This window comes from Lepidochelys kempii, chromosome 25 (assembly GCF_965140265.1).
Source record: "Lepidochelys kempii isolate rLepKem1 chromosome 25, rLepKem1.hap2, whole genome shotgun sequence".
NCBI lineage: Eukaryota > Metazoa > Chordata > Testudines > Cheloniidae > Lepidochelys > Lepidochelys kempii.
This window is the reverse complement of record NC_133280.1, coordinates 11,671,348-11,774,676: the sequence shown is the minus strand read 5'-3', so window position 1 is coordinate 11,774,676 and position 103,329 is coordinate 11,671,348. Positions and strand designations below refer to the sequence as shown.

Sequence of the window (103,329 nt, the reverse complement as noted above, 5' to 3'; positions counted from 1 at the left end):
TGCTTTAGGTTGTGTGTGTGTCTCTCTCTCACACACACACACACACTCCTTTGGGCTCACACAACTCCCTGGGAAACCTGGACCCCAGACTGTCATCTCCAAAGGTAGCAGGCGGGCAGCACCAAAGCCCCAGCACCCCACCTGTCCCCAGAAGGAGCCCGAGATGATCAGAAAGGAGCGAGTGTCCCTGGGAGAGGTGAACTGGCTGGGGCGGGTGGGAAAGGGGCGGGCGGGACAGGGAAACAGAGGGAAGAGCTGGGCCTGCCTCATCTGCATGCCCCGGGGTCAGGGGACAACGGGCTCCAGGCATCAGCCCTGAAGGAGGCGTCACTTACACCTGTTTCTTGTGCACGGTTCTGGGAACGCCCATGTTCAGTGTGAGCCCCCAGGCCCCTTGAGGGATGGGCGGGCAGCTGGGCTCCTGTGCGGCTGTGTATAACACGGGGCTGCTGTGATCCTATGAGCCAGACACATACATGTGCTTGGCGTGCGTCTGTGAACATGTATGATGCCTGAGTGTGCGAGAGACAGGCTGAGGTTGTCTGATTACACGGCTTTCCCTGCCTCCTGCACGTGTCTGCGTCGTGTGTGTCCCTACGACACACAGAGCTGGATCTGGCCCCTGGTTCAGGGGTAGAAATTGAGAAGAAAGCCCCAGAATTCCTGGGCCACTGGGATGCAATGATCTGAAACACCTGGTGGCCTGTCTGACATTCCTACTGATCAGATCTAATTTACCTTAATGTTGCTTCCTCAACAGCAGAGAGGTCCAGTGGCATCCGGAAATGAACCCTTTGGAAAATCACTTTTATTCATTCAGCCCTGGAAATCAGCTCCTTTCCCCACCCCTGCAAGGAAATGGGGGCTCCCCTAGTGGCTCAATGTCCCTTTCCTTGTTTCCCAGCCTGGCCCTAGCCCCGTCCCGTCCTGCCCCAGCCACGCCCTACGGTGCTTGATCATTCTTGTTTGCCAGGGCCAGGGAGAAATTGTTTCCTGGTGTTGGGAGAATGAAACAATCTTGGACGGTTGCCCTGAGTGATGGATTTGCTCCCGCCACCTCAGGCACATGGAGGAGTCTCTTCTTTCTTCCTTTGTCTGACATGCACAAGAAAAAAACCGGGGCAAGCCCTGGAACACACAGGCGCCCACACATTGCTCCTGCATCCCGGTTGTGGCTGAAGTTAGCTTAGCTGAGGGGATATCCCCTCCGACTACTCCGGAAGGCTGATGGCCTTTCTCCTTAGGCTCATGCTCGTCTGCTATGTGACACCTGCTTCCCACCCCACTAACACCCGAGACTCCTCTGCCCCATGGCCACACTTGTAAGAAGAGATGGTGCTGAAGCACAAGGATGAAATGAAGGGAGATGCCACTGATGGTTTGCAGATGGCGCCTGGGAGTAAAGCAGTAGCCAGCATCTCTGGTGGCATTGCACTTTGGGTTTGGTCAATCAGCTGAGCTTGGCATGGAAACCAATGGGTAGACAGGATGGGAAAGCTCTGAATGGGAGCAGAGTCGCTCTGTTGGGGAGCAAAGGATCATGAGATCCTTAAAGGCTTGGTTACAACCAGCGGCCTTCTCTAGATGGCCCAGCAGGCAGACGGCACTTGGATCATGCAGCAGCAAGAAACAACCGGACGCGCTGTCACGCTTTGCCATCATGTGATTTCGCCTGGCTGGAAACAATCGGACGAACGGTGAAAGAAGAGGGTGGGAGCAGCTGGGACTTTCTCATCCTCAAGCCAGTGGACGTCTGTTGACACCATAAAGCCACAGCAGAGCCAAGAGCGTCTGGCTCCAAAGTCCAGGGCTGGAATGGCAAGGGGGCCTGCTGGTCAGGACCGAGGTGCGTTGGCAGAGCAGGACATGAGGAGCCCAGGACAATGTTGGGGTGGGGGTGGGAAGGGGCGTGAAGTTCAGGAGGATTGAGGGAGCTCCAGGGAGCGTCTGACGCTAGCTGAGAGGGGCCTTTACTCCTGGGGTTAGGGGCCGGACAGCAGGCCGAGCCGGCTCAGTACAAGGTATGTGCTGGACCCTTGGCTGTTTGCAGCCTTGCTGGTGAGGAGCGAAACCCAGAGATTGCACCCCTGACCTTTGCTCTGGGTCTGTCGAGTTACGGGGAATGCAAAGGCCTCTGGAAAGGGGTTGCAAAGCGAACCTGAAAGTGCTGGTGAGCAGCAGCTGGGCCTCTGGGGCCCGGGGTGGTCACTGGTAGGCCAGCCATCCAGGGCGAGAAGGGAATAGAAGTGAATGGAGTGTGGCAAAGGCCGGGTCTAGAATCCAGCCAATCGCTCTCCCAGGCTGTTCACACGGGACTCCTATCACGGCTGCAGCCTGGCACCTAGAAACGGGCCAGGGTTTATTTGAGCTGTTTTTTCCCCTGATGATAAACCCAGACTCAGTAACAATGAGGAGGCCTCGTCTGTCATCCCTGTCACAGCGTGGTCGCCGGAGGGGCTTTTCCGGCCTCACCACCCCTCCTCTGCTCCCCTTCCCCTCCACCGTGTTTTATTGTATTCTTCCAGCAGGTCCCAGCCTGTAGTGGGGTTACATCATGTGACAGGGCCCAGCCAGCTTCCCAACGTGCTTCGAGCCCAGGGCACAGTCCAAACTGCATCTGCTCTTACCTGCTTCATCCCATCAGTTTGTATTCAGCCGTAGCCCTGCTTGGTTCATTGACACCCTCGGTCAGCTGCCTGGCCTCCCGCTAGAGCCTAATGAATAGACACTGGTGGGTGTGGGTGCTGAATAAGCTCCTGGTTCGGTACACTTTCCCCTGGCCTCAACGTGCTGCAGAGGGGCAGTTGCATTAGCCCATCCTGTAACTGGGGAAACCGAGGCACAGAGCGGGGCAGCGCATGTCCAAGGTCACCTGGCGGAAGTGCAGTGGGTTGGCAGCGCTGTGCCCCACCCCATAGGCCTCTGGGGTTTGTGCAGTGCTCTGGAGACTGCTCTGGGATCGCCGATATCACGGCTGGCCCGTGCCACCAGCCATGTTGCTTTCCGGCTAGCCAGAGGCCCTCTTAGGCTCCAACAGGGGCAGGGGCCAGCTCTAGCCTTTGAACCCCCCTGATGTTTTCAGAATTGGGTTTGGCTTCTGAAGACAAGGGGACATTTGCAAAAGGTGAAACTGGATTTGCGGTTCAATCTCCCCTCCCCAAACCTGGGTTTGGATTTGGGCCATTGGGAAAGTCAGCATTGGGGTGTTGCACACCCCCAGAGTTTGGGGTGAGGGTTGGTCCGGGTTTGGCTCCAGGCTCCTCCCTGCTTAGCGAGGGTGACCACAGCTAAAAGCTGGGCTCCCCAGAACACCTCTCTTCCCAGCCAGGCTAGGGCAGCCCCCTTCCCAGCAGCGCTCCTAGGAGCCCGGCGTCCTCGTTCAGTCCTGGCAGCGTCTCCTGCTGGCAGGGATCAGCCTGTGCGAAGAGGCGGCCGAGCTCCCCGGGCTGCCCACCCCGACAGCGCAGCTCAATTCTGTGGGGGTGCTGAGCGCCCTTTCGGTGCCCAGCCCCCTGCGGGATCAGGCTCCATGGACAGCTGCCTTCTGCAGTCCCTGGTGCATCTGGGGAACTCCAGCTCTTGCCGGATGATGCAGGTGCCCGGCGGAACTAGCCAAGGACGGAGGCGTCTCCCGTGCTGGGACAGAGGGGCTCTGGCAACGCCCTGCAATGAAGACAGGAGCCAGGTCTCCTGGGCCAGGAGGTGGCAGAAGCCAAATGGAAGAGCTACTCACATACTTCTGCCCGCCCCCCCATCCCCACCCCTGCGACCCAGGAGCAGCCCAGCCCAGCCCAGCTGGATGGACACACCGGATCTTAAACATTTCAGAGAAGCGATAGCTCCCCCGCCCCACCCTGCTGCACCGGGTAGTCACTCACCTGCTGCGGGTGTATCTCTGGAGATTCCCACGGGGGGGGGGGGGGGCAGGGGGTCGGGTGCCTCCAGGATCACAGCCCTGCGGCCCTCAGTCCACAGCTGCAGGACTCGGCAGGCCTGAGGTTCTGGAGCATCTGTCGGCTAAAGCCGGGCTTTACCGGGATTTGCAGGCAACAATGGCTGAGGGCTGGGCAGAGACCCAGGAGCTGACAGTGGAAATGCCAGCCCGGGTGCTGTAGGGAAGGGCAGACAATGGGGCAGAGGGGTGCTGACAGTGAGACCACGGGAATGTTGCTGACCAAAGGAAGGGCTTTAACACTGACAACAACCCCCCGCCTCCCCCCCGACTGGAACAAACAAAATCATCAGGATAAAAAGGGATGCAGGAAAGTTCTGCATCAGGGCAGGAAGAGCCAGAGCCCGGCACATCCTCCTTCACCCCGGCCCCCTCAAGGGCAGGGACGAGCAGGAGAAGCTGGACAGGATGCCCCAGCCTAGATCACCCAAGGGAAATGATAATAATGTGTGTCATGAAGTGGCTAGCGTGTAGGTGGCACCGTTGCCCTCTACTGGACAGAATCAGGGCTGCTTAACTCTTGGTGTGTGTCATACACCCTATACTGCTAGCAGCAATTAGGGATTCTCCTTGAGCTCAAACTGATGGGGGCCTAGTGCCTTCATAAGAGAAGGAGCCACGTTCAAGCCCCACTGTGACACACAGCGTAGTGAGAGCCTGGGAGCCCACGGACTTGTCACCACGCTTAGCATCTTTCTAGTGCCCTCCAGCCATGGAGCTCAAGTCATGGTCACGCTATAGAATATACCAGTGAAGCCTCACAGTCCCTATCATGGCCATCCTCATGAAGCAACAGATGGGGTTAACTTCACCAACCTCTGACATGCAGCCACCTCTGGGGTGGAGTGCAGCGGCTGTTGAACAGCTCAGCACAGGTGAGGGAGCAGCGAGCGATGTGGTGGGGAAACGCTTCCCTTCCTCTACCCAAATCCTCAGCCGAGACAAACCCCGCAGGGTCCAAGCCAGCAAGCCCCACCCTGCCAAGAAAGCTCCCCACAGAGCATGCTAAGGGCTTGTGGGATCTTGCAGATGCTTATCCTCCTTTGTCCTGAGCTCCCAGTTTATTCTGCTCCCCATTTCACAAGAGCGCAGACTGCCCCACTCCCTTCGTTTTTAACCAGAGACCGTGCACAAGCAGCTGGAAATACCAGCATCGCTCCAGCAGAACTGCCCTCAGCGCTAATGGGGCTGTGGGGCGGCTGTCACTGCCAGCAGCCACATCCTCCAGTGATAATGGCTTCCTGGCTGGTCAGTGCAGTTCCCCTTCTCCTGTGCCTAGATCATTATCTGCACAGACAGGAGATTAAGGTCTGTATTATCCTTCCCCTCCTGATGCCCACTTCCTTGGCTCTCCCTTGTTGGAGGCTTTGGCACAATCACAGGGCTCGCTCAGGCTGGGGATCCCCAGGCTGGGCTAGCTCAGGCCTCTCATGAAGGTGCCGGGGAAGGCCCAGTGCTCCATGCGAGACCAGACATGGTCCTTAGCAGGAGACCATCATGCAGAGACCCTCCAGGAGTCAGAGGAGCGGAACCAACAGGCCATTTCCACCTCAATGATCTGAGGAGGGGACTTTAGCTTGGGAAAGGGTCTGATCCATGGCATGAACCTCCCACCCCCATGGGATTTGAACCCAGGTGCTTCAGCATGCCCCTCTGCCAGCTGAGCTACAAGAGTTACCCCCTTGGCTGGTAGCAGTAGTAGGTCATTATCCTCTTTGTGGCTCAGGATGGGGTGAGGTGTGTAATGGCCTGCACCAAAATCCTGATCCGAAGGAGGGGGCATGGTTTGAAATCCCCCCCCTTACACACCCCTTTATCGAATCTATCTCCATAGACATCCCTCTATCTATCCATCCATCCACGCATCCCCATACGCACCCCTCTATCAATCCACCCATCCATCCCCATACACGCCCCATCTATCCATCCATCCCCATACATGCCCCATCTATCCATCCATCCATCTCCATACACACCTATCTATCCATCCCCATATGCACCCCTCTATCAATCCATCCCCATACATTACCCATCTATCTATCCATCCCCATACACACCTGTTCGGCGTGTTAGTATTCAGGCCTCTATATTTGCTGGAGAGAGAATTTTCGGTCTTGTTTGCCTTTTGATATTTTTATAGTCTTACTAATGTGTGTGAACCAGGACACTGGGCAGATGTGTTACGTCTACCCACAAGCAGATGAGGGGAACAGAGATAAGAGACAGAGCTAAAGTGTTCCTCGGCAGAGTGGGAGGGTAATATACGAGCATACTCTTGAAAGACAGTCCTGCCTCAAACTCCTCTCCCGAGATAAGGTCAAGCAGCCAGTCGGGCGGGGCGGGGGGAAGGTATAAGAAACGCTAATGGGCCAAAGAAAGGCCTGTCCCTGACCGAAGCACAACCTCACTCTTTACCCCTCCCGTGGGATCCAAAAGAGGTGGCACGAAGCCCCCAGACTCACGACGCTCCAAAATGGCACAGGACCGTAAATGGTAAGGGGTGGGACCGAGGGCGGGCACTACAGGTGTAGTTATGCCTGCTAAGGAGGGGGGACCCTGCGGAAAAGGCTCTGGGTTGTCGTCAGAGCTATGCGTATGCTTGCTTGAAACTAACCCCAATGAACATCACATTGCCTGCACTTGGACTTCTGGTCTTCTGCTTCCTGTCTGCGGGAGAATAACCAGGGAAAGGGAAAAGCCCCCAATCACACCCATCTATCAATCCATCCATCCCCATACATGCCCCTCGATCTAGAATACTTATATGGCCTCCCTTTACTGCAGCATCTGTGCCCCTCTCAGCCTTTGATGCAAATCCCGAGATCGAGCCATCGGACGTGTCCATGCACGGACCAGGTTGGCGAAGAATCCAGATGCTGCGCAGAGGAGCCGGGGTGACGCCCCATCTCCCCGCGTGGGCCTGTGGGGCTGGCCCCAAAGCAGAGGGCAGAGGCATCCACCTGATTAGTCACACCGTTTATTGGCTTAGTTCGGGTGTATTACAAACAATGGGGGCTGTAACGTCAAATGGCTCGTCACAATTAAAAAGCACAGGAGCGCGGGAAGTGCACTTCAGCCGAGTCACGCAGCGGGGGGGGGGGCAGGGAGGAATGGCGGGGTGGTGGGGGTGGACTCACAGAGGGACCGCCCTGTACATACACCGGCTGGGAAGGGGCCAGGCAGATGGGGGGGAAGGGGCTATAGGAGGGGGCCACACACCAGTCTCCCGTTCAGAATGTGCTGGGCTCCTGCTTTCTCCCCCTCAAGCCACCCCCACCCTGATCCGGTTGAGGAATCAAGGGCCCGATCCTGAGTCCATTAACAGCAGCAGCAGAAAGCTCATCAGGAGCAGACTCGGGCCCTAGGTGGCTAGGCTGTGCCTGGTTTAAGCCTGACTTGGGTCCAGAGCTAAACTGGAACCTGGGGGAATTCTGCCCCATAGCGTAACTCCCCATATGACCCATGCGTGGACTGGGGGACGGGGCTGCCCCCAGAACAGCAAGAGCTCCCGGGGCTGGACTAAGGCCGGATCTGTGGAACCCTAGGAGCCAGATCCCTGCCCAGCAGGTGACATGAAGCTGGCTGATTCTCAGCAGCCACCGGCCGTGGAGGAGAGGACACAGTCTGGCCCCACGCCAGGTTGGCACGGGACCAAGGAAGGGGCTACGGGAGGATAATGGCCACCTGGCAAGGGCAGCCAACATCACTCTTTGTACAGCTGGGTCACTCTCCCACCACCCCGCCACACTCCTCTTCACCCCCTTGAGAACCTCACAGCCAGCGAGCCACTTGTGGCCTCCCACTACGGCCCTCCCACCCGCGCCCTGTTTCATAGCCATGATTACAGATAAAGCCCCAGGTTCCTTAACGTTATTCTTTGGCAAAGTTCTCAGCCATGTGGGCGAAGACCATCGGTTAAATGAAATAATTGAGGGGTGTGGAATCAGCTCCGGGCGAAGCTTTGCCAGCGTCCATCCTGGATTGCGCCAAACCCAATGCTGGGCAGTCGGGTGCCTCTTCCAGGGGCCACAAGGGGAAGCTAGTCTACACCCCAATCCCAGGGGAGAAGCATGTGTGATACTGCTGTGTTCGAAGGCCAAGGGTCGGAGGCTGAGCACTGAGAGGAAAGCGTCGGCCTCCGTCGGCCCCTGGGGAAATGATTGTCACAGCCTGAAGAGAACTGGCCAGCCTAGTGGAAAAAATACAAGTGACTAACCAGGATCTGCTTCTCTGGGCCCGGCCCTCCTACCGCTACGAGAACCTTTGAACGGGAACTTGAGGAGACTGGAAACGGAACCGGGTGCAAACAGGCGAGGGACCCCTGGTCCAGCAAAGAACACGCTCAGAGTTACACGCGGGCTTTTGTGCTTTGCTGGATCGGCGCTAGACGTGACAATAACAATTTGATTGTAAAATGTATTCCCTGTTGATCAAGGCTTCAGGGCGTGAGGTCTCTCTCTGCGTGCAGGCGTGTGGGCACATAGAAACCAAGAGGTTAAAAAGTATTTGGGTGCCAACTTCACTCCTGCCTCCCATTGGGCCCCTCTCAAAGTCAGTGGAGTGAGGGGGAAGAATGGTCTGGCCCTGGGTGGGTTATTTCCATGGGCACGCAGGCGGCCCATGTGTTGTAGTCCAGAAGCTTTGCCACGATCCCGATTCCTCTCAGGATGACTCACCAAACAAGGACTAATGCCAGGGACAAGAACCACCAGCACGGAGTGGAAAGGTGCGAAAACCGCAGCTGGGTGTGGCAGGGAGTAGCCACCGGGGCAACACCGAGCACAGGATCCTTTCAAGCTGCACAGCAGGGGAAATGCTCTAACAGCGAATGCTACACAAATTGCAAGGGGAGGGAGAAGGAGGGAGACCATTATGTGCAGTCAGGGGCCTGATCTTTGGTTAATCCTTGAGACATCACATTAGGGTGAAATTTACCCCTCTGCAGAGAAACAGCAAGTAGCCTTGACATCAGCGGAGTCCAGTTAAGCCCACAGGGCACATGCTGTTAATCTTGCCCAGCGGTAATTTTCACATAACAGAAAAGCAAGGATGACGTCCCCCTTCAGGACCAGCATGCCTGTGTAGAAGCTGCCGTTGTCGGTGGGCAACACCTGTGTGAGCTCAACCTCTAAGGATGACGTGAGAGAACAGGGTGAAAACCAAAGTTGCATGGCACCACCTCCCCACACTTATCACCTACCCGTCAACTGGCCAACCTGGAACCCGCGGTCCTACATCCTGGCGGAAAGATGGCGGTGATGGCACCAATGCACCCCACAGCTGGCGTCAACTGGCATAACGCCACTGGGCTTCCCATTTACACCAGGTGAGGATCTGGCCCCAGAGCCTCTAGTGCCGGGCAAACATTTTCAACAAATAAAAAGCATTCATCCACTCCCGGGGCCAGGCCCTCCGAAGGCATAAAGCCACTGGAGTCAATGGAACTGGGCTAACTTACACAAGACGGGGATCTGACCCAGTGACTCCCATGGAACCAAGTCGAGTCACCCCAGCTGGAGATCTGGCGCCCAGATTGACCTTGAGGGCATTAGGCGTGATTACCGCCAACATGCCCAAAAGCTTTCGTGTTCCTTTGTCTGCAAGAACGTTCCTGGGAAGCTCACGGCTCGCTCACGCGCGTGCAAACGTGTGCTCCGTGCAGGAAGCATTCCCAGGGGCACCTCCTCAAATCTCTTCCCTCGTCCCCGCTCGGAACCAATTTCAACACTCCAGCTGGAAAGCCGAGGCGATACCAACGACTCAGGTCCGCAACCTGATGCCCCGCTTAATGCCAAGCTCCCGGAGCGAGTGGTCTGCCAACATCTCGCTGGCGGAAGCTCGTTTTCACCGAGCGTTTGTCGACCTGTTTCCAGTAATGAGCAAATTTGCAATCAGCATCCAAGTCTGTCTGCGGAGTGGGAAACCGGTCTAAAGTCGTATCGATAAATGATTCACTGCAGAGGAATGACCCAGCTCCAAGGCGTCCCTGGCTCTGCCGTCCCGAACCCAACACGAAGTGAGCGTTAGCTTCTCCTTGTGCAACGAGCGCTACACAAGCTCCAATCTCTAGACCGACCACCAACCCTGCAGCATGTCCTATTTCAGCCCCTGCCACAGCAAAGGAGACCCGAGACCCGCATGCAGCAGCCCTAGGACACGATCCATGTGATCTCACCGCTAGCCCCGAGCCACTAGCCCACGAGCACTGGGTCGTGGCCCATTGCTTGATTTGTTCTGCTGGATGGGGTTTATCCCGAACTCCCATTGCCTCCCCTATGGAACCCACTCTGCAGGAAAGGGCCACCCACTTGGATGCGGGCCCAAAGGCAGCCAGCCAACAAGCTGCCTTTGGGGGACCTGCAGCATCCTTGCCAATCTGGCTGTTGCAGAGCAGAACTGCCTCCCGGGTCATGCTCTGCTGCAGAACCTGGGGTAGATCCTCAGCTGGTGTCAGTGAGCTGGCATCGCTCCACGGAAGTTGACGGCGCTCCGGCAATTTACACCAGCTGGGGTCTGGCCTGCAATTCATCGGGCGTGATCAGGGGAGCGAGTGCCTGATCTTGCCACGCCCACAGCTCTGCGCTGCAGGGAGAGTGGGTGCAAGGAAAACGATTAGGGATCAGGGAGGCATCTGTTCTGAAGAGCTCCCGCGAGGTGTTCCCGAGAATGGTTCTTCCTGGAGAAGAACCGGAAGCTCCCTGGAGGTGGCTGGGGCCCAGTGGCCAGCTACAAACTCGAACCAGGAGTAGCAAAAGAACTAAAGTTTCCCCTGCTCTGAGCCGAGCAAAGCATCGCCACTCACTTAGCTGCTTTAAAAACCAGGTACCCTCCTTCAGCATAACAGCGTTAAAGAATAAACATGTTCTGAGGGGGGGAACCTCTGTGAGTGACCCCCAGAGGAGTCCCCAAGCTCTGGGGCAGACCCACAGCAGTCAGTGGGTAGCCGAGAGTAGAATCCAGCCCTATCTCTTTACGTGGGAGTGGGGGTGGTTCTGCTTTCAGGTGCAGCTGGTACGACCCCGTTAGTGTCAGCAGGCCTGCACAGGTATCAAGGACGGCAGGATTGGGGCCTGGTTTAGGGGCGTCTCCAAGCAATTGTGGCAGCTGCCCAACTATGCACCCCTTCAAAGCCATTTGCTGGGCTCCTTGGCTACAAAGTGAAAACCCTTTTGCTTTGCCAGGGCCAAATATGCTGAACGAGCAACTGGCTCGAGGGGACCCATCAATGCCACTAGGTGATGCCAAAGGCAAATCATAATCCCCCCACCCAAGCAGCAATAAGGCACCTGGCTCACTGGCTCGAGTGAGGACAAGCCAAGGGACTGGAGGGTTCAGACTTTGTCCACACGAGCGTGTTGCGTGGGAGGGCTGCCCTGGGCTGAGAAGGCGACAGCATTGATGCCAGGGGGCTGCTGGTGCTGAGTGGGTGGAGGTGCTGACAGGGCCCTACCTGTGGCTAACAGGGCTCCAAAGGTTAATGACCACAAGCATGTTCAGAACAACCCTCCAGAACTCCCGACGAGCAGACCCTTCTCCCGCTGGCCACGACTTGGGCCGACCTCCTCCAATTTCATCCACTGTCCACAACTGGGAGCATCTCTGGTCATCAGCTCAGTGGCCGATGTCCTTACTGGCGTGGCATCTACAAGGGAAAAGTTAATGCCAGGGGAGACGCAGTCAACATCCTTCCAACCACCTCGCCCCTTCACGGCCTTGTCATTCCAGCAGAGAAAAGCCAGCTAAGAAATGAGGGAGCCGCTCTTCTGTAGAAACCAGCAGATGACATGACATCACAGGGGTGTGGGAGCTGATAGGCCCCGGTTCCGGCATTCAAACCAGCGGGGTCAATAAAGTACCTTAAGGCTTGTGGTCACCACTGTGAGTGCTGGACTGAGAAGTTCCTTGAGAGAAGGAGTGACTCCGGAATGACTGATTCTGCTGCCTGGAAATCCAGCAGGGACCTGTTTATTTTTCACACTGCTACATTTTTCTGGAGCTGCACGTTGCACCTGGAACGGTCAACTTTAGGTGTTGAAACAACAGGTCCATCTCACAGACCACCCCCACGGACCTTGGCCAAGCTGTGTTGGAACGTCACACACGCCTTGCAGAGGTCTCATCTCCAGGGAGTGTCCGTTTCCTTTTGCCGTGGAAACAGTTCATCTTGCGGCTGGTTTGAAGGCTCAGGTTAGTGCTTAAAAACTCTAAGCAGCAAGATCAGGCCAAATTTAAGTTCGGCCCAGCAGCTCACGTGCCGGCTGAAACCTCTGCTTCAAACTTCTTGTGGAGCTGTGGTTTGGGGCGCTGGGTCTGTGCTGCGTCGGGTTTCCCGAGACCCGTCGTCGAAATGAACCCAGGGTGCGGGGGATAGTCAAGCTGCCACTGGACAGGAGCTTCTGTCTTGCTGGAGCAGGTGGCCTGGGTGTTTCTAAACCGTGGCCCGTTGACGCCAGGGCGTGTGGAGAAAGAGCTGGGATGTGAGTGGTCTCCCTCCTTCCCCTTCCATAAGGCCAGGAAGAAAGTCCTAACAGCAGCCAGTTTTTGAAAAACCATCTAAGGAGGCTTCTTAGTCCGATGACCCTCTGCTGAGCCCCTCCCCCCACATCAGTGAGATCAGCTCCAGCATCCTTCGGATAACAGCGGAGGGTGTCATTTAACGAGGGGAAAAGCCATTAGTAAAATAAAAAAAATGGGAGCCCTACAGGTGGGAGAGTTCCATGATGGCCATCCCTGGTGGGCTGAGGATCTCTGAGAGACCCCACCATGGCACGGGGGAGCAGGGGGGAGAGACAAAGGCAAGGGGGAAAAAATAAGCGTGTATAATACATATAATATTCAGCGCCATTGGCATATTGCATGGAAGCGGACGTCAGACGAGCGATGCCGCGGCCAGGAGATGGTGCTGCCTATTATACACTTTACAAACACTGCATTTGATTCCCAAGTCTCTTAAGAAAAAGAAGTTGTGTCTGGTAAGTAAATAAAATACGGTGTCACTTGGAGTTTGTGGAACCTAGGGAACTAAGAGGAACAGGGTAACAGAAGGTGGGGGGCAGTCCTTTTTGGCTGTACAATGAGGGGAGGTCAGAAGGAGCTGGCGGACGTTTCACATCACCGTGCAGCATTTGCAACGGTGTTTCTTCATGTCTAGGTCCTGATCGGCTCCCTTGGGATCCGTGTCGTTGGCCCCTGGCTTCTCCCCGACCTGGCTGTCTTCCTTCTGCGGCAGGGCGGCCACGGGCTCCACGGTGCTGCCGTTGGGTGGGGCGTGGTCCTTGCCCGTGCAGTCTGCCGCTCCGGCTGCTGCTGGCTTGGTGTCGGCATCGTCAATCACCACCAGCTCAGCCTTGATGGTGCCCCCCAGACCCAGGACCTTTTTGGTCTCGTTCTCGTCTTCCACGTTCTGGTAGCCCATGAAGATCATGGTGACCGGCTGCTCTTTGCTAGGCTCTGCCCCTTCACCGGAGGCCAGGATTCTCGGGCTGTCCACTGGCTTGGCTTGCACCCCAGTGATCTCCTTCCGGGGCGTGGTCTTCTGGCTGGGCAGGTTACTCTCGGGACCCCCCTTCTTGGCCTCTTCACGCTCCTTGGTCTTGGAGTCCCTCTGGGAGACCTCGCCCAGGTTCGCCTCATCTGCCTTGTGGATCAGCTCGTCCACCTCAGAGGAGCTGAGAGGGTGGACCCCGTTCTCGATGGCTCCATCCTCCATGTGGACCGCGTGCACCACTGTGGGAGAGACAGAGAAGACAGTGAGGACTCAGAGGAAGGCCAAGGGGCATGTGTCAGGCTGGTCTAGAGATGAGAGGTGGTACCTGGATCTGGGATAGGGTGAGACTAAGGCTTGGAACCAAGCCAGGTCTGGGGGTTTAGGATTCAGACAGCAGGAATCTATGGAGCTAATCTCACATTATCGCTCCCATCTGGAGCTGGATATATCTTGGTTTAGGATCTGACCCACACCCAGAACTCCCCTTCTGGGTCAGGCAGCTTTTGAGCTCTTCGAAGCGGCAGACACACCCCAGACTCCGCTGTTTGCTGGACCCTCGACCCAATCACCAGAAACAGCGGTTGTCATCCAGCAACACTCCCAGATCAGCACTTGCTACTGTCCAGGGAATTATTCCCTGGGCAATCCACAGCAAACCCCCATCTACAGCCAGGCGAAGAGAACCAATCGCTTCTAAAGCAGTGCTTGGGATGGATCACACTGGGTACCCACAAAGGAAAAAACCTTTTAAATAGGAAACCAGTCCTAGAATTGGTCAGCTAGGATACATCCACAGGCATAATCTAGATCATCCTCAGTACAGGGATGACGACCTGGGAGATCTGTAAGAAAGAATCCCCACCCCTGAGATTAGCATACACAGCCGCTAGGTGGCTCTTATGCTCCAGACGAAGGCATTTGGGTTTGATTTCCCCAGGATGGTGATGACATGTTATCCCTAGGGAAGGTGGCTCTGCTTTTCATTACGTGGTTAGTTCGGTGCATCTTTTTCTACGTAGCCAACTACTGTCCTGAATAATGGGAGGCAGCGGAATACTGCAGCCCCCACACAGAGCATGGGATAGGCCAGGAGAGAAACCCAAAGCACCTGACCAGAGCAAACTTGGCAGCCTAAATACCAGGGGAGCCCCAAGCTCAGAGCTCCTGTCGGCACCCTGTGGACACGCTGTTACAAACCTATCTAAGCAGAACACACATCCAAGCCCAATGTGTGGAGTAGCTGTGGGCCGGCGTCGGTTACCCATGGACCGGGAAAGGTCGCAGCCCACCCTCGATAAGAGCCAGTCACGGGGACTGATGGTCACTGAAAACGGGGTTGTATTTGCCCCTTGTTTGCAAAGCGATCCCCCCAACATCTGCAGAACGCTACATGGGGTGAAGCAACCTTTAAAGGTGCCTTTGCTTGTTGCAGCCCCAACACCTCCCTGCACCCGCCGGGCGGCAACCAAGGCCACAGCTGCACTTGACCAAAAGAGTCTGAACTCATTTGGATCCCTCCCATCACACCTCAGCTGCCATGTCCAGCAACGCATGCAGCTTCTGCCACGCTGGGGCAGGTGTCCCAGCAACCGGTGCGGATTGTTGCTTTGGGAAGGGGTGAGGGGAAGGTTGCAGCAAATCACTACTGAGTTCAGATAGTTAGCACCCCACCCCCTCTCGCTATCCGCTCCCCACAGCCGTCGCTCACGGTCCCGGGAAGCGGCTGTCAGCTGGTGCGGTGGCCCAACACAAAAGCCAAAAGATAGCTGCAGTCATCAAGGCTCTTAACGAGAGCGCAAGGTAACACAGACCCCAAAGCGTTTTAGGAAGTCAGGTCTTATTATCCCCCAGTTTCACACACTAGGGAAACTGAGGCACAGGGCAGGGAAAGCAACTTGCTCAAGGTCACACAAATTAAGTAGCAGAGCCAGGGACTGAACTGGACCCAGAGTCCAGCATCCAAGTCATGGCACCACACAGCCTCGACCTAAACAACGTTACCTCCCACACACATCTATGCATCAACTCTAGACTAGGTCATGCACCCTGTGCATCTTTCCTCCATTTCCTGGGGCCACCCTGGGACATGAAAGAGCTTATCGAACATCCTCCAACAAGAGAGAGAATCAGAGCAATGAAGGGCTGGAAGGGACCTCAAGAGGTCATCAAGTCAGGACCTCTGCGCTGAGGCAGGACCAAGTAAAGCTGTACAGGGGTTCCTCCAACCTGTTCTTAAAACCTCCAATAACGGTGATTTGAGTCTCCCTTGGAAGCCTGGTCCAGAGCTTAACTCCCCTTAGAGTTCGAAAGCTTTTCCTAATACCAAACCTAAATCTCCCTTGCTGACGATTAAGCCCATTGCTTCTTGTCCTATCTTCAGGGGACATGGAAAAGAACTGATCACCACCCTCTGTATACCAGCCCTTTACATATTTGAAGACCGTTATCAGATCCTCTCTCTGTCGTCTTTTCTCAAGACTAAATGTGCCCAGTTTCATGAACCTTTCCCCATAGGGCAGGTTTTCTGAACCTTTCATCATTTTTGTTGCTCTCCTCTGGACTCTCTCCAATTTGTCCACAGCTTTCCTAAAATGGGGTGCCCAGAATTGGACACAGAATTCTAAATGAAGCCTCACCAACGCCAAGGGGAGCAGGACAATCACCTCCCGTGTTCTACATCCGACACTCTGGTTAACACACCCCAGAACGATAACCGCCTTTTTCACAACAGCATCACACCGTTGACTCATATTCAGCGTGTGATCCACTAGGCCCCCTAGATCCCTTTCAGTAATACTGTCGCCTTCCCCATTGTGTAGGTGTGCATTTGATTTTTCCTTCCAAAGTGAAGCACTTTGCACTTGTCTTTGCTGAATTTCATCCTGTTGAATTCAGAGCAACTCTCCTATTTCTCAAGGTCATTTCAAATGCTAATCCTGGCCTCCAAAGTGCTTGCAACCCCTCCCACCTTGGTGTCATCTGCATATTTCATCAGCAGGCCCTCCGCTCCCTTACCCGAGGCATGAATGAAAATATTGCCTAGTGCCAGACCCAGAGCTGGCCCCTAGAGACGCCCTCCCAGTTGGACAGCAAACCATTGAGCACGCCTCTTTGAGCACAGGGTTTCAAGCACTTGTGCACCCACCTTGGTGTGGCATGATTTGTTCTGGACAAATCCATGCTGGCTGTTCCTTAGAACACTACTGTTCTCCTGGTTCGGTGCAAGCAACATTGCGCTGGGTATTGAGCGGGGACTCAGGGTGTGGTCGCTGTTAGCTGCTAACCCTGAGTAGTTGGTGCCAATGATCCACCCCAGCCAGGGCAGGGGCCCGTCTGCCAGTCCCTAGGAAAGCCGGAGAGCGGTAGACGGCAGTGACTGGTCACTGGCCCTGCCGCCGACAGTGATGCTCCTCTGGTAGTGCCTACAGTCACCTTCTCCCTTCACCTCCCTCTTGGCCTCCAGGATGCCTGGGGAGGGAGGGATGCTCTTTGGGCCCGTACCTTTCATCTCATCCTCGTACACCTTGACCCCCTGCAGGCAATGATTCTTGGGGAGCAGGGTGGTGCTGGATAGGACTTTGGTCTCGCCAGTTACTCTGTCCTTCTCCACTGTGATCTCCACTGAGTACATGGCTGGGACACAAACAGGACAGTGAGAGTTAAACCAGCCCCCGGCTCCCACCCCGCTACAAGGCTCCAGCGCTCAGAAGCAGGCAGCTAGCACGTGGGGGAGGGGGAAGGGGGCGCAAGATGGAGAGGTGCGGGTGCCACTGGGAGAGCTCGGAGCTGCTGGGTGGGGAGAGGCGGCACTGTGGGCTCCAGCAAGGAGTGCATGGCAGGCAGTCCCTAGGTCCCAAGCACTGCCTTCCCAGCAGGATGTACGTTACCTTCCAGCATCCTTAGCACCCGGCCCTCCCAGTGCTGCCGTGAGCTCCCTTACCTCTGGGGCTGTTCGGGCTCCCCTCTTGGTAGCTGATGTGATGTTGTGGGCAGAGAACGGCTTCCATTGTCACCTGTCTGTCCAGAGAGCTGAGGGATGGGTCTAGCTTGCCCCTCTCCACTGAGCAGTTGGTCAGCAGGATCAGGCCCCGCTGAGGACTCTGAGCAGGGATCTGACCCTCACTCCAGTTTTGCACATTTAGTAAAAAACCCCAATTTTCAAATTCAATTGTAGTAAGAACGGCAGGAAAGCACCTGCTCTCGGATTCTCTCAGCTGGATGCAGGAGGCAGAAGAAATTTAGGATTTGTTTTCGTCAGTCCACTGAGCTGATATGAATCAAAGACACAACGGGCTCGGCTTCTCCAGTGAACAGCTAGCCCCATGAGCCCACCTGCCCGCTGTCCTGTGCTCTGTGGCATTGCTCCCCTCTGTGCAAAGTGGGTGCAAAACACTCCCCCAGCTGGAATTCCCCACTCCCGCGGCTGGGGGCGTGTCCCCCCTGCTTTGCGCAGGGGCCCGTGACAATGCAAGGCGCAGGGTGGTGGAGAATCAGGCCCAGGGACAGATTCTCAGCTGGCATCAAATGGCGTAGCTCTGCTGGCATCTGTGCAGCGCTTCCTGGCTTTGGGCTCGTCTGATCTCCTCTGGCGCTTCGACTGCTGGATCCCCGTCGCTGGGAACACCTCGGACCCCGCTCTAGTACATTACACCTGGACCAGGAGGCCTGCTATGTCCCCTTGGCTTGGTAGCTCCTCGACAGAGCCGTGGACTCGAATGTAGCTGAGGCTTAATCCGTACTCACCTGGCTAAAGCAAATCATTTGCCACAGGAATGTAGCTTCCCTGCAGTCTCGCAGCCTCACCACTGTCATGTAACATTGCTAAGCCCCACTGCACTTCACCTGCAAACACCAGAGCTCCAGCAGAATGGCTGCATGTACCTATGGAGATCTGTACTGCCAAGCACTCCTAGCTGAGCTGGGCTGGCTTGCAAGCGGCCTTTAGTTTAGCCAGCCGGCTTTATCTAAGCAGCCAGGCTGCAGTGCTGTGTTGGGGGGTTAGACGAGCCATGCTAGGAGGCAACGTGTCCTTCCCTCTGAGCCAGCAAGCCACAAGGAGCGGGAGGCAAAGAAAGAAAGAAATCAACCCAAGGGAAAGTAAGGTGGTTTCTATCAACAGGCAACCCAAATGAGTGCAGCTGCAGCATGATTTCAAAAAATAAGAGGATAAAAGGGTAAGGCCAGAAACAGCATCTAAGATTATATAAATAACGTTTCCGCCTGGGGCTTGGAAACCAATTGAGCTGTATAGATCGCACTTGACATTAACTGGGTTTACATGTATGTAACAAGCGTGTAGTTAACAAGTATCTCCACTTCGGAAGGCCGAGGTTCTGCAGCTGTAGCTTGGATTGTTCTTGGCATTAGCTCGACCTTACTGTGTTGTAGGACTCAAGGCGTAGCTCATCTACGCAACCGTTCGCCACGCAGCTCTGGCAAAGCAGGGCTGGGGTTGGCCCGGTAGTTACATGTGGTCGGTGCCCACTCAGTGTGAAATGGCCCCACTGGAGGCAGTTGAGAAATAGCCATGCCGTCTTTATGTCTGGTCAGTGTCGGGAATCGAAATTCACAGCAATGCTTTTGGAGCTATGGCACAGCGTGAGCCTTGGAGTGGCCTGTCCTTTGCCCATCACATGGGCAGGTGCCTGTCCCCCTGCCTCTTGGAGATACAAACTCGCTGAAGTTCTGAGTTCCACCTTCCTGGCGCCCTGGGGGGGGGGGGTAACTGCCATATGGTAGAGACATACAACTGAAAGCTTGAGCCAATCCTGCAGGGAAGGAACTGTGGGTAGGACTTCTCATAGTTATTAGAGATGGGCTCAAAGTCTGGATACACAGTTAGGACTGGGCAAATAACTGATTTTTTGGTTTGGTGGCTGAACTGAGTAATCTCCCCAAATAATTGTTCCTAGATTGCAAGGCCAGCAGGGAGCATTGTGATTATGTAGTCTGACCAGGCCCAAGACCTGCCCCCAAACAATTCCTAGAGTGGAGCTTTCCGAAAAACCAGCCAAGCTTGATTTAACAATTGCTTCGGATTGAACCAAAATGAAAAAAGTTCAGTTTTTCTTGATGCAACAGAAAAACAAAAAACCCATTTCATTTCAGATGGAACAAACCAGTTTGGATAGACCCCAAACGAAGTTTTTTTGTTTTGCTTTTGGGGTTTTTGGAAATGTTTGTAATTTTCTTAAAAATACATTTAGGTAAATTCTGAAAGGAAACATCTCTCTGAAACAAAAACTGGAAGCATTTTGACATTTCCAATTTTTTTGGGGGGAGGGGAGGAGCAAAACTATTCACATGAAAAATGTCACCCAGCTCTATCCAGCGCCAGCGTTCCCAAAGGCTGAAGGGTTTCCGATTTAAGCCAGTCGCTAATTACTGGTAAAGAGAACCCGGTGAGCAGCATCATTTGCTGCATCTCTAGTACACACATGCACTGCAAGGCAACAGGAGGGCTGGGAAAGCCCGTTCCTCTCTCATAGGGTGGCTGACAGTTTTTGCCCCTCCATTTTTTTAAATTGAAAAATGGCATTTTTTTTTAAACTGAAATTTTTGCAAAAAAAATAAAAAAAATAAAAATCAAAACTCTCTGTCTTGCACAAAATTCTCCGGGGGTGTTTTTAATGGATATTTTAAAACCTGATCATGATTGACGTTTTTCATTTACCCAAAACCTGGTTTTCAGTTAAAAAAGAAAAGCCACCAAGGTCAAGTTTTTTTGATAAACAACATATTCGGGTGACCGTTCTGAATTTTGGTGAAAAAGCACCAAAAATTTTGGGGGCAAATGGATCCCTTTCAAGCCCTGCAAAATGGAAACAGCCCCAACACTTTGAATTTTCTGTGTGTGGAACTGTGTCTTCATTTCCTGAGTCAACCATCTTCCCGGGGGACATCACAGATCCACCTCCACTAGAGAACAGAACGAGACTACCGGCTCAGATCCGCATAGGTCTCGTGACACCAAACTCCCATTGATTTCAATGGAAGTTCGGCACCTCCTCACCTTTGAGGGTCTGGGCCACAGAACCTGCTCCCGCTGTTCCTTTGGGCTTGGTTTGGTTCAGTCAGACCCACCTGCGGAGCTCACCTTTGCTACGTGACAATACAGCACAGCTTGGAAAAGTGTGGGGTCTGCTTTAGGAGAGTGGGACAGGGTGAGCTGGCCCTTTAAAAGGTTGGGGCTCAGCCTGGCCTCTGCCAGGTGTAACCACCATCCCCAGGTGACAGGAATGGGGTCAGGGGATCAGGTGATGGGAGCAGGGGACTTAGAACTAGGTCTGCTGGAAGATCTAAGTGGCAGCCCGAGTGGGGGGGGGGAGGGAGTCCTAGGATAGGCCCAAAGGAACTGGAGGGCTGGATGAGCTACTGGGGAGAGGGCCTGGGGAGGGAGCCGGCTGGGACAAGGGCAGGTGACAGCTCTCCAGAGCTCCCAGGCAGGAGGCCTCAAAGAGATCCCTGCAGGGAGCAGGAGCCTGCTGGATAAGGGGCCCCAGCGAGGCAAAGCCCTCATAAAGGTCTGTGGACCTGGAGGGAGGGGAAACTGAGGCAGAGCCTGCTTTGGGTTTTGAGCAGCACAGTCCTTAGAGACTGAAATGCCCTAATAGGGCCACAGTCCTGCCAGGTGCTGAGCAGGGGCATCATGTGCTATTGGGCAAGGGGGGGCAATTTGCGAGACCTGGGTTTGCCCCTCCCCCAACTTTTCATAGGTCTATAGGCTCCATTCTGTCTTCCACTCCCCCTCCCAGAATGACAGTCACAGATAATGGCCTATATGCCGATACAGTTTTGCCCCTTGACTCCCCTGAATTTTTCTGAAATGACACCCCTGGGGCGGAGTCCCCTCAGCCTCTGTTGACCTCAAAGGGAGCCAGCACGTCATGGGCCGGGGCCCATGATCACCTAGTCTATAGCCATGCAAAGGCAGAGGCCAAAGGTGCAATGCACAGGGTGTGTGTATGTGTCCCCACAGATTGGTCCCTGCAGGATTGGATACAAGAGGCTGGATTGGCAGCTACACTAGATCTTGTATAAAACTCAAGAAGCCACAACAAGAGGGACTGAATCAAATAAAGATTCAGCCAGCCAACTGGCTTTGATTGGCAAGGTTATGCGTGGAAGGTAACTCTCCCCGGCAACTCAAGTGCCACACCAAATACAGAGCCAGGAAACGGGCTAAGAGGGAAACTCCTCCAGCACATCCTTAACGCACGGGGCTGTGTACTTAGCACTGCATCGGGCGACCCCGTGTCTCATGTTAGATGTGTGTGACTCGCGTTTCCCTGGGGCACAGCCCTTTGGATGCGCCAGACGCTGGGTACCCAGCTCGGGAAGATCCAAGTGCTGACTTCCTGGTACAAGGCGGATTTCAGCCTGCCCCTAATAGGATGTGTCTGGTATCAGGGGGCTTTGCATGCCGTTCCCCCGGGGAACGGTTCCACGTGCAGAGCGTACGACTTGTATTGAAGGACCATCACATTAATGGATATCTGCGAGTCTAACCCCGAGTGATGGATACCAATAACCTCAACCCACCTAGCTGAAAACTCCGACCCCACCCTGCACATTCCTAACCCGAACCCTATTCCTGACCCCCGTGCCGTACACCCCTGTCCCCAACTCACGCTGATAGACACCTGCAGCCCTGGTCTGAGATCTACAGCTTTGCTGCGATTTTCTCTTCCAAGACAAAACAACCCTGGTGAAGCCCCACGGCATCCTGCCCCCACCCAGCGCTAAGTACCATGGGGCAGCAGGACTCGAGCATCCTCCCTGGGACAAGAGGCGACGTACATACCTGCCTTCATCATGTCAGTGGCCTCCACCAACTTCAAGGGGCTGTTGGAGATCTTCTGCTCCGCTTTGGGGAAGAAGAAGAAAAGCAATTGACTTCCCAAGCTGGAAATTTCTCTATCCAGGTGACCTGCCATAGCAGGGGACACGCCCTGTTCCCACCATGCCCTGCTCCCAGCCATGCCCCATGACGTCCACCACAACAGGGGACGTGCCAGGACTGTTCCACGGGTGCTCATAGCGACCGCTGCATGCGCCGGGCTTGCAACAGTAACGATCATCCAGCTCGCCTCTTTGACCCCGCGCCCCGGGGAGCTGGGGGGAGGCCCTTTCCACCACCTGGGAGGCTGCTGCCCCCTGCAAATGGGCTTTCGTGCCTTAGGTTAGCTCCTAGTTCACTCTGCAGAAAGCGGGCGCAGTCGGAGAAGGCTGATAGCTGTTGCCCCTGGGCTTAATGGAGAGAGGAGAAGGGGGTTTTGAAAGGGGATGCTGGAGGAAAGGAAGGGGTTGGTAAGGTGGGTGACTCCAGCAACCCACCCTGAGCTGTGGCTGGGGGCATTTCCAGGGCTGGGATGGCGCTGGGTGGCACCCAAGCAAAGGGGAATCTACTGACTGAAGGAGCCATTCCTGCTCCTGGGGATCCACTCCCTGCAGAGCGAGGCGACTGGGAGCTCAGCACTGACTGGCATCCAGCGGCCAAGCCTGTCCGAGTGCTGCCCAGCCGTGCAGCGTGACCACGGACTGCGAGGCCAGGGCACGGCCCAGCAGAAGGCATCTCGTTCTGCTTCTCCTGCCTAGAAAGCCCACCACTCCGAGCAGGAGCGCTGGGGAGCTCGCTCTTAAATGAGGGGAGCATGGGTTGTGCCCACGAAGGAAGGAAAGTTAGATCCCATGGATGAGACAGGAGAGAACCCACCTTTAGCTGTGCCCAGCGGAGTCTGCAAGACAGAACACGGAGAGGTTACAGGAAGCACTGCTAACTCCGAGCCCTCCTACGGCACCCAAGGCCTCCACACAGCCAAGCATGCATTAGCTAATCCAACCAGGAGAACAGCAAATGGCTCCCCTGCTCGCTGCTGCAGGCTTGCCTGCCAGCGCAGCGCATCGGGGACGTCTCATTCTAACCATGTGGCTTGAGACTCGTTAGCTCAAATCACAGGACGTGGGGTCTGTGCAAGCAGAGACAATGGAGCGCCCAGAATCAGCGCACTTCGAATGGGGAATACGGTGCGGAACTGGCCAGCGTGTACGTGCACGGATGGGATCGGGGCCGTTCAGCTGCTGTGTCATAGACCCTTTAGGGCTAACGGCAGCGAGTCCCCTTTAGATTGAGTCCTTGTCCTTCACCTGGGGGTTGAGCTTCCCAGCCAGGCGGTGAATGGGTTTGCAGAACTCAGTCATGCGGATTCCAGCTTCTTTCCAGCATTCTCGGTCTTCATCAGCACAATTATTTCCACCCAGTGACAAACACCAGCCAACCATCGGCCTCTTAATTCCCCGCGAAGCCCCACATCCCCATAAACCGGGCTGGGCGTGCGGAGGGCCCTGAGTGTCCACTCTGATCCAGCAGGGGGCGTGGCTGAGCACAGCCGCTGACGACAGCTGCCCCCGCCCCCCCGGCAAACAACCGTCTGCTCCCCTGCCAGGCTGGGCCACGCGGCTGATTAACCGCACAAACGGGCAGCTCGCCAGCGTGCCTTGGCCTTGCTGAGCTCTGCGATGGCAAGGCGGGGGCGCACCGGGCAGGGCTGTGGGGCTGGCCCGAGCGCAGTGGCTGAGGCGCGAGGATTTTCTCGGGGGGCGGATGTGGGCTGGGGGCAAAGCTCTGCCCTGGGGACGACAGGGGCTTGATTTTCAGGGGAAGAGGCGCTGGTTGTCGCCGGTTTCGATCGCACCTGTTAATAAAGCCACGCAGCACGGTATACTCTATGCCCGAGTCACCCCTGCCTCGCTTCTGTGTCACGGCTTGCACCGGTGCACGTGCAAAATACTCCTGAGCGGAACCGCCCCCAAGCCGTGCGCCGAGTGGATACCCAATGCTGCCCCTCCGATCTGGCGGCATTTTACCTGCAGGCAGCCGCGAAACCGGGGCCTCGTGTGCGGGGTGCAGACATTTCTGACAGCAGCTCGGGCAGCCGCCGTTACACGCACGCGCCACGCGATGGCAGAGGAACCGATTCCAGGCCCGTTTCCCCGAAGGCCTGGACTCGAGGCCATTTGGTGCATTACAGCAACGGAAGCCCTGCCCTGGGCAAGGGTGGCTGAGGGTAAACGGAGGCAGCTGGTTCTGTCCCTGCTGCCCCTTCACAGCTGTCTCAAGGGAATAGCCAGAGATGCTTTCGCGGGGCATCCCTTTAACCCCCCCCCAACCCCTCCATGACAACCTGTGCACGGGGATACCGTTGCGATTCTGGGCTCCACGGTACTCTAGGGGGTTAATGGCATTGACCTCTTTAAGGGAAGGTTTTGAGGCCAGCCAGGGCTAAGCTTCCCCTTCTCCCCCTCTCCTGACCTTCTGTGCGTTTGCTGCTTTCTCCTCCTTTGCTGTCACTGCTGCCTCCTTCCCCAGCTTCTCCTTGGTGGAAGGCGCCGAGTCCCCGTTCTCCAGAATCTCCAGCTCCTTCTCTAACCTGGAAGACAGAGTGAGGGTGCTGAGCAGCGTGGGGTGGGAGGGGGCAGCAGGTGCTTTCCCTCCACCGCCCCCAGTGTCAGCCCAACTAGTCACAAAGGAGCCAAGTACAAGAGAGACCCCCGGGGAACCTGAGGGCAAAATGCTTGGTTATGTTATCCAGGCCAAGATCAGCCCCCCCACCCGCACAGGTCCCGCCCCACCAGCTTGTCCTGGGAGCAAAGGGAGGTGGAAGGACAGAACCAAAGAGATCACAATTAAACCTCCCGAATCCCAGCCCCCTCTGCTCCACCCACTAGACCCCACCTGCACCCAGCACTGGGGATAGAAGCCAGGAGTTCTGGCTCCCAGCCCCCTCTGCTCTACCTACTAGATCCCACTGCCTTCTCAGAGCTCCCAACATACACTTCGATCTTGACCTACAGCACCCTTGCTCTTCCCTCGAGTGCCCACAATGCCCTGTCACTGTACCCCCGTCCCACCGAGGCCTGATTCTGATCTCATTCATGGCCTGAGCCAAAGCTTATTGAAGCCAAGGGGAGCCCTTTCGTTGGTTTTCAATGGGGCCCCTACTCTGTTGCAAACCAGCTGTAATTCATGGAAACCAAAGGACGAATGCTCATGGAAATGCAAGGAGAATCAGGCTCAGGATATGAAGCAGAGGGCACCAATCTTGCCCATCTGACGACTGTATGACGCAGCCGGAGCTCAGCCAACCCCAAACCTGCCTCCACCCACGGATTTAAACCGACCCACCCAGGTTTTGTTGTTGCTAATTTCCTTGGCTTCGCGCAAGGGCCTGTTTTCACCATTGCATTAACCATGCCTTGCTAAACCCCCGGTGCATGGAACAGGGCCAATTGGTACGATGCAACCCCCCGGCAAAACAGGAAGGCCTAAAGGCTGCAGGTGGGATCTAGAGCTGGCGAGCTCCTCCAATGGGCAGATTATTATTTATAAGGCCCTAAAATTCAAATGGGGCTGTGGGTGTTGGAGAGAGAGGGGTGGAAAAGACCCCACCGCCTGTTTTTAACTGGTAGAACCCAGACATGGCTGAAGGAGCTAGACAGACAGAGGGGAGTGTGCGGAGACTGACAAACAGACAGGCGGGAGTGTGCGGAGACTGACAAACAGACGGGCGGGAGTGTGCGGAGACTGACAAACAGACAGGCAGGAGTGTGCGGAGACTGACAAACAGACAGGCGGGAGTGTGCGGAGACTGACAAACAGACAGGCGGGAGTGTGCGGAGACTGAGAAACAGACAGGCGGGAGTGTGCGGAGACTGACAAACAGACGGGCGGGAGTGTGCGGAGACTGACAAACAGACGGGCGGGAGTGTACGGAGACTGACAAACAGACGGGCGGGAGTGTGCGGAGACTGACAAACAGACGGGCGGGAGTGTGCGGAGACTGACAAGCAGACGGGCGGGAGTGTGCGGAGACCATCGGATCGATGTTTCATGGGCCAGACACTCAACTGGTGTAACCCAAATACTCACTTGGTATAACTAGGTCCACTGAAGTCAGTGGACCCGTGCCGATTTACACCAGCTGAGGATATGGCTCTCCACGGTGTCATTTTGCAAAGCAAATTCCCCAAGGGAGAGACTCCCACCCAACTCCTTAAATCCTCGAAGGGGGGGCATCATCTCCTGCCCCCTCCACTCCAGCCACAATGTCCCACTTCTCCTACAACTACCTCTGCGACTTCTTCCCCACCATTCCCACGGCACGGAGCACCCTCCTAGCTCTGGACCGCCAAGCCACCCCTCTCCGTCCTCAGTCAGATTATTCCCCAGGCTCTGTTCCTGCCACGTTGCCCGCAGGGAGTGAATCAATAAAGGAGCGAGCACAAGGCCTAGGTGCCATTTAAGTTCTATTTCGAGGGCTTCTGTGGTGCCTACCCCTTTCCGCCGGCGCTCCCAGTTCACCCGTGCCCCTTGAAGCCGATGGGATCTAAGCATGTGCTGAAGGCCTGGCTGAATCAGGGCCCTTACGTGACAACCAATGAGAAACCCCCACGTTCATTTTATGGTGCAGCGGTGGCCGTCCTGGCCAACGTCAGGGTCTGAACTGGGGGTCTCCGGAGCTCGCCACACGAATTCTGCCGCTTGAGCTAAAAAGCTTGGTTCTAAGAGCTGTGACAGACCCATATCCTCTGTGGGTCAGGCGCAGGGAGGGACAGTGACACACACCAGCCAGTGGGTAACAACGGCAATTTAAGTATCCAGTGGCGAGGATCGGAGGGCCTGACTTTCAGAGGAGCCGAATCCGCCCTCATTTCCATTGACTTCAGCAGCAGCTGCTGGCGCTCACCAGTCCTGAACGGCAAGAGACAGTGGCACGGCTGTTGATTGCACTTGTTTCCCTTCAGGATTTCACCAGGTCCACGAGCTTTTCACTCCCTGCACCGAATGTTTATAACAGCTAGGGGAGGACAACAGCCACCGACAAATCAGAGCTACCCGTGCAAAGCCTTGAACTAATGAGCCAACAATGCACGACCCTTTCCAAGGCAGGACGTTGGCTGTGGATGGAAGAAGGCAAAAGGAGCTGCAGATTTCCTGTCCACATGCCACATGCTCTCTGCCAATACCCAGGGCTCTGAGAGTGGACTCTCTAGTCCATTGGGCTGTGTTAAGGAAAAGTTAGCACATGTGACTACATTTTGGTTTGGGGCCCACCATTGTTTAAATGCCAGCACATCATATACCAGGAGGAGTGATCCTTAGATACTGAATCCCTGTAAAATTCCTCCTCCTTGTCTCCAGCCTGCCTTGACTCCCAGTATCTGGTTTTTGTCAGTCTCTAACTCCCTGTCTCTTTGCCTTGATGTGAGGCCTCCCATCCTAATAATAAAGGTTACTGATGCATGGCTTTAGGACCATGCTGTGAAATTAACATACTGGTATAGCACGAGAAATGCACCAAGCAGGGATAGGTGGTAGATAAGACAAGGGTTTATATATTGGCTAAGGTTTCCGATGCACGAGGGCAACATGCTTTGCTAAAAAGTATATAACCTTTGTATAATCTGTATTCAGGGTCCCCTCCTGGCTAGCAGGGGGGCACCACGCTCGATACTGTCTTTTGGGAACTCTGCCGTTGTGGACTTTGTTTATGTGCCTCAGCCTAGATTCAAACTGTGTGTGTCCTATCAGGTATAATTCGCAGCATTGGTGTGTGTGTCCTACCAGGTGTAATTCGCAGCAGTTGTGTGCGTGTCCTACCAGGTGTAATTCGTAACAGCTGGCAGCACCCAAGATTGTTTTTTAAGTGGCTAGTGATTTGGGGTGTTTCCATTTCTGGAGACCCAACCGAAGCACCTTCAATGGCCGGGATTTTCAGAGTGGCTCAGGGGCTTGGCCCTTTCTGAAGATCAGGCTAGAGACTTCGGAATCCATGTTGGAGCAGAGATGCATACATTTGGGAGTGGATTGTGTACAATGCTGAACTTTAGCTACGATCTGCCAAAGGGATCCCAGGCAGGCGAACCCTTCTTTCTGCTGACCCACTGTGGATGGATCTGTCCACATGGATGCCTTTGCAGCATCGGGGCCCTTGGTCACCGCATCCTGTGGGCCACTTATTTCAAGGCTTTGCACCTCACCATACTTACCATTCACACAGCGCTGCCACCGGGACAACAGCATCTCCTGCTGCTTATAAAAAAAAAGGACAAAAATACCATCCCGGTTTGGAAAAGGGTCACCCTAGTCTGGGCTGCTCAGCGACATCTGGCTGCGGGAGCTCAGTGGGATCGAGAGCGTGCAGGAGGAGGGAAGTTATGGAGCTGGTAGGAGAAAGGGGAAGGGGCAGGATGGGTAGAGGGTGACATGTCAGAACCAGGACAATCCCTGCTGCAGTTTTTTTGTGCGAGGTGACTGTTTGCTGGGGCTTACAGCATAGGAGTGAGGATCAGACTCCTGGGTTCTAGCCCCAGCTTGGGAAGCGGAGTGCGGTCTAGTGGTCAGAGTAGAGGAACAGGAGTCAAGACACCTGGGTTCTAGTCTTAACTCTGGGAGGGGGAGTGTAGTCAAGTGAGTCGAGCAGGCAACTGGGTCTCAGGATACACAGCGTGGATTCCTGGCTCCATACGTGGCCTTGGACAAGTCACGTCACTGCTCTGTGCCTCAGTTTACCTACCAGTAAATAGAGATACCTACCGCACAGGGGAGCTGTGCGCTAATCCATTAGCTGCAAATCCCTTGGTCACCCTCTGACCATAGGTGTTTCAGGAAAGACGAAATGCTAGCATCACTGAGAATTTCATTTTTCAATGGAAAATGCCGAAGCAGTGGAATTACACTGGGTAGCATTAACCAGTGCTCGCACTTGGTCTCTCCCTAAGCCCCTGCGGTCAGAGGATTCCCGAGTGTTTGCCGCAGTTTTGCCTTTTTAGCACCAAACAACTTAGCGTCAAACCCCATTTTCCCCTCCCTTCTCTACAGATGGTTGAATCATAATCAGGAAAATAAGGCAGCCGTTTACAGAGCTGGCCCGACGACAAAAAACCATTTATTGCGGGAAGATCATTCATCTACCTTAAAAGGCTGAAATTTGGCAGCTACAGAATCTGATCAATTCTGGTGACAGTACGAGGGCTGCACAGAGTAGAAGAAAATGTAGCTTCGGACAAAAACCATTCACTGGAACTTTAAAGAGCATAAAATCATTGGGGCAGGGACTGTGTTTGTACAGCGCCTAGCACCCTGGGTCCATGATGGCAGCTCCTAGGTATTCCTGCAATAGAAATAAATACCTAGCTCTTATAGAGCGCTTTTCAGGAGATCTCCAAGCATTTGACCATCTTTAATGTATTCCTCCTCACAGCACCCCTGTCAGGCAGGGCAGGGCTTTAATCCCCACTGGACAGATGGGGAATAAGGCACACAGAGGCTAAGTGTCTTGCCCTAAGTCACAGAGGCAGTTGAACCAGGTCTCAAGTTCTAGGCTAATGACCTGACCACTGGACCATCGATTGAGTTGAGGATTTTATAACTCCTGAGCTTGGCTCGCCTCTCTGTTACACCACTTCTGCAAGGATAACTCAACAGATCACAGATAACTGTTCTTGTTATCTGTATAAAACAGCACATGGAGGCCACAGCCAGACCAGGACACCATTGTGCCAGGCGCCGTACAAACAAGGCGGCATACACTCATAGATCATAAGGCTAGAAGGGACCTCTCCCGTCATCCAGCCTGAACCCCTGCACAGCACTGGCCAGAGAACGTCCCTGGGCTAATTCCTGTTTGAACTCAAAGTTAAACCTGGCAAAATTAACTCGAGTGTTGCCCCAGTTCGATCCTGTCCACACGCAAAGCCCCTTAACTTGAGGTTGGGGGTGCGTCTAGCTCAAGTTGGCTGGCCCACCAGGGGATCTAGGCGACAGCTGGCGTAAGCATAACTCGTCCGCCGCGAACACGACCACTCTGTGTAGCTAGTGTAATTTTGCAGTGTGGATGCTCTCACTTGAGCGAGGCTATAGCTCAAGTTAACTCTGCAGTGACGGGCCCACACCTCCTAAGAGAAAATCCCTGCACTGAGAGCTTACAGTCTGAACAGGCAAAGGGTGGGAGAAAGGGAGTTTCATTAGCCACATTTTACAGAGGGAGAAACCAACACAGCCAACCCCAAATGTTCAGAACTCCTGAGTTAAGTCCCCGAAACTTAGGAAACCGGCTTAAAAATGAGGAGGTTTTTAAAAACGCCCCAGGATTCTTTTGTTTGCCTTATTCGCTTTTGAACCTTGCCGGGGTCACAAGGGCTAGAACGGTAGGGGTTCGTCTACACAGCCATCGGCGGTGGGGCTGCAGTGTGGGTCAGCATGCCCATGTGACTAGCTGTGAAGATGGGGCCACGTGGGCTGTACAAGCCCATCCAGAACTCTGGATACATACTCACATCCCTCCCCTCTTGCAGGGTCCCAGCGCTCAGACTCCAGCCCACATCCAAACATCTACACCATAATTTTACAGCCCTGCAGCTCAAGCCCCGTGAGCTTGAGTCAGCGGAAGTGGGCCAGCCATGGGTATTTCATTGCAGGGTAGACACACCTGTAAGCCCAGGGTTCAAACTCAGGCTCATGCCAACCCCCCTTCTATCAATACACAAATCGTGCTAACCCAGGGCTCAAATCCAGGCTCCCATGGGGTGGAGGGTCTGAGTGCCTCAGTCAAGCCAGAACCCAGAGTTCAAGGCCTATTGCCTTGCAGTGTAGATGCAGCCCCACTGGACTGGTACTCTGGGAATCTGCCAGAAGTATCCAACAATCCCATGGGTCGACATTCTCAGTCTTCTGGACAGTCAAATTTGGTGGATAATAATGTTTTCCAACACTGCACCATGAACAAAGTGCGAGAATGGCCACATTTTGGGAGGGCACTAGGAAGTCTGGGATATGGGTGGTTGGATTTGGGCCTGCATAAGGCAGCACAGAGGCTGGATCCCGGGGTTTAATAATTCCTAACCTGGGATTACAAATGAGTGTAAACACTAAGCCCTCAGTTCACAAAGCCGGGATCTGCTCATTCGAGTTCTACTAACCCTGGGCTTACATTACAATGTAGACATACCCTAAGGGACTTGGCCAAGGTCGCACACTGAGTTGGTGGCAGAGTTGAGAATTAACCCAGATCTCCTGCGTCCCTTTCCAGTGCTTTCCCGCTCCTTACTCACAGATGAAAATATACCCGGTGTAAATGTGATGAAACGGAACCGCTCCGGGACTCCCCTACTTTTGCAAAGCACTGAGCCAGACATGAAAATGTTTAAAACAAGCATCAGTTTTGCAAACAGCTCCTTGGGGAGGCTTGGAATATCCCAGCCTGCAGCAACTGTCTCCTGATCACAAAAGCATCGCGTGGTGAAAACTAGGAAATGAAACCAACGAGACTAGTTTTGCTACCTGCGTGAAATGCAAAAGAACAAAAACAAAACAAAAAAATCCTCCATAAACAAACAGTATCAGCAGTGAGAATGAAATCAGATTTTTAAAACTGCAGAATTGTTATGCTCAAGCATTCAAGAATCAGGAGTCCAGCCCCATAAAAATCACAATATTGGCTTAAAAATGAGATAATAATATAGCTTGGGTATTTGCTTTCTGGTTTTGGAGCCTTTAAGTCACACACAGGTCATTAATGGCTTTTAGCCAGGATGGGTAAGGAATGGTGTCTCTAGCCTCTGTTTGTCAGAGGGTGGAGATGGATGGCAGGAGAGAGATCACTTTATCATTACCGGTTAGGTTCACTCCCTCTGGGGCACCTGGCATTGGCCACTGTCAGCAGACAGGATACTGGGCTGGATGGAGCTTTAGTCTCACCCAGTATGGTCATTCTTATGTTCATGCTTTCAAACTTTTCTCTGCAACCGTGAAGGTCAGAAACTTTTTAAAAATAAAAGCCAAGATTTTTCTACATTCACATGACTCTGGGAGCTGGCAATTTAAGAAAAGCTCCAAACATCATGAGACTCGCGATAAAATTAAATTAAAATTAGATCGCAAGAGTTGGCAAAGTGGACGTGGGGCAAATGTAATCCTTGTTACAACTGAGCAGCCTCACTGAAACCAACGTGGTGCAAGGTTTCGATCCCAAAACAATCAAAGTGAATACAAAGACTCTCATTGACATCCACAGGCTTTGGATCAGACTAAAATCATGTTCCTTGGGTTTCCGGGGTTATTAGTCAGCTGAAATATTTGTTATGTTATTAGGTGAATGAAATATTTCAATTTTTGCTGAGCTTTTTGCCCCCAAAAGCTTCACAATTTCTCATAAAAACCTGTCCTCATTTCCCAACTGGTTGTGGTTATTAGCCATTCAGGCAGGGAATTTTTAACCAAAGAGGCCTCGTTCTGACCTCACTTCTGCTGGTATGGAACCAGGGTGTCAGTGAACTTCCTCCAGATTTGTACTTATAGCTGAGATCACCATCCGGACTGGACATTCACAATTTTTATTTTGACAGTGTCCCCTTCAGCGGATTTTTATTTTGGTCTCCTGTTTGTAAAGCGTCCTTCCCCGCTCTGGTCTCTGAAAAATCCATTGTGCCATTAAACAGGCACAATGGCCTCTTTGGATCTGACCTATATCTGCACTGATTCTCTGTAATTAATGGCCAGCATGACAGAGAGGGAGTAATTTACTGCATTCTGGCTGCTGGGATACCTCTCCTAGCAAGGCTTCTTTGCTGCTGGCTTTTTCTTTCTGCTCTTTGGCAGCTGAATGAACAAGAAGGAGGTTAGTGGGAGAGGGTAAAAATCTCTCGTTTTTCCTTCTAACTCATCGGAGTCTCCTAAGATATATGACTGCAAAGCCAGCACTCCAGATCTGGTTGCTGCCGTGGTTCAATATCCACTGGAAGGCTAAATAGCAGTCCGACTCCTTCCCGACTAGCCAGCCAATGCCACCTACCAAATAACAATAAATATCTGATACCACGTGCGCACTGCTATGTACAGGAGACAAATCCCAGATCACAGCGGTCTGAAAACAGCCATGTGAGGGAATCCATACCTTCCTCCCCAGAAATCAGTGCCATCTAGGCCATTAGCCAATCACATTGCATACATGCTTAAGTGTACTCTGATTGGTGACAGAGTTCTAACGAGTCTGAAAGTGACCGCCCCAATCCCCGAGACCTCTTAAAGGGTCATCTAGTCTGACCCCCCTGCCAAAATGCTGGATTTGTTGTGTCTAACCCATCCAAGGCAGATGGCTGTCCAGCCGCCTTTAGAAAGCCCCCAGTGGAGGAGCTTTCACAGCCTCCCGAGGCATCAGTTCCATCGTCCTACTGTTCTTACAGCCAGGAAGTTTTTCCTGAGATTTAATCTAAATCTGCTGTGCTGTCGTTTGAACCCCTGGCCTCTTGCCCTGCCCTCTCTGGCAAGAGAGAACAACTTTTCTCCATCTTTTTTATGGCAGCCTTTCAACTATTTGAAGACCGCGCTCATGTCCCCGCTTAATCTCCGAATTGCGAAGGGGAAACGGTTGCACTTTTTGCAATAGGCGAGACTTCCCACTGCTTCTAACGAGGACCTTGAGCACGTATGTAACAATGCACAGACTGGGTTCACTTCTGCTCTCGGTCACATCCCATTGAAACTGCAGGGTGGATTGGTGCTCGCTGTGAAATGCGGAGTCCAATTTGTCTGCGGATGGTGGTGCAGCCATGCAAGAAACAGCTGTGACTGGCCTCCTTGGGGGCGTCCCCTTTGTCATCCGTGGAGGGGAAGGGAAAGGCAGAGCCCAGGTGGTGAGGGGACAGGCGTTCGGCTCTGATCAATTTCAGGAACACAGATCAGCTGAGACGGTATAAACCCACTTTGTCCCTGAGACTGAGAAAGCAAAATGGGTCTAGACGGATGCGAGACATAGACTCTTAGGAGCTACGAGCTAGAGATGGGAAAGGCCCAGCTAATGTACCCCTCCCTCCCGCAGCCAACATTAGGATCATCCCTCCACTGTATATTGTCATGGAGCTTTGTCCATGGCACCAAGTGCTCCTTGCCCCTCAGCCCTGAGTTTGTGTGTCTAGCTGGGAAGCTTTCGGCAGCCTCCAGCAACATGAAAAGCACAAATGCCATTAGGGAGAGAGCTGGGGGAGCGAATCCATCTGTGTCGAGGCATACCGCCCCGGGGGCAGCATTACAGTGTCACAGGTTCCTGATGAATTCAATTTCCCTCCTTTCCCCCTCCCAGTCTCGATTGGATTTTCACTTTAAATAATGTCGTCTCCTAATTGCCGCTGATGGCTGCTCGAGGGTTCTGGGCGCGTGGCTGTCGGCCTCTCCCCACAAGGACAAAGCAAGTGCGCTCTGAAATCCCCTCTGCATGAGGAGAAAATTACAGGGGGAAAACCAAACTGCTTGGCCTTTGAACCGGGAGGGAAATTAGCACTTAAGAAACGGAGGGGACGAACTAACAGTACTGGCTGGAGATGGCCAGTGTTAGCAAGGCCAGATGTCATACAACCGTCTCCACTGCAGATCAGTCCTGACCCATCGCCCCTGGCTCTTCCAACCCCAGACACTCTACATCCAGCTCTGCCGATGCCCCTCCATGATCCCAATCCGTCACCGGCTGCTATTCCAAACCCCGGCTCATTTTGGTGCGGGGAGGGAGTCATACATCAACAATACCTCAGGGGAGGGGAAGTTTGGATGAGTTTCCCACATAGCCGAATGGGAGTCCAAACTGCAACTCCTCCGAGGCACCGGGGCAGCATTTTGAAATTTCCTGCAGAAACTTTTTGGGAAAATCCCATTTACTTGAACTCCCTGATTTCCAGCCAAAAACAGATTAGATGGAAAATTTCCCACCGGCCCTAGCTGCCAGCACACCATAGTCAGAAGGTCAAGGCTGCTGGACGGGTTGCGGGAGGCTTTAAAGTGACAGAGGAGGAGGACGGCTCTGGAAAAAAACCTCAGGACTTAGAAAGGGATGCAGAGCCAACAGAGTCCCCGGTGCCCCGCTCTGCAGCCCAGCTATGGAGCTGTGACTCTGCCCCGGATGCACGGACAGTGACTTCGCTCCACACGGCGTGGGGAGAGGACGGGAAAAGTGCCTCTGTCAGCAGCTCCTGGATGGAGGGAGCTTGGAATGCTGAGCTGTGTGTGTCGGACGCTCTCCCGTGTGGGAACGGGGAGCTCAAGCCCGTTGTATTTCCTGGCAACACCCAGCCGGCTGGATGCGCCTGAAGAAGTTGAGCTGCCCCTCCTACATAATCCTTCACTCCCCTCCATCCTATTCCCCGCCAAAGCCCCCCACCGCTGTGCACAGCTCTCCCCCTGACACCCGGCCCCAGGTACAGCAGAGCGGGAGACACTCCAGGACTGGAGAAGCCAAAATAGCACGAGGTGTCTTCAGGGCTTCAACATGAACTCGCTGCTAGCAGGAGTACGAATCCGGCGGTCCTCGCTCAGGCAACATGCCCAGTGATTGCCACAGGGGCTTTGCTTGCCAAAGGTCTGAGTCAAGAGCTCAGGATTTAGCCCCACTTATAAGAATAGCTTATATTTACCACCTCTTATGAGAGAATCTCAAAGCTCTACGTACAAACCACACGGTGAGGTAGGGATGGACCAGTTCTCCGTTTCACAGACGGAGAATCAGGGAGATTAGATGACTTGCCCAAGGTCACACAAATAAAATCAGTGGCAGGGCCAGGAATAGAGTCCAGGAGTCCTGGTGCCTCACCCCCACTTTAACTGCTAGATCACACTGCCTCCCCAAATCAGGCCTAGCACTTCAGCATCCTGACTCAAAGGCACCTGCTCAAACCACGCTACCTCAGACCCCAGACGAACGCTCCAGAATCGTGTGTTCTGTGCGGTCTGAGGCCTGTGCTGTGAACCTGGGGTTCACCATGGGTCCCTTTCCAGGTGGCTGTTTCTCCGAGCAGGAGCCAGCTAGTCCACATGCAAAGGGAACTGGGTCTCCTGTGCGTGATAGTCCCATCAGTCCTGAAGAACATGGCTTCTTCCAGCTGATCTGCATGGCACTCACAAGTGGGGCTACAAATGTCCGTGACATCGCAGAGACAGGCCAGGGAAGGGGCACGCAGGGAGACCAGGGTGGGGTGAAGGGTGTAGGGAAGTGAGTTGTTAGTGCAAAGCCAACGAGCACCTTCATTTGCCTCCAACCTCTTGGTGTAGCTGTTGGCACCCTGCTACTTTCTTCTCGGGACCAGCTCCCACCTACCCTGTGTGCTCTTTTCTGCACCCACCAGTGGCCTCCCGCTCCCCTCACCTCCGGGGGGGGTGCCCTCCATATACTCCTTCGCCATTACCTCTGGATGGTTTCTTCCAGCTCCTTGGTCTTCACTTCGTCTTCCTGCATCTGCTTCTTCATGGCCTCGTCTTCCTCGGAGGCGGATGACGGGGCTCCTTCCAGCAGCCACCTCTCCCTCAGAGCCTTGGACTAGGTAGGGTTGGGAAGGGAATACAGAGAGACCGGTTACTTTCCTCCCACCTCATCCTCTGCACTAGGGACACTGGTGTGAGCACCTGGGGTACAATCCTGTGCCACCAACATATCAGGGAGAAGGCTGAGCATTGGGGTCTCTCCTAATGGGCCTCCTGGAGCGGTACCATGACACCTCCTACCGGAGGAGCCGCTGGGTGCGGGTGGTGTTCCCAGGAACACACATTAGCAAGGGGATGATGGCCCTGCAGAACATTAGCAAGGACATCACTCTGCATCATGGGGCTGAATCTATCTATCTATACTGCTGTCCATCATCATCGCATCTGAGCGTGAATCCTCAGGTGTCTTCATCAAGCTTAAGGCCAGAAGGGACCATTAAAACAGCTAGTCTGACCTCCTGTATCCCGCAGGCCAGAGAATTTCACCCAGTCACTCCCGTATTGAGCCCAATCATGTTGGCTAAAGCCACTTCCAAGAAGGCATCTAATCTTGATCTGAAGACATCCAGAGATGGCGAATTCACCACTTCCCTCTCACTCGGGTCAAACTCCCAGTGGATGCTTCATTCAGGGTCTGTCCATTAACTCCTTCCCTCCCACCTAGGAAAACCAAACCACCCACTCGAGCTGGCTAACATTTTTTCATCCAAAAGCACTTTGCCAGGGATGAAGGAGTTGGTCCTTTAGCTCAAGCAGTAGCAGCATAGGCTTTGGGTCCTCGTGGTTGCAGATTCAAGTCCCACCCGTGACCATGCTGTCTCTGTACACAGCCATGGCCTGCTACACTGGTGTGGTTTCAAACCTTGTGCAGTCTGGGGCTCATCAGAAAAGCGATTAGCCCTCCCAGCCCATGTCAGAGGTCCTCAGGCACAGCCTAGCAGTCCCGGGGAGGAGCGAGGGACGTTCTTTGTGCTGGGGAAATGTTGCTTTCCCCTCTCCAGAGACACACTCAGAGCCAGGCCCTGGCCTAGCCATGCTGTTCAGATCAGGCCTTCGGGGAAACCCAAAGCCCAGTGGGTTTGTCTCTAGGTGATCGCAGCTGTTTCTAGCAAGGGGGATGTCTCGTGCCATGGCACGTTTCTGAGGGCGAGTGAGTCATTAGGGTCAGCCCCCAGACTTTGCCACCTGGCTCAAGTGAGCAGGGGATGGCTGCTCTCCAAGCTGCTCGTTCCGCTGTGGAAACTTTTCAGAGGAAGCCCTTCAAAGCGGCATGTCCGCATCCCGGATCTTTCCCTGCTACCCCCGATCTGTAAAGCTCCAGGAATACAGCTTCTCATGGCCTCTTCCGAGATGTGGCAATATTAATTGCTCACCCTCCAGTCCAGCGAGTCTCAAACTTTAGCAACCCGAGGACCCCCATTTTCATTTAAAAATTTTTGGGGACCCCCCAAGCTACCCTACTCAGCCCTTGCCCCGCCCCCTCCCCTGAGGCCACGCCCCCTCACTCACTTTCACCAGACTGGGGCAGGGGGTGGGGGGGCAGGAGGGGGGGCAGGCTCTGGGCTGGGAGTTTGGGTGTGGGAAGGAGTTTGGGTGCTGGAGGAGGCTCAGGGCTAGAACAGGAGGGTGAGGTGCAGGAGGGGGTGAGGGCTCTGGGAGGGAGTTTGGGTGCAGGCTCTGGGCTGGGGCAGGGGGTTGGGGTATGGGATGGGTGAGGGGGGGCAGCATTTACCTTGGGCGGCTTCCGAAAGTGACCGGCACATCCCTCTGGCAGCGGCTCCTAGACGGGGGTCCAGGGGGTCTCCACGTGCTGCCCCTGCCTGCAGGCACCACCCCCACAGCTCCCATTGGCTACAGTTCCCAGCCAATAGGAGCTGCGGAGTTGGTGTTTGGGCTGAGGGCAGCGCACGGAGAGCCCCTGCTCCCGCCCTGGGCTGCAGGGATGTGCTGGCCGCTTCCAGGAGTGGCGCGGACCCAGAGTTCCCCGTTCCTCCCCCTCCCTCCCAGCACCTCCTTCACGCCAGGGAACTACTGTTCCCCGGGGTGAAGGAGGCGCTGGAAGGGATGGGAGAGGAGTTGATCAGCGGGACCCGCGGACCCCCTGGAATACCCTCAGGGAGCCCAGTTTGAGAAACGCTGCTCGAGTCCATCATACCTGCTCCTGGAAGGTGACCATGCAATGAAACACTGAACTGAATACCTGGGTGCAGAGGGGAAGGTGGAGAAAGGATAAAGCACATTTGAAGGGTCGCACAGTTTGGGGGGAATGGTTCCCCCACCCCACTAACCATGTGAAAAGTGTCCATCACTGTGCTCTACCGAGCACCTCACAGTCTTTATTCACCGCCCAACAGCCTGGGAGGTAGGGCAGTAGCATCACCCCACTTCACAGATAGCACCAGAGGCCTAGAGAAGCTCCAGGCCAGATCTGTAAACATATTTTGGTGCCTAACCCCTGAAATGAGGAGTTAGGCACCCAAATACCTTGATCAATCTGGTGCTAAGTGATTTGCCCAAGGCTGGACAGGGAGTCTGTGACAGAGCTGGGAACTGACCCCGCGTCTCGTAAGCCCCAGGTGAACCCCTGAACCCTCTTTCTCAGCGACACTGGGCTGCGGTTCTGGACACGCTTTGGGGTTGGCTCAGGTCCCGCTCGGGTTCAGCCCTGTGGCATGGGCCCAGAGCCACATCGCTACCTTTAGGTGCTGTAACTGGCGCCTGTCGTCCTCGAGCTGCCGCCTTTTATTTTCAATCTCGATCTGACGTTTCCTCTTCTCCTGAGAGTCGAAGGAGAAGGAGGAGAAGGGGGAAAGAAAAGGATGAATTCATGATTAATCATGTTTGTTAGGACAGCCGTGCCAGGATTTAGCTTTAAGAAGGTGGGGCGTCCCGTTGACTTCAGGGGGCCTGGCTCACCCATTTAAAGCCAGGCGTGTGCTTAAACATGGGCCCTGGGGCAGGTCTGCAGCCATTTCCCCCGTGGGTCAGTGATTCAGTCAGCCCCTCCCGGAACCTGCGAAGTCGCCGAGCTCCCAGACTAATGGGGAGTCGCCGGCGGGACTGGTTTCCCTTACCCAGTGGGCAGGTGTCGGGCCAGGTCCTTAGCAGGTGTAAATCGGTACGGCCCCATCTACGCCAATGGGAGCGAGGCTGATCTACACCCGCCGGGGATCTGGCCTGTTCTCAGAGTCAATTTTAACTAGATTGACCTTTCTCACTGACTCAGGAAATTGCTCCCTCCCTCCCCCAAGTTAGTCAACTCAACAGCTGAGATTTCTCCAGTCTCAGCCCTTGCTGCGGCTCCATCACTGTGATATGCAGGAGGCGTGGATGGGGCAGGCCAGAGAGGATTCCCCCCCCCTCAACATTCTTCTCCTTTAGGGTTTGTTCCTTCCACTCCCGCCCCACTTTTTCCTCATTTTTATCTTACCCAGAAATTGTAGCTACACAATACACGACAAATACACACATACACTACACACCTACAAAAACAGCGCTTCACAACTACCCGGGCCTGGCCAGCTACGCAAACGCTCCCCACGCTCGCCACCGCCACAATGCACAACCGCTGCACTAACCGGCAATGCTTGACCACTGCCCCATCCACAACCGGTGCTCAGCGGCGACCTGCACAACGCACAGCTACGCAAAGAATGCACGACCGCTAAACAAACCACACGCCACAGCTACGCCACGCACGGCACAACCAACACCCCACAGCTACAGTTCCAACAAACCGCTGCACCACCAATGCCCGGCAGCTACCCAGCCAATGCCCCCCAGCCCGTGGCACAGAGAACGCATCCTAAATCCCATCGTTGATGCCTGGAGAAAGGGGAATTGCTGCCTGGCTCGAGGGCCTGGATTTCCAAGCAGCTGTCTGGGATTGCCCCACTGCCTGGGATTGGCGATTGTGCCTAGATCGATTCGCTGCACTTAGCCTTTGAGCGACAGCGACGGACCTGGAGACCCTGGACAGAGGGGAGAGAGCTGGGCAGGAGCCAGGCTCATTCTAACAGCTGATATCAAGGCAGCTATTGTGTCTTACTCCATGCACTGAGACCAAACATGCCGCTTTCCCTGGCTCGAGGTTTTCCCTTTCAGATTAAGGAGGACGACAACAAAAGAACAAATATCGAGGCCCAAGCCCTCCAGCTGTGATTGGAATTCCCCATTCCCCTTCAGCTCACCCCGCACCTGCCGTGTGTTCGGTCTCGCTCCCGCTGCGACAGGCCCAGCTGGGACACCGCTAGGCCCTGCTGATCCCCAGTTAGCGGCCAGCTGCTAGCAGCTCGTATAAAGTAGAACAGCCCGGAGACTGCCCTCAGCAGCTCTGAAAATCAGTTCTCGGCTGTCCCAGTTTGGGCCCTAGCGGGGAAAAAAAGGGATGGTCTAGAGAGGGACTCAGGAAAGCTGGGCTCTGCCACAGACTTCCCCTGCCCTTAGACAAGTCACTTCACTGCTTTGTGCCTCAGTTCGCCCATCTGTAAAATGGGGAGAATAACCCATTGTCTATTCAGATTGTGAGCTCTTTGGGGAGGGGACTGTCTCACACTATGTGCATGTACAGCACCTGGCACAACAGGGCCTTGGTCTCAACGAGGCTCTCTGTAAATTGTTGTCATCCTATTAGCTTTACAGCCACTAGGAGTCCCCGCTGGAAGGGGCCAGAGGGGTGGGCGAACATGCTGCAGCCCCGGGTTTCATCGGACATCTGCAATGTATTTGCATTATATATCGGGTTTTTGTGAAATATATTTGCCCTTCACTTACCCCCGTGTTCTCCCAGGAGAATTTTAATTTAATTACACTGGCTGAAGCACGTGTATTTCAGACTAAATGGGAGCCTGTGCTACTCAGACAATAACGTCTCTTGTTTGCAATTGATGCCTGCCCTGATTTGAAGGGAACAACATTCACACACATGCCCAGAATTCTTGTTTTCCCAGAGCCAAAGCGAACTTGGACCTCAAGTATTATTATGATGAACTATTTCTACTGCAATGAAGCCAAGAAGCCCAGCGGAGATCAGGGCCCCATTGTGCCTGGCGCTGCACAGAGCCACGCTGAGAGACAGTCCCTGTCCCAAAGAGCTTATACATGAAACAGAGACAGACAAAGGGTGGGAGGGGAAATTGAGGTACAGGCAGGGGGCATGACTCACCCAGCAGGTGAGTGGCAGAATGGACAATAGAGCCCAGGGCTCCTGACTCCCAATCTGGTGCCCTATCCACTAGATAACACTGCATTTCTATCATGCCTTCTTCACACCCCTTACTACCACAAATGAATCAAGCCTCCTAAACTGTGCAGTGAGACAGGGAAATCTCATTATCCCCCTTTTACAGCTAAGGGGAACTGAGGCCCAGACGGGGGAAGGGACTTGGCCAAGCATACACAATGAGGCAGCAGCAGAGCTGAAAATGGATCCCAGAAGTCCTGACTCATAATTCCCTGCTCTAACCACTAGATCTTACTCTCTCCACAGCTGGAAAAAGAACCCAGTCACCTCGACTCCCAGTTCTGGGTCATTAAGAACATAAGAGCGGGCATACTGGGTCAGACCAAAGGGCCATCTAGTCCAGTATCCTGTCTTCCAACAGTGGCCAATGACAGGTGCCCCAGAGGGAATGAACAGAACAGGGAATCATCAAGTGATCCATCCCCTGTCACCCATTCCCAGCTTCTGGCACACAGAGGCTAGGGACACCATCCCTGCCCATCCTGGCTCATAGCCATTGATGGACCTATCCTCCATGAACTTATCTAGTTCTTTTTGAACCTTGTTATAGTCTTGGCCTTCACAACATCCTCTGGCAAGGAGTTCCACAGGTTGACTGTGCAGTGTGTGAAGAAATACTTCCTTTTGTTTGTTTTAAACCTGCTGCCTATTAATTTCATTTGGTGACCCCTAGTTCTTGTGTTATGAGAAGGAGTAAACAACACTTCCTTGTTTACTTTCTCCACACCAGTCATGATTTTATAGACCTCTCTCATATCCCTCCTTAGTCGTCTCTTTTCCAAAAGTCCCAGTCTTATTAATCTCTCCTCATACAGAAGCCAGTCTATACCCCTAATCATTTTTGTTGCCCTTTTCTGTACATTTCCCAATTCCAATGTATCTTTTTTGAGATGGGGTGACCACATCTGCACACAGTATTCAAGATGTAAGCATACCATGGATTTACATAGAGGCAATATGATATTTTCTGTCTTATTATCTATCCCTTTCTTAATGATTCCCAAGTCTTTAACCCCAAGAGTGCTCTTCCTGCTAGAGGGTTGCTCTAATCCATCAACACTAGGACACAGAGGGCTAGACCAGTCAGAATGACCTCCCACAAGGGTGATTACTCCCAGACCACAGATGGGGAGCTGAAGTAACTTGCTCGAGGTCACACAGCAGATCAGTGGGAGGGCCTAGAATAGAAACCCGATCTTTTGGGTGCTAATCTAGTGCCTCTGTCCACTAGTCTTCACTGCCTCATAGGCTGGGCCTTGCTTTTTCCAAAAGCCCCCACCTGGAAACAAGATGAGAACTGGATTTCCCCAGCCCTTGGAGAAGATCCGAGCCACCTCCAGTCACTGCACCATTGTTGGGATCGGTCCTGATTAATTTCATCCGAGTCAGTTCAGCCACGTCCCGATCCTGGGAAGCGTCACACGTTTTCTTCCCTGGCCCAGAACAATTTGCCCTTTTTGTGGCAGCGACCGGCTCGATTGCAGGCGGGGCCTGGAAAGCTGGCAGGCAAGGCGGCCACACAAAGGTGCAGGCTGGGAGCCAACATGCGGCCGCGGGGAGAGGACCCCGCTTGGCTCCGTCTCAAAGGAGGACCAGGCAGAGACTGCACCGTCCAGCAGTTACACGCCTCCGCGCTGGTTCTCCACATCTGCATCCTCATCCACCCGGAGCTGGGGAGCTCCCGTTACAAGCCACCTTATGTCTGTGGGCCTGATCCTTTGGGAGTGGAGGGCGCTTGGCATCTTGAAGGGGGCGCTCAGCTCCTTGCTGGATGACACTTCCTGTTCTCTTGACAATAATACCCCTTTCTGCTCCCTTACACAGCCTGTTTCTCCCCGGGCTTTAGAAGTCAGGCCCCCACCAGTGAACCATGGCCCTGACCGGATGCCTCTGCACACTTGCGAAAGTCCCATAGAAACGGACACCACCATCCGCCAGATCTCCAGGCAGCTGGGAAGGAGTCAGCTAACCAGCAAGCCCCATCCGCCCTCATTGGCCAAGAGGCAGGGGAATCTCGCCTCACCCACAGCCCGGCTGGCACCAGATGCGAGCGCCCTGGAAATCAGCTGCTTGGATTCAGACCCACAGGAGGAGCCCGGTTACGGCTTACTCAGCCGGCGTTTTTCTGGGTCCTAGACGGTGAGTGAGTCAGCCCCTGCCAAAACCTCCATCCGCTGAGCGGGCATGGGAATCTTGTTTGCAAGCAAGAAATCGCCCTCCTGTGGGGCCTGATCCAAAGGGCCCCAGACCCCAGAAGTCAGGAGCCTCAATACCTTTGAGGATCTGGCCCTGGGTGTCTTTCCATTGCACTGGCTGGGGAACTAGTAATAGCAACGAATAATCAGACATTCTTTTGCCTTTCACCCCAGCCTCTCGGAGGCCGTTCGTTAATTCAACCATTAAGCCCCACCACTGCCCAGACAAGTAGCTATCTTTGGGGATACCAAGGCCTGGCGATTTCCCCACACTCATGCGGGAAGCAGTGGCAGAACCTGGAAAAGAGCCCAGGAATCCTGACTCCCATTCCTCTGCTCCAAAAACCAGCCCAGCATTGTTCCAGAGCAGGTAACTGTGACACCAGCTCCTGGCAGTTTGTATTGTTTTTCTTTGCGTTAGTTATCCACGATTTCCCTGTAGTCTCAAGGATACCTTTTTTGGAAGGGTCGTGGGGATGGGGCGGGGAACGGATTGTCAGGATTAATCTTCTGAGTCTCTTTGTGTTCTTTCTGCCCATGGTTCCCTGGGGTCTACACCTCCCCTTCCCTCCAGGGTTCTGGTCTCTGGGATGGCCGTGCTTGGCTATCAAACAGCAATGCCAGTGTGAAGAAATGGGGAAATAACTAGACCCATGAGGAGGGGCAGCGATCGGAAAGACTGGGAGCCTGCTGCTCCTGCATGTAAGGCAGAAACAGTAGGGAGGAAGAGGGGATTAAGTTGACCTTTGCACTCCCCGTATTCTGAGCCAGTTCAGGGCCCTGTCTGGCCTCCTAGGAGAGCAGCCTCGGGGTTACTCTAATGTACGCTCCGCTTCCCATGGCCTCCGACAGTGTACTTAGATCAGAACTAACGGACCATTGCCCTGGGGTCACAGAGAGAGCTACTCACCCTGAAGAAAGGGATCCCACTGGCATTATAATGCTGCTGCACGAATACGTTCTATTTATCCCTCATTCCAGCCAAGTGTGACGCCCTGCATCCCAGATTTGGGCTTTGGCATATTGACATTACCACCCCCTGGTCTGGAGGGGGGCCAGCCATGTTGCCACGAAATGCTACTTGCAGCCAGACCCGCTGCTCGAGGCCCAGTGTATTTGTTGTACTATATCGAAGACGGAAGGAGATGGGACAGGACCACTTACCGCTATGGCCTGCAGCCTCTCCTGCTGAATGGCGCCAGCCTCCGTGATCCTGCAACGAGAGCAAACGAACGCAGGGAGTGTCAGAGCACAGGAGAAGAGACGAGCTGGGGAAGGGGAGACTCTCGCATGCTGTGGGTGTGTGTCTGTGAATAGAATCATTGTGGCCCGCAGCAAACCGGACACAGCACCCAGACAATGGCTGAACTTTCCCCTTCCTTTGCAGCCCTCCCTTTGTCCCTTTGTGTATCCTGTCTGTGCACTTGTTGCTAAAACAGAGCGTTCCTTGGCCCGGCAGCCTGTGAATGGGGGTCTCCCAGCGTCTCCACAGGATCCCACGCGGCCTTTTGGATTTCACGGTCACTGCGGGCTCAGTGTCCCTGAGCCGGACTTGAACCAGACAAATGGAGTTTTGTGGACAAGCTAACTCCCTGCCTGCTTCAGAGTACGGCAGACAGCGTCGCTCCAGCTGTGAGGAGCTGTCCGAAGGCGAGGAATCCTCCCAACTGCCAAGGTGCTGCTTCAGCACCAGTGAAAGTCAGAGGAGCTGGGGTAGGGAGGTGGGAGGGTTTGGGCGTGAAATCAATGGGGAGGGAGAAGATCCAGTTAGGAAAATAGAAACCTGCTGCACTCCCCAAATCACTGCATCCTAATTAGAAGGCAGCATACTCTAGAGGTCTGGAACTTCAGTCCTAGTCCTTGCTCAGCCGTGTGACCATGGGCATGTCACTTAGCCTGCAGCTATGTCTACACTAGCGCCCTTACAGAGGCGCACCTGTACCCATGCAGCTATGCGGCTGTAAGATCTCTCGTGCTCTATGCGGATGGGAGAGAGCTCTCCCGTTGGCATAATTAATCCACCTCCAACAAGGGGCAATAGCTATACTGATGGGACACAGCGCTGTCCACACCAGGGCTTATGTCGGTGTGAGTGATGTTGCTCAGGGGGGAGGTTTATTCACGCCCCTGAGTGACGTAAACTGTACTGACCTAAGCGGTAGTGTAGACATGGCCTCAGCACGGGATGAAGACATGATTTTTCAATTTGGTGGCCGAATGGAAAAATTTGAGAACAATTTTTGGGGGGGGGAGGGTCAAACAAAACATTTCATTTGACTCCAAACGACTGGGGTTTTTTTGCTTGTTTCATTTAGCGCGTGGGTGTTTATTTTACCCTTCTTTTGAAAGGAACGAACTAACTAACCTTCTAAACAAAAACCTGGGCGTGAAATGAAAAGTGTAAACAGTTTGACTTTCAAAAGAAATAAAAATAAAAAAATTTGCTCAGTCAAAACTATTTGCCAGATTTGACCCGAATTTGCAGAAGGTTCCAGCATACTCAAAATGCATTTTTTGGCAAATCAGTTATTCATCTGAAAACTTCACCCAGCTTGCCTTAGCTTCTCTGTGTCTCGGTTTTCCCACCCACATTTGTTTGTTGGCCGAAGATCACATCTCTGCACCTCCACACACACACACACAGAGCTGTGTTGGCAAACATTTGTCGTGTAGATCTGGGCTTATTCTTGTAGAACAGTGGCTTCTTTTTCCAGTTTAGCTTAAACCCCTTCTCAAGCAACATAATCTCACCTGAAAAAAGGTCATGTTTACCCTGGGGCAGGAGTCTACCTGGAGGATTATACTGGTACAACTAGATGGATTTATTCACACCTTAGGTTAGACCCCCCCGCCCCCCCAAAAAATTTCCCTTTGTTGCCCAGGACTAAGCTATATGGGTGTAAGCACCTTTGGACTAGTGTAACTGACCACTCGAGGGGTTTGCACCAATTTAACTATACCAGGTTCAAACTGATCTAGTTAAAAAGGGTACAGATGAGCCTTGATGCCGGCAAATAATTTGGCAACAGCTAGGCCTCGTGTTTATGAGCCCATTAACTGTTATTGCAGGGCCTGTTCCCATGGCTCTTGCTGTCATATTAGGGCCAAATTGTGTAGCTCAAGTTAAAGGAGGGGAAAGAGGCCTAATGCTTAGGACAGTAGCAGGGAACTTGGGAATCGAACCCCTATCTGCCTGTTCTGCCATGGGCTTCCTGCATTCCTTAGTCTCTCTTGGCCCTGTTCCCTGGTGCTGCAATGGGGACCGAGCACTGTTCCCTTCGGGGGTTTGTAAGGATACATTGAGTAGGATTGTGAGGCATTCAGATACAATGGTAATATGGGCAGGGGGTGGGCTGCAGAAGGGCCTGTTGTGGGGACAGTTTCCATTCACTTCCCGAAGCTAGAAGTGCCAACGTAACATTTGCAAAGCGGCCCCTGGGAGCTTCCCAGCACTCTGGAGGTCGGTGGCAGCTCAAACAGCCTCTGGGCAGACGTGATCCAGAAGAACCTAAACTTCAGACCTACAGAGCTTCCCCCGGGGTGGGGGTGGTGGGGGTGGAATCAAGAAGAGACCCTCGGGTGTATAAAGACACCAGTCCCAGAGCTCGGACCGTCACTCCCTCTGGACAATTCATTCCTCCTGCTGCCCTCTCTGCTGAGTGTGGCCCTGAGCCACCGTGCTGAGGGAGGGATCCGAGCGTTTCTCTCGCCGAGTCCTGGGAGCAGGCCTGTCGCTGTCTCCGAACAAGGACAACCAAGGGCAGGCAGAGAGGACACCAGGCAGGTGGCTGCGGCCTGCGTTTGCCGCAGCTCCAGAATAAGCGATGCTGCGGGCTGCGAGACCCCCGTGGCTGGCCTTGGGGTTCTGCCGGGGGCTGTGTCTCAAGACAGAGACAGGCCCAGCACACACAGCCCGGGGTTTCGGGTCAGAACCAAATCCGAATACTCCCTACAGAAAGGTTGCTTTTGTGGCTAAGGCCCTGGAGTGGGAGGCAGGAGATCTTAGTTTCATTCCCTGCCCTGACATGGGAACCCCAATGGGGCTCAGCTCCAGGATGGGGAAAGCCCTCTCGTCTATTCAGCTTGCAAGCTGTGGGGTGCGGGGAAGCATGCAGTGGCCCTATCTTGCTGTGCGTCTGGGCCCCATTGTGCTAGGTGCTGCACAGATTTCAGCTGGGATCTCAAACCCCCACTGTCATACACACAGCAACGGGACCTGGCATGGTGGAACGCGCCCCTTTGTGGTTCGAGGATGCCCATCCGGGGAGTGAGCCCAACCCTGCTCAGCCGTGCGCTGGGACAGTGTCGCAGCCCGGGAGCAGAGCAGCTGCAGGCTCCGTGGCGAGCAGGGCAGCCTTTCTAGTGAGGACTTAGAAATCGGCGTCAAACAGCTTGAAATTGCTGCTCTGACCCACCTGAAGCTCCCCGTCGCCTCGCTGTGACTGTGATTTGCGTAAGGCTCGGGGCCCTGCTCATCAGCACTCCAGTAACACACCACTTAGCCAGCCTCCCTGGGCTCACTCTGCTGCCAAAGTCAGACACGCAGCCAGGGGCGTTTGCACCTGCAGGAAGCCAGCTGGATCCCACCCCTCCATAAATGCCCCAGCCCAAACAGTTCAACAGCAATGAAAGGAGTGTCCCTGTTCCATCTATACATAGCCCCGGCGAACACGGCCAGGTCCAGGAGAAGGTGACGACACACAGACCCCAGGACTTTCTGTTGCAGCTTCTCCCTTGGTTGGTCATTGACAGGAACATACAATTGCCCCAGCTGTGCAGGTTCATTGCTCCCGTAAAAGCTGGGACAGCTGCTGGCAGGCTTTTCTGGTTGGAATTTTTTTTTTTGGCCCCCCCAAAAAAATGCAGATTTAGGTCAAGAAACTTTGAGGTTGCTGAATTGTGGTGGTCACAGGAGGGAAGGGAAACCCTAAAAACAAATAGACTTTAAAAAATGAAAATGTTTGGGGGCGGTTTGTTTTTTTTTTTTTTTTACTCAAAGTGACTTGGTCGAAAAATTCACTTCAATTTAAAAAAAAGAAAAAGAAAAAGAAAAAACTCAAACCCGAAAGGTTTTGCTTCCCCTCCGGTTTTTAACTTCTCTGTTTGCCAAAGAAAAACAAACTTTTCATCGGAGGTTGACCCAAAGTGACTGTTTTTATGTTTTTGGTCCGGCCAGTGACCCCAAAACCGAGTTCTTTGCACAGCTCCTTTGGGGAGCAGATGTTTGCTTGGCCATGGCAAAAGGTGCAGAGAAGAGACAGGGCTCAGCTCTAGGGAATATGAAGGGAATTCTTTAGTGAGGCTGCCGGACATGAACAGACCCTGGGGTTCTCTCAGGTTATGGCTACACCTCATCTGGCAGTGAGATCTCCCAGGCCGGCTCCCTCGCGCACTGAAAATAGCGGCGTGGAGGTTGCCGTTCATGGGCTCAAGCCTAACCTCAAAGCAACGTTTACACAGATTTTTTTTTTAGCCTGCTCCCACAAGCCCCTGGACGTGGGCTGGGAGGTTCACTCGCAGCGAGTGTAGACACACCCTCCGGCCCTCGAGTTCCAGCCCGTACTGCCTCTTGTCACCACACGGGGTCACACTCGGTCCTGGACTTAGCCGTCATGGGTGGGGCTGCAGATTGCACTTTGGGGCTGGGGGAGGCATGTGGGTGGGTGCCCCATGCCGGCGGCAGCCACCAGAGGCTCTGTGCCCGAAGCAGGGGAGCTAGGACTGCGGCTGCTGCTGCATCTTTAACAGTGGTGGAGCCGGCTGAGGTGGCCGAGGCCCCGATGGTTTCTGCCTCCCTGTGGGAAGGAGGGGGAGAGAGTCTGGTTTTCAGACACGCCTGAAAAGCTCAGCGAGGTTTCCAAAGCGCCTCTGAATCAGGAAACACCCCCCCCCCCCGGCCTGGGGGGTTTTCGCCAAAGGCCCAGGGCCATTCGCATTACCGGCACGGGAGGCAGACTTGTGGCAAAGCGGCGCGGTTACGGACAGTGCCCCCAGCTCTTTAGTGCCACACAGAGCACATAGGGCTGGGAACTTTCATAGTGTTGGGGTAGGGGGAAGAAGTTCCCCAAATCCCAGAATTTAACACCCTTCCACTTTATATGACTGTGCCCCCCTCACACTGAGCTCAGGACCGCACTGCGCCGAGTAAGAGAGAGTCTCTCCCCAACAAGCTTACTCTTGAAACAGAAAAGGCAGGTGAAGGAAGGATTTTTTGTACAGATAGGGAAAACCAGAGCGATGAAGTGACTTGCTCAGGGTCAAACAGGGAGTCGGTGGCGGAGCGGAGAATTGCACCCACATCTTCCAAGGGCTCCAGCTGCCCTCCTGCCTCACTTGCACTGCTGCAGCTGCGGGGTCCTGTCAGCCCAGGGCCCTGGCAGGAGGGATGTTCTGGCCCAGAACCAGACTTGTGGCTGTGGGGAACATTGGCACCCACCCCGCTGGGGGGCGATAAAGGAAGCGGCAGGGAAAGGGACCCCTGGTTCTTGTGCAGCACGCCCTCCCCACCCCCAAAGCTAGCTCACAGGACCTGCTTTGAAATCACGGCCTTGCATATTTATCAGCCGGTGGATGCCCCAGGGCCCAGCTAGTTCTGGATCAGGCAGAGGGAGGGAGACCACATGTGTGTGTCGGTGGGTGGGTGGGGGCGGGGAGCTTCTGTAGTCTTAATTTATGCCACTGGTGAAGGGCAAATACATTAACGTGCGTCCCAGGAGCTCCTGCCCTGGACGTGAGCCCTGGTGCCAGGCCAGCTGAAGGACAGGGGATCATGTGACATCCACCCACCGTTCACCTTCCAGAGTGACTCAGGGGCAGCTGCCTGGCTCCCACCCCACTAGGAGAGACTGGCCAGCTTTTAAGGTTTAATGAAAATGGGCCATGCACAGTTATTCCCCATGGACCACAGGGGAAGGGGAAATGCACCCAGCAAGGCTCGCTGGAAGAACAGGCTGCTGCTGTAGACACTTACTGCAGCCGTCGGGAGAAGAGGGGGATTTCCTGGCTGCTCGGACAACACCCATCCCTCCTGCCCACCATCGCCGCCACACTCCTGCCTGTTAGGTTGCCAGGCCTCTTTCCCTCGTAACCAGCCTCCTCACCTCTGATCTAGGGCTCCAGGCGGCTCACTCCATCCCCTACGGAGGGGACCCTGCCAGCTAAGAGGTGAAGGGAGCCTCTGCAGCCATTGTCTATGCTGCACCTGTTCTTACTGAAAACCTCTACTCCCAGATTAGGTGTTCCAGGGTGGAGAGGAAGGATGGTGGCGTGGTTACAGCTCTGTGGTGGGAGCCTGGAGATGGGGGTTCCTTTCCCAGCCCTGCTCTCGCCACCTTTGGAGAAGGTTGCTCTGTGCCTCAGTTTCCCTTCTGTAAATTGGGGGGTAATAATCCTTCCGTTGTGGTGAGCTCTTTGCGGCTGCCTGTGCAGCGCCTGGCAGGATGGAACCACCAGGTGCTGCTGTATTGCTAATAAGTAATAAAACTACCCGGCAGTGGAGCGTAGTTATGTGTTTAATAGGCCTGGGGGCTGAACAGGTCCCAGGGGAGAGGGTGGGGAATACAATGAGCATTTATTCTCCTATCCCCATTATGAGATACAGAAGGAAAACCCATTACAGGGAAGTGAACTACAGAAAACAGTGACCCACACCCTACCTCACCCTAATATGGTTCCAGGGGAAGAGAATCGTGCAGCCAGCCGGCTCCCTCTTGCAGAGTTCAGCTTACAAAGCCAGCAGCCCAGTTCCTAGAAGGGGCTACTGATCCCGGGTGTCTAGTCTGTGATGCCTTGGGCTGCCGCCCCAGCTACGCTACACACAACAGCAAGCACGGCTGGAAGATACTTCAATCAAACGCAAGTCATTGGGCTCAGTACAGGAGTAACTGGATGAAATTCTCTGGCCTGCTCCTCAAAGTGCAAAGCGTCACAGAGTCCCATCACAATGAACGGGAGCCACTGGCCGCCAATCTTCCTCCACATTTTCCAGTCTTCTCACAGCCCTGAGAAGGGCACCATCCCACATCCCAGCCACATCCCCGCACCACGCTTGCCACAGGCACCCCCTAACCCTGGCACCACTCCCTGCCAAAAAACTTGCTTTGGCAATTTTCCTCCACTCGTCTCACTCACATGTCCCACAAACTCCAGTTTGCTTCGTCTGATCTTCTGGACAGTGTCAGGGATCAGACCAGATGATCATAACGGTCCCTTCTGGCCTTAAATTCGATGAATCTATTCATCAAGTCAGCGTGATTAAGTTACGTCCTGGTTCAAAGCTGTAATGTAGACAGGACAGAACCATCATCCCAGAATAGAGTTAAAACCAGAGGTGGGTGAAAACTGTCCCTTGATACTTGTTTAGGCAACTCAATGAACATTTTCATTGCCTATGACATTTGCCTGGTTTTTAGTGGAAGCCTGGAAACAAAAAATGATTGCACTTTCCCAGCACTGAAGATGCAAAATTGTTTGGCTTTGGGAAACATTTGTCAGAAAAATCGAACATTTCTTCATTGAAAAGACTAAGCAGGAAAGATCTGTGCCAAGATTGCAAATCGGTTTTTTCCTGCTTCTTTTGAAATTTTTCATGAAAAAATAGTTATTTTCCAACCAGCTCCAGTGAAAACCCTGGACGGCCCAAGGCCTTAGCACAGTTACCACCCATCTACATACCCTTTTACCATGTGCAACCTGATCCCCTGATTCAGCTGTAATTTTATACAGGGCCCTAGGCCACTTTTTGTTGTGCTTTGGGATTGCGGGAATGGGATCAAATCCCCTGTGTCGTTAGTTTGCATGGCTGTGCAAACTGCAAGCCAGGGGTGCTGAAAAGAGCTGCAGCTAGCCAGAGATGTCAAGAGTAACAAGAAGGGTTTCTTCAGGTATGTTGGCAACAAGAAGAAAGCCAAGGAATGTGTGGGCCCCTTACTGAATGAGGGAGGCAACCTAGTGACAGAGGATGTGGAAAAAGCTAATGTACTCAATGCTTTTTTTGCCTCTGTTTTCACTAACAAGGTCAGCTCCCAGACTGCTGCGCTGGGCATCACAAAATGGGGAAGAGATGGCCAGCCCTCTGTGGAGATAGAGGTGGTTAGGGACTATTTAGAAAAGCTGGACGTGCACAAGTCCATGGGGCCGGACGAGTTGCATCCGAGAGTGCTGAAGGAATTGGCGGCTGTGATTGCAGAGCCATTGGCCATTATCTTTGAAAACTCGTGGCGAACGGGGGAAGTCCCGGATGACTGGAAAAAGGCTAATGTAGTGCCAATCTTTAAAAAAGGGAAGAAGGAGGATCCTGGGAACTACAGGCCAGTCAGCCTCACCTTAGTCCCTGGAAAAATCATGGAGCAGGTCCTCAAAGAATCAATCCTGAAGCACTTGCATGAGAGGAAAGTGATCAGGAACAGCCAGCATGGATTCACCAAGGGAAGGTCATGCCTGACTAATCTAATCGCCTTTTATGATGAGATTACTGGTTCTGTGGATGAAGGGAAAGCAGTGGATGTATTGTTTCTTGACTTTAGCAAAGCTTTTGACATGGTCTCCCACAGTATTCTTGTCAGCAAGTTAAGGAAGTATGGGCTGGATGAATGCACTATAAGGTGGGTAGAAAGCTGGCTAGATTGTCGGGCTCAACGGGTAGTGATCAATGGCTCCATGTCTAGTTGGCAGCCAGTATCAAGTGGAGTACCCCAAGGGTCGGTCCTGGGGCCGGTTTTGTTCAATATCTTCATAAATGATCTGGAGGATGGTGTGGATTGCACTCTCAGCAAATTTGCGGATGATACTAAACCGGGAGGAGTGGTAGATACGCTGGAGGGGAGGGATAGGATACAGAAGGACCTAGACAAATTGGAGGATTGGGCCAAAAGAAATCTGATGAGGTTCAATAAGGATAAGTGCAGGGTCCTGCACTTAGGACGGAAGAACCCAATGCACAGCTACAGACTAGGGACCGAATGGCTAGGCAGCAGTTCTGCGGAAAAGGACCTAGGGGTGACAGTGGACGAGAAGCTGGATATGAGTCAGCAGTGTGCCCTTGTTGCCAAGAAGGCCAATGGCATTTTGGGATGTATAAGTAGGGGCATAGCGAGCAGATCGAGGGACGTGATCGTTCCCCTCTATTCGACATTGGTGAGGCCTCATCTGGAGTACTGTGTCCAGTTTTGGGCCCCACACTTCAAGAAGGATGTGGATAAATTGGAGAGAGTCCAGCGAAGGGCAACGAAAATGATTAGGGGACTGGAACACATGAGTTATGAGGAGAGGCTGAGGGAGCTGGGATTGTTTAGTCGACAGAAGAGAAGAATGAGGGGGGATTTGATAGCTGCTTTCAACTACCTGAAAGGGGGTTCCAAAGAGGATGGCTCTAGACTGTTCTCAATGGTAGCAGATGACAGAACGAGAAGTAATGGTCTCAAGTTGCAGTGGGGGAGGTTTAGATTGGATTTTAGGAAAAACTTTTTCACTAAGAGGGTGGTGAAACACTGGAATGCGTTACCTAGGGAGGTGGTAGAATCTCCTTCCTTAGAGGTTTTTAAGGTCAGGCTTGACAAAGCCCTGGCTGGGATGATTTAACTGGGAATTGGTCCTGCTTCGAGCAGGGGGTTGGACTAGATGACCTGGGGTCCCTTCCAACCCTGATATTCTATGATTCTATGAAAGCCACTGAACTAAACTGGAAACCCTGTCTATGATGGAAACCTCTTCAAGCCAGGGGGTGCACCTCTGCTGCAAGCCCTCTGCTTGTGTGTTAAATCCCTTTCTCCTTGTCCACTTAAACTGTCAGCTCTTTGGGACACGGACTGCTACCATGCCTTGTTTGTACAGCACCTTGCACAACAGGACCCTGATCTTGGTTGATCTCCACGTGCTACCATAATCATCCAGATTAATAAGGGGGGCCCATATTACAGGTGCGGTCTGAAAGGATTCCAGTTCCTGATGTCATTACAAACTAACTTGATGCCTTCAGCACACGGAGATCATATTAGCTGCACAATCACTTCTCCACCCTTGTCAGTTACAAATCTAGCCAGCTCCCAGCCTGTATTTCCAGCAGTGGCTCCCCACAGAACCCCCAGCCCAGTTGCTAGCCCCCTTATCTGGTCCTTAGAGGGGAAAAATATATAATGACCCTTTCCCCCCAGTAGCATGCTTTTGGCAACGGCGTGATCTGGTTCAAGGACTGAGAAACCCCTTCTGGACGGATCACGGCCTCCGCTGGCACTGGGAATGGCCAGTGGGAATGGCCCTTAACGCCCCCCAGACGTCAGCGATACACAGAGCTGAGGCAGCGCAGGGTGGATAAAGCAGCCAGGTCTCAGGAGCATAAAGATTTCTCTGCTCTTTCTCTAATGCAAGTAAAATGTCTCTCTTTCTTCCACTACATTGGCATCAAACATTAAACAGCCTGCGATGCAATGACTTGGCTACATCTGCGACCCCACAACCATGCCTAGTGTGTTTGTTGGCTGATGCCCTCCAACGTCTGCAAGGCAGCCCCTGCCCATGAGGGTCTTTCTGCAGCTAATCGTGCCACCGGTTTCTGGATCCCAGCTCAGCCGCGCTTGCACAGGGAGACGCTGACTCCATGCTATTCATATTTACAAGGCACGTCTTGGCATCAAATGCGATACAGTTGCTGTGTCTCTGCCAAGGTCTTCCTGGGGCCGGACTCACAGCCGGGTAGTCAAGGGAGAAGTCTCTGAAGACTCACATGTGTGTGTTGGTAGTGAGTGTGTGATTGTGGTCTGACCCATTATACAGACAGGCCCAAGCTGCTGGATCATAACTTCCCCACGGCGGGCAAAGGAAGAGGGTCAGTCTGGGCCAGAATTAGGCTACTGGGGGATAGAGACAGGCAGGCTGATGAATTTCAGAAGCCCTAACTTACATCCACCTGTTTGCAAGCCAGGATGCAGAGCTGAGCTAGGGTTAACTGGCTGCTGGCTGGAACGGCCAGAGCAGTTGCCACAAGGCAGAAGTTTGGCTCAGTCCAATCTCCGCAGCGTGACTGCTGCAGGGCAGCGATGCAGATGGCGAAAGATGTGCCGGGGGAGCCCACAGTTAGAAGACTGGAGGGGGAGGCCTGTGTAACCCACGCACCTCCTGGGTGTGGTGTTCTGTCCCATGTAGCTGAGACCACTTACAGAGAGAGATGAAGGAGTCTGCTCTACAGCCTTAGCTAAGAGGCAGCTGGCTTCTAGCTCCTGCAGCAGGGGGTCATGCACTAAGCTCCCCGGTTCGATCCCGAGGACTGGGGTCTGTCGGCATTACACCTGCAACACCTTGCCACCCCTGGGGAGGCAGCAGTTTGCTGAACAGTGACGCATACAAGAGAAGGATCCCCCCCACTTCTGTAGATGATCCACACCCCCGGGGAGAGTCCCCGTCCAGAAGAGCTTGCGATCACTGTTACAAGGCCAGGGGCCGGAGGAACGACATAGAGAAGGGTCAAGTGAGGCAAGTGGGGTGGATCCATTAATTAAGCCCTTCGCAGACAAAAAGCCCCGTCCCAGTGCTAGGGATTTAGCTGGGACTATTGTTCTGCAGATGCCGGGAAGCTCCATCCCGTTTCTGGGCAACCTAGACGTTGCTGTTACTTTGGGCGCAGGGACTGAAAATATCTGCTTCCTCTCCACTCAGCTAAGGGCCCGATCCTGGACGGCTCGGACCACTCTCAGCTCCCGCTGGGGAGCACCTCAAAGGAGGGGCTCCTGGGAGCCCAATCCTGTGCTGAATACCCTCAGCTCCTACTGGGCATCACCCAGAGATGATGGAACTGGGGGAAATGGGAGTAGCGCCTCTACACCCCCCCCCCTTAAACTCACACATGCCGAGGTGGGTTGGAGGGGAAAGTGGGACCCAGCGGGGCTGGGGTTGGTGCATCCAGGATTGAGCAGAGAGCAGGATCCAGAGAGGCTGGAATGGGCCTGGAAGCAGGTAGGAACACCTGGGACCCTTCTTCCCAGTCTGTAGCTGGCTGCTTGTCCCATCCCAGCATCTCAGTTCCTCCCCTCCCCTCCTTCTTTCCCCCCATTCGCAAGGAGCGTTCACCCCCCAGCCTCATCCCAAGAGAGCTCAGGATCTTGCTGGACAACTCGCTCTCTTTCATATTTGTCACACACCCAACACTGTAGCCTCCAGCCCCAGCCCATACAACTTGGCTCTGATCCCATCGCCTTGAGAGGGGAATTTCCAGGGGTCCACTGTCGCTGGTTCTTCCCCTGCTGCCGCTCTCCCCCCGCCCCACTTCCTTTCCGTTCTTTCAGCTGGCTAGCTCGAGAATTCAGGTTATGCTCTCAGCTGATGGGTTTTGCGAGAGGGGTGGGGGTTGGGAATGGGAAGAAGTCTCATTAAAGAATGTGTGTGTGCGTGTGTTTGTTTTGCAAACACATTTTTACACACATGCATACACACACAGCCCCGTGGGAGGAAAAGAATGACAAATGTGCTGTAGGAGGGAAGGGCGTGAGGGAGAGAGGATATATTGGGAATGGAGGGATGTGCCTGCACGTATGTTTGTCTGTGTGTGTGTGTGTGTGTGTTGGGGGGGGCGTGTATTGGGGATGCGTGTGCAGGGGGGGAGATCTGCAGTGAAGTCACCAGACTCAGCAAACAGGGACAAAGAAGGAGTTGTTTAAAAAAAAAAAACAAAAAAACCCTCATTAATCTCTCCCTTCTTAGGGATGCTTAAAGGGCATGAAATCAACGCAAAACACAACAAAAATCATAGAAGGTTTAATTTTTGTATTGTTTAATTGTGTGAGACTTGAAGGAATGCTGTGATTGCGTTGGGGAAGTGTGTACACACACACCCCCACCCACCCCCTCTCTAGCCAGCCTATCCTGTTCGGCATGCTTGGCAACCCGCCTTCTGTTCCAAGGCTGCTACATGAGTAACTTCAAAATTTCAATCATTTTAAATACAAACAAAACAAAACAAAAAAAAACCCCACACATCCCCGGCTCTGAGGCCCGGACAGAACCCTTCCCTTTCCCCATTGTTTCTTGCTGAACTCTGACTAGTTGAGATCATGGGAGGGGAGCGGTGTCCAAGTATCGGGGCTTACCGAGCCAAGGCCAGCGTTTGTGTAGAGGAGCAGAAGCTACAGAACATAAATAACAGGGGTGGAGAACAGCTGATCTCTACCCCCACCCCCCTGGGGGACTTTCTGGGTTGCATCCCCTTCCCCCGTCTTCTATGCAACTTGCAGTACAGCTTACGGTGTCTGAACATACATAAATCCTGATGCAAGCTTACAAACGCTTCCTTTGGATAGGAGCTGTTGTCTGGCACAAAGCAGGGAGAAAGGTCAGCGCAGCAATCTTAGCCAGTAATTGTAACAGCCTAGGAGAGAAAATTTCCTGCAATCCAAGGCAAAGAAATCCCACTATTCCCCCCCCCACCCCCAAACTAGAGTAAACGTTGGGTTCTTTGTATTTGCCTTCTGGTGTCTGAGCCGGGTGCGTCTACTCTGCACACTAGGCCTGGCCGACCACCCATGTTTGAACCCAACCCCCCTTCTTCTTCCCACTCACAAGTCAGTCTGACACAGGGTCAGCCAGCACTCAGGAGCTGGGTCCTAGCAACCGATTCCAGAGGTGGGTCAAAGCCCACGTCCCACTGCAACTTGGCTCCATGCCCTGTCAGTCTGCAGTGTGGATGCATCAGAAGGTCGGCGTAATGCAGCGTGGACGCGGTAAGCACAGCCGTGAGACCCAGCTCCAGCAATTGTAAATCCAGGTTTACAAAGCAGTGCTGAGGCTCAAGCATAGGCTTGGAAATACCAAGTCAGCCAGCCCAGGCCCCACAGACCCAGGCTGAAGTGTGCGCAGTGTAGACACTTATTGGTGCACAGGTTTCTCCACCACCACTAGGGAGAGAAACTCAGCTTTTGTTTCAAAGAAAGAAAAGTGAACTTTTCCCCCATCACGACAAGACTCCAGGAGCTGGGGCTTTCAGAAAAAACACCCAATATTGCAAGACTCGAGAATTGACACCTCTGAAATCCAGAATCAGGGGCTGGTACAGCTCACGGGTTTTACTATAGTACCTTTATACTGGGCTTTCCATCCTGGGATTGGCACACATTTTACAGAGGTGGAACAGTACGGTTATACTCCACTGCACGGGCCCCTGCCAGCAGTCTGTTAGGCTACACTGCTTCACCCACGTGCACCTTCCAGCTTTGCTCCCTGGCTCCCCATCACAATCCACTTAGCCAGCACTTTTTCCCCTCTTCAAACTGATCTCTGCCATGGCGTCAGCCAAGAAAACCTTGTAGCTACTAGCAGCAGGGTAGGTGACGAGCCGAAACCGATGCCCAGCAGTGTAAAATCGGACTCGGCAGATTGTAGCTGATGCAGGACAAGATGCGATGAGTCAGTTCAACGTAGCACTGGCTGGGTTTACCGTGCGGTTACAGATTTATTCACAGATCATATGAGGCGGGTCCATTTACGGCATTGCTGATTATTATGGTGTGTATTGCGGTCGCACCTAGGAGCCCAAGTCGTGGCCCAGGACCCCACTGCTAGGCGCTGTACAGACAAAACAAAAATGTTACTTCCCAAAAGAGGGTACAAGCTAAGGCAAGAGAATGTATTAAAAAAAAACAAAAAACAAACAAACAAAAAAGTCACACAAGCAGGAAAAACCATGAAAACAAACATTTTTCAGGATCTTTTTTCTGCAGAAAGGAGCCAGCCACCAATTATTTTTGGCTCTTTTGCAGGTCACCTTTAAGCCCAGACCCTCTTTCCCTTCCCATACGGCAGTCTCGGGGACAGATGTGATCCTGCCAAGTCTCTCCAATTGAGAGGGAGTCTCCCTAACTCAGGATTCAAGTTAAGGCCACTTGTAAAGTATCCACCCGCCCTGCAGGAAAGATGTGGCTGCCTGGGATTCAAATAGGATGCTAGGAAATCTCTCTCCACACTTTATTTGGAAGCCTCCCTCTCGCACTAGAGTCTGAGTGACAGCACTGTCTGTCTGTCAGGAGAACAGGTCTTAGGCGGTCAGGCCTCAGGGTCACAGCAGGAGTCATGCCTAGTGGTCAGAGCCCAAATGCCAGATCCCAGGATAAAGAGAGAGTCAGAGCCAGGGATCAGAGCCCACCTTTAGAACTAACATCAGAGTCCAAAAGCCAGAGCCCAAGACCAAGACAGAGTCAGAACCAGGGCTAAAGGTCAGAACTGGATTACCTGGAGTCAGGAGCAGGGCAGGGTCTAAGCTGGATCAAGGCTAGGAGCAGGGCTTGGAGTAAGGGGAGTACAGGGCTGGTAAAGAACCCACAGACACATGCATTGAGCCTCCCCTGATCCTCTGCAGCTGCTGGGCTTAAGAGGCAGCTGCGGATCACCTTATTCTGGTGGTTCTGCTGTGGCCCAGCTGCGCTCATTGGATGCCTGACAGCTGGGCAGGGACAGCTGCAAGCCCTCATGGCTTGTCTCCTTGCACAGCCCTGTCCATATCCACCTGTAATCTCTTGCCTTAGATTGTCAGCTCTTTGGGGCAGGGATCATCTTTCTGTTCTGGGTTTGCTAGATAAGGTTTCTGTGCAGGGCCAGGCCCAGGCAGAAAAGAAGATGCTTTTGCTTAGAAAGAACATTTACAAAGTGGCGAATATAGGAAAGTGACAAGTAAAACTGAAATGCTGGGTGGAAAAGGATAACTTCCCCACGGCCCCCTTCCCCAAACCACCACTCGGTCGGAGCTGCAGGGTTTGGGGCCAAACTTCCCCAGAGCTCCGGGGCATTTGGATCCAGAATTTTGCTTCAAACCCTTTACAGCAAGGGAGGCACATGCCAAGTCCAGATCACTGCAGGGCATTTGGGCCATGCCCACAGTCCACCCCATACATGGAGGTCTGAGAGCAAGGCCACTGCAGAGCTCTTACATCAGCCTGATACCAGCTGGGGAGACCCCCTGCGCGGGGAGGCAGGGAGGGGATTCCCAGGGGGCCATTTCCACCCACTTTCAGGGTTTTTTATGGGGTCTGAGCAGCATAAAAGTTCCTTGAGAATCACACCTGTTAAGCACGAAGAACTTGCTATGTACATTGTCAAACCTTGGGCAATTCTGCAAGCGCCCACCCCACATCTCTGGGGGGTAGGGGGGTGGGGATGGAGGGCAGAGTTCATTGCTGCTTTGTGGGTGAGATGTATAACCAAGGGCTGACCTGCTTCTCGCCATTAAAGAGCCCACAGCACTTTCCGAAGTCTTGGGCAACTGGGTAATTTCTTTCCATCTACCCGCCCCCTAACCAAACCGCTCCCCTGGATACAGTATTCTTGTGCCTTTCCTGTCCTGAATTTGGCAGTGGCATCATTACACACTCGCCGTGCTCCACCCCAGGGGCAGCGACATTTTAGTGGTATGTGAAGTGGGGCGACTGTGAAATGATGGGCATCTTTCAAGAAGAAAGGTGCTCTCTACATCAGCGGTTCTCAACCAAGGGTACACGTACCCCTGGGGGTTCGCAGAGATCTTCTGGTGGGGGGGGGCATCAACTCATCTGGACAGTTGTCTCGTTTTACAACAGGCTACATAAAAAGCACTAGCGAAGTCAGGACAAACTACAATTTCATCCAGCCAATGGCTTGGTTATACGGCTCGATGTACTGTACACTGAAACGTAAGTGCAGTATGGATATTCCAGCTGATTTATTTTATAACTATATGGTAGAAATGAGAGAGTTAGCAGGTTGTCTGTAACCGTGTGCGATGCCACTTTTATGCCTGGTTTTGTAAGCAAGTAGTTTTTAAGTGAGGTGAAACTTGGGGTACACAAGACAGTTCAGACTCCTGAAAGAGTACAGTTGTCCGGGAAGGTTGAGAGCCCCTGGTCTAGATACGATTCCAGTAATGTCACTCTGTGTGTCCACCAAAGCCTAGAATGCCTGTTGAGTCAGTGTGAGGTGATGAAAACCAGCCCGGCTGAGGGCTTTTGGGTTAGAATCCCACTGGGTCCAGTTATCACTGGGATTTGCCATCTGTTCCCATCCAATAATTAAGTTTTCAGCCATTTCAGCTTTTTTACACCCAAGACTTTAATAATCAGACCCAGGCAATATAAAATGGAACAAGCGACTATGTGTGCATACTTGCTATAAAAACTCCACACACACACCGCCCCCCATGCCACAATAACTGGTTTCTGCATACAAAAGCCAGGGCTGGCGTTTAGGGGGTAGCAAGCAGGGCAACTGCCCGGCGCCCCACGCCACAGGGCCCCCCTCAAAGCTAAGTTGCTCAGGCTTCAGCCCCAGGTGGCAGGGCTCAGGGCCCTGGGCTTCAGCCCCATGCGGTGGGGCTTCAGCTTTCTGCACTGGGTCCCAGCATATCTAATGCCGGCCACACTTGGTGGCCCCCCCTGAGACCTGCTCGCAGTCCCCCAAGCGGCCCCGGACTCCTGGTTGAGAATCACTGCTCTAATAGGTGTAATCAGAACTGCTTAGCTGTGTGTCATAGGTCCTGTATTGCTAACACCTTAGGGAGATTCCCCTTTCGTTCAGCCAAGTAGGAGCCTGCAACATGGGAGCAGGCAGATCTGGGTTCTCTCCCCCATGCAGGATAGTGACTGTTGCAAAGCCCTAGGGTCCAAGAACCTCTTCATGCTGTTTTGTGTTGGAACTTTGTTAATTAAAGTTAATGAGAATCTGGGAACTTTTCTACTGCTCAGGAAAGGTGCTAATGAAACCCCTGGGTGAATGTGTATTTCAGGGGGCCTCTGTGTCATCACTAGTTAGGATTTTAGCTCAAGCTGTAACCGCTCATGCTTTTAGCTCTGAAGGTTCCCAGTTCAGTCCCCCATTGGTCTGTCAAGATGGCAGCTGTCAACCCCCAACTTAACAGTTGCTGGGTTTTTAATTTGGATTGAAATGTATTCAGTCAAAATAGAATCCACCACTATTAGAAACCTTGCCAAGATATTCCCTTCCCTTCCCTTCCGTTCGCTGGAGCGGCTGGATTGGATCTGTGGCTGGCAGAGATGAACGGAGGGTTGGCACCTCTACGTCTGCTGGCATCTGAAGCCTGCACTTAGGATCCTCTCAATTCTCATCATGCAGCAAGCGTGGCCGGGTGTCGTGGGAGGCTGGGAAGCAAGTACCACGGAGCGTGAAGCAAAACAGGGAGAAGGATCCCAGACACACACATTCACACCCATGGACCAAAGCTGCCATGTTTGACAGGAAAGCCAGCCAACACCCTTCTGAACAAAACCACCCCACAGAGGGGACAACCCTTCTGTCTCCATATCAGCTGTTTCGTAGGCTGGGCACCCAGCCCTAGGCAAATCCATCAGCGTCCTCCCTATGGACGTTGCCGGCCCCATGTGGACATGGCCTGGAGGAGGAGGACCAGAAGCTGAAGGGCTGGGAGTGTCTGGTGAAGGAGAAGCAATTAGCCAAGCAGGGAGGCTTCGCTCTGTTCTCCAGCCAGCTGCTGGCTGGTTAAGTTAATTAAGGTTTTATTATAAGAGAGGCGGGTTACTGGAAGTGCTTTGTCAGGGCAGGGGTGGTACCTGGCTTCCACTTCCCATCAATCTCCCTGCAGCCTGGCAGGAAACCCACCCAGCCTGCTGAGATGGGGAGAAACAGAGTCACCCAGTGACACGTTCTTGGCTGCCAGCTCCCTAGCCCGTCCCCAGCAGGGTGGGGTGGCGATGGGGACGACATGTCTGTAGCTAAGGGCATCCCCCATGGACACGCTATTTGATGCGATTCCTGGGGCAATTTTCTATCTTGGGGCAGAAGCAGCAGGAAGAGGGGGGATGGGGCAGTATTGTGAAAGAGAGGAGAGGGCAGGTGGGGAAGCGGTGGATGGGGGAAGAGTCTGGAAAGGAGGTAAGGGAGAGGGGGTGCTGGAGAAGGAGAAGGGAAGGGTGTGGGGAGCCTAGGAAGGAGAGAGGCATCTGAGCAGGAAGGGGAGGTAGCTGGGGAAGAGGAGGACAACAGAAGGCGCCGTCTGGAGCTGGCTCAGGTGCATGGGGGAGCATGGGTCTGTCTCGGCAGCCGGTCCCTGTGCTGCCCCCCCACTCCCCTGCCATTGCTCCCCTGCAGGGAGAGCCCCATTCCTGATGTTTTATCGATGGCAAATCGGAGCTGGGGGAAGAGAGGAGGGAAACGACTGCGCAAATCACTAATCACCTTTGGGCTCCAGGACCGGGCTCTCTCCCCACACATCTCAGCCCCTCTGATAGGCCTGGAATCTGGGCCAGGGCTGGTATTGGTCCCCCAGCCCCACTGGAGCAGATTGTGGGGGGGGCCTCCGTGGTTCTGGTTCTCCCCATTAGGAAGCCACTTACTGGTGATTTATAGCTTACACCACTGGGAGGCGGGTGCCCTGGCAATGTCGTCATGGTAACGGAGCTTAACCAGGCACCAAGGGACCCGGCTGATGCGCAGAAGGGGAGGCAGGTGGATCTGCGGCTGAGTGATGGATCTGCTACGGAAACAAATATACCCAGAGGTGCCCAGGGCACGGCTCCAGCCAGCCGCCTGCCCGGGAACTGCCGGGCTGTGCTACAGGGGACAGGGCGTGTGTACACCCTATGTCCCCCCCAGCTCCTACACTCACACCCCACAGTGTCACCCACCCCTCTGTCTCCCCACCGAGCCTGGTACACACACGGGCTCACCTGCTGGAGACCCCACACACCCAGTCTCATCCACATCCGTCCATGCAGCCTCAGCCCCACAATCTCACCCGGTGTCCCGCCCCCCAAGTTTCCCCTGCTTCTCCAGCCCACATCATCCCATCCCCCTTCTTTCACACCCCCGCAGTCAGTCTCCTGCTGCATGTGCAGATACAAACACACAGGCCACAGGCTTTCCTTTCTCACACAAACAAAAACACCCCCACAATCACAGAGTGCACTGGCCCGGCGTTCTCACCCATGCTGACCATGCCTTTTTTCCACGCTCAGAAGGAAAATCGATGACCTTTTGTCTCGTTCCCCGTGACATGGAACAATAATGTTTATTTGCCTTCCTCTGGTTTTTCCCTTTATAGCGTCCAAATGTGCAAAGAGCTGTTTCAAGTTTCTCGCCCGGCTCCCTTTCCCCGCATTCCAGCCCTGCCCCAACCAATTGCTGTCTGTACCCAGGGGCAGGCAGGAAGGGGCTGGTGGCCAGTTGTGGTCCCACAAAGGGAAACTTTGCCAAAAGCCCCCATTCTTGCGAATACCGGTTTGGCTCCATGGGTATTTGCAAGGTTGCAAGCCCTAGTGTAGGTGGGCCCGGGCAGCAGCTGATGGTTTAAGTGCAATAGACCAGATCCTCAGCTAGGGTAAATCAGTATAGCAAAATGGAAGGGGATACAGCTATCCCGACTTTCACCAGCTGAGGATCTGGCCCCATGCCCTCTAACTCTGCCGAGAGCTAAACCCGCTTTTGCTGCTGGGGTGGAGCAAACCACAGTTGCTTTTCAACACCATAACGGGTCTGTCTGCAGAGCAGTCTATAAAATCCACCTTGACGAGCTGGTGATTAGCACTGCTTCCATTCAGTGCCTTTGATCCACAGCTGAGCGGGGGTCGGGGGGGTGGGGGGGAGAGGGGGCCACCCCTGTGGAGAGGTGAGTAATTGACAATAATCAACAACAAAAGCAAACAAATCAACAATCAGCAGGGCCAGGCGAGAGGAGAGGTCCCAGTTCATGGAAAGGCGCAGCAGCGCGGAGAGGGGTCAAGAGAGGACCGGTTCCTCCCAAACCCCATCTCCCAAGAGTGCAGATAACATGGGCCTGGAGCCAAGGTTTTCCACAGCTTCCTTTGCTCCACTGGGGGCTGCCTGCAGCAGTGATGGGGGCCATGGAACAGACAGGTCTCCAGGGTGGCAGGGGGGTTAAAATCCTGAAGAAATGAAGGGGGGAGCCGGACTAGTTCCCAGGAGCATGCTGGGGCCCCGGAAGAATGGATCGCAGGGGGAACAGTGGACAGCATCGCTGCCTCTGCTCCAGCGGACAGACGGGACTCAGGTGGCATGGATCTGTCTCGGGGGCGGGGGGGGATGGAATCGGATCCTCAGCACTGTCCCCATCCTGGCACCCCGTAGAAGCTCCTTTTGTGGGCCTCAGAAGGGTTCCCAACCATGCACCTCTCTCCGGGGCACCATTGGCCGTGGATGACTCCATGCAGAAGTCCCATTGTGAGTTAATGTGGCTTGAAGCTGCATTGCCCCCACTGCGTCCCCGCCAGCCGGGAGCCCTGGAAGAGCTAAGCAGGGGCAGGGGCAGCTGGTTGGGATGAAGACTCCGGGACAGGCAGCGGATGAAAAAGCCACTGGGACACAGAGGCGACACATCCCAGAGACGCTGCCCCCACAGTGGGCCCTGACCAATGCCCTGCCCCTCCCCGAGGCTGACGATAGCTCAGATCCTCAGCGCGATGTCACGGCAGGCGCCGTATTGTGGTGATGAGCTGAAGCCCCAGCTCCGACACCTCCCTGCCCCAATACTTGGTGCCCCGTCTCTCATTTATAGGCCCTGTTTGTCATCCACCAACCGTCCTGCACAGAGGAACTGGTCACCCCGGTCTCTGGCGCTGTAACACTGGGCTAAGCATGCCCAGGGCACTGGGAGAGTTAGCGCTGCCCAGTTTGTCACAGTCAAAATAAAGGATTGTCCCACCCCAACATGCAGGCCCCATGCAGAGATTCTCAAACTTCTGCCGTCCCCGTGGCCCTGTCACGTGTGCCCAACATTGCACCGTATCCAGCGCCCACCCCGTCCCCATGGCCCTGTCACGTGTGCCCAGCATCGCACCGTATCCAGCGCCCACCCCATCCCCGTGGCTCTGTCACGTGTGCCCAGCATCACACCGTATCCCACACCCACCCCGTGGCCGTGGCCCTGTCACGTGTGCCCAGCATCACACCGTATCCCGCACCCACCCCGTCCCCGTGGCCCTGTCACGTGTGCCCAGCATCGCACCGTATCCCGCACCCACCCCGTCCCCGTGGCCCTGTCACGTGTGCCCAGCATCGCACCGTATCCCGCACCCACCCCGTCCCCGTGGCCCTGTCACGTGTGCCCAGCATCGCACCGTATCCCGCACCCACCCCGTCCCCGTGGCCCTGTCACGTGTGCCCAGCATCGCACCGTATCCCGCACCCACCCCGTCCCCGTGGCCCTGTCACGTGTGCCCAGCATCGCACCGTATCCCGCACCCACCCCGTCCCCGTGGCCCTGTCACGTGTGCCCAGCATCGCACCGTATCCCGCACCCACCCCGTCCCCGTGGCTCTTTCACATGTGCCCAGCATCACACCGTATCCCGCACCCACCCCGTCCCCGTGGCCCTGTCACGTGTGCCCAGCATCACACCATATCCAGCGCCCACCCCGTCCCCGTGGCTCTTTCACATGTGCCCAGCATCACACCGTATCCAGCGCCCACCCCGTCCCCGTGGCCCTGTCATGTGTGCCCAGCATCGCACCGTATCCTGTACCCACCCCGTGCCCGTGGCCCTGTCATGTGGCCTGTGCCCAGCATCACACCATATCCCGCACCCACCTCGTGCCCGTGGCCCTGTCACATGAACCCAGCATCACACCATATCCAGTGCCCACCCCGTCCCCGTGGCCCTGTCACGTGTGCCCAGCATCACACCGTATCCAGCGCCCACCCCGTCCCCGTGGCCCTGTCATGTGTGCCCAGCATCACACCGTATCCAGCGCAAACCCCGTCCCCGTGGCTCTTTCACGTGTGCCCAGCATCACACCGTATCCAGCGTCCACCCCGTCCCCGTGGCCCTGTCACGTGTGCCCAGCATCGCACCATATCCCGCACCCATCCCGTGCCCATGGCCCTTCATGTGGCCTGTGCCCAGGATCATGCCATAGCCGGTGATCACTCCTGTCCCATCACATTCGGAAATCCAGCATCGTTTTATGGCATGCAGCGAAATGACTCCCCAAGGGTCAAACCCACTGGAGGATACGAGACAGGCCAGTCTGGCGTTCGGCCAACCCATTGGGGCTGGAGCAAGAGGATGGGCCAGTTCTTTGGGGCACTAGCCTACACCATGGGAGACACTTACCCGCTCTCTGTCTGACCTTGGGTAAGTCCCTTAGCCTCTCTGGGCCCACACCCCCAATCTGTACACTGGGGACAATTGGACCACTTTGCCCGACAGGGGCGCTATGAACATCAGTCTGGTAACAACTGCAAGGGGCTCACATACCACGGTGATGGGGACCATATAAGTAGCTAAACGGGACAGCAGGGGGCTTATGCATGCAGAATCCAGCACTGCTACCGACGGGGCCCAGAACGGCTCCTCTTGCTGGAGTCTGGACAAATTCCTGTAGCGGAAACATCTAATCAATAACCCCGCCATGAGACCCTGCGTTGGCAATAGGAGGACTCCTCTGATCTGTTTGCTGCTTTCCTTCCTTTGTTCCCTGCCTCCGCTGCTCACACACCTCTGGGCCAGACATTCACGAGTGGGGGGCTAACCCGGTCCTGAGCTCTTTGGAAAATCCAGGATCAGATTTTCAGTGGAGCCTCAGGGAACGAGGCACCCAAATCTCAGTGCAGTTCACCCAGGGTGGCGGGAGGGGAGTGCCTAACTCCCTTGGGTCCTTTGAAAATCCCAAAGCTGGGCCTAACTGGGAGCTGAGCTCATCCAAAAGTCTGGCAAGCTGAGCACCCAGGAAATGTGGCCCTTAGTGCTCACAGCATCAGCTCTGCAGCGAGACTCCGGGGGTTCAAAGCCCAGCAGGGTCAAGCCAGCCCCTCCTCAGCTGGGTCCTGACAGTGAGAAACCACCACTCGGTCCACTCTGCATGGACACTAATGAGCCTGGTACCAAAGCCATTTGAGCGCCGTGTGAAATGGGGTGCATTCTGTGCTGTCTGCCCTCTGCCCCAGAGCTGGCTGCATCCCAGTGGCAATTATTTATATAGACACGTGGGGATGAAGGATGCTACTGAAATGCAGCTTACCTCCCTCCTTCCTCTCCCATCAGCTGCTCCCGCTATTCACTGGTTCGCTGCTTTCCCTTCCCTTTACCACAACCTAGAAGGGCTCAGCATCCCTGATCCCCAAGCACCTGCCTTTCGGGGGGGGGGGGTGAGAAGCTGGGGAGGGAGAGGAGACGGCCCCAGGATCCTGAAAGTGCAGGATGCATTAGAGCAGAGCAGAGTTGCCTGATGGATTCTCCAGCTCAGACATGGGCTGGGCGTGCCAGGAGAAAATGGAGTCTTTGAATATTTGATGCCAGACGCTCTGGGAGCCAGTTTGACTGGGAAATTACAGCTATTTCCCAATGGTTTCAAGGGCCTTGAGACACGGTGGTTTCCAGCTCCTCTCTGGTAAGAGAAGCCCCGCTCAGGCGAGGTCCTGCCTAGAAACACCCATGGTGTTTATGGATGAGACGAACTGCAGCTGCGAGCTCTTAACCCTGTCACCACCTCATTCAAGAACTCCAGACATGGAGATTAAGGAGGGCCCAATGTAGGGTGCTCGCCTCGGAGACAGGAGACCTGAGTTCAGATTCCTGCTCTGGCCCAGCTCGCGTGACCTCAGACAAGTCACTTAGCTGCTCCATGCCTCAGTTTCCCATCTGTACAATGGGGATAATTTCCCTGCCCCACCTCCCAGGAGAGAAGCTTTGGTGCTGTGGTAATGGGAGTGAGGTGTGTACCTTGGGGTAGCACAGAGTGTGAGTGCGTGCATGTAAACACCCCTGAGCCAGCTTCAATCTCGCTAACTTGGGTCCTGGAGCAGTGAAGCTGAGGCAGTATGGGCTAGCCAGGGAAGTAATCAGGAAGGGATCTGGGTGGGCTCGCACAGTCTGTGCTGCTGTGGGTATGTCTACACACGGTGCAATCCCACCCTGGCATGGCAGCGGGGATGGATCCTTGGAGCGAGGTAGCCTTGCCTGAGTTTAAGACCAAGATGGGTGCTGATTTTTGGCAGAGCGTCTTATTGTTGGGGAACCCAACCAGAGACACCTGGGTGTAATTAGACGTGATGAGCTCCTCGTGACTTCCACTGGAATTTCAGCTCTTCTGAACATGGGGATGGCCAGACGGGATCAGAATCACGGCCCGTCTAGTCCCTACAGGGGCCAGTGCCCACTGCTACAGAGGAAGGAGCAATAAACTTCCTGATCCCTAGTATTTAGAGATTGGCTTATGCCCTGAAGCATGAGGTTTCATACGTCTTCCAATTTTTACGCTAGCTTTAACTAGGATAAACTCTGAAAATGAACCCCTCCCCCACAACCGGAGGCCACAGTGGGCTGTTTCCCTGCAGTTCCTTTCCCTAGTATTGCTTCACTTCTTGGTTAGCTCCAGCTCAGACAAAACCCCGGGTTCCAGAAAGCTCAGATCCCTGCACCCACGGCAGCTCTTGCTTCTGGCTGGCCCTGCAGCCAACAGAGATGGAGCCAGATCAAAACCGCCCAGCTCGGGACTCCCTGACGAAGTTTAGATCCGGTGAGCTCGACCACACAGATCCATCCCCCAGACGGCTACTCCCTGCCAGGCCCAGAAGGAGCGGTGCCAGCCTTTTCCCAAGAGGGCCTCCGCTCCTTCGAGCTCTTTGAGGTTTGGGCTGCTCCGCTTCAGAGAAACATCCCGTCTCCCGGGTGAGCATATGAACTCTGAACCTTCCGTGAGCCGACTGATGCCTTGAGCCACAACCACGCACTTCCCAGGGCGAGGGAGAAACGTCCAACTGGAGGGACGGGGACTTGTCCGTGGCGGGGGGTTTACAGCTTCCCCTGGAAGCAGCTTGGGTCCAAACTCCTAGCCAGTTAGCCAAAGCTAGCGCCTGGAGAGGCCGTGTGGTCTAAGGGCCAGAGCACTGGGCTGGGAATCTGGAGAACCAGGTTCTATTCCTAAATGTGCCCCTGCTGCTACGTGACCTGGGGTGAGGCACCCTAGCTCCTCTGCCTGCCTTTCTCCTCCCACCCTTTGTCGGTTGAGTCCTGTAAACCCTGGGGGGGCAGGGACTGACTCCCACAGTATGTACAATGCCTGGCATGACAAAGGCCCTGGTCTGATCTGGGTGGTGAGGTCTAGGTGTTACTGTAATACAAACACAGCAACCCCCAGTGTTGAGCCTTTAGCTTGATCAAGATTTCCGGTTAGGAGATGGGATCAACCCTCCCCACCCCCACCCCCCGAGAACCCAAATCCTCAGACTCTGGGACCCGCTGTCAGATCAGTCCCTCTCAGATGGACAGTGTCAGTTTCACTCAGCTTCTTAAAACCTGAGTTAATGAATTAAATAAATAACCCGCCAAATGTGACATTCAAATAAAAACAGGCTGGAAATGAGTGAAATGCAAAATACGCCACCGGCTCTGTTCAGCGGCAGGCAGGGGCTGTGCCAGGAAGTGCTGATCTGCCCGCTGGGCCCCCTCCCTCTGGGGCTCTGAACACAATTCACGGCTGGCCCATCTCCTGCTGTTCTGCCCAGGCTCTGGATCCCCATCCAGCTCTCACAGTTCCTCCTCCATCCACCACTTATGTGCCGGGGGGGGGAAGCCATCCATCCAGTTGTCACATCCGTCCTTGGCATAACTCCTACACCTGTCTGTCTGTGTCTCAGCAGGACTGGGTCATGAAATGGGGACCCCGCTAGAGGTCACAACCTCTCCAGAGGTTCATTGCTCCCCTGACTTCAGTAAAGGCTTGTCCATGTGGATCCAATGGACGATCCTGGTGCAGGAGACTCTAGACTCCATTGAAAAACCACAACCTCCCTGCATAGTTTCCAAGCCTTCGACGTCAAAAATCGCACCCCTCTCCCCCATATTAAAAAATGACTCTCTTCTCTGGAGTCACCAGTGGAGAAGGCGCAGGGAATATGATTCTAACGAGATGCATCGGTGCAGATGAGGTCAGAAAGGCGGAGCAGGGGACAAATCAGAGCAGTTAGAGGGGGAAAAATAAAATCTCCATTTACTTAACAGCACAAATGGTGCCATGAGGAGGAAAGAAAAAAATAGCATTGAGAAGCGCTCTCCAGGCCTTTGAGTGAGTGATGGAAAATTTTAACCAACCCCTCCCTGTGGTTCAAATAAACTAGGACCCAAATCCCAAACAACTGCCATGGCTTTACAAAGCTGGCATGAAACCTTCCTTCTAAAAGTCCCCAGAATAACCCCAGGCCCCAGCTACAAATCCAGGCCCCAAATTCAGGAAAAAGCCCTTAAGGACGTGCTTAATTTTAGGCTTCTGCTGGAAAGCTAACAAAACTGGGCGTGTTTAGTCTTGAGACAAGAAGGCTGAGTGGGGACCTGAGAATAGTCCTCCAATCTGTCAGGGGCTGTTCTAAAGAGGGCAGGGGTCAATTGCTCTCCTTTTCCACTGAAGGTAGGATGGAGAAGTAATGGGCTTACTCTGCAGCTGGAGAGATTTAGGATTGATAGGAGGAAAACCTTTCTAACTTTGAGGATAGCTAAGCTCTGGACCAGGCTTCCAAGGGAGGCTGAAATCCCCGTCACTGGAGGCTTTTAAGAACAGGTTGGAGGAACCCCAGTCAGGGATGGTCTAGCTTTACCTGCTCTCGATTTGGCGCAGGGGACTGGCCTTGGTGACCTCTTGATGATCCACATGGGAAAGTCCCTTCCAGCCCAACATTTGACGATTCTAAATGTCACTGACTTCAATGCTTAAGTGCTTCCTTGCGTTGGGGCTCCAAGACCAAGTGCTCCACGGTTCGAGAAACAAGACTGGGCCTGATTGTGAGGAACAGTGGGGAGGCTGGGTCTATGCAGCTTTGTGGCAAAGCCAGATGGAACATAGAGGCATCAAGGGAACCTGCCTGCAAGTTTTGGGGTTTACTCAAACTCAGAATGAACCTCAGGCTGAAGCGGGGCTCAAACCTCATGTGGCTCTGAGCCAAAAAAAGGCTTTGCCCAAAACCTCGCCCCAAACCACTGTGCTTTGCAGAACTTTGCTTTTCAGTGAATCCACCTGTAAAGTGGCACAATACTTAGAAATGGGCATCTCCATGCCCTTTCGAGTGTGTGCCCGGTGGGGAAGGGGGAACTGCGTCACCTCAAATTTAGGTTTGGTTTTGCTTTTTAAAAAGACCAGAAAACATTCCCATCAAATTAAAAATAAATAAATCCAGAGGCCACAAGTGACAAACAACCCCCGCAAACACATCCCCCTGTACGCTCTGTAGCTCACACATTGTAATGCTGTATTAGGGTAGGACAGCCAGAGAGCGAAACTGACAGGGAATTTAAATGACCCCAACCAGGCTATTTTCATTGCAGTGGGTCAGTTCGGGAGCGCTGACTCCATTTCTACGCAAGTCCCGGCTCTCTCTGGAGTCAGTTGCAGTTTTGCAAAGTTGAGAACTTCCAGATTTGGCCTAAAGTTTGTGCAGGTTTTTAGAAGGCGCATCAGGTACCCGATGGGCCAGGGCAGTCCGTTGGCCCCCACAATATGAAAAGCAAAATAGATCCCATTAGAGACCAAGTGATGGGGAAGACATGGCATCTGATGTGAATTCTGCTGGCACTCGGCCCGGGGCAAGAGAGGAAGCAGGAGCATCCTAACATAGGTCTCATTGCTGTGCTGATTGTGCTCCTCTTAGCTTCAATGGGTGCTTTGCCCCTGACTTCCAGTAGGCTCAAGCCTGCTAGCATCTGTTGTCAGAGGAGGGCGCTGGGGATAACGGCAGAAGCAGAGAGAGCAGCCGGATGCCTGTATAACATACTTGCAAAGTATACATCCCCTACACAGAGGATAAGAGCCTGCTATTGCTACCAGCCAAGAGAGAGAGGTTAACGTTTAGCTCATGTGGTAGAGGTCTGGGCTCTGGGTTCTAGGTTCAAGCCCTGCTGATAACCGGGTGGTGGGAGTTACCACTGCTCTTTCCTGCTCCCAGGAAGGCCAGACTAAGCTCCAGACAGCCACTTGTAACTTTCCCTCTCAGATACTAGAAGCTGGTACATTTATAATCTACCTGCAGAGGCAGCCATCCCCACATGGAAACATCTATCAACGCACTTGCATGACCCCTGTCAACAGAGTATCTGAGCCCCTCACAGTCCACAGTATATTTATGCTCACAGCACCACTGGGGGGTTGAGCGAAGCTACTGCCCCAGTTGTACAGTTGGGGAACTGAGTCACAGAGAGGCTAAGAGACTTGCCCATGGTCACCCAATATGCCTGTGGCAGAGCTGGGCAATGAGCTCGGCTCTCCCATATCCCCAGACAGGGAACTAATCACTCCACCATCCTTCCTGCCTCAGGAAAAGCAGGGCAATTTCTCCCTTCCTGCCGCAGGCCCGATTCCCCTCTCACACACAGCAATGCAAACCAGAAGCAACTCCCCTGTCAATGACACAGTTACAGTGGTGTGAGGTCAGGCCCGGTCTCTCTGAGTGTAGGCATGCATCAACACCTGTGTGTGCAGATAATGCCTGGAGGAGCATCCTCCATACACCCAGGCGTATCATCCACAAGTTGACTCTCAAGACCCAACTAAGTCAGCCAGTTGGCTTTAATAATAATTTAATCTGAATAATGCAAAGTACTCCACGTAGGAAGGAAAGTACTCCAGAGGACTCCACTTAGGAAGGAACAATCAGTTGCACACATACAAAATGGGAAATGACTGCCTAGGAAGGAGTACCGCGGAAAGGGATCTGGGGGTCATAGTGGATTACAAGCTAAATATGAGTCAACAGGGTAACGCTGTTGCTAAAAAAGCAAACATCATTCTGGGCTGTATTAGCTGGAGTGTTGTAAACAAGACACGAGAAGTGATTCTTCCGCTCTACTTCGTGCTGATTAGGCCTCAACTGGAGTATCGTGTCCAGTTCAGAGCGCCATGTTTCAGGAAAGATGTGGACAAATTGGAGAAAGTCCAGAGAAGAGCAACACAAATGATTAAAGGTCTAGAAAACATGACCTATGAGGGAAGATTGAAAAAACTGGGTTTGTTTAGTCTGGAGAACAGAAGACTGAGAGGGGACATGAGAACAGTTTTCAAGTACATAAAAGGTTGTTACAAGGAGGAGGGAGAAAAATGGTTCTTCTTAACCTCTGAGGATAGGACAAGAAGCAATGGGCTTAATTTGCAGCAAGGGTGGTTTAGGTTGGACATTAGGAAAAACTTCCTGTCAGAGTGGTTAAGCACTGGAATAAATTGCCTACGGAGGTTGTGGAATCTCCATCATTGGAGACTTTTAAGAGCAGGTTAGACAAACACCTGTCAGGGATGGTCTAGATAATACTTAGTCCTGCCTTGAGTGCAGGGGACCGGACTAGATGACCTCTCGAGGTCCCTTCCAGTTCTATGATTCTAATCCTTGTCATCCTTCTCTAGCATCACAGGATCTCACAGCCCTTTACAAATATTACTGACTTAATCTACATAGCTGTGCCACAAGGCTGGAATGTATTAGCCTCATTTTACAGGTGGGGAAACTGAGGCAGAAAGTTAGCCCCAGAAGCCCTGGTTGGTTCCCAGTCTCCTGTTCTAACCACTGGATCCTACAGCCCTTCCCAAGCTGTAAATAGAATCATAGAATCATAGAATATCAGGGTTGGAAGGGACCCCAGAAGGTCATCTAGTCCAACCCCCTGCTCAAAGCAGGACCAATTCCCAGTTAAATCATCCCAGCCAGGGCTTTGTCAAGCCTGACCTTAAAAACCTCTAAGGAAGGAGATTCTACCACCTCCCTAGGTAACGCATTCCAGTGTTTCACCACCCTCTTAGTGAAAAAGTTTTTCCTAATATCCAATCTAAACCTCCCCCACTGCAACTTGAGACCATTACTCCTCATTCTGTCATCTGCTACCATTGAGAACAGTCTAGAGCCATCCTCTTTGGAACCCCCTTTCAGGTAGTTGAAAGCAGCTATCAAATCCCCCCTCATTCTTCTCTTCTGCAGGCTAAACAATCCCAGCTCCCTCAGCCTCTCCTCATAACTCACGTGTTCCAGTCCCCTAATCATTTTTGTTGCCCTACGCGGGACTCTCTCCAATTTATCCACATCCTTCTTGAAGTGTGGGGCCCAAAACTGGACACAGTACTCCAGATAAGGCCTCACCAATGTCGAATAGAGGGGAACGATCACGTCCCTCGATCTGCTCGCTATGCCCCTACTTATACATCCCAAAATGCCATTGGCCTTCTTGGCAACAAGGGCACACTGCTGACTCATATCCAGCTTCTCGTCCACTGTCACCCCTAGGTCCTTTTCCGCAGAACTGCTGCCTAGCCATTCGGTCCCTAGTCTGTAGCTGTGCATTGGGTTCTTCCGTCCTAAGTGCAGGACCCTGCACTTATCCTTATTGAACCTCATCAGATTTCTTTTGGCCCAATCCTCCAATTTGTCTAGGTCCCTGTGTATCCTATCCCTGCCCTCCAGCGTATCTACCACTCCTCCCAGTTTAGTATCATCCGCAAACCTGCTGAGGGTGCAATCCACACCATCCTCCAGATCATTTATGAAGATATTGAACAAAACTGGCCCCAGGACCGACCCCTGGGGCACTCCACTTGACACCGGCTGCCAACTAGACATGGAGCCATTGATCACTACCCGTTGAGCCCAACAATCTAGCCAGCTTTCTACCCACCTTATAGTGCATTCATCCAGCCCATACTTCCTTAACTTGCTGACAAGAATACTGTGGGAGACCATGTCAAAAGCTTTGCTAAAGTCAAGAAACAATACATCCACTGCTTTCCCTTCATCCACAGAACCAGTAATCTCATCATAAAAGGCGATTAGATTAGTCAGGCATGACCTTCCCTTGGTGAATCCATGCTGGCTGTTCCTGATCACTTTCCTCTCATGCAAGTGCTTCAGGATTGATTCTTTGAGGACCTGCTCCATGATTTTTCCAGGGACTGAGGTGAGGCTGACTGGCCTATAGTTCCCAGGATCCTCCTTCTTCCCTTTTTTAAAGATTAGAACCCAGTAGTCCTAATTTCAGGCCCCTTGCTCTAATCACTAGACCCCACTCCCCGACCCAAGCTGGGAATCGAACCCAGGAATCCTGGTTCTGAGCCTGCTATCCAGCCCACTAGACAATGCTCCCTCCTACCACGGGTGCTGTCTGCAATGGTGGGGTTTTGCAGCCTACGTGCTAGTTTTTCTTGCTGAAAGAGAAACCACTTTAGACATGCCAAGGAGTTTTCCCAAAGCATCAAGCTTGGATTTGCCGAGGCCTCCTATGGCCAGGTATCCAGCCCACAGCAACCCTCAAAAACAGGGGCTTCTAGCCCATTGGCTACTCAGCAGGCTGATGCTCCTCTGCCAGCTGGAACAGGGGGCTCTCACGTTAACAGGCATTAAAGCCAACTGAGCTGCAGGTGCTTATGGCCTGGCGCCAAGATCTTGGGCCGTGGAAATGCTCCCAGGACATTCTCAGCCCGGGCATGGCTGGGATCTGAGGAATCCATGGGTATCAGAGTTTACAGTCTGTCCACACACTCCCCCCAGCCCAGTCTGGCTTACAGCCATTTCCTGCAGCAACTCCTGCTCCAGGAGGCTGGGACTAAAATCACCATCAACTCCTGCCATCCAGCGCTCGGACCCCACTCCCTGCAGTGAACCTCCGCGGCCCTGCGGATGTTGCCAACTCCCCATAGCTAGTTCTCCTGCCCCACTGCATGAGGTGCCTCCTGGTAGAAGGTGTCAAGACTGGGGTAGCTTGGAATGCCTCCGACAGCTAATTAACCTGTCCTGCTCCTGACAGTGCCTCCTACTAGCAGAGGCTGAGAGTGGAGAACCTGGGAGCTCCTACCCCATGCCACACAGCGCCTCCTGTTGGGAGAGGCTGGGATGGAGTAGCTGGGGGCTCCCCATGCAGCCAGCTCTCCTGCCTCCACCCCCTGCAGAGAATCTGTGTTCAGGCCTCAGAGATACATCTCAAATGCCTCCCCAGGATCCAGCTTTCCCCCCCGCCACCAGCCACTGACCAGATGAGCCGCCTCCCGGTTCCTTTGATAGCTCCGAGGGAAGAATCAAAGGCTGACAGCGGAGGGAGGGTGGCCAGAGGAAGCCCCGGGACACCCCCTCTTGCTGCAGGCCCGGCGCGAGCCACCCAAACGGCAAGCAGACGGCTGGGACCTGTTGAGCACCTGGCATCTGGCTCCCAGATGGTCAGTCACCAGTGCTGAGGCAGGGGCCGCCCCGGAGGAGCCAGGAACCCAGCGGAATTCCACCGGTGAGCTGGGCGCTGCTCGCCAAGGGCTGCCAGCGCCTGACAGTGAACCACGGCAGAAGGGGGCAGACCGGGCACTGATCCTCCACTGCCACAGGAAACCCTGTTGCTCGTCCTGCCCAGGGCTGAGACCTGAGCAGCTGAGGCAGGGGAAGGGGGGTGCTAGTTAGAACAGACACACCAGCACCAGCCACTCCGGCCGGTTACCTGGAGCACCGAGCCACGGCAAGCCCGCTGCGTCCCCTCCCAGGTGATTATGCCTGGAGCCAGCAGTTCTGAGGGGACGAAGCTGCTGGAGTCCTGCGGGGGAAACACAATTCCCAGGCCCATTCGGGGCCGCCAAGCCATGTCCCTCCATTGCCTGATCTCGCTGCTTCTCCCCCCTCCCTCCACCTGTTGTCTTTCTAAACACGAAGCTCTTTGCAGCAGGCACCCACATCTCCTATGGGATTGCCCAGCCCCCGACTCAGCACGGCCCTGATCCTGAGCCTGGTTCTCCGGGCCCTGCGTCCATATGCAAACAATAAGGTCAGCATCGCTACACCACAGAGGCCCTGTCTATGAAGAGGCACAGCACGCTCGGATTTCTGAGTCACTGCACAAATATCCAGGCAAGGGCGGGGGGGGGGGCATCTGCACCCTCACATGCGCCAACCCCCACCCACCCGTGATCACGCCGAACGGTGGCAACACGTCAGACAGGCCCTCCCGCTCCTTCTCCCCAACCCGCAAATGCCCAGGGCCGTGGTTAGAGAGGAAGATCCCGCCACACTCCCCACCTCCCCCAGCACGCAGCCCCCTGGCTCCCCGGCCTCGTGGAGCCCAAGCTGTCACCTTGGCCGGCAGGACCAGCAGGGGCAAGGGGAGGTTGTATCCAGCTGGAGGGAGAAGCCAGCCCCGATAGGCCAGCTCCTGAGAAGAGGCCGGGGCATCGTCAGCAGGAGATGAGCCCTGAATCCAACCTCAGCAGGCTTTGACGGATGGATGCGGGGGGACAGGGTGGTTGGCTTAGTGGGGAGGGGAGATGCTATATAAGGCTATATAAACAGAAGGCTATATAAGTACCTAGACAGACAGACAGATGGCTGGATGCACCTGGTCTCCCCATAGCCTCCAACACATGCCCGGGGCCGGAGCAGGGGGAAAAGCGGTACTTACTCCATTTTCCCAGCCTCTGCAATCCCCCAGCTGCCTCACCCTCTGGCTCGCAGCCCTGCGCGGATCCAGGCGAAGCTCTGGAGGGAAAGGCAAACGCCAGCCCTGGGTGAGTCCCCGCCTTGCTGTCTCTCCGCTCACAGGCAGCAGGCTGTGGGAGAGGTGGCAAGCGGCTGGTGGCCGTTCAGCATCCACAGCTGTGTTATTGTCCTGAGTGCGGCTGGCTGGCGGTGGATGGCTGAGCTGGGGATGTGAAGGGATTTTTTTTTCCCTCCCCTTCCCCTTCTCCAGCATCCTAACAGCACCTTCTGCTGGGCGTCGCCTGTCACTGCCGCTGCTCGGAGAGTCTCCAGGAACATAAGGCTCAGTGGAGACCTTGAGCAGCGCCTGGACATGTTCAATAAGGAGGCTGCATCCCTTCCAAGTGCCTGACAGCTTGTGAGCACCAACCCAGACCTGGCTCCCCTGCATCCTGCAACCTGCCGGGACAGGGATGGACTCACTGAGCTAGTACGACTTATTTCCCGCCCCGCCTCCCCCCCCCCCCCCCCGATCCCATTTCCTTAACATCCGTGTGTCTCCAAATTCCTAAGCAAGCTTCACTTGACAGCCTGCAGGTCCGGCCTTGACTCAGCATGGTGCAAAACCAGCCTGCTCGGTCTTACAGGCTGCAGGGAGAGGGGACGGAAGGAGGGACTGGGGCATTTCGAGTTCTTTACAATGACCGCAGCTGCCGTTCTGAGCTCACCTGGGAAATGTGGTGGTGTTGTTCTGAAATGAAAGTACAGGGCTCCTTGCATCCCCAGCGTGCTTTACCAGCCCTATCTGGACAGTGCTAGAAATGCAGCCAGCTCTGGGGTGGAGAAACAGGAGCTGAGAAGGAACCCAGCGTGCTGCATCATATCCGTACAAAGTCAGAAATGCAGCCAGCTCTGGGGTGGAGAAACAGGAGCTGAGAAGGAACCCAGCGTGCTGCATCATATCCGTACAAAGTCAGAAATGCAGCCAGCTCTGGGGTGGAGAAACAGGAGCTGAGAAGGAACCCAGCGTGCTGCATCATATCCGTACAAAGTCAGAAATGCAGCCAGCTCTGGGGTGGCAGTGAGGTAGCCAAAACCATGCACAACACAGGGGGCGGGTGAGGGGAAATTTTGGTTAAGCAAATAGGGCAAAGCTCAGCTCTCCCGCAAGTCACCATCAGAACGTTATATTCTTCACTGCTGAGCTCTGGCCTGGGGCTCAGAAGAACTGGGCTGCATTTCTGACCTTGCTAGTTTCCCTGCATGGCCTTGAGGAAGGCTCTTCCCTTTTCTGGGCCTCAGCTTCTCTGTGTGGAACACAGGGATAATAATCAGGGCCTAGCACAACGTGGCTCTGATCTCAGTTTGGGTCTCTAGGCGCAGCTATAATACCAATAATCATCCAAAAAACCATTCCACAGGAGGGAGGAGTTGACCCTTTTGGGATGTGAACCATGGGCAACTGAAAAAAAAATGCTTAGACCATAAAGCCACCTGCAATGAGTAAGGGAAGCAGTGTGGCCTAGTGGGCAGAACACTGGGCTGGGACTCAAGAAATGGAGGGTTTATTCCCTGCTCTGCTACTGAAGACCTCAAGGGCTGAAATGTAGAGCAGGCTTTGGAATTTCTTCAACTATACAAAAAGGATCTGAAATTTGCATCCCACACGAGGGGCAAAAATGGTAGGGAAATTCTCCAGACCCAGCTGGATGAAGAACCGTAGTAAAAAGGTTATTAGGAGTAAGCAGAGAGCCTGTAGGGAATGGAAGAAAAGATTGATCAGCAAAAAAAGTGACATTTTGGAGTTAGAAAATGTAGGGATGACGTGTGAATTGCCAGAAGCCAAGCTGAATTAGCGCTTGCCAATGAAATGAAAATAAATAAGAAGAGGTTTTTTAGTCATAGAAATATAAAGAGAATAAGGAAGGCTGAGGTTGGGCCCTACGCAGTGTGGATGGGAAGGAGATTAAAGATAATCTAGGTATGGCCTCAACACTAAAATGAATACTTTGCCTTGGTTTTCAAAAAGGATGATAACGTGGAACATAGGCATGAAGGCAGGACAGTTTATGGAAATGAGTGTACAAAAATTGAAATGACCTCCTGAGGTGAAAGAAAAACTTAAAGCACTTAATGAACTCCAATCAGGGCAGGGCAGATCATTTCCTTCCCAGAATACTGGCAGAACTGGTGCATGAGATTGCGTGTCCGGTAGTAGGGATTCTTAATAAATCTACCTATTTGCAGGCAGCACCACATGACTGGAGAATCGCTAATGTCAGACCTATATTTAAGAAAGGGGGAAAAAATAAATCAGGCAATTACAAACCTGTTAGTCTGACCTCAGTAGTATCCAAGGCTTTGGGACAAAATTATAAAAGGAAAAAAATATTAAAGAGATGGAGGTAAACAGGAAAGGAGATGGAATACAACCTGGGTTTATCAAAGGTAGATCATGCCAGCATAACATGATTCCCTTCTTTGGGAAAAAAGCTGATTTTTTAGATAAGGGAAAGGCAGCAGATCTAATATACCTGGCCTTTAGTAAAGCATTTGACTTGATACCAAATGGGAAATTTTTCAAAGTGGAGAAGAGGGGGATTAATATCAGAATTGTAAACTTCATAAGAAACTGGCAAAAGGGGAGAAGGTAACAAGTTGCTCTGAAAGATGAATTGTCAGACTAGAGGAGTTCCTCCAGGATCTGTCTGGGGACCAATTCTATTCAATATTTTTATTATTTACATCGGCATAAAAAGTAGGAGTGTGCTACTGACCTGTATTGCCAATACAGAGCTGGGAGGCATCGTCAATACAGGGGAGGATCGGAATATTATACAGGAAGATCTGGATGACTCTGAAGACTGGAGAGACAATGGTATGAAATTCAGCAGTACCAAGTGCAAGGTCTAATAGACTTAGGGTCTAATAAGAAGAATTTCTGCTACAAACTGGGGCTCATCGGTTGGAAGCAACAGAAGAGAAAGAGACCTGGGTGGGTGAGTTGATCACAGGACAACTATGAGCTAGCAAATGAGATGTGGCTGTGAAAAAGGCAGATGCGACCCTAGGATGTATCAGGCAAGGCATTTCCAGTAGAGATGGAGAAGTATTAAGGCCATTGTACAAGGCCCAGGTAAGACCTTGTTTGAAATACTGTGCACAGTTCTCATCATCCATGTTCAAGAAAGATGAATTCAAACTGAAACAGATGTGGAGACAAGCTACTAGCATGATCAGGGACAGAGCGGGAGGGGGGTCCTATCTTACGAGAGGAGCCAGAAAGAGCTTGGCATGTTTAGCATAGCAAATTGAAGGCTGAAAGGGGATGTGATCACTCTATAAATACACTAGGGAGATATATACCAGGGCCAGTGAAGAGCTATTGAGCCACAGGACAATGGTGGCACAAGAACAAATGGGTGTAAATGGGCCATGAACAAATTCAGGTTTTCTAACCATCGGAGAAGGGAGGTTCTGGAACAACCTCCCAATGGGAGTTGTGGGAGCAAACAACGTAATCATTTCTGAGATACATTGGTGAGTGTGACTGTATGATGGATTTGCTTGAGATGGTGGGGGGTAGGGCTCAGCAACCCTGGGGGGTCCCCTTCTGGTTTATGACTTGAGTTCCTAAAGCTCATGCTTCAGGGCTTTAGTTGGCCACTTGCAGGGGGTCAGGAAGGGAATTCCCCTGCCCCAATGTATGGGGGTTGGGGGTTGGTCTCCTTCCTCTGAAGCATCAGGGATAGCCACGGCTGGAGGTGGGACACTAGATGGGGAAGGCCAGGGCTCTGAGGTGGAACCAAGCATTCTCTCTCCCCTGTGTGATGCTGGCTGGGTCTTGCTCACATGCTCAGGATCTAACTGATCACCATATGTGGGGTCAGGAAAGAATTTTCACCCAGGCCAGATTGGCAGTGACCTGGGGTTTTTTTTCCACCTTCCTCCGTGGAGCAGAGTGGCAGGTCACTTGCTGGGATTACCTGGGTACATCTCCCTTAACCAATTCCCTGCCATTGCAGGGACCTCGGGCATTGGTGCCTGTCGCTCTTCCTGGGGCACAGAATAGTCTAGTCTCTGGCGGGCCGTAATACTTTGATCTAACTCCTGTTGTTGGGTTTAGTGTGTGGCAGGTAGCTGGGTGGATGCTGGTGGCCTGTGATAACACAGGAGATTCTGCTAGCTGATCTGGTGCTCCCTTCTGGCCTTAAATTCTAGGACAAGCTGGGTGAGGGGCACTTCAGAACGGCTTCTGGCTTTCTTACAACCCTGGCTCTCTCTTGGGTTGGGGTTTTTTTTGGCCTGCCTGCCGGTGCATCTCATTCAAATAAACTGGCCAGTTCAAAAGGCCATTCCTTGTTTCTACTTTTGGCCATCATTTAGAGGAGGGCAAGACGGATAAGAGGGGAGATTAATGTTCGGGGCCCATAAAGAAAGTTTTTGCTGTTTTTTATTTTAAAAAGCTAGGAAAGAAAATAGCTCCCTGAGCTCCCTTGTCCTTCCTCAGTGGGTTCCTCCTCTGGGCCAGGGCCGGCTGGCTCTCAAAGAGGGTCTGCATCCTCCATGCAGCCCTCTTCAGCGAGTTTTGTCACTGGCAGCTGCCGGGAGTCCCCAGCAAGTGCAACCATGAGCTCCGCACAGAAGCAGCAAGGCTGGAGGGTGAGGTCTCAGGTTTTTTGGGGCCCTCCCTTGCTTTCTGGGAGGACTGCCCGAGTTCCTTCCCTTGGGCCAGGCATTGCTGCTCATTCCAGTTGTGCCCCGGCTGCTGCATGCCCTCTGCAGCGTCTGGCTTTATGTCTTTCATCCTGTGTTTATTACACCGCTGTTGCACTGCCCCTTCCCCCCACAGGCCGAGGAGGGCCAGGATTTCTTTCTTGGGCCAGGCAGCTGTAGCTTTACGCCGACCCATGGGCTAGCAGGGAGAAAGGCATTTCAAAAACACGCAGGCAATTTTAACTTCTGCTCCCTGGGACCCGAACAGTCGTTGTTAGAGGGATGGAGTATTGTGGCTCTGCTCCTGGAGGGTTGTTTTTGCCACGACAGGTAACGCTGCATCCACCAGGGCCTTCTACCGGTGGGACTGCACCGAGAGAGGCAAGTTCGGCCACAAAGAGAGAGTTGGGGCCCCAAACTGGCCACGGCTGGTGAGCGCGCCCAAAGAGGTGCTGAAATAAGGCAAGTTTCGCCCGGAAAACATTGGCGTTTTAGTAGTAATCAGCAGAGAGCACATGAAGTCTGATCAAAACTGCAGCAAGTTCTCCGAATGGTCGATGGGCCCCTGCTAGGCCTGCTTCTGCTCCAGCTGTCTGGAGTCCCTGTCTCCCTCCTCTCCGTTTTCCTCCCCCCAAAGCCACATGGTGGAGAAGGGAGGCACGACCTGGATCCTACTGCCCCTACAACAGGGGTGGGTGGCTAATGCTCCGGGTGGTCCCAGCTGGGCCCCATTTGACCTCCCCAGGGTAGCAGTCCCTGCTTTGGCTGCTTGTCTTCCTCCTGGAGGGACGATGGCCGCAAAGAGACAATGGCCCAGGGTAAGTCAGGTGCCGATGGCTCTCAGGTGATTACTAGCCAACACTGGGGCTCAGCCGACAACCTGGCGGAAGACAGACTCTTCCAAGTTTTTCTGCTGGACCGTCCCCTGTGCTGACTGGGTGTTTACCCCTCTACCCTTCGCCTGCCAAGTGCCCTGGATGTCCGCTCTCTCCCCCATTGAAGACTGCACCTACAACAGTGCCCAGCTACAAATCACAGCCCCACCTTGGCTTGCAATGCTAAGGTCCGTCCCCGCCTCCACCACTGTGAGAGCTCTCCCGTCCCCCAGTAGCCACCCATCTCCCCAGGGCTGCTTGGGGGGGGCTTTAGTTTCCTCCCCCAGAGGACCGCCCTTAGCAGGTGCCGGTGGCTCCTTGGGAACTGAAACCATCTAAGGTTTGAGGAATGGAGGGTGCGTTTGTATGTGGCACCCCTGGCCTCTACTGGAGGGAATCAGAACTGCTCAGCGGTCTGCAAAAACCGGCAGACCTGAGTTCTGTCCCCACCGGCACCAGGGTGGCCCCGCAGACTGCAATTCGACTTGGCTGTGGGTGCGTTTATAGTATCTAAACAAACCGCTTTGGCTGAGCATGTACTAAATAGTGGTGTCTCTGCCAGCGGGAAGCTGAGCCAAGATGCTCTACTGAGCGCTTGGATCTAGTTTATGACCTTGCTGGCTGGATACTGTGTGAACCCAGGGGAAGTGGCAGCCGCGGGAGAAGAGAGAAATTTTGGGTGCCAGGAAAGTCTGGGCTTTTTTTTCCCCCCTCAACACAACGGTTTCCTTTAAGAAACTGTCTCAGGAAGCAAAGATGGTGAATCTAAAACCACTACTAGGGTTGGGAAATCCATATGGTGAAAGATTCAAGCCTTAAGTCCAGAGCAGGAGCCTGAATTACTCCACTTTTATAGGCCTAAGAACACTGGATGAATTTGAATCCAATTAGCAGAGATAGGATCAGCGCTCCAAATCACAAACCCCTTCCTAAACACTGGCAGGAAAATCCTTTGCACACTTCTCCTGTCTCTATAGTGGGCTGACCCAAACATCTGGATCTGCATGTGAGTTTAGAATCGGAATCCAAATTTCACAGCTGACCCTTATCGCTAGAATGGGCTGGACCAAACCCTTACATCAATGGGTGGGGTTGGAATCTGGAGCCAAATTTCACAGCTGGCCCTTATCTCTCTAATGAGTTGAACCAAGCTGTCAGATCTGCAGGTGCATTTGAACAGGGAATCTAAATTCACACCAGTCCCTGATCTCTCTCATGGAAATAAAATTCTGGGTCTGATCTTCTTGGGGAGGATTTGAAATTTGGATCTCAGGTTTGTCCTGTGGGCCAAACATATAAAATTCTTCCACTGTAAAAGCCAGGAGAGCATCTGTGTAAAACCGGCCTCTTTGTACCCCTCCCACCTGCTCTCTGAGGTCCCCGATTCCCAGGTGCACACTTTATCATGTGTGCAAATACAGGGTTCCTCCCCTTAGCTTGCAGCCTGTGTGCAGCTCTAGCAGAGCAAGCCAGACTCTGTCCTGCATCACGCTTGTGGCCAAGTTCTGACTGCAGAAGCTTTGGTGCTGTGGAGGTGAAGCTGGCAGGATGACTGTCCACTTCCAGCTGACATGTGCAGAAGTCACCCACTGACTAGATCTCTTGGAAGCTCCATGGGTGTGGCTGGCTGGGGTCCGTGGCAATCTTGTCTCCCTAGTTTTGATCCCTGTGGTCTTATTCCCCATTTTTATCCCAGCCCCTACATTTTGTTTGGAGTGGGTTTTGCTTTTTTTTTAAAGTAAAACTGAGCCAAACCCACCAAGTCGCACCTGGGTTTGGGGGGGAAACGCACAGTATTGTTGAGCTGTGGTACTGCAGTGCTATGGAAAGTCTTAAGAGGTCTATTCTACCTGTTCTGGCATCTCAGAGGGGCATAAGTATCAGGGCCTAGATCCTGAGAAGTATTTAGACACCTAACTCCCAATGCGAGTTAGGTGCCTAAATACCTTTGAGGCACTGGGCCTATGATCTTAATTTTACAGATGGGGAAACTGAGGCATAGGGAAGGGAAATGACTTGGCAAAGCTCACACAGCAGGTAAGTAGCAAAAGTCAGACAAGAACTCAGGCATCTTGTGCCCCAGACTAGGACCCTAACTACTAGGCAATGTGGCCTCCCATAGTCACATGCTTTTTAATCATTATTTATTTGTATTGCAGCAGCAGCCAGAGAGCTCAGGGCCTTGTGCTAGGCGCTGTACAGACATGCAGGAAGAGACAGTCCCTCCCTCCGAGTGCTTAGAGAGGTTGTTTTCCACCCAACCCCATACACTGGGCCAGGCTCACTTGACACACAACCAGGGTTGTCTTGAAACTCAACCCAGCCTCTCTCCATCTCAGGGGTTGTCCACTAGAAAATGGGCCTAAAGCAGCCCTCCCCACCTGGGCTCAGGGTTCAATTCCTGGCAGCCCCCAGCTGTCCTTGGGACAGTCCCACTTGTGGTCTCAGTCCCCATGTGTAAAATGTGGATAAGAATTCTATGTCTGTCCTGTCTGTTTCGATTGCGAGCACTTTGGGGTGGGGACTGTTCCTTGCTGTGCATGTGGGCAGGACCCGGTGTAATAGGACCTTGACTTTTCCGCCATTCCAAGGGCAGACGGGATCCCTGTGATTAGCTAGCTCCTAAATAACATATCTGCAGGACCCCTTTGCTGGGGCCTCTGCGCTGCCTGATAACACATCCGCTCCCTGCAAAGGCACAGAGCCCATGCCCTCTTTGTGTGTCTAAATTGCCCCCCTGAAGTTGCATGAACCCTGAGGTTTCTCCCTTGTGGCTGTTACCGCAGGGGCTGGGGAGAAGGGATTGCACAAGCCCGCAAACTGAAGAGGAACCAAGTCCAGCAGGGCAGGCCGAGAGCCTAGCAGCAACCTAGCTATGTGGGATAGTGGCACTGCAAGGCCCTCCCATGCCCTCCGGGCTTACTTAACCCCCAGAGCCTCAGCCGTCAGCACTCACCATCCTCCCCCAGCGTGAAGGAGCAAAGAGAGCCGTCATGGGGAGCACCAGCCTGCTGCTCCTTGTGCTCATCCCGGCAGGTAAAGGAAAACAGACTATGATGCCCCTCCAGGGGAGTAGGGGCTCAGTGGGGAGGACCCATGAGGCGAGGGTGTCTGAGCACAGACGCTCCTGGGCTGAGCAATTAGATGCTGAGAAGCGGCAGGGCATAGGGTCTTGAGACAGCTGCGGTGGGTGGCTATGTACAGAAAGAGGAAGTATGGCCTAGTGGTTAGTAAGTATGGCCAAGCTGGGGCTTGGCAGAGCTGGGTTCAATTCCCAGCACTGTCCCAGATGTGCTGGGTGACCTTGGGCAAGTTGCTTCAGTTCTATGCCTCAGTTTCCCCTGTGTAAAGGGAGGGATGATAGCCCTGCCGCCCAAGGGGGTGTAAAGAGAAATGCTTCAAATGTCAAGCAGCGTTCTGACAGTGGCCATTGACTTCAGTGAGGCCAGGATTTCCCCCCATGCTCCTGAGCATAAGTACCTCAAGAGAGGTCTGATCTACTGCCCTCTATCTGGGAGCCAGGTAGGGCTGAGCTTTAATCCCAGCATCTTCCCCATGACCTTGGGTGTACTTAGGGCCTGTGCCTCAGGCTGGGGGAGAGATGTCACCTCCCGGCCCGTGGGCGCAGCCCCTGTGGAAGTGAATGGAGCTGCGTCCAGTCGGATTTGACCCCGAGGGGACGACTCGTCTGAGTCAGGGTTGCATAATCCAGCCCCTGGTGCGTCTCCCCAATGCTCTGACATAGCCATTCCCAGAGCCCCATGGTTCCCTGCCCCTTTGGGAATCCTTGCTTTGCCCCCCCATCCCCCAAGATCATCCATTTTCGATGGTGGATTCTTCCTCCCGCACCCCACCCAAACAGCTGTTTGGTTTGGGACAGGTGCCCTGGGGAGCTGGATTATCGGGGGGAATGAAGTCAAGCCCCATTCCCGGCCCTACATTGCTTCCATCCAGCTGGATGGCCAGCACGTCTGCGGGGGATTCCTGGTCTGGCACAAGTGGGTGATGACGGCGGCTCACTGTGTGATTCCCAGGTAAGTCACGGCGCTTTGGGGGACCCCATTTGGCCATGATGGCTGCATTCCCCTAGGATGTGAAATAAACCCTGCTCCCCTGACATTCACTGCAAGGGGTGGAAGATATCCTGCCCCACTGCTCAGCTCAGGGACCTTCCCAGGAGCCCTCAGCCCAGCCCAACAAAGCTTAAGCACCTAGTTGAAATCTCTACCCTTGCTGGGGACACAGGTTCAAATCCCAGCAGGGGCAGCTCAGCTCCTGCCCCTTTCAGGTGGGCATGCCCCCCATTTTGTGCTCCCATCCCCTTATTTTCTCTGGCCTGTTCCTGGCTCCAGCCCTGTGCCAGGCAGGCCAGCCCCGGGTTGATTTCAATCCCTCTCTCGTTTCAGACACTCCCCCTCCTTGCGTGTCGTGCTGGGGGCTCACTCCCTGAAACACCAGGAGGCCTCTCAGCAGATCTTCAGCATCCGGGAGTCCATCATGCACCCACACTTCAATGCCCGGACGGTCCACAATGACATCCGCATGCTGGAAGTGAGTTGCTCTGGTCACAACAGGAGTTTCCTTAGATCCCTGGTGGAAACAGAGAAGCTCACAACCTTGATGGAAACCTTCAGCGGCTCCAAAATTCTCAGAGTTTAGAGAGAATTTTCTTTTTCTTTTTTTTTTTGGGGGGGGGGGCGGGAAATCAAACTCCCATCTTCTGTTCCTTACCCTTCCATCCTCCACCCCCACTGGGAAATCAGGCTCAAATTTCCCCCGGGTCTGATGACCATACTAAAGCCAGCAGAGGTCACAACAGGGCTGAATTGGACCCACTGCAGCAAATGCCAACCAGAGGGTTAAATGACTAATCTGTTGATGTCACGTTCACATTAAGAGTGCAGCCCACAGAGCTGGGAGGCAGGTATTTGTGTGGGGCCCAGATCAAAGCCGCTCAAAGCTGGTGGGTTCAAAGGAACGTGAGTGGTTTGCATTGGCCTTAGGTGAGACTGTGGAGGAGGAGGTGAAATACAGGGACAAAAATGAAGTCGGTTTCACTGTCATGTTGCAATCCCGGCTGTCCCCAGCCAGGGCCTGGGGTTCCCTGGGACACAGCAAGGGGCATTGCTGATGGCAGCCGCGGGACAGCCCGACATAGTTCGGCGGCAGCAGGACAGAAGCAGCCCCAGTACCAGCCCCTGTCTCCTGTCTGAAGGTGGCACAGGAGTCGGGATGTGGGTCAGAACAGGAAACGCAGCCCTGGGCGGAATGGAAAAATCTCTCCCCGCCACCTGTGCAGTGGAATGAGGGAGTCTCCGGAGAGGAATAACTAAATCAGCCACTAGGTGGCCTTACAGCTCTGAAAAAAAATAAATTCAGCCCTCTGCAAGTCTGGGGGCTTTAGTGGAGTTGCACCCGCTTTCCAGCCAAGCTGGATCTGGCTCCTGGAGTGTGGAGGAAGGCAGGGAGCAGAGGCTCTGAAGGATGGATGGCTGCACCATCGCTGGCTTGACCCGAACCCTGCAGCGATCACATTCGACGGGTTCTCTTTGCGTGACTTTGCGAGTCAGCAACTTTAGTAAATGGGAGCCGCTGGGTTGCTGCTTTCAACAGCGTGTGATGCTGAGACAGGCTCCTGTGCATTCGAAGAGGCAAAACCAGAGCTGGGTGTGTGTGTGGGTGTGGGTGTGGATAAACCAAGAAATGGGACTGTATTTGTATCACAGCCCCCCAGCAGTGATTGAACCCAGGGCCGCGCCTGTCCTGCCAGCTCCACTGGCTAGGCGGGGCAGCTATAGGCTCGTGAACCTCTTTACATGATTCAGCCACGAGCACGAGACAGACGCCCCCCGAGTATTAACATGGGTCACGTTTGCTCTCGTCTCCCCAGCTGAACAAGTCGGCCATCTTTACCCAGTTTGTGAAGCGGATCAGGCTCCCCCGACCCAACACCGACCTCTCTCCCGGGGTTGTCTGCAGAGTGCTGGGCTGGGGCGACACCTCCAATTTTGGCACCATCCCCACCGAGCTCAGGGAGACCAAGACGACCATCGTGGACAGGAAGATCTGCAAAGCGCTGTGGGTGGGTCACGTCAACGACGACATGCTGTGTGCGGCCAGCCTCAACAGCACCCTCCAGGGGGTCTGCTCGGTAAGCGCCTTCTCCTCCTCCAGGCGCCCCTGCGGAGCCCACGCTGCCAAACCCAGCTTTGGAGGGAAGCCTGAAGCTGCTTCCGGCGCCAGTCCATAGCTGGTGCTGTGATCTTCCCCACCGTAGTGCCTTGTCCGTGCCAGCCATGACACCTGCAGGATCAGATCCATGCCCGCTCCGATTCCAGCACTGAAGTTCTCCACCTGGTTTGGTCAGTTCCAGCCAGAACTCCGAGTTTCCTTCCAGCGCCCAGTCACCCAAGTGGTTTTTAGACTTCAGTGTTGTGGGATAGTGCCCTGTAGGACCCCAGCAGTGTGGCCTTTCACACCCAGCACAACACCCATCCATGCCTGGTAAGGCTACTGCCACAGAAACTTTCCCCACACTGGTGGTTTGCTATCTGGAGTGCAGGCAGCAGCGCTGTGCCTCTCGAGGCCAGGCCAGGAGTCAGGGGAATAGGGAGCCAGGGAGAACCCCAGGGTCTGTCTGCATCCAGCAGCCTCCTTCAGTAAAAATCCCCTTTATATTCACTGCAGTCCAGACCTGACCCTTCTCTTCTGCCTAGGGTGATACAGGGCCAGCTCCAGGCTTCGTTTTGATTTCCTAAGACTTTCCTCTTCCTTCAGACTTAGCTAGTCTCGTCCTTTACTAACAGGTTTCCTCTTGCATTGTAGGGTGATTCCGGGGGCCCCCTCGTCTGTGGGGGCAGGGTACATGGCATAGTCTCCTTCTCCGGGCAGAGGTGTGGGAATCGCAGGTACCCAGACATCTACACTCGGATTTCCAAGTACATCTCCTGGGTCCAGGATGTGCTGAAGCGCTTTTAATGCTGGAGATGAGAGCTGTGGGGGCTCCTTGTGTGACAGACATTCTGAAGAGGGGGGAGTTGGGACTGAGAAAAAGAGGGAGGGATCTTTCTCTATTGGGCAGTTAACATGCATTTCACTATAAAGTCTATGGGGTCTGGTGTTCAGGATGGGGGGAATGTGCATCAGGACTCCTGCATTCTATTCCCAGCTCTGTGAGGGACACGTGGTCTAGTGGCAACTAGCAGTCAGGGCTTCTGTGTTTTATTCCCACTTGCCCACTGACAGCTCTTGGGGTGAGTCCCTTCCTCACACTGTGCCTCAGTTTCCTCATCTGTAACATGGGGAGAAAGGTACCTCCCTCACAGGGCTGTTGAGCGCCTCATGAGTTAGTATCTGTGAAGTGCTTGGAGATGCTCAGGTGAAAGGGGTAGACAGGTGATGCCCATGATCTTGCCTGAGATATTTCAGGACAAGCCTAGCTCTCTGGACCCACAGTTCCCTGTCCTACGCAGCCTCACGAAATGGGTGTACAGAAGGATACATGCCTTTCCCAGACTGCCTGGAGGATCATCACCTAATCTATGTATCCTGCTTGATGTAATACAACAGCCCAGGTGGGTCAGCTGCACCCAGGATTGAACTTGCAACCTTTGGATCTAAGCACACAGGCCTCTATGGACTGAGCTAGAAAAGCCACCTCTGTGTCCACTTCACAAACCTCTATGTAGCCCAGCCACTAGCGGTGACACAGACCCCCACTGTTGGCCTCAGTTACACCGAAACCCTTTTCACTGTGCTGTCCCAGACAGCCACCCCAAGGCAGCGTGGGCCCCACTCTCACGCTGACCAGCATCAAAGCCTCTGGGCCCGCAACGCTGGAGCGTTCCACTTACACACCTCTGCCCAGCTGGCACCTGAAAACCTGGCAGAGGCTGATCCATCCTGTTACCTCCATTGACACCTGCCCTGTGGTCTAGTATCCCTCCAGCCATCACCCTGCAGGGACAGAAACGCTTCGCTGGGAGAAGCTGGAACCATCACTGCTTGCGCCTCAAAAACGGGTTCCTCCCCGAGCTCGGGCCCCGTTTGTTTGCCTCTGCTGCCTTTGGAGATTTCCAGCCTAAGGAGGCAGCGGGGTGGAGCTACAAACAAGGAGCCTGCCCAGGCCTCTCCCCAGCCCTGTGTGCAAGAGGCAGCCACATGCTTGGTCCTTGCAGCCCTGGCATGCACGGGGTGAGCCCTCTGCACTAGTAGGAATTGAGGAGAAGGGGTTCATTGCACCAGGATAGCTGGGACACCCAGTCTGGGCCTGTAGCTGGGGCAAGCCTTGGAGCAGATCCTCAGGAGCAGTGACTCTCCAGCTGCACTCCGTGTTAGGGGGTGGGTGCACCTGAGCCGGGCCAGGGGTCAGTGGATCAAGGGGGCAGGTCTCACCTCTGGAGCCAGAGTAAGAGCCCGTTGGTATGCCCGTAGCGCAAGAAGGGACCTGCTGCTCTCTGGTCTGCCAGCAGGGGGCGTATTTGGCTGCATTACTTACAGCCCGATCCAAAGCCCACAGAACTCAGCGGAAAGAGCCCCAGCACACATCTACCCTGCAAGGAAAGGGGCCGGGATGGAGACAGCCTCGCGGCATCAAGGACGAGCACAGGCATAGCCTGTGAATGCGACGACGTAGCATTTGTCTGGCTGCGGCTAGGGGGCACTATGCTGCTAGAGACACTATTTCAGAGGCGACTGACGCCCCGTCCCTTTGTAACCCGTAAATAACCTCTGGCAACAGTCAGGGTGTCAGGTTAACCGCTAGCCCATACCCCCCTTCCACAGCTAGGTATAGAGCCAGCAATCCTGCCCCCCCCCGGCACCCCAATCCTGCTGAAACCACTAGATCACACTGCCTCCCCCAGAACTAGCAACAGCTGGAGACTATACACCTGTAGCTATTTATCCCTCAGAGGACCCAAACATGAGAGGATACTTGGCCCGGGGAGGATAAGTTGGTGTGTCAAATTCTTGCCTTCTGTCCCGCCCCTCTCAACTTCTCTCTGCAGTTTCCATTGCTTTCTCCTTCACTTCTTGACTTAAACTGTTGGGTAGTGTTCCGGCAAGACTGTTAAACAGCTGCCACCTTCCACCCCAGAGGTGGGTGCATCCCAGTGGTGGACAAAATGATCAGTATTTCTTACTTCTCCCAGGGTGGGGGTGTGCAAGTTAATGGGCTCATGGCTGTAAAATGCTTGGAAATAAAGAGCACTGAGGGGATACAGCCTGTCTGCAATGATTGACAGGTCTGCAGTCCTTGGGGAGGGTGGTTGTGGCTTGCAGGTGTGGCTGGTGTCCCATTAGGCCTAGACTTAGTCCCCCTGCCATGCAAGGTATCGTACTCCAGATATTATTTACAGGCATTTCTATGGGCACCTTGTGGATACTAACAAAATTAGGCCTCCCAGAAGGATTATTTACTCCTGGGGAGTTCTGTGCCACTATGCATGCACAGAATTTATGTCCCCCGCAGATTTATTTGTTTCCTTGTAGAACAATGACTTTCTGATGAGGAAGCAAAGGGAAGCCACAAGAACGGTCATGCGACCCTCCCCAGCAGTATGTTTTGGGTGACCAGGGCAACTGGCAGAGAGGTAAATCACTGTGGGGCAGGAGGCAGAACTGGGGGAGACCCGGCTGGTGGCTCCTACCCTGCGCCAGGCTCAGCTGCTAGTCCAGGCTGGGCTGGGGAGGACAGGACTTCCTCTTCCCCTGCAAGGCAACCAGGGCCAGGTCAGACCTACCCCCAGATTTCTCCCCCGGCTGCAGGAAGCTCTGCCAACTTGCCCCCCCCCTCCAAACATACTTCCTGCACCCATTGTTCCTCAGCTGCAGGGGGAAGGATCCCTGTACAGGGAGCTGCTCCCCGATCTGCCCAAACCCCATGCAACCGGATCCCCTCATATCCGGACCCTCCTGCCAAGCCTCACCCCAGCACACTCAGAAACCTCCTTATGAGCCCCACTCACCCTGCACTTGGATCACCCCAACAAGCCACACCCAGATCCCCACCCCACGAAGCCCCAACCTGTTGCACCTGGGTCCCCACCCCACTGAGCCTGCCACACCCAGACCCCCCGGCTGAGCCCCAACCACCTTCACGGGGACCCCCCTGCAGAGTCCCATTACCACTGCACCCACAACACACCCCTGTGCATCCAGATTCCCCACACACACCGGGATCCCCCATTGAACCGCCTGCACCCAGACTGCCCCACACAGAACCCTCTCAACCCAAATCTGGATCCCCCCACACTAAGCCCCTCCACACTTGGATCCTGCCTTGCTGAGCCTGCCTGGCACGGAGGGGCAGGGCCATGGGGTGTTTCTGGGGCAGGCCCGGGCATTGCGCTGTGTCAGGGTTGGGTGCAGCCTCACCGCTGAGTCCGTGTCTGAGGGGGAGTGGAGGGGAGGGAGCTGCACAGTGACCTCCCACCTCTGTGCAGCCAGTGGCCTGTACTCCCCAGTGCCATGCTGGAGCCTCCACATTTATCTGACAAATAAAATTTGCCAAATTTTAAAATATTGTGCACAGAATTTTAATTTTTTTGGCGCAGAATATTTAATTTTTTGGCGCAGAATGCCCTCAGGAGTAATTATCCTCTCCATTTTACAGATGGGGAAACTGAGGCACAGCTTGGGGCAGAGACTTGCTTAAGATCACTAAGTGAGTCAACGCCTCCTCCAGAAGCCTTTCATCCCTGCCTTGGCGTATCCAGCGGCCCCTGCCTCTGCTATTCCCCCCCCAGACAGAGAGAAGGGAAGTGGGCTGGTGCCTTCCGCCCCCCAGGAGGCGTTGTACCTTGGTGGCCGGTGGTGTCGTGTGCTGGGGCAGGCTTTGGCATCACCCATCGCACAAGCTGCACTGCCGGGGGCTTGTTTCCACCTCCCCCTCCATTTCTCAATCCCCCCTGCAATGACGCAACTGGCGACAGTGGTCAAACGAGCCGAGACTCCTTCTGGGACCTGGCTGGCCACCAGCACAGGCCACACATAATGCGGGTGGAAAGGGAGTTGCTGCTGGGGGCTGATGTTGCTTTCCTGTTGGACGTGTGGTTGGGCTGATGAGCCTGGGGATGTTACCTGCCCAGTGGGGGGGCTACCCAGTGGCCTCTGGTTCTTGAGTCACACAGAACAAAGCCCTCGGGGCTCATTCCTGAGCCCCAGCCAGCTGGGTCAGTGCCCCCTACCCCAATCCCCAGCCAGATCCTGTAGCTGACAATTTCCCTTGGGGTGGAATTAGATATCTATTAGCTTGGCCCCAGAACAGCTGGGGGGGGGGGGGGGAGGAGGGAAAGCAGCCAGCTTGTAAAGCTAATGCAGGGAAACTGAAGCTGAACGCCTTGCTCCGCCTTCAAGCAGCCAACCAGTCACCTGGGCTGGGAGTGCTACTTCCAGGAGACCACACAAGAGGAGGTGATGGGCGTATGGGCATCAATGGCTATTAGCCAGGATGGGCAGGGATGGTGTCTCTAGACTCCGTTTGCCAGAAGCTGGGAATGGGCGACAGGGGATGGATCACTGGATGATTCCCTGTTCTGTTCATTCCCTCTGGGGCACCTGGCATTGGGCACTGCTGGAAGACAGTTTGTGTGTGTGGTTTTTGGAGGGGGGTGGAGGTGGGGGTGAGAAAACCTGGATTTGTGCTGGAAATGGCCCACCTTGATTATCATACACATTTTAAAGAGAGTGGTCACTTTGGATGGGCTATTACCAGCAGGAGAGTGAGTTTGTGTGGGGGGGGGGGGCAGAGGGTGAGAAAACCTGGATTTGTGCTGGAAATGGCCCAACTTGATGATCACTTTAGATAAGCTATTACCAGCAGGAGAGTGGGGTGGGAGGAGGTATTGTTTCATGGTCTCTGTGTTATAATGTCTTCTGCAGTTTCCACAGTATGCATCCGATGAAGTGAGCTGTAGCTCACGAAAGCTCATGCTCAAATAAATTGGTTAGTCTCTAAGGTGCCACAAGTCCTCCTTTTCTTTTTGCGAATACAGACTAACACGGCTGTTACTCTGAAACCGGCTGGAAGACAGAATACTGGTCTAGATGGACCTTTGGTCTGACCCAGTTTGGCCGTTCTTATGTTCTTAACCAGTTGGGATGCATCATCCCCAAGCAGGCTTGGCTTGCAATAGGCCCCAGGCATGTTAAAAAAACCCAGAGAGCATCCCATGGACACAGAGACCCGCACCCTTTACCCCCTGCTGTCTTACTCTGTTCCTGGGGAGGGGATGAAGTAGGTAAGGTAAAGGTAGCTTTAAGTCATCTATATGCTCCCCATTGTCTGAGGCTCCCTGCCCAGTGCTTGGTGTAAGTTAGAGCAGCCTCAGGAATAGAACCAGGACTCCTAGCTCCCAGTCCGCTGCAGTAGCCACTAAACAGCACTCCTCCCAAGAGCTGGGAAAAGACACCTTTGCTGCAGTCCTTTGCTACAATGACTAGTCAACACTGCCTCTCCCAAGCCACCCCACGCTGACATACTGCCTACTATGATCTGCATCGGGAGGCTCATCCTGTTAAGTCACAGCTTCTAATCCTGGCTACCTCTGGGCCTTGCGCTGAGGCTGGGACTGCCAGCCCCACGGCTCCTTTCATAGGTGCAGACTGAATGCAGAATGCTGATTCGATGACCACACGGCCAGGTGCCCCCTGGTCAATGACAGGCCATGCCCAACGTTGCACACAGCTCAGACACTCCTCAATAGCCCATGAGCTGTAGGATGGGGATAGCATGGGGTTAGCCAACACCATCATGATCTAGAGAGGCCTGAGAAGAGGCAGAAGGCGGCGCAGACTGGAGATAATGATGTCTTCGTCTTTTGAAGTCTGGAGGGAAACTGTGATTTTTCAGGACAGAGACTGATCGGGGAGATGGTGTCTAGTTTGGGAGGTCTCCCACCATTGCAGTGGCCCACGCCCACCTGTCTTGTCTCGCTGCCTGGAGCTCAGCTGGAGTTTGCCTTTCACTTGCCTGCAAAGCCATCGTACCTCCTTGTGGAACAAGTGACCCTATTCCAGATACACTGAGATTTCTCTGCTCCCGCCCTCCTGGCCACACTGAACCAGGAAGCAGGGTCTGAGCGGGAGGCAGCTGCACCCACCTCTCGAGGCGCGAGCTGTAGACCCCCCCGGCTGGCGGTTCCATGGCAGGGACGAATGGCGGCCCCATGCTCCAAAGAGCGGCCCGGCCCAGCCGAGTGACCCGTGTGCAGAAATCCCAGCTGAGTCATCCACTCCCGGCCAGGACTGGAGCCAGCCGGCTTCCACTGGGGCCCTAAACCTTGCAGCTCGTAAACAGCACTTCTCCGGCCACGTGTGAAGCAGCTGCTGTGCCGTGCTGGGTCCAGTGCGGCATAGGGCTGGGAAGCCCCAGTTAATTGCATCAAGCGACACCTCTGGGAATCAGGCCCTACAGCTCTCAAGCTGGACACCCACAATTAGGGGCCACTTCTGAAAATCTTCGCCCCAGCGAATGCCCCATACAAGCCTATCAACCCTGCAGATGGTCTTGTGTGGTTAAGGCACTGGGATGGGAGGCAGGAGAACTGAGTTCGCTGCCCTGCCACCGACACAGTGAGTGACCTCAGGTAAGTCACTTCATCTCTCTGGGCTTCAGTGCCCTGGGGATAAATTGGGGAGTATAATCCCTCCTTTGTCTATCGACACTCAGCTCCTCGGGGCAGGGCCTATCTCTTACACCGTACCACACCTATGGGGCCTTGGTTGGGGCCTCTAAGTATTACGGTGATACATACAATAAAAATGTCTCTTGCTCGTGAGCTGGGGGAGAATGGATGACTTGGAAGGGGTTTAATGGGCCCAGCCCACACTGTCAATGACAAAGGTGTTGCATCCTGGTGGCTGTTTGCCATTCTAGGTGGCATGAGTTTGGCAGGTCTCAGTCAAGTTTCCAATAGACAAGTGCCCCCATCACAGCTGCATGAGGGAACAATTAGCACTTGCAACAGAGAGAGGCCCAAGACTGAATGGGCACTGGAAAGCAATCCCTCCTCCCCCAGGCCAGGGGCCAGCAGAGGCCCTTTACGGGAGAGGTGTTGCCCTGGCACGGTCTGTGCTGCGGATTAGCAGAGGCCTCCAGCCTCCCAAGGCTGTCAAAACCCAGCAGTAAATTCACACCCAGCAGGCTGACCGGAAAAGGAATGGGAGTCTGGAGCGGGCCTCGAGGAAAAGAACAAAGACCTCTCTTGTGAAACCACAGCCCCTCTGCCCCTGGCTCCTGCACCCACCCCCCACCAGCAGACAGAAGAGAGAGCCAGCGATCCCTGGGCTGGCAGCGAGGCGAGCGCTGCAGTGACATACTGTATTTACGCAGGTGGACGTGGGGTGAGCTCTTGGCCCTGCCCCTGAGCCAGCCAATGTCTCATCATCGCTCTCTGCGCAGGCCTGGCTTTCCAGGGGCAGAGAGGGACGATGCTATGCAGAAAAGACACAAGGGCAGGCTAGCCAAAGCACCTAAGGGACTGAGGAGCATGAATGCTACCAATGGCATGTAGGCACCTAAGTCACTTTTGAAAATCTCCACTGCCAGCACACGTAGCTCTTTCAGCTGTAGATCTCAGAGCACTTTCCAGGGTCATGATCCTCCCTCTAGAGAGGGGGAAGTGACTTCCCCAAGGTCACGCAGCAGATCAATGGCAGAGTCAAGAATAGATCTTCTAGTACAGAGCCCTAGCCATTCGATAACACTGCCTCCCAAAAAAACCACGGGGCAACCTTTGGTTCTACAGCCCAGCTGCAAACTCCCGAGTCCCCTTCAGTCTGTTCTTCCCGCACCTATCGTTTGTGTAGAGCAGGATGCCTCACCCCTGGAGCCAAAGGCTGGAGCATTTCTCCTCCTTCCCCTCCGCCACAGGGCACTGGTAAACGCTTCCCAACCTTACCGTGGGGCTGCACTAGACAGCCATTAATGAAAGTCCTGGAGGATTCAGGTTTAGACCCAGATTCCAATCCTCCATGCTTGGAAGGGGTGGGGCATGGGGTTGTATGGAGTGTGCATCTAGCGTCTAGGTCCAGGGTTCTAGTCCAGGCCCATCCCAAGAAACCAATGGCAGTTAGGAACCTAACATGCAGAGGCATTTTGAAAATCCTCCTAGGCACCTACCTGTATCATTAGGCACCTAAATACCTTTGGAAATCTAGCCCTTCATCACTCTGTCTCAGGTGCCCGTCTGTAGATATTCTGCTCCCATCTTGAGTCTGTCTTGTGTACTTAGACTGTCAGCTCTCTGGGGCAGGGACTGTCTCTCACTACGTGTACATACAGCACCTAGCCCAACAGGGCACTGACCCTGGCATGGACATCTAGCACTACTGGAATACAAACACATCATAAGAGTGCTTCTGATGGCAACACACTGGGCTGCAATAAATTGAGACACTGGTCCCTGAGCAGCGAGGGCATTTCTGCCTGGGAAGAGCTCCCTGTAAAAAAAGCAATAAAGGCCCAGATCCCCACAGGTATGGGAGTCCAAAGGCCCTATGTTCTCCTCCCTCAGAATCCCCTCTGCCTTGATGCCTACAGAACACAAGGCGATGGGCGTGTTTAGTCCACTGCTTATTCTACTAACCACGATCAGTACACTTTTGCCTTGCCATTTGTTCCACGTGGTCTCTTGTCGCACGTTAGCTTTGCTAAATCTTTGGGGCAGGGACTGTCCTGTTTTTCAAACTGCATTTCCACCATATTAATCAATTACAAATGAATTAATTACACTGCCAGCAGCCAGCCAGGGGAGAAGCTTGTATTTTTCACCAGGATTTCATTCTCAGTATTGTTACTAAAGGAACAAGGGAAAGCTCCAGATCCCTGGGCAAAGGTGCTGCCAGACAGGATGGATTAATCAAAGGAGGAAAGAGCTAGCCACACACAATACACACTGTAAGGTAAAGTTAGATGCAGCCCGACCCTGACATGCACCTCCCTGGTGAGCTGAAAGCATTTGGATTTAATCAGAGAGAGAACAGAAATAACAACAGCAAAACAAGCCACAGGCCCCAGACACAAGTTCCAAGAGATTCTACTTCTCTAAGGAGCCAGCTGCCTTTTGGGAACATCTTGTGATTTATACTTGGATTGTAAGCTCTTTGGAGTAGGGACTGTTTTTGTTCTGTTTGTACAGCGCCTACTGGAATACGAATAATGGTTATATTATGGTAGCATTCTAGATCAGGGACCCTGATGCGAAGAAGAGCTGGGCAGGGAATGTATTTCCTGTCCGGCAAAATTTGTCAAGATTTCAAAAAACTTTCTTGTCCCGAATCAGGATGAGAAGTGGAAATCTCAAAAATTTGGCAAACTGAAAATCTGGAAAAAAGTCACTTTGGGTCCACTGAAATGTTTCAGTTGATCATTTCAAAATGCTTATTTCAGTTTCAACATTTTTTATTTTAAAAAGCCTTTGACTATACATTCACTTACGTTTTAAAAGAAAAAGTTTTGTTTTGAACTAAGAAAAGGAGTACTTTGGTTAGTCTCTAAGGTGCCACAAGTCCTCCTTTTCTTTTTGCGAATACAGACTAACACGGCTGCTACTCTGAAATTTGTTTTGAACTGAAATTGGATCTTTTCATTTCAAAACCGTCCAAAATGGGACACTGACAATTTCTAAACCTTTTTTTTTTATTTCCAAATTTTTTCAGAATGGGAAATGTGTCGAAATCAACCCTTTCCCCTGAAAAATTTCCCAACCAGCTCGATCGCTAAGCATTCGTACAGTTCCCTGTCCCTGCCAGATAAGGAAACCAAGACACAGAGAGACTGAGTGAGCTACAGTCAGAGAGTTTAAGGCCAGAAGAGACTACCCAAGCATCAGAGTAACAGCCGTGTTAGTCTGTATTCGCAAAAAGAAAAGGAGGACTTGTGGCACCTTAGAGACGAACCAATTTATTTGAGCATAAGCTTTCGTGAGCTACAGCTCACTTCATCCGATGCATCCGATGAAGTGAGCTGTAGGTCACGAAAGCTGATGCTCAAATAAATTGGTTCGTCTCTAAGGTGCCACAAGTCCTCCTTTTCTTTTTACCCAAGCATCACATCTGATCTCCTGTGTATCACGGGCCACCCACACCCACACACTAACCCAACGACTAAAATTAGACTAAACTCTTACAGCCCACAAGAGACTAGATGAGACTTGCACCGTTCACACGGCAAGTCAATGGAAGAGCCAAGAACAGAGTTTTTGTTGGTGAGACATCGGACTAGGTCATTCTTCCTTCGCACCCACCCTTCCCTCCTCCGCCCCCCGCTGATCGACCCTTTTGGGAACCCACAGGACTAACCAGAGGTGCAGGTCCACTCCCACTGAAGCCAGGGGAACAGTAGTGTCGGGACATCTTCAGAATGAGAGAGGAGCTTTAGTGCAGAGGGGGCTTCAGTTTCCCAGGCTCCATTAGGCCATGCTGAGACGCTGACCCCAGCTCCGAGGTTGAAGCCCTTAGAATATCCGGGGAGGTTGTTTCACGTAGAAACAGTTGGTCAGGTTCGAATTCAGTTGGTCTCGCTCCACGGTCCCTTTTAACCATCTAAGGAGGACAGTCTGAGAACCATGTGGGTGGTATCCAAGTCCCCAACCAGCTTGGTGCCGCGTTCAAGACAGGAATCTTTGAATGCCGCCATAGGCGCTGGGGGCAATAGAAGTTTATGAGGCTTAGCTTGGGAAGGATAGGAAGGGAATCGCTATCATCCTGAGGGAGTTACGGGCCCCTGGCAAATCATGGGTTCCTCTCTCAATGAGCTCAGGGCCTTGGCTGTGTGTTTCACATGGATGTTAATGGGACGAGTTACTTGAAAGCCAGCAGATAATTAAAAACACATTGCCTGGGGCTTTATGCCGATTCAATAATTCAGCAGCCGTTTAACACATTTTTAAGACATGGGTATCTAGTTGCCCTGCAGTCTGGGCCATGCAAATACCTGCATGAAATGCAGCACTAGGCAGTTTTTAGCGGCGTCATTTAAAGTCATCAGGTAACGAGAGGGGACCAGACTTACAGGTATGGTCCAGCTGCTTTGCACAGTTCTGGCAATGCAATCAACCCTACAGAACTGGCCAGCGAAACGGGGCTCATGCTGGGAGTGAACTGGCGAATCTGGCCGTGGATTTGAAACAGCAGGTTCCCTTTGGAAGCTGCAAGGCTAGTGATGAAACCAGGAGACCCAGTTTAGTACATTTAAAAGATATCTCAGGGTTAT

The 103,329-nt window shown here is 53.7% G+C and overlaps 2 protein-coding genes across 3 annotated transcripts; one reads left to right on the top strand and one right to left on the bottom strand.

Annotated features, from left to right (window-relative positions):
* Nucleotides 1–6,911: 6,911 nt before the first annotated feature.
* On the bottom strand, nt 6,912–79,801 carry PALM (paralemmin). Of its 2 annotated transcripts, XM_073324549.1 has the most exons (9): nt 79,505–79,801; nt 45,343–45,391; nt 39,438–39,518; nt 36,666–36,796; nt 24,751–24,868; nt 23,155–23,176; nt 22,243–22,305; nt 16,941–17,072; nt 6,912–13,678 (listed from the first exon to the last, which is right to left on the bottom strand). In XM_073324549.1, the coding sequence occupies exons 1-9, from the start codon at nt 79,507–79,509 to the stop codon at nt 13,059–13,061; spliced, it is 1,221 nt and encodes a 406-aa protein (XP_073180650.1). In that variant the 5' UTR covers nt 79,510–79,801; the 3' UTR covers nt 6,912–13,058. The 2 variants fall into 2 exon arrangements, with proteins under 2 accessions (XP_073180650.1, XP_073180651.1); XM_073324550.1 differs by lacking the exon at nt 16,941–17,072 and having other exon boundaries at nt 79,505–79,800.
* Nucleotides 79,802–87,824: 8,023 nt separating this feature from the next.
* Nucleotides 87,825–92,303, top strand: PRSS57 (serine protease 57). The gene is made up of 5 exons (XM_073324227.1): nt 87,825–88,148; nt 88,993–89,146; nt 89,519–89,663; nt 91,003–91,263; nt 91,938–92,303. The coding sequence occupies exons 1-5, from the start codon at nt 88,106–88,108 to the stop codon at nt 92,088–92,090; spliced, it is 756 nt and encodes a 251-aa protein (XP_073180328.1). The 5' UTR covers nt 87,825–88,105; the 3' UTR covers nt 92,091–92,303.
* The last annotated feature ends 11,026 nt before the right edge of the window (nt 92,304–103,329 follow it).

Excerpts from the sequence above, each read along its gene's own strand:
- PALM (XM_073324549.1), bottom strand. Across the intron at positions 36,797-39,437 it reads GCCAGTTACAGCACCTAAAG|TCCAAGGCTCTGAGGGAGAG; the intron begins GTAGCGATGTGG and ends AACCCTACCTAG. Across the intron at positions 24,869-36,665 it reads CTGGAAGAAACCATCCAGAG|GTTAGAGAAGGAGCTGGAGA; the intron begins GTAATGGCGAAG and ends TCTGTCTTCCAG.
- PRSS57 (XM_073324227.1), top strand. The coding sequence starts at position 88,106 with ATGGGGAGCACCAGCCTGCTGCTCCTTGTGCTCATCCCGGCAG. Across the intron at positions 88,149-88,992 it reads CCTTGTGCTCATCCCGGCAG|GTGCCCTGGGGAGCTGGATT; the intron begins GTAAAGGAAAAC and ends GGTTTGGGACAG. Across the intron at positions 91,264-91,937 it reads CCCTCCAGGGGGTCTGCTCG|GGTGATTCCGGGGGCCCCCT; the intron begins GTAAGCGCCTTC and ends CTTGCATTGTAG.